Source organism: Eschscholzia californica, unplaced genomic scaffold (assembly GCF_041429995.1).
Source record: "Eschscholzia californica isolate CP2 unplaced genomic scaffold, dmEscCali1.0.p SCAF_3, whole genome shotgun sequence".
In the NCBI taxonomy this organism is placed as follows: domain Eukaryota; kingdom Viridiplantae; phylum Streptophyta; class Magnoliopsida; order Ranunculales; family Papaveraceae; genus Eschscholzia; species Eschscholzia californica.
In genome coordinates, this window is record NW_028238420.1 from 40,521,574 (window position 1) to 40,662,593 (window position 141,020).

At 36.7% G+C, this 141,020-nt stretch overlaps 14 protein-coding genes, 1 long non-coding RNA gene, 2 other non-coding genes and 5 pseudogenes across 29 annotated transcripts in view; 12 read left to right on the forward strand and 10 right to left on the reverse strand.

Annotated features, from left to right (window-relative positions):
• The first annotated feature begins 3,686 nt into the window (after positions 1-3,686).
• On the forward strand, positions 3,687-4,076 carry LOC147550305 (uncharacterized). Its single transcript, XM_086668446.1, has one exon. The coding sequence runs from the start codon at positions 3,687-3,689 to the stop codon at positions 4,074-4,076; it is 390 nt and encodes a 129-aa protein (XP_086524572.1).
• Positions 4,077-14,660: 10,584 nt separating this feature from the next.
• Positions 14,661-17,784, forward strand: LOC147550306 (uncharacterized). The gene is made up of 5 exons (XM_086670239.1): positions 14,661-15,505; positions 16,050-16,171; positions 16,288-16,328; positions 16,409-16,507; positions 17,379-17,784. Exons 1-5 carry the CDS (start codon positions 14,932-14,934, stop codon positions 17,536-17,538), a joined length of 996 nt encoding a protein of 331 aa, XP_086526365.1. The 5' UTR covers positions 14,661-14,931; the 3' UTR covers positions 17,539-17,784.
• A 10,301-nt stretch (positions 17,785-28,085) lies between these two features.
• Positions 28,086-33,224, forward strand: LOC147550307 (uncharacterized). The gene is made up of 3 exons (XR_015238075.1): positions 28,086-28,590; positions 29,589-29,709; positions 30,291-33,224. It is a non-coding gene; the product is annotated as an uncharacterized LOC147550307 (long non-coding RNA).
• Positions 30,309-33,501, reverse strand: LOC147550308 (splicing factor U2af small subunit B-like). 3 transcript variants are annotated; one of them, XM_086670500.1, is made up of 6 exons: positions 32,945-33,333; positions 32,620-32,706; positions 32,453-32,534; positions 31,866-31,992; positions 31,381-31,782; positions 30,309-31,255 (listed from the first exon to the last, which is right to left on the reverse strand). In XM_086670500.1, exons 1-5 carry the CDS (start codon positions 33,275-33,277, stop codon positions 31,389-31,391), a joined length of 1,023 nt encoding a protein of 340 aa, XP_086526626.1. In that variant the 5' UTR covers positions 33,278-33,333; the 3' UTR covers positions 30,309-31,255; positions 31,381-31,388. The 3 variants fall into 3 exon arrangements, with proteins under 3 accessions (XP_086526626.1, XP_086526625.1, XP_086526627.1); XM_086670499.1 differs by having other exon boundaries at positions 30,309-30,653; positions 32,945-33,318; XM_086670501.1 differs by having other exon boundaries at positions 30,309-31,782; positions 32,945-33,501.
• Positions 33,376-33,458, forward strand: TRNAL-UAA (transfer RNA leucine (anticodon UAA)). The gene has a single exon. It is a non-coding gene; the product is annotated as a tRNA-Leu (tRNA).
• Positions 33,502-38,930: 5,429 nt separating the features above from the next.
• On the reverse strand, positions 38,931-39,002 carry TRNAG-UCC (transfer RNA glycine (anticodon UCC)). The gene has a single exon. It is a non-coding gene; the product is annotated as a tRNA-Gly (tRNA).
• Positions 39,003-40,190: 1,188 nt separating this feature from the next.
• LOC147550311 (enolase 2-like) lies at positions 40,191-42,023 on the forward strand (annotated as a pseudogene).
• A 631-nt stretch (positions 42,024-42,654) lies between these two features.
• LOC147550312 (uncharacterized) lies at positions 42,655-45,193 on the reverse strand. Its single transcript, XM_086670101.1, has one exon. The coding sequence runs from the start codon at positions 44,398-44,400 to the stop codon at positions 42,901-42,903; it is 1,500 nt and encodes a 499-aa protein (XP_086526227.1). The 5' UTR covers positions 44,401-45,193; the 3' UTR covers positions 42,655-42,900.
• Positions 45,194-50,421: 5,228 nt separating this feature from the next.
• On the forward strand, positions 50,422-53,921 carry LOC147550313 (uncharacterized). Of its 2 annotated transcripts, none has more exons than XM_086671647.1 (3): positions 50,422-50,560; positions 53,340-53,530; positions 53,686-53,921. In XM_086671647.1, exons 2-3 carry the CDS (start codon positions 53,360-53,362, stop codon positions 53,755-53,757), a joined length of 243 nt encoding a protein of 80 aa, XP_086527773.1. In that variant the 5' UTR covers positions 50,422-50,560; positions 53,340-53,359; the 3' UTR covers positions 53,758-53,921. The 2 variants fall into 2 exon arrangements, with proteins under 2 accessions (XP_086527773.1, XP_086527774.1); XM_086671648.1 differs by lacking the exon at positions 50,422-50,560 and adding an exon at positions 52,494-52,730.
• A 753-nt stretch (positions 53,922-54,674) lies between these two features.
• LOC147550314 (heat shock cognate 70 kDa protein 2-like) lies at positions 54,675-58,936 on the reverse strand. 2 transcript variants are annotated; one of them, XM_086670390.1, is made up of 3 exons: positions 57,571-58,897; positions 57,281-57,526; positions 54,675-56,622 (listed from the first exon to the last, which is right to left on the reverse strand). In XM_086670390.1, the coding sequence occupies exons 2-3, from the start codon at positions 57,492-57,494 to the stop codon at positions 54,887-54,889; spliced, it is 1,950 nt and encodes a 649-aa protein (XP_086526516.1). In that variant the 5' UTR covers positions 57,495-57,526; positions 57,571-58,897; the 3' UTR covers positions 54,675-54,886. The 2 variants fall into 2 exon arrangements, with proteins under 2 accessions (XP_086526516.1, XP_086526515.1); XM_086670389.1 differs by having other exon boundaries at positions 57,281-58,936.
• A 2,381-nt stretch (positions 58,937-61,317) lies between these two features.
• On the forward strand, positions 61,318-63,290 carry LOC147550315 (dof zinc finger protein DOF3.6-like). The gene is made up of 2 exons (XM_086672000.1): positions 61,318-61,737; positions 61,918-63,290. The coding sequence occupies exons 1-2, from the start codon at positions 61,687-61,689 to the stop codon at positions 62,998-63,000; spliced, it is 1,134 nt and encodes a 377-aa protein (XP_086528126.1). The 5' UTR covers positions 61,318-61,686; the 3' UTR covers positions 63,001-63,290.
• Positions 63,291-76,667: 13,377 nt separating this feature from the next.
• On the reverse strand, positions 76,668-81,668 carry LOC147550316 (U-box domain-containing protein 12-like). Of its 2 annotated transcripts, XM_086665454.1 has the most exons (5): positions 81,525-81,618; positions 80,838-81,452; positions 79,014-79,130; positions 78,434-78,889; positions 76,668-78,231 (listed from the first exon to the last, which is right to left on the reverse strand). In XM_086665454.1, exons 2-5 carry the CDS (start codon positions 81,114-81,116, stop codon positions 77,110-77,112), a joined length of 1,974 nt encoding a protein of 657 aa, XP_086521580.1. In that variant the 5' UTR covers positions 81,117-81,452; positions 81,525-81,618; the 3' UTR covers positions 76,668-77,109. The 2 variants fall into 2 exon arrangements, with proteins under 2 accessions (XP_086521580.1, XP_086521579.1); XM_086665453.1 differs by having other exon boundaries at positions 80,838-81,668.
• A 647-nt stretch (positions 81,669-82,315) lies between these two features.
• On the reverse strand, positions 82,316-85,071 carry LOC147550317 (H/ACA ribonucleoprotein complex subunit 4 pseudogene; annotated as a pseudogene). The gene has a single exon (XR_015236767.1). The product of XR_015236767.1 is annotated as an H/ACA ribonucleoprotein complex subunit 4 pseudogene (transcript).
• Positions 85,072-85,263: 192 nt separating this feature from the next.
• LOC147550318 (eukaryotic translation initiation factor 6-2) lies at positions 85,264-89,419 on the reverse strand. Of its 4 annotated transcripts, XM_086665457.1 has the most exons (9): positions 88,901-89,163; positions 88,204-88,361; positions 87,352-87,403; positions 87,170-87,266; positions 86,995-87,080; positions 86,858-86,902; positions 86,256-86,386; positions 85,955-86,065; positions 85,264-85,839 (listed from the first exon to the last, which is right to left on the reverse strand). In XM_086665457.1, the coding sequence occupies exons 3-9, from the start codon at positions 87,359-87,361 to the stop codon at positions 85,582-85,584; spliced, it is 738 nt and encodes a 245-aa protein (XP_086521583.1). In that variant the 5' UTR covers positions 87,362-87,403; positions 88,204-88,361; positions 88,901-89,163; the 3' UTR covers positions 85,264-85,581. The 4 variants fall into 4 exon arrangements, with proteins under 4 accessions (XP_086521583.1, XP_086521581.1, XP_086521582.1 ...); XM_086665455.1 differs by lacking the exons at positions 88,204-88,361; positions 88,901-89,163 and adding an exon at positions 89,177-89,419; XM_086665456.1 differs by having other exon boundaries at positions 88,204-89,347.
• A 13,686-nt stretch (positions 89,420-103,105) lies between these two features.
• LOC147550319 (putative E3 ubiquitin-protein ligase XBAT31) lies at positions 103,106-106,207 on the forward strand. Its single transcript, XM_086670898.1, has 8 exons — positions 103,106-103,554; positions 103,662-103,721; positions 103,818-103,889; positions 103,978-104,099; positions 104,193-104,333; positions 104,433-104,540; positions 104,980-105,238; positions 105,595-106,207. Exons 1-8 carry the CDS (start codon positions 103,375-103,377, stop codon positions 105,967-105,969), a joined length of 1,317 nt encoding a protein of 438 aa, XP_086527024.1. The 5' UTR covers positions 103,106-103,374; the 3' UTR covers positions 105,970-106,207.
• A 955-nt stretch (positions 106,208-107,162) lies between these two features.
• On the forward strand, positions 107,163-109,275 carry LOC147550320 (very-long-chain enoyl-CoA reductase pseudogene; annotated as a pseudogene). The gene is made up of 2 exons (XR_015237441.1): positions 107,163-107,241; positions 108,746-109,275. The product of XR_015237441.1 is annotated as a very-long-chain enoyl-CoA reductase pseudogene (transcript).
• A 15,522-nt stretch (positions 109,276-124,797) lies between these two features.
• On the forward strand, positions 124,798-127,113 carry LOC147550321 (actin-like). Its single transcript, XM_086669537.1, has 4 exons — positions 124,798-125,155; positions 125,716-126,109; positions 126,189-126,802; positions 126,912-127,113. Exons 1-4 carry the CDS (start codon positions 125,096-125,098, stop codon positions 126,975-126,977), a joined length of 1,134 nt encoding a protein of 377 aa, XP_086525663.1. The 5' UTR covers positions 124,798-125,095; the 3' UTR covers positions 126,978-127,113.
• LOC147550322 (epsin-3-like) lies at positions 127,075-128,633 on the reverse strand. Its single transcript, XM_086669538.1, has 4 exons — positions 128,326-128,633; positions 128,122-128,244; positions 127,867-128,028; positions 127,075-127,772 (listed from the first exon to the last, which is right to left on the reverse strand). Exons 1-4 carry the CDS (start codon positions 128,466-128,468, stop codon positions 127,277-127,279), a joined length of 924 nt encoding a protein of 307 aa, XP_086525664.1. The 5' UTR covers positions 128,469-128,633; the 3' UTR covers positions 127,075-127,276.
• A 633-nt stretch (positions 128,634-129,266) lies between these two features.
• On the reverse strand, positions 129,267-132,903 carry LOC147550323 (oxysterol-binding protein-related protein 3C-like; annotated as a pseudogene). Its single transcript, XR_015237442.1, has 7 exons — positions 132,875-132,903; positions 132,618-132,739; positions 132,104-132,277; positions 131,907-132,018; positions 130,123-130,236; positions 129,850-130,031; positions 129,267-129,671 (listed from the first exon to the last, which is right to left on the reverse strand). The product of XR_015237442.1 is annotated as an oxysterol-binding protein-related protein 3C-like (transcript).
• A 347-nt stretch (positions 132,904-133,250) lies between these two features.
• LOC147550324 (uncharacterized) lies at positions 133,251-134,288 on the forward strand. Its single transcript, XM_086668447.1, has one exon. The coding sequence runs from the start codon at positions 133,251-133,253 to the stop codon at positions 134,286-134,288; it is 1,038 nt and encodes a 345-aa protein (XP_086524573.1).
• A 2,769-nt stretch (positions 134,289-137,057) lies between these two features.
• Positions 137,058-141,020, reverse strand: part of LOC147550325 (oxysterol-binding protein-related protein 3C-like) — a 21,359-nt gene continuing 17,396 nt past the window's right edge. Inside the window, exon 5 of the mRNA XM_086669205.1 lies at positions 137,058-137,305. Coding sequence (XP_086525331.1) covers positions 137,268-137,305 — 38 coding nt within the window. The 3' untranslated portion in view covers positions 137,058-137,267. The remainder of the gene's footprint in view (positions 137,306-141,020) is intronic.
• The window catches only part of LOC147550326 (SWI/SNF complex component SNF12 homolog), a 3,834-nt pseudogene continuing 2,762 nt past the window's right edge, over positions 139,949-141,020 (forward strand). Inside the window, exons 1-2 of the transcript XR_015237614.1 lie at positions 139,949-140,132; positions 140,313-140,393. The product of XR_015237614.1 is annotated as an SWI/SNF complex component SNF12 homolog (transcript). The remainder of the gene's footprint in view (positions 140,133-140,312; positions 140,394-141,020) is intronic.

Below are 141,020 nucleotides of genomic sequence, written 5' to 3' on the forward strand. Positions count from 1 at the left end.
ATGTTGATGATATGTTAGTGGCTGGAACATCTCTACAGGAAATCAAGAACTTGAAGGGTCAGTTGGCAGGTAAATTTGCCATGAAAGATTTTGGTGAAGCTCGACAAATTCTTGGCATGAGAATCAGCAGGGACAAGTCTAAGGGTACACTTATGCTCAGTCAAGCTGAATATATTGAACGGGTTCTGAAAAGGTTCAATATGGAGGGTGCCAAACCAGTCGGTATGCCACTTGGAAGTCATTTCAAGCTTTCCAAGTTGCAGAGTCCTGTGACAGATGTGGAAAAAGAATTTATGGCAGGTGTGCCATATGCATCAGCCATTGGGAGTCTTACGTACGCTATGGTGTGCACAAGACCAGATATTGCCCATGCAGTGGGAGTAGTGAGCAGGTATTCTAGCAATCCTGGTAAGCAACACTGGGAAGCGGTGAAATGGATTCTCAGGTACTTGAGAGGGTCCACGGATGTACCTTTATGTTATGGACGGGGAAATTCTGTTTTAAATGGATATGTAGATGCAGAATTCGCAGGTGACCTTGATAAAAGGCGAAGTACGACAGGGTATGTTTATACCTTGGGATCGACTGCAGTGAGTTGGAACTCACGGTTACAGAAGCTGGTGACATTGTCAACAACAGAAGCAGAGTATGTAGCGGTGACAGAAGCAAGCAAGGAGATATGGTTGAAAGGTTTATTAGCAGAGTTGGGGCACGAGAAGAAGAATAGTATTTTGTACAGTGATAGTCAGAGTGCTATTCATCTTGCCAAGAACTCAGCCTATCATGCAAGGACAAAGCATATAGATATTCGATACCATTTCATTCGGTCGCTTCTGGAAGATGGTGAGCTACTACTGGAAAAGATTCTTGGTTCGAAGAATCCTGCAGACATGTTTACCAAGGGGGTCACAATTGAGAAGCTGAAGCTCTGCAAGGCTTCAGTAGGTCTCTCGGTCTAAGAGAGACGGATAGCCGCATCAAGAAGGTTATGTTAGCACCAATCCAAGTTGAAAGGGAAGTATGTTCTACAACTCCAGGTCAAGAGTTTATTTGACCCCAAGTGGGAGATTGTTATATGTGGGGTCAATGAACAAATAGTCAAGTAGGTGGTGAGAATTAAATGTGGTTGAAATGAAGCTCCTGTTTTTCAGATGGAAGGAAGAAAATCTTTGAATTGATTTCTTCCCTGGATTTAAGGAGGAAATTGTTTACCATAAATTTGTGGTGGTGAAAGACTTTTGTTACCCAACAATTAATGCTCTCAATTCCTACGGGCAAAGAAGAGCTTATAAATAGGCACTCTTCATTCTCAATTCATCATCCCATCTCCAGAGAGTTTCTCTTCTGTGTAATTGAAAGAGAATGAGAGAGTGTGAGATCAAGAGAGTTGAGTAAGTGTGAGGGTGGGAGTTGTAGTGATAAGATTTGTAACCGGGGAGTGCACTAGACTTTGTGTACGGTAACTCGGGTAAGTTGTAACTTCATATTCATAGTGGATTTGCTTGGTGCGGCTAAAGAGGACGTAGGACTTGCTCCAAACCTCTATAAATCTTGTGTGTCATTATTCTTTATTTGCTTCGTGGTTATTTTCTATTTATTCACCATTTCATCCAAGATCCTGATTTTCCGCATTAGAGAAAAACTCTAAGTAGACTGATCACCTATAAGGAGTGGTTATTTTTCTCAACACTAGTATATGGCAGATAGTTACATACCCTCAAATGAGACAGTTTTCATTCTGAATCTTGCCTTGGTGTCTTGGAATCATAATTTACTTTTTCTTTTTTTGTGAGTTAAGAATCATAGTTTACTTGTGGTATCATATATAGTTACAATTATAATATCTTGTAGTGTCTTAGTCTTTAGAATTATTATTACCATGCTATTATAAATACTGTTTGTAAAAAGTTATCATTTTGCATCTTCTGAATACTCTAATGTAGTATACATTTTACGGAAAGACTAAAATAAATAGATCAAAACCAAATTCCAAGATCAAAGATAAGATTGGTATTACAATGGTACATTTCCATTAATTTTCTAAAACAACTCCCACTCTAGAATGTTATTAATAAGTCCAAATTCTAATTAACCTGTTGATAACTCCAAGAGCAATATCTCATAGTTTATAAAATATGGTTGAAATCATCATCACTTTTTAAGATTACAAGTATAAAATTGGTTAGATATGTAACTAGCTAGTAAAGTGCAGACTGCAAAGTATGTAGTGTCATTGCAGGATGAGAGGACCACAACTTAATTTGTTTTCTCTGGACTGTGGTGGTGGTGGTTGGCATTTGATTTTATGAATCCAAACATGATCACCATTCCCTATGGTGGTTTCAGTGATTCAGTGTGTGGTAGTGAAGCTGTTTTTCTTACCTGCCGACCTCTTTCTTTCAATCTTTTTACTCAGACTTTATTAATCTTTATGCTTTGATGCTTATCACTCCCCCTTCTCTAGTTTAACATAATTATTCCGGCTTATGTGTTTTAGAGACTGATATTAGGATCCACTCGGATCCATGACCACGCAGGCCCCAACACAACCGAGAAGGCCCCAACACAACCGAGAAGGCCCGAGCTCACCACCATCCGATCCAGATACTTGGTCAAAGCAAAATCTTATTGTTATAGATTCATAGTTTTAGATAAACTTAGTTTTGATATTTTATGTAAACCTATATATATCTTGTAACTTTTTCACATTTGAATACAACAGAGAATTCATTTCAATCTCTCTCCATCCAGCTTTTAACAAAAAAAAAAAAAAAAAAAATCTCTCTCCATCCAGTGGCGTGGCTGGAAGTTTAGGGGTCCCGTGCAAAATTTCTAGTGAGGCCTGTTATTCTAAATAGTTTGTGCGAAGGAAAATAAATTTCTGACGTAGCCCGTGTCAAAAAACAATCAATACTCTCAATGATAAGTGAACTAAAATTTTAAAAGAGTGAAGTACCAATAATAAATTTTTATTTCCAGATTGCCTCTTAACAGTAGACCACTTTAATGCTAGAAAATTAATGCAATCAGATAATTGATTGAGATTTTTGCTGACTTTAAATTTAGATATAGATAAAGTATTATGTGAATCGAGTGGATTCAGCTCAAACTTCTATTAGTTAAGTAATAGAGTACCATTTCATCAAAACAAAAAAATAATTGAGTACCAATAGGGATTGTCTAAACAAAGATCGTATTACGGAACTAACTTGAGTCAAGAGAGAAAATAAATAAATGAAAGAGTGAGTTTTTTTTTTTGATGAAGAATGAAAGAGTGAGTTAGTATGGGTAGACAGAAAATGAATTAGGGTGTTGATCGGTTAGGGAAGTAAAAAAGATAAAAGTGTTTGTACAAAGTTGCCTAGATTAGAAACAGGTCCCTAGATCAACACCTCAAGAGTTCATTCCCCAAATTACGTGAAGCCTTTGATTCCAAAGTTGAGTTATTAATTTCAAAATTACAGTAATACAAGCGACAAACTAAAAAAGAGTTTGGGGCCCATGTGGTGGAGGGGCCCAGTGCGAGTGCACTGCCGGCACCCCCCACCACACGCTACTGTCTCCATCTCTTTCCTCTCTGACTTCCATCTATCTCGATCTCTCACTCTCTCTTTCGGCCATAACATAAAGAGGATAACTCCTCTTCATATGGTATAAGATCCATAACTGATTTTTTTTCGATTTCTATGGATACCACTTCGGAAACTGCTTCTCCTATCCCTCGTATTCATGGAGGTCCATTTGATGTTCATCACTCGGACTCTCCGACAACTATTCTAATCACCCCACTTCTAAGTGGTGACAACTATTCGTCATGGTCGAGAGGAATGACCAAAGCACTCCAAGCCAAGGATAAGTTTGGTTTCGTCGATGGGTCTCTTCTTCGACCTACTAATCCCAATGATTTACATTCATGGGAAAGATGCAATGACCTTGTTTCAAGTTGGTTAGTCAACTCGGTCGATCCCTCTCTTCGATCTTCCATTCTTTATGATGAGAATGCTTCGGACGTTTGGAAGAATCTCTATGACCGATTCCATCAAACCAATGCTCCGAAGATATACCAACTCAAATAAGCAATCTCTTCAACCAAACAAGATGGATTGGACGTATCGTCTTATTTTACGAAACTCAAGTCCCTCCAAGACGAGTTACAGTCCTTAATGACTGTTGATCCTTGCATTTGTGGTCAAGGAAAATCGCTTATTGATCGATCCAACCAAGACAGGGCTATGGAGTTTCTCAAGGTCTTAGTGATCGTTTTTCTTCGATCCGAAGTCAAGTACTACTAATGGACCCCTTCCCTTCGATCTTGCGTATTCATTCATTAGTCAAGCAAGAGGAGGTTCAACTAAACATCGTCTCTTCCGCTCATGCTACTCACGAAGGTGTTGTCCTAGCCGTCAGACCCATGGTGACTCGTCCACCAAATTTGATCGTATGGACAAGCCTCGACCAAAACGACCGAGGCCTTATTGTGATCATTGCAAGACTCATGGTCATCTTATGTCTACTTGTTACAAGTTACACGGTTATCCATCAAATTTTGGACAACACACTCGAACCCGATCGACTAGCAGATCTGACCCTCTCACGGGTTAGATCTTCACTGATCCAGCAGCTTCGGGGGTGCCCCAAGCAACTTCATTCACTCCAGAACAGTACCAATCTATTCTAAGCCTACTGGACCAACAGAAAACCTCTAACAACACCTCCTCCATCCCTCTCCAGGCACCACAAATTAACCTCACAGGTATGTCCTCTATCCCCTCTACTTGGGTAATCGATTTCGGTGCCGCTAGAAGCATTTGTTCGACCCTTCATAAGTTCTCCTCTTACTCTATTGCTCCACCTAACTATTTTGTACAACTTCCGGATGGTACTCGAGTACGAGTTCATCATATAGGTTCCGTCAAGTTTCACGATAAATTACTTTTACAAATAGTTCTTCATATTCCCTCTTTTAAATTTAATTTAATATCGGTTTCCGAAGTTACCAAATCACTCCAATGTACCGTTTTATTTGATTCTGGTTTTTGTGTCTTTCAGGACCGAATAACGAGGACGGTGATTGGACATGGTGATCTATTTGATGGCCTCTACTTTCTACGCACGGAACCTAGGAGTCGTTTAGTTTCTAGTTTAGTTAATGGTCGTTTTAGCAATGTTTCTTGTGATGTTTGGCATTGGCGATTGGGACACCCATCGCTTTCTCGTTTTAAATATTTTTGGTTTCTAAAATTCCTTGTATGCGTTCAATTTCTTTTAATATAAATAAAATTCCGTGCATTATTTGTCCTCAATCAAAGCAAACAAGATTACCTTTTCCTTCTCATACTTCTACGTCTTCCCGATATTTTAAATTAATTCACGCTGACCTATGGGGACCATTTTCCGTCCCATCTACCTCCGGATGTCGTTACTTTTTAACCTTAGTTGACAACTTTACCCGATGTACTTGGTTGTTCCTCATGCCTTGCAAATCCGACACTTTCAAACATATCACGAATTTTTTAATTATGTTTCAACTCAATTTGAAACTAGAATAAAAAATTTTCGACCGGATAATGGATCGGAATGTATGAATCACTCACTTCAACAATGGTGTTATTCACCAACGGAGTTGTTCATACACCCCACAACAAAATGGGGCGGTGGAACGCAAACATCGCCACATCTTAGAAGTGGCTCGATCTCTTAAACTCCAAGCTCATCTTCCCATTTCTTTTTGGGGAGGATGCGTTCTCATGGCGGCCTACTTAATTAATAAACTTTCAACCCCAATTCTTCACGGTATGTGTCCTCATGAAAAATTGAGGTTCTCCAACGGACGTATCTCATCTTCGAGTATTCGGATGTTTATGCTATGTTAAAGTCCCTCACGCTTTAACCAAAATGGACTCTCGTGCAATGGCTTGTATCTTCTCGGGATACCCATACGACAAAAAAGGATACAAAGTATATGATTTTACAACTCGACGAATTTTCACATCCCGAGATGTCATTTTTCATGAACAACGTTTTCCCATGGACAATCACTCCTAGGGGTGGCAATTTGGTCAGAACCGGCGGTTTTTTTCCCAAACCCGCCCCTAATGGAACGGGTTTTACCGACCCGTTTATTAAACGGTTCGGGTTTGGTATGAAGTTGAAACAAATAATTGGGTTCGGGGCGTGTTTGGTATTAGATAGTAAACTCCGCCCCGAACCGATTAGTACCATATATATTAAATATATGTTTCATTTAAGGTTATGTTTCTAAAACTTTAATCTTATATTATCAATTTAACTATGTTATGTTTTATATTATTTAAGTTGTTGTAGTGTTTATGATTGATAAACTTGAAGTCTTATAAAATTTTGTTAACGATTGTTGTGTTACTTTAAACTAAAATAACTTTTGTGAAACAAAACACAAAAATATTTTGTTTTAACCCGACCCGACTCATGTTATATTAAACGGGGTGGGGCGGTAATGGTTTAGCAATTTTTAATTGGGGCGGGTATGGTAATTGAATATCCGCCCCGATTAATTATTGGGACGGTAATGGTAAAACCCGTTTGCTAACGGGACGGAGTTGGGAAGGGGATGAACCGTCCCTAACCCGCCCCGTTGACATCCCTAATCACACCACATCCCCTACCAAACCTCCTTCTCTTTTCATCTCCATTGACGACAATGAAACGTTCTTCTATCCGAATCCCTATCGGGGTTCTCATCATTCGGAGGTGCCTTCAGACTCCAATCGTCCCACGCCTCCCTCTGTTCAGACTAGGGCTAGGAAAACGGTCCGGGAACCCGGGGTCCAGCCCGTTCGGCCCGAACCGTTTTGACCCGCAGTCCGAGTCCTACCCGAGCCGGGCATACCCGGCCCAATGGCTCGGGCTTATTGGGCCGGGACTCGGACTGACCCTCAATTCCGAGTCCCGGCCCGTTAGGTCCGTCCGACACCCGCCCGCGTCAACCCGCCCGACAAGCCCTCATCTATTATAAAAACCCTCCTCAACAGAGAAACCCTAATATTAACCTAATCACTTTATCCTCTCTCTCTTAGCCGCCTCCTCTCTCTACCCTCTCTCTCATTCTCATCAAACATCAAACAGAGAATACAAACACCATTACACCATAACCATTATTCCTTCCCATCTATTCAACTCGTATTAACTAATCAACTATTCTCAAAAAAACTAGTAGAAACTTAAGTCCTGAAGCATCCTCATCTCGCTTTGAATCACGATCTCGTCTCCTTTACCTACTTGTTATCTGGAAATGGTTGGTTGTAGTTTTTTTTGTAGATCTGATGATGATGTTCTAACTCGAAGATTAGGTTTTTTTTATTTAAAATGTGATGTAACTTTTTTGTAACGATGTTTGAGAGAGTGTAGTATATATGGATCTGTTTCGATATTGTTTTCGTTTTTGTTTTTGTTAAAGTTGTTTTCGTTGATCTTGGTTGTAATGATATTTTATTGGTAATTAGGGTTTACTGTTTTTTTTAGACTTGGATTTTCTTTTAATGGGTTGAGAACTTGAGATAGGTTATGTTTTATTTTGTTGTAACATAATTATATGAAGAACAGTTTGATGGTTTTATTTATTGTTTATGTAATTTTTTAAAACAAATCTCGAATCATTTGGATGCTATGAGAGAATGAGTTGGCTCATTTATATGTTATGATGTTGTAACCATAAATATTTTTTAATCTTTTGGTAATCAAGGTTTTCATAAATTTGTAAATTAGGGTTTTGTTTGATCCTATAATAATCTAGGGTTTCAGAAATAGTTAGGTTAATTAATAAAAAAATATTCTCAAAAAAAGAAAAGAAAAAAGAAATCTTAAAAACCCGAGCCCGTTGGAACCCGCTCAGGCAGCCGGGCTCGGACGGGCTACGAGCTCCTATACTGAGTGTTTGGTCCGACCCGATCCGCCCAACTCCCTATCGCGGGCTCGGCTTATCCGAGCCCGATCCGTCTGAGTCCGACTCTTTGTTACCCGAGCCCGATCCGTCCGAGTCCGACTCTTTGTTACCCGAGCCCGTCCGCGCCTGCCCGATTCCCACCCCTAGTTCAGAAGCAGGTGCCTCCAGAAGTAGAATTGGGCCCTTCTGACGAAACCCTTATATCTTCACCACCGAATTTCGACCAACCCATCAACAGTGACAGCTCCGTGGTGACTTCGGACACGTTTTTGGATCAATCTGACCCATCCTACATTCCTACTTCGAATACGACTACAGGCACCTCTCGTCCACAACGTGATCGTAGACCACCTAAGCACCTTGCTGATTTTATTTGTTCTACTAATCCGGCAATTTCATATCCCCTTACGAACTATTTTTCTATTAATTCATTCTCCACATCTCATCAATTTGTTCTCTCTTCGGTTTTATCGACCATCGAACCTTCTTGCTTCTCTCAAGCAATGAAGTCTCCACATTGGCGTGACGCTATGTCTTCTGAAATTAATGCCTCAGAAAAGAACGACACTTGGCCTATTGTCCCATTACCACCTGGCAAAAGAACTATTGGCTGTAAATGGGTATACAAAGTCAAGTTCAAATCTGATGGTTCAATTGAACGTTATAAGACACGTCTAATAGTTAAAGGATATACACAAATTGAGGGCCTTGACTATACTGACACTTTTGCACCAGTTGCTAAACTAGTCACCGTTCGAGTTCTTTTGTCAATCGCGGCAATTAAAGGTTGGTCCCTCCACCAACTTGATGTTAACAACAACTTTTTACAAGGTGATCTTCATGAAACTTCCACTGGATTTCTCTCGAAAGGGGGAGTCTGATGTCTGTCGTCTCCATAAATCACAATATGGTCTTAAATAGGCCTCGAGACAATGGTTTTCCAAATTCTCTTCCGCCCTCATTTCAAAGGGTTTTTCTCAATCCAAGAGTGATTATTCACTTTTTACATATATCACTCCTTCCACAAAGTAATTTACTCTCTCTCTCAATCGACTACACACACTCTGGTTAGGGTTCGGCCGAGATAGATATCAGGTAGAACGTCACCATTGTTGCACTATTTCATTAACTAATTGTTTGCCAATATAGAGATTTTAGGTGGAAACATAACATTTTAAAGAGTGAAGATGATGACTCTATTGTTAAGTAGTCAGGGAAAAAACATGTCGATCTAACATATATAGTAACTAAAACACTGTGTAATTGTATCTATTATTATTATTGATATTAGTAAATGCTCGTATTATTCAAAACCGACAATGAAAAGAATATTAATGTGATTAGATGACAATTACCTACAAAAAAAGATAATAGTCTAGTTATAAATTATGTTACATTTTGTTGAAGTATCAAACAAATGTTGTTCTGTGTTACCAAGATTATTTGGTAGAAAGTAGTAATCTTTTGTTTTAGGTACGTAAGAATGTTATCATATACTATTATTTATTATTTATTATTTAATGGATGTTTTTAAATTGTCAATTTGTTGACTTTAAATGTACTTTCGTCATCTTCCTTTTTATCCTTAAAACCGACTACTCGTAGTTACTAAAAAAACAAATTAATTTTATCTTCAAAGTGAAATATTTCTTCCACTTGGCAATTCTTTACAATTGTTAAATATCAAAAATGTGAATGGACACTTTCCATAAAAAAAACATACTTTCTATTCATAAAAGAAAACGAAAAAAGTATCTTTTTAATGAACATAATCATCTTCACTGAAAATCACCTCTATTTAAAATTCATAAAGGTAAAAGAAAGAATTGTAATCATTTTTCATTATTATTTATTTGAGATGTTGACTTTTCATGTAGTTGCATAAAATTTGATTGGTTTAAGTGTGATTATATCTTTCAACAAAAAAAAATTTGATTATATTTTTTACCTAAATATATTTTTGTAGAAGACTATAGTACTGAATGTATCAAATATCAATATTTAGTACATAGTGACTATGACATGGATGCAGTTTTAACAAACTTATCGATATAAAAGAAAAAAATTACGAAATGATGGTATGTTGGCCCTGCTAAGCCCAATTGAAGTATTATAAGTGGGCTTCTGTATAAGTGTTTCTCTATAAGTCTCCCGCCAAAATTAAAGAATTGATGTAGCTCCCATTTCATTAACCATGGCGTTCTTGACTTCTTATGTTATGTGGGAAAAAAGATAAAGCCCAATAGGCACCATTTCACCAATGTTAAGTTCTAAAGGCATCTCGGTTTGTGCTAAAGGTGGGCGCAAAATACACAGATTGTTAGGCGCCTCTCAACTTTCTTTTCATCCTCCTCAAGATTTTCAAAAATCCACCCCACAAATCTTAAGAACTAGAAGAAGAAGATTCAAGGAAGTAAGAGAAGAATCGAATTGGAAAGAAAATAGAACTTAAAATCGAGTTTTTAGGAAAAAAATTTGGATTATTAAGAAGTTCGTTACATATTGAAGATTGGTCAGTCCGAAATCCGTAACGTTTCTCTAGACGAACTAATCTAAAATGTGTTAGAGATAGCCATTTTCACTTTTTCGAAAAATTAGACTTGATTTATTAAAAAACTAGCGTATATCCCGTGCCCTAGGGCACGGACACTTGTATCAATCAAATGTTACGAAATTTATTGTTGTATTTTATTGAGAGAGAGATTTTTATTAGTTATTATTTTTTTTGTTTCTTTTCTCTTAAATTAGTTATTATTTTATTGAGAGAGCGAGAGATTTAATTTCTTTTTTTTAGTCTCTGAAATTTATTTTGTTTCTTCTTTTATTAAATTAGTTATTTTATTTCTAAGAAGGAAAGGATTATTGTTTTTTAAATAGGTAACTTTATTTCTACGAAGGACTATATTTAAAATTTTGAGAAGGGCTTCTAGACAATATCCCTTATTAAAAAAGGACTATATTTAACAAATAATATCCCGTGCCCTACGGCACGGACACTTGTATCAATCTAATGTTACGAAATTTATTATTATATTTTATTGAGAGAGAGATTTTTATTAGGTATTATTTGTTTCTTTTTTGTTTTTTTTTGTTTCTTTTTTGTTTCTTTTTTTAACCCTTGAAATTTATTTTGTTTATTTTTTTTCTTAAATTAGTTATTTTAATTTCTAAGAAGGAAAAGATTATTGTTTTCTAAATAGGTAACTTTATCTCTACGAAGGACTATATTTTAAATTTTGAGAAGGGCTTCTAGACAATATCCTTTATTAAAAAAGGATGTTTGTCCCAGTCATCGTTTTTCCTTCTGTTTTATATAATAGATAGTTAGAAATCACGTCCTAGATATTACCGTAAACTTGCACTTTTGGAATTTTTTAGTATTATTCTTCCTGCGATCTTCCTTTTCCTTTCTATAAAAATCAGTGGTTCTTTCCAAACTTTCAAGTATGATTTTTGCATTACGTTCCTCTTTTTCTTTCTATTTTGAGACTCCTTCATATTTTTTCATTTTAATGGCATCTTCAATCTTGGGTGGGGATAAAATAACTAGCAAAGAGGCGCCTCTAGACTTGAGGAGTTTTTTTTTTTTTGAATTGTTGGAGTGCCTCGAACCCTTGACTTCTGGAGTGGAAGACTAAACCTCCTACCACTCTAGCCGAAAGTTGTTGGCTAGCCTAAGATGGATGGGGTGAGAGAGGTGAGAGGTCGGTTGTGGTCAAGGGTGCTGGGGGAGTTTCTAACATGAATGAGCGCCTATAAAACTTCATTGATGGATATATTGAATCCAATAGGAATAATCAGCCGATTCTAATTGTTAAAGTGACCCTAGGATTTGAGGAAAAAGTAGGGAACCACTTATAGAATTTTAGATTTGGGGAAAAAGTAGCCAACCCGCCATTTCGCCCCAACTGAAGGAAGATGAAGATGAAAGAATATCCCTTATACAAACATTCAATCTTAGAAATTTTGAGTGACCCACTTAGAATTTTAGATTTGTAGAGATTTTTTTTCCTAACGGAACCTCAATTAAAATTTTTAAGATGATTCGACAACAACTAAATAGAGATTTTTCTGTAATTACCCAACTCATTCTTTTTATATAAACAAATAGAAAAGAGGTCCCGAACTCCTTTGGATCTCGAAATCTAAGGTGGATTCCAAACCCTTAATTTCTTAGATTTCCCTTTCCTTTGTGTCTAGATTCGTTTTTCTTGTAGAAGGCTTGTGGAGTTCTTTTTTTGTGGAGTAAGTTCAGCAAGCTTAAATTGAGAAGCCTTCAAAAATCGATACAAATGGCTTGCTCTCTTTCCAGCCAATAGTGGTTTAAACAGTCACCACCCAGTCACGTATTGATAAAGGGGTAGTTTTGGTATTAAAAATGGACGGTCCAGCCTTGCATTTATAAAGGTTCCGTCCGCAACAATGAATGGTTAAAAAGTCCTAAGCTTTTAAGCCCTAATACGTGCACAATTTCAATAGAGACAGTTCTATCCTCGTTTTCTTCCACAAACGACAAAAACTTAATTAAAAGCAGTAATAAAACAATACCTTAATTACTAATCAATCATCTTTCAGACTTTCACTCTTTATAGAAAAGAAAGACACGGCTTTGAAGCATATTGGCTGGAGCCTGGAGTGGAGAGGTGTAGGTCAATTAGTTTTGATCTGGTCAACATTTAGTAGTCCAAGTGGTTCCAAGGTGTTGACATAAATTTCAAAAAGCTCTGAAGGTCCCAGGTTCGAATCCCAGAGAAGGTGGAATCTTTAGTTTATTTGAATTGGGATTATTAGGATATAAATAATGTAGTTGGACTTTAGGTCATTGTTTAGTTAGGTTATAGGTCCGGTTCTGTTAGAGTTTGAGTGGGCGGTTATCGAGCTTATCACATCTTTGATGTATCAATGTCAAACGTAACGACATATGTTGATCATAGTCTCCAATAAATAAAAAATTAGTTTTGATCGATGACACAATCATAATTTAAATATGAAAATTGATTTACTTATTTTTTAGTCTCTAATCTTCAACTTTATTTCAACAACCACTTTCGATGACTACCATTACCATTTCTTTCTCTCCCTCTCTCTTTAATCTCTCTTGTGTTCGGGCTTCTAGTGAACGAGAGCCTTCACCAGATCAGTTGATTTGGGTTGGAGAATAGGGGTGGGAATTATGCCCATGGACGCTCGCGCCCGTCTCGGGCACAACTCGCCAACCCGCTGAATTACAGTGGGTGGGCATGGGTTAAACCCTCTACTCGCACACCCGTCCATGCCCGCACCCACTTAACGTCACCCAATGATAACCAACTAAATTACATCAACATTTTGGGTTGATGAATCCCAACAGTCCATGTTGCTAGGCCTAGTTGAGATGGTAAACAATATGTATAAAGGGCAATCACACGAACCAAATGCATTGCTTTCCAATGACCCAAGAGAATTCTTAGTGGGTTAGTGAAGCAGTGTTTGGCTCTGAGGGAGCAAGGAGTGGGATAAGTTTATATTATCACAATCTCATGAGAATTTTTCAATGTGGGATTATATTCTTAAAAGGAACAACACAAATAACTTCTAGTTTCAGTCCCACATTGCCTCTTTAGAATCAGGAAAAGTGTTTGCGGACTTTATAAATGGAGAAGAATAAGTGAGTTTTTTCAAGTCATGGGCTTACCCGCTACCCGCCCACCCATACCCGAATTACCAAAGCTTCTTAATGGGCTTGGGTGAGCAATGGACAAAACGAATTCCAAATTTTCCACCCGGTTAACCCGCTTACCCTAATAGCCATTGAAATTTGATGCTCGACCCACCCAATCCGATGCTTCAAATGCCCATGGACGCTCATACTCGTCCGATTCCCACCCCTACCCTAGAGTGTGCTCGGTTGTTTAAGTGACGACTTTCTTTTGTTGGAATACAAAAAGAGAGGGATATGAGAGATATAGAGATAAATGGTGGTACTGGTCGGAATTGCTAGTGGTGGTCGAAGGTAGTAGTTGGAAGAGGAAGATGGAGATTAAAGACTAAAAAATCGAAGAAATTAATTTTCCCACGAAAAACAAAGTTACAACCAAAATTTTTATTCTTTAGAAAATATTTCGATGCCCCAAAACCATGACAAAAAGAAATTTTTTTGTCCTCGTAGGACAAAATTTTGTCCATACTTTTGTTAAAAAAATGCCATACACTAAATTCTTTATACCTCATGACTAGGCATATTTCTACTCTTCCAACAAAAAAAAAGAAAGAAGACATTTCTACACTATACAACCTCACTTGCCTTTGTTTAAGAAATTGTAGTTGCGACAAAAAAGAAATTGTTGAGAATAATATGGCCGGTTAACACAGACACATTTCTATGCTCCTATAGTCACAAGGTTGTTTATATAGCTTTTAGAATGCAAAATATTTCGAAGATGATAATTACTGATGAGAGTTCATGTATTTTTTTTTTTAGCGATCTACAACTACTAATATGTGATTGGGTTTTAATGACATATACATTTGCTACAATATACACTCAACCAAAAAATCCCTTGCCCCATAAGTTTGTGCCAAAATTGTAGAAACATCTTCCCCACTTGTTATTTTCCATTTTCACATTTTCCTTTTATTCCCATCCATCCAAAAAAACAAACAATCAAATCATTTTCGAGTGATATGTAATTTGGCGGGTTAAATTCCTATCATACCCCTTCAGTATGCCAAAAATGGCGTGACACACAAGAATGCACTAGAGAGAGAATACTCTCGAATCTTTCTAAGAGATACCCTACTTTTTTATGTGGTCACTTAATTTTAAATTTCCAATTGTAACCTCTTTCTTCTTTCTTTTCCATTTTTCAGGCTCAACAAAAAAAAGTTCACCTTTTCACCCAACCCAAATACCAACTCCAATAAGTTCTGAAAAACAAAAAGAGAGATTATCATCAATGGCTGCTACCCACGATTAATCAATAACCCTAAAAAGAGGTGGGTGGAACTTGGTATTATCTGAAGATTCGGTGATGCTTGGGGTATTGTGTGGACGCCCTAAATCTTGGATATTTGCTGCGGCTTTATCCCACTTTGGTGGTGGTGTTCATCATCATAGAATATCTGTAAATCCAGTTTCATTGATTAGGGTTAATAGTATTTGTGATGAAAGAAAAAGGGTTCATTCAAGCTCATGTAGAATTGGTAGTAGTATTGGAGTTGGGGCTGCTTCAATATGGCACGCAATCTTACCATCAGGTAATGATTGTAGAAATCTGAAACCAGGGTTTCATTATGAACATAAAGGTGAAGGGTCTTGGAATGTTTCATCTGATGTTCGTCCTGCTAGATGGTTACATGGTTCAGATTCAGCTTGGTTGCTTTTTGGTGTTTGTTCTTGTTTAGCTCCACTAGATCGTTGTAATGGAATTCATGAACCACCACAACCACCAACACCAATACATGTTCTTGCTTCTTCTACTATTACTTCTAATAATCATAATGAAGGTTGTAATTTAGGTTTAGGTTTGGGTAGTGGTGGTGGAGATGCAGAGCAAAAGAAGGTGGAAGTGAAAAATAGAAGCTCTGTTGATTACAGAGTGACTGGTTGGTTTTCTTTCTCATAATTGATCATTTATGACATTTAAAGGAGTAATTTTTTTATATGATTTTGGTTTTATTTATTTTCTTTAGTTATTATGATTAATGATTGATTTGATAGTTTAATTTTATGTGGAAAAGAGTAGGATCTAGATGGGGATATTTGTTTTTAATTTTTTTATGTTCTTCATTTTGATATAAGTTGTTTTTCTTTGCTCTGTGAACTAGTTTGATTGGATTGTGTGGAATTCAAGTTTAATTCTATAGATGAATGATTCCCAATGTTAAAATATTTGGGGATAGTTTGATTATATATGAAACTCTACAATCCGAGAAAATGTTATATTAGGTTTAAGATTTCAAAATTACTTGCTTGTTTGCTTAGTAATTTTGGAAGTTCAATACTTCTTCACCTTCCAACCAACCTTGGATCATGTTTGTTTGTTCGACTCTATCTTGAGCTACATATTATGTTCTTTAAGTAATTTATAAGTGAAGAAGATGAATTTACGAAGTAAAAGGTTGAGTTATGAAATTGTGCTAAATGCAGGTGTGCTTGCCGACGGGCGATGCTTATTTAGAGCTCTGGCTCATGGGGAATGCTTGAGGTGTGGAGAAGAAGCTCCTGACGAAGCTCGTCAAAGAGCACTCGCTGATGACTTAAGAGCTCGGGTTAGTTTCGATCTTAGTAGTGATGTTCCGGTTAATTGCTTATCAGTCAGTTACCCACTTAAAACTGGTCAGCAAAGAATTTGAATGTTTTTTTTTTGTGGATTATTCGTGTATAGGTTGTGGATGAACTGTTAAAGAGGCGAAAAGAATCTGAATGGTAAAGCTTTTGGGTTTTACTAGATTCAGAGTACTCCTTCATTGGCTTAAACCTAACATATGTTCACTTGCTCTTGTCAGGTTCATTGAAGGGGATTTTGATGCACATGTGAAGAGGATACAAGATCCTAATGAATGGGGAGGAGAACCCGAGTTAATCATGGCTTCACATGTTCTTCAGTGAGTTTCAATTACAAATCTTTCTAACAAGTTTTAAAAACTTTTACTCCTCGGCTCATCATTTGAGACACATTTGAGTCCGATGAATCGTACCCGCAACAATTTTAATTTTACTTTTGATCCTTTTCAATAAAGATGAAATGTTTTATGTATAACTCTTAAACTAAGTATCAAAACTAATCTTATTACTCGCAAGTTTTGTCTCTTCTTTTATCATTTTGATCTTTTTATCATTGCCCATGATATATGCTCTTGCAATTCCCTACACGATTCTTTAACAAGCAAAAGATGATGAATGTCTTTGCTAGAAGTCTTCATACTTTCTCACATCATGCTTTTACTTCAAGCAACTGATGCTTATTCTAGAGTTCTTTAAAACAAACAAATCAATACTATTCGAAACATTTTGTTCATGGCGGCTTTAAGAAGATTTCTATCTCGAAAGCCGAAACAGATATAAGTGGTTATGTTTCTACTTCTTATCTATAAGATTTTGTAAGTCTTGATTTGACTGTATATAATCTTATACTATTCGGTGAGTCTAAATGTGTTCGTTCTATGGCTACCATTTTACATCGTTAAAAGATCCACATCTAGACTATTAAGTACCGAGCGAACTACTTTATCATTATTCGTGATTATCATCGTTTAACTGACTTAGATGGGAAATTTGTTCTTTCTATCATAAGATATAAGTTTGAACTATACTTAGATGGCATACCAATCTTTTTGAAATAAAAAAAATCAATTGTTCAACTCTGATTCACACCTTTACCGTATATTTTGATAAATCGGTTTTCAGATTAACAAAAGTGAGTTACTTGAACTGAAGTTTGATAACGTCATTTTTCGTTTTGATTTGTTTGTGCAGAATTCCAATATCAGTCTTTATTATGGAAAGAAGCTCGAGGGACTTCAAAAACATAACAACATATGGGCAGGAGTACGGAAAGAGTAAGAACCCCATCAAGTTGTTGTTTCATGTATACGGTCACTACGACCTGTTGGAAACTCTTTCAGACAAAAGTTAGCATAAAACTGGTAAGGAGGGCAAAGTCCTTACGAAGGAAAATCAGAAAAACTTTCTGTTAGGTTAGTGATTCATAATTTTGTAGTGGAATACTTTGATTGTTAGTGAGTTTTGTGTCTGCCAATCTACTATTTGGAATAAGCTCTTTTGTTCTATCACTAGATTCAGTGGCAGGATTTATACTCAAAATTTCTGATAGTTTATTTATCAAATGTGATCAGTGAATAAAATCATTCTTCTCGCTGCATAATCACAATTTTTTTAGGGCTTGTATAGTTTTCCCTGTTACTGACTGCAAATTTACTAAAAGCTATGATATTGGCTTAACAATGTACAAATATTTGAGGTAAACCAGTGATCAGTAAAATTACAGATATAGTTCATGTAAACAAGATCAGTGAAGTAGAAAACAGATGCACTTTTTTTTATCATTTGGGATAATAATTCTGTTATTCTAAACTTTGTTGCTTGACTATAAAAGGAAGAATGATGATTGAGATTTTACAGCCACTGGAATAGGGCAGTGTTTTCTTTGCTTGGGTGTATATTGACGTTTTTTTCTTTAAATTGATGTGTTCGACGTCATTGAGTGAGAGTGGACAGGAGAACAAGGAGAACAAAGTAGTAGGTCTAGCTGAAGGGTTCACCTCTCTTCCCCACTGCCCTCATGGCCTCACCCACTGCCCTCATGGCCTCAACTGCCAACAGTTCTAGACTCCTTAAGAGTCTGACTCTACATGAGTTTGGATGTGCGAAATGTCTTTCAATGGCTGGCGTATCAATTTGAGCCAATTGAAATATTGTAACCTCTACGGCATTAGTTTGCAACACAAGATTATAGACGTTTCATTTTAGGCTCTTCCCCACTACCCTCATGGCCTAGCTGCCAATTCTAGACTCCTTAAGAATCTGCCAACAAAATTACAAAATTATAGACAGTTGGACAACATTTTAAGCTCATGGACATTTGAAGAAACTTCAACGATATTCTAGAGTGAAGTTAGAGAGATTTTGGAGACTATAATTTCTTTTAAAATATGAAAGATATTTGCGAACATTTCTATTAATAAAAATAATTAATGGTAATAATGTAGGATTACTTTATATTTGACATAATGCCCACTGGTTTTAACAAGAAATTTTGAAATAGGCCGCGCTTTTGAGGAATAAAGAAAAATCTGTAGGGGATGAAGACTTAGTCAAAGAGTTCATACCTCATCATATAAAAGTGGGTTTAGTAAGGAAGATTCATCAGCTGTACTATCTAGATGAATTCTATGATACAGATCTTTTAAGTAGTTTTAAGACACAGGTGGTCTAATATGTGGGTCGGAAATAGTGGATCAGACCTTCAAATGGAGCCCTAATCGGTAATCTTAGATGTTCCTGAAGTTACATCGTATGACCTAATCGTGCCTGTAATCGAAGGGAAGTTCAGGTCTGCCCTACATCATGATCTGTGCTGAGAATGGTTCTACTCAAGTTAAAGTTTCGTTTTCCCGAAAAAATTGCTCATGTTCACATATTTGATGACCCTTATAACTTGGTGAAAGAAGCTTTTAGTGCTCTCAATCCCGAGCAAAACTAGTTGATAAACTTTGATGGTTTACGGAATTGTGGCGGTGAAAAGTTGTGGTGGCGAAGGTGATGGATAAAATGCAGATTAGGAGACAATGTTTGATCAAACTAATTTTTGGGTTAAAAATGTCTCAGATAATTTACATCAAAACATAGATTCCCAAGAGAATTTATTGTCCGGAGAATATTTGTTATGCCCCAAAGCCACGGCCTTGAACTATATATATTTTAAGGCCAGCGCTTTGGGTAAATAGTTTCCGGGTGTGAAGACTTGGTAAAAAATTGGTCAATTTTGTTTGACAATTTTATTTAGGGGGAAAGCAAAATACTTCTCCACCTCATCTCTCTCTCTCTCCACCTCACCTCACTCTCTCTCCACCTCACCTCTATCTTCTCCGATTAGGTCGCCGGCCGAAATTTTTTCCGGCCGGCGACCATTAAAAAAAAAAAAAAACATTTTTTTTCACTCTCTCTCTCTCTCTAGAAACTCCGGCGAAGAGGTTTCCCTTCGCCGGAGTTCCGGTCTGTTCTTCAACAGACCGGAACTGGTCTGTTCTTCAACAGACCGGAACTGGTCTGTTCTTCAACAGACCGGGGCTCCGACGAAGGGAAACCCCTTCGCCGGAGTTTCTAGAGAGAGAGAGTGAAATATTATTATTATTTTTTTTCTTCATGGTCGCCGGCAGGAAAATTTTCCGGCCGGCGACCAAATCCGAGAAGACAAAGAGGTGAGGTGGAGAGAGAGTGAGGTGAGGTGGAGTGAGAGTGAGGTGAGGTGGAGATAGATTGAGGTGAGGTGGAGTGTTTTTTTTTATTTCCCCTTAAAATTTATTTTCCGGAAAATCTCTAAAATTCTACATATTCCCTTTAAAATTTCACACCCTGAAAACTATTTAGCTTTCCCCAAAGCGCTGGCCATATTTTAAATCTATAAACATCGTATTATTTAAATATCACAGTTTACAGAAAGAGAAGACAAGTTACGACATCAGAGTAAAAAGTGAACAAAGACAATTTTAAACACATACTCCCGTTTGTAACTTTCGCGACTAAAGAGAAAGCCGCAACATAGAAATTCTCAGAACTTCTTTGCCTAATACGAACCACAAATTGAGCTCCCCTAAATAAAGACAATAACTTGAAAGCACTGTAAGCACGCACATAACCAAACATATGATATCTCTTGACCATCGAATCACGAACCAAACTGTGAAAACTCAATGCTCCATGGAGACAAAGAGTGGCCCAATCGAGGTAGCAAAGGCCAGTGATAGAGATGGTATCCCCCAGACATCTCAATAAAGAGACCATAAGTTGTCTAAATTCTGACAGCAAGATCAAAGAGTAAACTCCTGGACTTGGGATCACATCCCTTAAAGTAAGAATTTCAAAGCTGACACAAAAGTATCGCACTGAAGTAGCGATGAAAAGGCTAGGGATTGCATAAACCCTTGAAGTAAGAATTCCAAAGCTGACACAGAACCGCACCAAAGTAACGATGAAAAAGTAGAAAGATACTACCGGCAAGAGAATAACGTAATAGCTATAATTTTGCGTACAAGCGCAGGGGAAAAAGAATAATGTCGGGCATCTATAAGAGAAAACAAGGCAATATAAAACCTTTAAGGTTGGCCCACCGGGATCAAAGGGTATCACAAGAGCCCAAACAATGTGAACATGATGGGCTTTGAAAAAAACTATTCAACAGGCCCAAGACAAACTAGTGACAGCCTAATAGACCCAAAAACGTGTTTCTTGGTAGACAAGAAGTCTGAATAGGTGGCTACCTTAGAGGAAAAGGTAAACCATAATGCTTCCCAACTAAACAGGCGGGCACTGGAGAACACAGATTGAGCCCTTTGGTCCACGAGTAAACGGAAAAGAGCGTCGGTCACTGGAGAAGACAAGGAGCAGGGAAAACCAAGAACAAAACTATCTAACACTAAGAAACTGAAATTACAGGAGAAAAAACAAAACCCAAAAGAACTAAAACTAGAAGCAACTACTAATACCTAGGAATAAAACTATGACAACACAAACACAGGGCCAACCTAAGAAATAAGCATCAGAAGAAGAAATAGATAGCTGAGAGTTGAATAAAGCATTAAAGGAAAGATAGATAAGAAGAAATGAGAGAAAGACCTATAAAAACAAACCTGAAAGATCAAACAACCTAAGAAATAGACTGAACCAAGTGAAAGCAAACACACATGAGAATCACTGCACATCATACAAAGGACACCATGAGAGAGGAAAAAGCCATTTTTGGGAATGACTAGTCACTGCTCCCGACTGAACAAAGCTTGATGAAACTTAAAACTCTCAGCACTACAGAATCTCTCCTCGAAACTCTCAGAATTAGAAGGAAAAGAAGGTAAACAATACTGATTTGATTGAAAAAGATGAACAAGGTAAACAAAACTGTTAGGTTAATCCCGCATTGGTTGTGGAAGGGGCAAGGGGTGCGTTATAAGTCTGGGAGAAGCCTTACCTTTTGAGTTAGCTTTTGGGGTGAGAGAGGCTCAAGACCACCCAACACTGGTATGAGAGCCCGAGTAATAACAAGTCTCGACCCAATAACTATTTAAGTTAACAGCCAATTGTGTGAAGGGGAGATTGTTAGGTTAATCCCACATTAGTTGTGGAAGGGGCAGGGGGTGTGTTAATAAGCGTGTGAAAAGTCCTACCTCTTGAGCTAGCTTTTGGAGTGAGAGAGGCCCAAAACCACCCAACATTGGTATCAGTGCCCGGGTATAACAATTCTCGGCCCAATAACTATTGAAGTTAAGAGCCAATGTGTGAAGGGGAGATTGTTATGTTAATACCACATTGGTTGTGGAAGGGGGAGGGTGTGTGCTAATAAGTGTGGGAGAAGCCTTACCTCTTGAGCTTGTTTTTGGGGTGAGAGAGGCCCAAGACCACCCAACAAGGACACCATGAGAGAGTAAGAAGCCATTTTTGGACATGACCAACCATCGCTCCCGACTAAACAGAGCTCGATGAAACTTAAAACTCTAAGATCTAAAGAATCTCTCCTTCAAACTCTCAGAATTAGAAGGAAAAGAAGGTAAACAGAACTGATTAGATTGAAAAAGATGAACAACGCAAGTTGGAAGTACTGAGATCTAAACTCTCTCTCTACAAACTAGAAATATTAGTAATAACATTTATTTGTTTATGGTAAGATAATAGCACAATCACAATAATGAACAAAATATTTACTAATTGTACATCAATGGTTGTAGATATCCTCAGAAGTATAAGAAAATAGTTTGAAATATCATGAAATATAAATGATCATGAAAGTTCGAGAATATTTTTGAAATATAAGGAAAGTTATTTTTTTTAATAGAATAATAAAACTATAACAATAAATATCCACCACTTGTCTATGAATGTCCACAAATGTCTATGAAAGTTCGAGAAGATATCTTAGAAATGTCAGTTAAAATTTGATTTGCACGGAAGTCCTGTAAGATACTTCGAAATACCGATAAAAATATGTAGTTTTCATGTGATAATAGTAATAACATTATTGTTATAAATATTCACCCGTCGTCTATCGATGTCAGTAAATGTCCACAAAAGACTGAAAATGATGTTTTTGACATATCAGCAAAAATATATTATTTCATATTGCAAGATAATAACGATATTATAATAATAAGCATCCGTTAATCTTCCGTCAATGTCCTGATACCTATATACACTTTATAGTTAACGAACCCAACGACCAACTCATTGATTCAATATTTTTCTTTCTTGGTAGCACCAACTTCTTTATCAGATGCCTATTAAAGTCGGGAAAGATACTTGAAGATGCAAGTAAAAATATAGTATTTCATGTATTCATCTACAGATATCCACAAAAATCTAAAAAGATACTTTTGAAACATTAGTAAAAATATACTATTTTATATAAAAAATATGTCATTTTTTTCTAATAATAACAACAATAATAATAATAATAATAATTTTTTTTTTGTTGCGATACAAAAGGAACTAAACTAAAACCAAAAGGACCTAACTAAAACAATTATACAATGTCTCTGGAAGGTCAGATATAGAAAGCCACAACCAGGTTCCCACGTTCATACGACTCCATTTAGCTAAATGATCTGCTTTGTAGTTTCCTTCTCTGATAATGTGGGTATAGATAACTTTGATGAAATTACCTTCCAGCTGATGCACTTTGTCGATAAGCTTGTCTGTCTGCCAGTAGATGTCTGAATGCTCTTTATTTAGTTTCTGAACTATATTACGGTTATCGCTTTCAATATGAAGATAAACAATTTTCTTTTTCGTAGACCACTGGAGAGCTTTGATTGTAGCCCCACATTCGCATTCTTCTGCATTTTGGGCGCGAAAATTACAAGCTGTTGCCACTAGAAAATTTGCTTGGTCATCATGCATTATACATCCAATACCTGCTAATTCCTTCGCAGCCATGAAAGAGGCGTCCACATTAATCTTAACAAAAGGAGGTTTCGGTGGTGACCATAAGATAATCCTTTCTTCCTGCTGTGTTGTGCTTTGATGGTTTAGAAGATTAGTAGTACATTTGATTTGATCAATGATCATCATCGGAAGAACATTAGTATTTGAAAAGCATTTATCACATCTGGCTTTCCAAATTTGCCAGAGAATACTCGCAAAAAGGCTACTTATCTGTTCATCTATATCTTTCCATGAAGTAATCCAGTCAAGCAGATTAGGTATATTAATTGAAATGACATTAAAATGTAGCCATATCACAGCCGCCAAGTCACAATGTAAAAGGACATGTATCATTGTTTCTTGTTCCTGACAAAATTCACATGTATATTGATGGGCCTAGAAAGTTACCTAAATAGGTCTACACCCGCAAGTGCACGGGTGTCAAGTTGTAGTTTCCGGTAAGACCGGTTCGTTCCTCAGAGACTAAGTTAAACTAAATTCCAACCTTAAAACTATAGAGATTTAAAAATTCGATTTTTTGATTTTTTTTTACGATTAAATAGCAAAGTATTAAAATAACGTAAATAAGTAATAACGGAGAACGGATGAATGGAGGAAAAGTCTAGGGTTTTGAATCTATTTCAATCATGCATAAACATCGATTTAAATCTATTACCTTTTTGGTGACTAAACTAAGAATCAATTCTTAAGGATTCTAACTATTATTTATCAACTATCAAGTATCCAATATTAAAGAACCTAATCTAAATATAATGGATCAAGACTAACGAAGTATAAATAATGAAAGACTTAAAAAGAAATTGAAATATATCTAAGCACCTAAGTTGTCGAAATAATCATAATAATCATGCATAACACAAAAATGTCATCAAAACCCTAAACTAGGTGTTTAGCTACTTATCATAATCATGATGGGAGAGATAAAAAAATTAATAAAATAAAGGAGAGATAAGGAATCAACAAAGAAACAACCTTTTTCTCGCAATTTTCCCTCTGCGCAGCCAAACAGACCCTTAGGGAAGGGATTCCTTCTGGTTTAGCTGAATTCTGCCAAACAGACCCTAAAGGAAAATAATTTTCTCGTCTTCCTGGAAACGATTTCCTGGTGAGAAAATTATTTTCCTCACCTGGTTTTTCTCTCTCTCTACTGTTTTCTCCTTCTTTCTTCCCCTAGACTTTCTCTTTCTCTTTCTTTAACAATAATAAACTCTCTCTTTATCTCTATAATCGAACCAGCAAAGGGAGAAGAAGATAAAGAGATGTAAAAAATTGATTTTTATTAATAAGGAATCTCTCTCTCTCTCTTTACAGTATCTCTCCTAACTCTCTCTTTCTAATCTTTTCTCTCTCACAAAGATAATAATCAGAAGAAGAAGAGGAAAAAGAAACAAAACTTTAACTCCCAAAAACTCTCTTTCTCTCTCTAGCTCTAGCTCTAGCTCTCGGTTTCTCTCTCTAAACTTCTGTCTCTGTTGTGTTTTAGCCGTGGAGAGATGATCTTTTTGTCTAGCCCTCTGTCTCTTTTATGCCCGAGAAGCCGAACCACAAAGCAGTCGACCTCCTCTCTCTCTAAAGATTTCTTTCCTTCCCGGTTTCTCTATCTTTCCTTCTCTCCTTCTTTCCGTTCTCGGCTCTATCTCTTTCTATTTTCTAAGAAATACCCCACAACCAATACCTTTCTTTCCATCTTGGTTTCTATCTGATTTTAGAAGGAAATCTTCAGCTTGCATCCCTCCATCCAATCTCTCTCTAGATCATAACTCCAACTTTCCATCTTTTCAAATATCAACTTTCTCTCACTACTGTATAGTATAGGAAAGAATGGATGAGAGGAGATGACCGAGTTGGCAAATCAGGACCCAATCCATGCGTAACGGCTGGAGCTGACGCTGGCTGTTGAAGCGAGACGATCGGGTGTATCTCGGGCTATCAAATTAGTTTGTGACATAGTATACTGACCGTCAGATAGAAGCTGGTCGTCGCGTACGGTTCGATATTCGCGGACTACCTTTTAAACTACATCGCGTCACATGTAATCAGACTTATGAGGGAATCCTGAATAGACTCCGTGTTTGACCACCACTGTACCGAAATTTTCCATCATCGTTGGACTGTTCACCACGTGTCACTGACTCGTATGTTGACCTTATTTTGACCCAAACTTTGACCTGCTCCTATTTTCGCATCCGGTCCCCGATTTGACTTTCGTCTTCGCCGTTGGACTCGTCTTGGACTCTACTTTCACATGAGCACTAATATTGACCAGAATACCCTTGTCATTAAAATGACCAAAATGCCCCTCAAGTATGTCTTTATCACAATGTTTTCGCATTGAACTCCGTAAATGAGACCTGAGAAAGAAAATCAAACAAATAATCAGAGTAATCGCTCGAACTGGACTAACTAACCCGAGTTAAGAGATTCAAATGAGACTGTTACATGTCTCATCATATATTTGTGACATATATACTGACCAATTCTATCTCTTACCGGTAAGCTGTTCGTACAACATTTCCATAGGAATAGTTTGATTTTTGGCTGAATAGGCATATGCCAAATGAAAGTTCATTCCTTCAGCTCATAAGGATAGTGCTCAGTACGTAAATAATAGTACATGGATTTGATAGTGAATTTACCTGATTTGGTTAATAACCATCTGGCTATATCATCTAGCTGTCCCTGTAAATTAATACTCAAGATAGTATTACATATATCACTGTTAAAGCATTGAGTTAATATATTCATATCCCATTGATTATTGCTAATAAGTTGGTAAACCATAGTGAGGGTGCTATTAATAGTATTGCTTATGGGTGGAGGATGATTAGGGATCCAGTAGTCATGCCAAATACTAATGTTCGTACCTTTATTAATATCCCAAAAGGTTAATTTGGACACTTTATTAACATGTTTGGATATGGATTTCCAGAGCCACAAATGGTGATTCTTCGCCTCTTTAGGTTTTTGATCCTTGGTGAAATATTTAGATTTAAGAATAGAAGCCCATGGGGAGCCAGGATCTTTAATGAGTCGCCAAACAAGCTTACTAAAAAAAGCTTGATTATCTAAAATAGGGAAACGAAATCCAAGTCCGCCTAATTTTTTTGGAAGACAGATAGCTGACCAGTTAATCGTATGAATATAATTGGTTTTTCCCCACCAGAAAGCTCTTTGAAGAACTTCAATGCGATTGCTTATACCTTTAGGGATGGCAAATCATTGCATTTGGTATCGGGGAACAACCGCTGCTATTGTGTTAATAACAATAGAGCGGCCAGCTTGAGAAAGGAGAAAGGCTTGCCATTTGGAGAGTTTATTCTGGATTTGAGTAGTGAGGGAAGAGAACACTTTCCGTTTAATGGCTCCTATGAAAAGATGAGTGCCGAGATATTTGTCTAGATTAGAGGATTGATGAACCCTAAGATTATGAATAATCATACGTTTGAATTTCGGATGAGTGTTTTTCGAAAAGAAGATAGTAGATTTGTCGAAGTTAATCATCTGTCCCGACGCCGAACAGAAGGTATCAAGAATGTGCTGAAGCGAAGAGATGTTGACTAGGGAATTCTGGCAAAAAATGATGCAATCATCAGCAAAGAGAAGGTGCTTGATATCAATACTGGTTCTGGGGATAGAAAAACCACGAAAAGGCGTAGCTACCCTATTAGTTTCAAGAAGACGACTGAGGCCTTCCATGGCAAGAGTAAACAAGAAGGGAGAGAGAGGATCACCTTGCCTAATCCCTCTACTGACATTAAAGGTAGGGTCAGGATGACCATTAATAAGAACTGCCATGGTCGATGTAGAAATACAAGTGTGAATGAGACTAATCCGCTGAGTAGCAAACCCCATCCGGCGCATAATAGCCTCTAAAAAAATTCCATTCGATACGATCGAAAGCTTTAGACATATCAAGTTTAAGAGCAAAGAAACTTTTCGATCCTTTAATGAGCTTAAAAGAGTGTACCACCTCTTGCCTGATAATGATATCGTCTGTAATCTGTCTCCCTGGAACATATGCAGCCTGAAAAGGCGAAATGATCTCAGGAAGAACCAGTTTGAGACGATTGGCCAGAATCTTGGTGATGATTTTATAGGTGGTATTCATAAGACTAATGGGTCGATAGTCAGAAGTAGTCTGAGGGGATTTGGTTTTAGGGATAAAGCAAATGTGAATATGATTAACCTGCTCAGGAAGGTGGTTGTGATGAAAAAAGTCAGAAACTAACTTGATGATATTTGCTTTCACAGTATCCCAGTTAGTTTGATAAAAAAAGTGGGGGAAAGCCATCTGGACTCGGAGCAGAGTCAGATTTAAGGGACATGACAGATTTGTGAATCTCAATATCAGTAGGAGCGTTGGTAAGGACAGAATTATGGTTGTCAGTAATTTGCTCGACAAAAAGATCCAGCAACTCGCTAGAGATGCTAGAACCATTAGTAGTGGAAATAGTTCTAAGATTAATCAAAACAGTAACATTTTGTTATTTTAGTTCATATTGCAAGATAATAATAATAATGCAATTAATAACTAAATTGTCTTAAAAATATTCAGTAACATATTGCTTGGACCCAACATGGTGAAAAAAATCCACCATATATTTTGTCTCTTGGTCTCAATGTTTGAGACGTCCTAAAATATCCTGAAATATCTTGACAACACTTGGGTACATTGTGTCCATGAATCCAATATCTTGAACAAAACTCACAAGATATATTGTCTTTGGTGTCAATGTTTTGAGACAGTCTTAAAATATTCTGAAATATCTTGACAGAAACTTGGGTGCATTGTGTCCATGAATGTTAACAAACATCCCTATCTACTGCAACTAAAAGGACTTCCATTGTTCCAAAAGACTTGGGGAGTATACATTCGTTTGTTTCCTCATAACCTCCATAGAAGTGGAGAGCTTATCCATTTTTCGTACATTGTCCCTTTGAGCTTGGTGGAATTGAGCCAGTTTCTCTAGTACAATATCAATTTCTAAAGGATCAGCATTTAGGAGTTGTGACTTAGGTGCTGTTTGTTTTTTTATTTGTGGCTGAATCTGAATTGGCCGAATCTGAATTGGCCGAACTGAAACGGCTGAATCTGAATCGGCTGAATTATTGTACAAAGTTAATGTTTGTTTTTTATATCTGAGTTAATGAATTTGAATAAAATTTTGACCAATATACCCTCATAAACCAAACACGCCCTAATCTTTTTTGCTGAACAAAAAGGCAGAGAAACCCTAGGGTTTGTTATCTTTCTCATCTCAGCCTCTCCACTACTCCTCCCTCTCTCTCTCTCTCCGATGGAAAAGTTATCGCCGTCATCTCTCGCCAACATCTCTCTCTAACCTTCTATTGCCATGTCTCTCTCTAACCTTCTCTAGCCGACTGTCTCTCTTTGTAACCTGCTCTTACATGATCTCTCTCTTTTTCATTCTCTTTGTTTAAGTGAAGATCTGGAAATCTAAACCCTCGCCATATCCGGCGAGGGTTAACATATCTCCGGCAAAAGACCACAATGATGTCGGGGTCAGTGTTGTTGTTGGTGGTGGTCTGAGTGGTTTGTCAAACTTCTTGGTGGTGGTGGTCATTGGCTCTGTGGTGGTGGTGGTGGTGATGGGATCTGTGGTGGTGGTGATGGGCTCTGTGGTGGTGGTGGTGTCGGTTATGTTCTTGGTGTCGGTTTTGCCGTGGTCTGGCGGTAGTTATGCCGAGGTGGTGGTTTTGCTGTGGTTTGGTTTGTCGGTGGCGGTGGTTTGCCGATGGTGGTGGTTGTGGACAAATTTTTTTAAAAATGTAGGGGCAGAAACGACATTCACACATTTCAGAAATTAAACCACTGTTTCAGACTTGTTTTAAAGTCTGAAATATTTGGGGGTTTTTTCAGCCAATTCAGATCTTAGACTAAATTCAGTCAAATTTTCAGATTTACGAAAATAAAAAAACAAACATCTGAAATCTGAATTGGAACCCAATTCAGATTTCAGATCTGAAAAAATAAAAAAACAAACAGCACCTTAGTATGAGAAATCATTGACAGAAAAATCAGCTCACTTCAACACGAAAGAAGCATTCAGGGCCCCCTTTTTTCTTTTTTTTTACCAGAAGAAGATAAACAATAACTGTGAGGTTATATGTAGGGGTGAACATCGGTTGGATAACCGACTTTTTCGGTCAATCCAAAGTCCAAACCGAAGGGTTCGGTTTTTTCAAATCTAAATCCGAACCAATCCACTCATGGTTTGGTTCGGTTACCGATCCGAACTATGCATGAACGGTTTGGATCGGTTGGATAACCGAACCACCTGTGATATTTTACCATATATAAAATTTCGCACTTTTGACTTAAAAACGTAGAACTAACTTAACTATTGAATTAAGCTACAACTCTTCACGCCATTACTTCTGTTACACGTGCATTAAGCTACGATATTAACAAACATGGAACTAACTTAACTATTAAATCTCAACCGTTCATCATTCATATCATTTATATTTATATATATAATATATAAAAAATAACAGTAAATGGTTTGGTTCGGTTTGTTCGGTTATCCGTCAACCAAATCCATAAACCGATCCAAACCACTAGATTTTGCCATTTTAACATCCGAACCAATCCGGAATACTATTGGATCGGTATCCAAACCGTTGAAATCTGTTTGGATCGGATTGGATCGGTCGGTTTGGATACTAAATGAACACCCCTACTTATATGAAGAGCGCGGAAATGAAATGTGATTCACGGTGGAAAGATGTATATATCAAGTAACTAGTGAAACAAAAATAACCGCATGCTCGATTCTAGTGAAAAACAAATATATCATTCACAAAAAAAACCCTAAAACAGAAATGACAGTAGAATCATTTGATGTATGTTTCAAGTCAAAAGCTAGAATCGAACTTCCAAAAACCAAAACAGAACTTGCGGCAGGATTGACTTCACTCCACTTCCATCTAGAGCCCAGCTTAAGAAGAAATCTGCAACCTTAAATGTTAAAGCGTAATGAAAACAAATCTAACCTTCTCTTCAACCATCAACCACCATATCCTGTTAACTCAATTCGCTCACAACGTGCCAACAACCTGTTACACAAATTCATGGTAAGTTATCTGTATAACTGACTACCCATCACAAGTAGCAGGATACCTGAACCTGCAAAAACTTGTAAACATTATGTAAGATCCCACACAAAAGAAGAACAAGAAATGGGAGACATGGAAAGAAATTACTAGACCACGATTGATGAATTTACTCCGAAAAATAAAATCGGCAAAAAGACTTGCCAAAATCTACGTTTGAACATACAGAACTATAAGCAACAATAGATTCCTCAAGGAATCTCGAACTTCAGCACCAACAAAGGAAATCTGACAAATTAAAAAGGAAAATGGAAAAAATATGAGTATGAGATCTCGGAAATGTTTGTAAGTTGTTGGAGAGGAAAAGGTTAAATTATTGATGTGTCTAATGGAGTAAGCGAAAGTGTCTTGAACAAAAAGGAAGAATCTGCCGTGTCGGGAAACTGTTTTAGTTAAAGATAGCAACTTTTGGCGAAAAAAGTGGTGGCTAAAAGAAATCCATTTTCACAAGAAAACAGTGCAAGCAAAAATTCAATAGTAAATGAAGGCAAAAAAGAGAGTGTTGTTCACATTCCACATCATAATTCTTTGAACCTGCACACCATCTGCACAGTGGAAATGGGCAGTGAGCGATTTTAAGTGAACCGGAAATCATTCTAAAATTGGAACCTCACCCAAAGAAGAAATGTGATCGTGAGTCTAACAGCAAGAAAACAAAACCAGTCATCACCTATAAGATCAGTGATCATATCCTCCTCGATGTGGCTGCTCATAGTATTGTTCCCCATTTTGTGCATCAGCATTTCGATCACCAGGTACTGCTTGTTCCTTTTCCCTGTTCCACTGCTCAATTTTGGCCCTTCTCTCAGCACTCCCTTCCCTTACAGGACTCCTATTCCTCTTTCCACCAGGGCTCCTGCTTCTTCCCCTTCTACTACGTCCAGGGCTTCCACTCTTTGTCCTCCGGCTTCGATCATCATGACGATGGTAATCCCTATCATCATATCTTCTATCATGACCTCGTCCATATGAGTGATCTTCAAAACTACGATGCCTGTAAGGACTTCGACTTCTGCTTCGGCTACGACTATGCCTATGATGGTATCTACCAAACAATTGTCTCCTCAGTTCCCTGCCATTTAATAAGATCAAATCCATTAGTTTCAATTTATTGACAAGGACAAAGCATAAAACCTGGATTTTAATGGCATTAACCTGCCGATCTTCTTCAAATGCATAAAGTTGCAATACCCGCCACGATTGCACGAATTCTCCTCATATTGTCTACATGTAGCTTCACGGAAATCCGTCACGGGGGAGAAATCGACAATGATAGGACGACCTGAAATATTAAACATATTTAGGTTATATAATAAGGCCACAATATTTCAGAGAACTAATCAAGCAATTCAGAGAAAAAAATCTACTATAAGAAATAAAAGTGTGAGTCTTGAATATGGCCGATCTCTAACCCAAAGTGCGACCCGGGAAACCGTTCTGACTTGTTTCCTTCTGTTCGCCCTAGTCTTATAAAAAGCTGTTATCGATGTAAAAGGGGTATCTCATTCTTTTTGTACGGTTTTGATGAGAGTTAGAGGAGGCGAAGTACTAGGGTTTTGGTGAGGTATATATACTAAAACTTTTGAGAAATCATAGCAGTGTTGTTCTTCATTCATGGTGAAGATCAAAGTGCCATTGTTCACCATGGAGTGGTCTCACTAACTAAACAACGTAAATCTCTTATGTTGTTTATTTCTTCTAATTTTTTAAAGAAAATTCTCTTTCCTATAAACAAAAGTTACCTGCATAATATCTTCCGGTAAGGTTCTTAAGTGCATTTGCAGCATGTTCTTCTTCTCTAAACTGAACATAAACATTTCCCACCTGCATTAATGAATAATGGTGAACAAAATCAAGCTCAAAATGCCGAAAATAAACGTTTCTTAATTCTTAGAAGAATTCTAGTTACCATGTGATCAGCCAAATTGTCACAGATATTGAGGCTTTCAATCTCTCCATACTTGCTCAATTCATCAAATAAATCCTCATAAAAATCCTGTAAGCATGATTTAAGGCATAAGAACGAATTCATTAACACAAGAATTGATCAAAGCTATCAAATTCAACATTAATACAAATCAAATAAGAGTTGGAATTTGTTAAACTGACTAAAAGGTGATGACTTTAAAGAGAATTTCTTTATTTATTGTCCAATGGGAGAAAACCCTAAAATTATAAGAACAAAATAAGGATTCTAGAGATAAAAGATGATGAAAAGGAAAGAAGAAAAAAACCTCGAAATGTTCCTGGATCTTACGAGGATCCATAGCTTGACCTTGAAGATCTACTCCAGGAGTAATCATATCAGGTCTCTGGTACATGTTAGAGAGAATAAGCGTAGGACTGATACTTGGCCTTGTGTGAAGCCTAGAACAACGATCTCCATGTCTGCAAGCTCCAATCTTAAAGTAAAATGGACAATTCACTCTATCTTTCTCTGTTCCGAAAATTGAAGCTAAATGTTCCGCCATTGATATACGAAAAAAGTGAGGAAATTTGATGTGGGGCAAGGAGGAATGACGATTAGGGTTTTGAGATATATATACAAGTTGGGGTTTGTTTGCCATTGAAAATATAATGAAAGAAAAACGCGGGAGAGGAAGTTTCCAGAACAAAACAATGTATTACGTGTTAAAGATCTATGGTATGAGCATTAACATAACTAGCTGGTTTGCCCGAGTGGTTAAGGGGGAAGACTTAAGATCTTCTGCACATAAGTGCGCATGGGTTCGAACCCCATAGCCAGCATTTTGTGTTTTTTCCATACTTATTTTGTGATATCATTTGTGATTCTACATTATCAAATCTCAACACTTTTGCTTTTATTGAAAGGGCAACGTGCCTAACCTAGTTATGGCCAACGTGCCTAACCTAGTGTGGTGTGTTGGAAGCCACAAGAGCAACAGCCGTTGTTGTGGCCGTTTGAGGCGTGTCGGGTTTGTACTAGCCACACCCATTCACCATCACGTGATTGTTTTTTTTTGTTCAAGTCGAACATGGTAGGCTTTTGTAACCCCACCATTCCTTTTTTTTTTTGTTGAACTCCTTTCTTTGTTTGTTTGATGAAGAAAAATATGATCCCACATCAAAGATAGATAGAGATGAGACTCTAGAAAATAAGTTTAAAAAGCAAAGATTGGTTGGAACATTTTCTCATTACTTAAAATATGGATTAATTCAAAAGCTATGAAGGAAAATTTGTTTCAACTTCAAGTAAAATTCTTTGTTTTGTAAGTTAACTAGGTATGACCCGTGCCTTCGGCACGAACAAATTCGTATGGGTCATAAGACCGTAAAAGTATTGAATAAGTTACTACATTTTACCATGTCAGTTACTATTATTTGTATGTGGTTACTATATTCATACCACTTTATGTGACAAACAATTTGCCCTGTTTTCAAACCATTGAGAGAACAAAAAAATACAAAATAATAGTATTACGAGATTGAGAAACGCCATGACCCATAATTTTGATCATTCAGCTGGAGGAGGAGGTTATCTATAAGAATTATTTTGCCTGTGTAAAACATTGTAAAAACACCAGATTATGATGAATAAAGTAAGAGGTTGGAATAAAATAAAAAGGAAAAAAATGACCTCAAAGAACAATAATAATTGTAGAACAAATGTCATACTTGCAAATTTTCTAAGCTGCATGTTGTGATTTTCATAAATTTATCTGAGAACATTTATTAAACGATTTAGCATGACTAAATATAGAAAAAAGGTAAGGATTTTTGTTTACTAAAATTTTAGTTTGGTTTACAATGTATAGAGGTAGCCGGTGTGGGAGGAAGCCCATAAAGACCTGCAACCTGTAGATTTGGATTTGGATTGTAGAGTATAAATATCACTGACATAGTGATATTGAAAAACACCCTTAGTTGTGATAGCTCCGAAACATAGTGCGTGAAACTACAAGATTATTTGGCAACTTCGATGTTACCATACAATGTATTGTTTATCGATCAAACAAGTCGACCGAAAGAACTAACAGTAATTACACTTACATTATATTTCTTAATACATTTTAAGTATTATATTCACCTTTTTTTTACCAAAAATTGAAGAAAATGTTAGTTCAAGACCTATGAATGAAAGGCAAAGTAGAACAAAAGGATAGGAAAATTTTCTTCGTTTAATTGATGTTTCATTCTTTCTTTATGGTTTACACATGTTAGCATGGTGGAAAACTTTAAAAATGAACGTCAAAGAATACAAAGTAGTGACATAAATGTTTGAAGTGAAGTTACCGAAGGTCCAATTACTTCTCCAGGAAAAATGATTATTTAACCCATATTTTTGAACATGTAATTCTTTTTAGTTTTCCTTATTCTGTTATTCATATACTCCAATTATTTTTTATGCAATGTAGCTTAATTCTTATATAGAATTGGCATTTACTTGTATACTCACCATTTAATTTTAGTTGATCAAAGTGAAGAAAACAAATAAAGAAAAATAACTTATTTACTTTGTTATTCTTAACCGGTTGATCCCTATACAATATGAAGTACCTTTGTATATTTATTTTCGTTAAACTGCAAATTAAATTATTTTCTTTGGATGGAACTTGCTCAAAACTCCAAAACTTGTACTAATACTACATTATTTGTTTATATAATTAGCTTAATTTGTTTTGGTAATGCAAAGGGTAAAATAAAACAAAAGACAAAAAAAGGATATATTTTTTTTTCACCAACTTACTTCAATAAATTAGAGAATATCTACCTTTGTACCATAAAAAAAAAAACATCACCCTCATGTTTCTACCATCTCTCTCACCAGGTTTTTGACCAAGAAAACTCTAAAAACTAAAAAGCAAGTTAAAGGCTGAGAAAGAGTGAAACTAACATCATCCAAAATTATTGCTACTCTAATAGTTAATAAAATTAGATAAGCTGCCTAAAATCGAATTGAATATTGTGATGAATAGAGTAAGCATCATCATCTTTTTCATCAAAAGCTGGATTAGCTGGATTCGGGTAAAATAAATATTGATACTGAGATCTTTGAATCTCTTTCTGCCGCCGAAGTTTAATCCCTCATTTACATAGAAAACAACATGACAAAATTATTTTTTGTCAACAAGATCATAAGATGTAAAGAATAAAGGGGGGAAATAGTAAAATGATGGTAACAAAGAGAAAGATGATATTTATACATGAAGATAGATAACAATTAGATTCTAGTAAGTAGAATACATTTATAAAGGTTAATGGAAGAAGACGAAAAGAGTCTAAATTCATATAATTGGTAACCGAATAATAATTTGGAGTAAATGAGGAGAGAAAGAGTTTCCTAAGCATGCCCATACATGAAAATTGAAGGAGAAATTAATAAAATTCAATGATGAGATAGGGAAAACACCATAAATAATAGACCACTATATAATGATTTAATGAGAGATTTCAATAGCAATACAAAGTTTCTCGTACTCAACCATTTGCATGCATAACAAAATTAAAATTGAGGGAGAATATGAAAGGACGTAGGAAGTGGAAGAGTTGGGAAGTAAAACAACTGTGATTTAATGCAAGGTTTAACTCATTGAAGAGGGGTCTAAGGGTTTAGATTCAAAGGTTAACACTCAACGGTTGGGATTTAAATATGATGCATTAATTTTGTCTAGTCAGCTTGCATTTATTTTGTCCTAGTCAGCACAAAACCACTCTGTTTTGTTGTTAATAGTTTTCTTATTAATTGAAGGGTTATTTCCCAAATGGCCCCCAACTTTGTGACCAGCTTCCTGCCTAGCCCCCTAAATTAGCAAAAATACCCATATGATCCCCTTTTTAAGATTCTGTTATAACACCGTTAACCAGTCAACATTTCTCTCTCTTCCATCTCATAACCTCTCTCTGCCACCTCATCTTCTAGCCAACTCATCATCTTCTCCGGTGAGAGTCGCCGGCCGGCCAATTTCCAGCCGGCGACTTCATACCTAAAAAAAAATTTCTCTCTTCTACTCTCTCTCTCTATAAAATAATTTTTTTTTTCTTTCTTCTCTCTCTCTCTATAAAATAAATTTTTTTTTTCTTTCTTCTCTCTCTCTCTAGAACTGACCTTCAACAAATCTGTTGAAGGTCCCCAATCTCTCTCTCTCTCTAGAACTGTGTTAGTTCTAGAGAGAGAGAAGAAAGAAAAAAAAAGTTTTTTTTTAGAGAGAGAGAGAGAGGAAGAGAGAAATTTTTTTATTTTTTTAAGTTTGAAGTCGCCGGCCGGAAATTGGCCGGCCGGCGACTCTCGCCGGAGAAAATGATGAGTTGGCTAGAAGATGAGGTGGCAGAGAGAGGTTATGATATGGAGGAGAGAGAAATGTTGACTTGTTAACGGTGTTATAACGGAATCTTAAAAAAGGGGGCATATGGGTATTTTTGCTAATCTAGGGGGCTAGGCAAGAAGCTGGTCACAAAGTTGGGGGTCATTTGGGAAATAACCCTTAATTAAAACTAAGTGGGTTGTATATAATGATAATGATAAATTAAAGAGTTAATTCCTATATGGCCCCCTACTTTGTGACCAGCTTCCTTTATGGCCCCCAAATTTCTGTAAATTCAAATATGGCCCCCTATTTTCATGGAAATGTCATAACTACCCTTCCCATTAATATATTTTCAAAATAAAATTAAAAACAAAAACCTAAATTCCACCTCACTTCCCTCTCCACCACTCATCTCTCTCCACGTCACCTCTCTCCAACTCACCTCTCTGTCTCTCCAAGTCAGCACTCTCATGAAGGTCGCCGGCCGGAAAATTTTCCGGCCGGCGACCTTCAAACTTTAAAAAAAAAATTGTTTTTTTTCACTCACCTCTCTCTCTCTCCAATCAGCACTCTCATGAAGGTCGCCGGCTGGAAAATTTTCCGGCCGGCGACCTTCATACTTAAAAAAAAAAAAAAAAAAATTTCTTTTTTTCACTCATCTCTCTCTCTCTAAAAATTCCGGCGAAGGGGGTTTCCCTTTGCCGGAATCTGGTCTGTTGAAGAACAGACCAGATTCCGGCGAAGGGAAACCCCCTTCGCCGGAATTTTTAGAGAGAGAGAGAGATGAGTGAAATTTTTTTTTTTTTTAAGTATGAAGGCTCCGGCCGGAAAATTTTCCGGCCGGCGACCTTCATGAGAGTGCTGATTGGAGAGAGAGAGAGGTGAGTGAAAAAGTAAATTTTTTTTTTTTTTTTTTAAGTATGAAGGTCGCCGGCCGGAAAATTTTCCGGCCGACGACCTTCATGAGAGTGCTGATTGGAGAGAGAGAGAGAGGTGAGTTGGAGAGAGGTGACGTGGAGAGAGATGAGTGGTGGAGAGGGAAGTGAGGTGGAATTTAGGTTTTTGTTTTTAATTTTATTTTGAAAATATATTAATGGGAAGGGTAGTTATGACATTTCTATGAAAATAGGAGGCCATATTTGAATTTACAGAAATTTGGGGGCCATAAAGGAAGCTGGTCACAAAGTAGGGGGCCATATAGGAATTAACTCTAAATTAAATAACCTGTCTGTAAATGATTTAGTGTGGTTGTAGCGGGTTAGGAACGACACTAGTTGTAACGAGTAAAGAACGAAAAGGACCCTGTTGAGCCGTGTTGTCGTTCCTAATGTGTCTGGGAACTTAAAAGTTTAGACCTGCCACAATCTTGTTGACTCGTAACAGGTCGGCACGACACGACAGGATCGTTCCATGTCGTGCTAGTTTGCCTTGTATGTAGTTCGTGGAAGATCGATTTAGTGATTTGGATTTGCGATCTCCTTTCTACGTATTGGATTAAAATAAATCTGTATTCATTATTTGTGTTACCCAACAGTATTGAGAATTTCTAGCGCTGAATGTTCATTGAAGATCCTCTCTACAAGATGAGCATTCCATCTTTTCAAGTTTTTTTTTCTTTCAGAAATCATCTTTTTAAGTTACAATTGATTAACTTGCTTTATAAGACAATTTAAAATTCAAAAGTTCTAAAGATTTTGAAACCTTATAACAAAATGGTGATGTGAAAAACACCTTCACTATGGATTAATGCATTCAAAGATTAATAGGAACCATAACCCATTAAACAAGAAGGTTGAAATTCTTGTTCTAAAAACAAAATTGGACTGCTAACTAAGGATCATTTGAACCAAAGAATTAGTATATTAATATTTTTTGTTAAACTCCAGAAAATTAGAAGGATATATTTGTCTGCAAACGCTTGGTTGCTCAAAAAGATTTGAAATGAAAAAATATATGCGTTTGCCGGGAGTCGAACCCGGGTCTATTGCTTGGAAGGCAATTATCCTAACCGTTGGACTACAAACGCCCGGTTGGTTTTTTATCTACTTTGAAGTATTAAGTCAAATACAAAACTAGTTCCGAGGCCACAGATTCATCTCTCCACGTGTGTCATTTTCTGAATCTTTGTAAGAAGAATCAACTTTTGGTAGCACATCCAACGGTCTAAAAGGGTTCAATAGATTGCAGTTTCACAAGAAAATTCAACTTTTGAGAACACGTCCAAGTTCCAAAGCTTGGTTGGTCTATTATCTAGTTTTGGATGCAGGCTGTAGAAGTATTCCGTCTCTCCCGGTGTGTCATTTTCTAATTCTAGGCACGAACAGGTGCTGGATAAATCGCTCAGCAAATCAACCGCGAATATTCATCTCCACTACATATTTAGGCGAATATAGTCAGAGAGTTTCATTACTGTAAAAAAGTTTAAACTTCCCAACAAGAGAGAAAGGGTAACTGACAACTAAGAATATAATGTCTAGGTCCTCTCCACTCATTGCCAATTAGTTTTGAGTTGGATGACCACAAACTTAACAAAAACTATATGAAGTTGAACTATTAGTTAGAGCGATAAGTCTAAATAATTCATAAGAAACCTCCCTGCGGCCACTTTTTCCTAAGAGATTCCCATAATTGAGTTTAATATCTCTGCATGCACATTGTAACTAAGCTTCACCTTTTGTTAACACAGGACCCAATAGACCAAACCAACATTGATAACTTCATGGTGCAATAGCTCGACGACACCGTAAATGAATGGGGTTGGTGCAAACAAAAGGTATTGACTAGATCACCGTAGTAGAGCTTCATTTTCTAATGGAAAACATCTCTACCTACATCTTCAGTTATTGTTTTTCAGCTGGGAGCTAATGCAATTCTTGCAGCGTCTCTTGTTGTTTGCAAGGTAGGGGCTAGTGTGAAGGAAATTCCCCTTTACAAGGTAAATAATCAATAAGTACTATAATCATGCATACCAATAAAGCAGTAACCAAATATAGAAGATAAAAAAATCACTCTACAAGTAAATAAATTAGGAGAGGGAGTCTGAAAGCAAACCATTTCGAAATCCCAGTTGGAGATAGATGCAGGTAAGCAAAGTCAAACACTGCACATATTTTTTCGGGATATTTACCTTTATCTTAATGACAGGTATAAATTGTGTTTGCAGGAGTTCATGATCCTTCCTGTAGGAGCCTCTTCCTTTAAAGAAGCAATGAAAATGGGCGTAGAAGTGTATCACCATTTGAAGGTCTATATTACTCGATACTCAATTATTCTTCTCTTCCTCTCGCCATTAAGCTGAATTTGTAAATGACTTGATATAGCATTGTTACCAGGATATATGCTGTTTGTATATAGCTGCATTTCTCTATCTCACATCTGATTAGTGAAACCTTTTGATTTTCTGTTTCCCTTTTCATATAGTGCGTATGTACTCATGTTATTCGACTTCTAATGAGTTTCATTCCTGCCATGTGTGAAGACACCGCTGATAGACCAAGAAACTTAAATGTTGTAGTTGGTGATATTGCTTAATTTTGATGTCACATTTTTTTACTCATGGGTGTAGCTTAATGTGTATATGTTATTTTATGGCAGTCTCTCATTAAAAAGAAATAAGGTCAGGATGCAACAAATGTTGGTGATGAAGGTGGTTTTGCACCCAATATCCAAGTCTGCTAATTGGAATTTCATTCCCAGCATCCACTTCATTCTATTCATTTCATCTTCTAATTCTGCTTTTCAACTTGTTCAAATTTCAGGAGAATAAGGAAGGTCTTGAGTTGCTGAACACAGCCATAGCTAAAGCTGGCTATACTCAACAAGTGAGACTTTATTGCCTTCTCTTATTTTTCCACTGTTTATGATGCATCTTAAACTTGCAATGGGAGATTAGCAACCTAATAAGCTTCTTGTTATAGGTTGTCATTGGAATGGTGTTGCTGCTTCCGAATTTTACGGGTCAGACAAAACTTATGACCTCAACTTCAAGGCAGAGGCAAGATGGCCATTTCACCTGTTTTTGTAATTTAGGTTCTACGTAATGAAAACAATCTTTGGCGCTTAATTTGATGGTATGACTTGGTACAGAATAACGACGGATCTCAAAAGATCTCTGGAGATAAACTCAAAGATTTTTACAAATCATTTGCTACTGAATATCCAATCGTGTCGATTGAAGACCCATTCGACCAGGACGACTGGGAACATTACGCCAAGATGACTGCTGAAATCGGAGATAAAGTACAGATTGTTGGGGATGATCTCTTGGTTACAAACCCAAAAGTATTTCCTTTTATTACAACTGATAAATACCATTTTCTAGTTTGCGAAGTAGAAGGGATTCAGAAAATTAGTACACCGATTCTCGATATCATGAAGATCCAAAATTCTGTGCTATTTCTGATGCAGTTTATTTTTACAGAGAGTTGAGAAGGCAATCAAGGAGAACACCTGCAATGCTCTGCTCCTCAAGGTACTGATGATTGTTTATCAATCGAGCTTCGATTGAATCTCTTAATATGGGTTTTCTGTCAATTTTGTAATTTAATCCTTGTGCTATGCAAATAGGTTAACCAAATCGGATCTGTAACTGAGAGCGTTGAAGCTGTGAAAATGTCAAAGAAAGCTGGATGGGGTGTCATGGCCAGCCACCGAAGTGGAGAGACCGAAGACACCTTCATCGCTGACCTCTCTGTTGGCTTGGCCACTGTAACATTCTTGAAACCTAGCACTAGAATTTAACCGACTAACAATCTCATTTTGGTTCAGCTCGAGCCTAACCACTTATTCTTCACATTTTTGTCATAACAGGGCCAGATTAAGACAGGAGCTCCGTGCAGATCCGAGCGCCTTGCCAAGTACAACCAGGTAGAAAAGTTGTATACTTTAATTTCATTTGTTTTTGCTGCTTTTTTTTTCTGGATCTGTTTAAATTGATGAAAAGAATTGGTTTTTATTGTGTACTCAGTTATTGAGGATTGAAGAGGAATTGGGTTCGGATGCTGTCTATGCTGGAGCTAACTTCCGAAATCCAGTTGAACCGTACTAGGTCTCTAGTGGAAGTTGCAAACCAAGAGTAGAGTACTTGGGTTTTTCTGGATCAGATTAATTAGATGTTTATAAATGGAACAGAAGGTCTATTATTTAAGGTTTGTTTTGAGAGTTTTGGAGAAAACAATGTAGTAGTGTGCTTGTTTGATGGTAAAACATTTCCAACTCCGAGCGAAATAGCCTCTCAAAGATGATTAACTCACATAAATTACTACCTAACCCCCTAAACGTCCAGGGTTGTCGATAGACAGTTGACTGGTCATATATACCTTACCACCATCACGATAGACAGTTGACTGCTCATATACACCTTACCACCATCATCATCTCTATATCGGAAACTGAACGAACCTAGAAGCGCAACTCGCATCCTAGGACCTAGGAGCGCAACTCGCATCCTAGAGTCGTAGGAGCGCCACTTAAGAGGTTCTTTTTATTATAGGTGCCATCACTAGAAAGTGCGAAGCACATGATATTTGTTTTTATATCACTTCTAAAACGAGTTCTATTACAGTTTGATATAACTATATAATAGAGTAAGTAAATATATAATAGAGAGTAAGTATGCTTATTACTGTGTTTGGCTTATTTAATATAGGGGGTTTCCCTTGATAACTAAATGCTTGTTGTTGTGAGAGATTGAAGCCCTTATCATTTCCAAGCCCAAAATACAAGATCAACCCAGATAGGAACCAACAAGTTGAGTAAGAAGAATTACTGGATACAACATGACACAGATGGAAACCAGAGTAGCAAAGATACTTGATATGGATGCAATTTCCATTCAATAGATTTCATTTATGGTAGTATTAAGTTGGTAAAGAATTCAACACAGACCATAGTAATATCCACTTGCATTTCTCGCAATCACTCCATCAAGTCAATAGAAGGTCATTGGTTCCAAGATGAGGGCGAAGGCAAACTCGAACCTCATGTTCTTCTGGTCCAACCCGATGTTTTGGCACCATGATCTCTAGAACTGTCCCTGTTTCATCATAATATGCTTCAAGTTTAGCGTCTTCTGGAATTCGACCTGCAAGTTGTATTTCCCTTATAAATTCTCCCGGAGGGCAGTGCTCAGGAGATGGATCTGTGAGCTTGAATGTTCTCTCATGTCTCTTGATAAATGGCATTCTAGCAGTGCTTACACATGATATCTTGACGATCCCACACGAAAGAGTGTTCCTCCATGAAACTTTTACTCTCTGTAAATCTGCAAAAGGTAGGCTCACCACGATCAAATACCCTTCTTCATCCTCATATATAGTCTTTGAAGCTGTGACAGGCCCGCTTGTGTTCCTCATTACCCCAGTAAACCCGCTCGACCAAACAGACCCAATAGGATGGTGGATTTCCATATCTAAAACACGACTGGGAGTAGGATTATTAACTGGTATATAACAATCTTCATCGCTCCCGTGAGGAGAAAATTCTTTTCTCTTCTTGTTCTTGGGGGAAACATCCATACCGTCACTATTACCATGGTTCAACGGCAGAGTAGATAGATTCAAACCAAACCCGAGTAGTTTCCTTGAGTTGCCGTTACTTTTTGATGTAAGATGCCTCTCAAGCTCAAAATCAGTATTTGGAAGATTCCTCCATGAACCAAAATCACTCGCTTCAAGTGGGACCAAGAAGTTCAAATCACGGCCTGTGAGGTCCATCCATCTCTTCTTTTCGTCGTCACTGAGGCACGTAAGATTGGGAGACCTAATAATTTCAATTCCATGAACACATTGGGGGTTTGAAAGGCCTCTGTAATGTTTTCGCTGCATTCTATGGGAGCGAACAAAACCCTTATCCACACTAAATGGGAACAGACGTTCTCCTTGACGTGAGTGGCCATTCATGTAACTCCTCAGCTGCATCTTACCTAGTGCATTTTCAGGTCGTTCCTTGAAAACCCACATATACATATTCTCCATATCATGTTGAACTAAGAAAACATCAAGTTGAAGATCCAATTTATCGAATCCAGAAATTCCGTTACTGTCTCTAGTAATCTTTCCTTTTGCTTTATCATTCAAAACAGGCTTGAAGTAGAAATTGAAGAAAACCCAAGCACCCCAAATGCTATCAAGTCGCTTTGCACATTTTCGCGCAACCTTAGGGAGATGAAGAAGTGTTTCTTTCTCATAGACTTGAGATCCAAGATGAACATCCAGAAGATCACAATTATCAGGATTCCACGAATGGGGAGGTAGGCTTGGGTCAGCGGAAAGCGGGAGATTAATATCAGGTGGTCGGGAAAGAATGATTTGACGATTCATCTCTCTATCTAATCCAGTGTGAGAAGCAGCACAAGAATCCATTGATAAAAGTGTTGATGGTTGGTGATTCTTCATTGACAAAGCTGTAAGAAGGGTGTCTGCCATTTACCCTTTTTAGTCACCTTCAAGATTTTTCTTGAAGGTGAGAGTGGAATTTAGAAGTCCCACAATAATCACCAAAAGGACATCATAAATGAATCTCAAAAACCCACCAAATAACTAATCCTAGATCCATCAATTAACAATCTTCTATAACAAAGAACAAAGTTAAAGATCAGGGGAAGTTCAACTAGATCCAGGAGAACCCTATAAACATCATGAAGGGATATCCCAACTAAGGGTCCCAAAAGGAGAATTTTTTGTCAAAAACCCTAGATAAAAGGAAAATCTAAACCCATCTCTGCTCCAGAAAGGAGTTCTGGAATCAAAGAAATCAGCCGAGATTCATACCCAAATACAGGAAACAACCCAAACATCATGAACAGATTATTCTAACCAATACTTCTATCAGGAAGTGAAAGGAAATTGTAACAGCAACCCTAATTGAGGAACACTTTTCTGAATCAGACCATCAAATCCATGAAGAAATTTGATAGAAACACCTACGAATCATCCCTTACATTCTAAAGAAATGGAACGGGAGACCTTTGGGAGAATAAAAGAGTTACCTTTTCTGGGTAGGGATTAAAATCCACAGAAACAGAAGCAAAGATCTTCAAAAGAGATACTCGTCCCCGCCAATGTCGATACGATCAGAAAGTTAGAGAGAGAAAGGAGGAAGGGAGATAAGGAAATAAAGGGAAGTCGTTAATAAAGTGGAAGTATATAGAAGAGTTGGAGATTGGGTTGTTGCTTGGCTTATCATTTTGAGAAGAGAAAAGCTACAATCAGTTTTCTAAGTTATGACCAAGACACCAAAATGACCCCCTAAAAATGACCGAAATACCAAAATAGCCCCCTTAAAGTAGGGGTGGGCAAAAGATCCGGAAGACCGCTATCCGATCCGTTCGACCGAGATAAAAAGTGTCCATGGACACCCGATGGTCATAACGGTCAGTGTCCGACCGGCCCGAAAGAATTGGCGGACGGTCACGGTCAAAATTCTATGTCGAAGGACCGACCGCTAACCGACCGACCAATATAGACCGTCCAAATAACCGACCGGTACGAGTGACCGAATAGGTTGATCGACTAAACTGCCCTCATTTTTAGAAGTTGACCGTTGAATTTTATAGACATAAGAATATATGATGGTCGTTGGTTATAGTCATATAGTCCTCTAGAAGACCAAACATTAGTACGTGGCTTAATTATATCTTGTTAAATGATGATCAACTGTGTTTTTTTCTTTTTCATATTTACTTTTGATTTCTTGGTTAAACATCTTCATTTGTAAGTAATTTTGTTTGTGATAATAAAAATAGGGAGATGCTAGAGTTACGTAGAGGATGACTTAGAGGATGACATAATGACGTGGAATTCACTAAAAGACAAGGTTTTTTCAAAGTTTGACTACGGTGGGGACCGCTTTTGTTTCCAAATGAGGAAACATGTCATCCTCTAAGTACCAAATTTTAAGTCACTCTATCATTTCTCATAAAAATAAAGTTCTGAATTTAAGTAAATTTTATTGGAAAACTCAGACCGAGACCGTCCGGTGTCCGACTGGCCCGGCAAAACAAGAGGTCTTGGACGGTCAATGGACAAAGAATTCTTGAGAGTGACCGTACGAGTCCGCCCGAGTAATTAGGTGGTCATTAACAGTTTATGTCCGAGTCGACCGATTCGATGAAGTTAGAGTCCAGTACCGACCGGTCCGGACCGATTCCCACCCCTACCTTAAAAGTCTGGAGAACTAGGCCTTCGTTTCGGTCTAGCGTTCCAGATCAAGACGGAAGGTCTGGTTTACCAAACTATCGGAGAAGGGGGTCCTCCTCTTCGTCTGTGAGAATAGAAAGAGAGAAAAGAGAAAATGGGAAGAAAAAGAAATGGAAGGAAGAACAAGCTTATCTTTTTTAAGTTAAGACTACCAGTTGGAGATTGTCGGCCCACGATTTTTTGTTGGAATGAGAGAAAGAGAAGAAGTAGGTGATATACACCTTCAAAAATGGAATTACCTTGAAAACATACTTGGTAAATTTATTTCGGCCAATTCTTGTGTAAAAAACACATTGTATCTAAGAAGTATATATGAGCATTGTCAACAAAACTTTCTTTCTACAAAGTACAAACACCTCCTAAATTGATGCTTCACCTTAAAAAAGCAAGTAACCCTAATAGACACCCTTAATCATGCATTAAAATAGAGAAACAATCATGAGACAAAAATAGCGAAGGGAAATGACACTATGCCCGCCACGAATCCCGGCGGGATGACGTGTCGGGCCATGATTTAGAGAGAAACACGTCATCCCGCGGAGATTCGGCTGGGATTCGTGCGGGGCCATGTATCGCGGCTGGATAGCCAAATAGGGTAAAGAATTGTTTGACAACTGATTGAAGATTAAACAATATTTTATAGAACTTCAAAAACAGTGCTAATGTTTTTTTAAATTAGTCGTTGCTCCTTGAATAACTGAAAAAAGAGAAACCCAATACGAGCAAAATGGATCTGAGACAATATAAAATTCACAATTGCTAATTAAAGTAAATAACACTTTAGGGTTCTTATTGGTCCAACTATTTCCTTCTTCGCGGCACCTTCATGGAAGGACGGAAATGTAAAAAAAAGGGAAGAAGTTTGATAAAGAACAATTTTTCAACAAAAAAAAGAAACAAATTAATAAGTTGACCAATGTATATAAGTATGTCTTAGATATAAGAACAATTCTAGTGAAACATTTAAACTCTAAAACTTAGAATGCTACTTATAACTTTTAAAGATTTTGTTAAAAGATCTTCTCCAATGAGACACTCAATTTGACACTCCATGATGATGTCGAAACATTTATCGTAGAGACCCTTAAGGTGTTTATTTTGAGATTTTTTAAGTGTCAATTTAAAATTTAAACTAATAGATATCATTTCTTTTAAACTATTTTTTCTTACCGAATTTAGAGCTCATGTGTAATGTGTATTAGAGCATCTTCAATGTAAAACTCAAAAAAATCTCTATTCATCTTATCTGTCAAGTTTCACTTGAGATTCTCACTATCAGGTGGCGAAAATAGAGATCCTCAATTTTTTTATGTCTCAAATGCAAAACTCTAAACTTATCTTATTTACTTATATGACATAGTTATTTTTGTAAATAAATAATTAGTTATTTAGAAAATATAGAAGACTCGATTTCTATTGTTTGAAAATTAAATATTGATGATTTAGACAATTAGAGATATCTCAAGATGACACTCTAGAATTAGAGCGTCCTCTTGAGATATCTCTATTGACACGTCATCTTAGAGATTCAAATAGAGTGTTGCATTGGAGAGAATTTTTAAGAAAAAACTCTAAAAATCATATGTGACACTCAGAGTTTCGAAGATTGAGTGTTGCATTGGAGATGCTCTTAAGTGGATGTACTTTAGAGATCTTCATTGGAGACTAGCAAAGTTTAGAGTTTCTCCATATAGCCACCTAGCAAAGACAATATTCATCAACACTTGACAACTAGGACTTTAGAGTTTTTGTTAGAATGTCCCATTAGAGATGCTCTAATTCTAGAGTATTTCCAGTCGGAAACTCAAACTCTAAAATTTAAAGTGCCACATAAGATTTTTTTAGAGTCTCTCTTTAAAAATCATCTCCATTGCAGAACTCAACATCTATATAATAAGGGAGGAGGGTTTCTTTCCCCCTCCTCCCAATGGCTAAGATTTGTTCTCCCATGTTTATCTCTAATGGTTAGGATTTACTCTATCAAAGTTTGAGGGTTCAGATTTGATTAAAAATCAACCAAGAGTTATAAGATTATAAAAAAGATCATCTTTTTAAAGATCTCATTTTTCTTTCGGAAGACTTAAAGACACCCATATTATTGTTGTAGGCGCTCCATTTACATATAGATCCCTTAAAACTTTAGTCTTTGCGGGACGCCTATAGCGATAATGTGGGGCGCGTATAGATCACCTCACGTGCGCATTTGATAGAACTGTTTGTGTCCGGCGGGCACGGGTTATACCCTCGTAAATCTCTAAAGTGAGGTGACACAATTTATTTTAGAGACTTGAAGATCTCTAAGTGTCACATAAACAAATCAATTAATTTTATGGTCAAAAATCAAAATATATGATTTAGAATTTATCTTGAGTGTTGCATTGAAGAAGGTTTTCTAATATAGTAGTTCTAAATGAACATGTAGGAAAGCCATTATTTAGAGATCTACTATTTTTCACACTTGACGTGATAAGAGTTTTTCGTTTGTCTTGCATTGGAAATTCTCTTACTAATTATAGTTAGATTGTATCTATTGAGACGTGCAAACTTAGACTAATTATTAGACATTGAGTGATGACATGTGCACATTAAGTATTCATTAGAATTATTAGTATGATTTAGCATAATTTATTATACATTATTTGCTTATATTATTTGATATGATAACTTTTGTGAGCAGTAGGACGGTGCTCTAACGGTATGTTTTTTTTGTTGAGCTGTCTAACGGTATATAACTTACTCTCAAATCGAAAAGGGATTGAAACTTTTATACGAAAAGCAATTTGAGCATACATGCCTCCTACCCCCGCACGTGTCATAACTAAGGACTATGCGGGAAGGATCAAAAGCAAAAAATTCGAAACAAATAGTATTTAGTTTCTCGTATTCTACAGAGACAAAAAGAGTCGTGCATTTTCAAACTCTAGGGATGCTTTGTTACTTGTTAGATTAGGATGTTTGGATCACTTTGTATATGAATCTAATAATTGAGTTATCTTTTACCCATTTATTGGATGAGTGGAAGATGTTTTTGGTCAATTCCATACACCATTATTCTTACTCTCCTTTTCTCTTCCACTAGAATACACCATTATTGTACTTCAAAAGTAAGTAAGAAAGAAAAACTGAGTCATTGGAAAAAAAAAAACAGTTTAAGTTTGATAGTTGCCTCTTGCCTAGTTCATGACGTTGTAATCTCATAAACATTAGATGTGAATCATGTGATGTTATTTTATTAGTGATAACGATCACATTTGTGAAATTTTGACACATGAATAATTAAGAAGATAACTTAAAGATATATATTTTCATGTCGGGATATTGTAGAAATATATTTACGGGATGGTTATTTTTTTTATATTTACTTGACCATATGAGAGAAACATGACAAACTTCCTAATGGGTTTTCTAAAAGTAAGCCCAAAATATCTTTTCTGTGTCTTTGATATTATAGTAATTGAGAAATTGACCACAAAATGTCACATAAATTCTGTAAGGTAATGGTCATCAATGTAACTTTTTATTCAAAGTTGTACACTTTTAGATAATGGACGTTTCAAAATAGACCTGCACTTAATTGAGAGCTTAATTAAAAGTTCATTTGCCACAAAATACATAACAATCTTTTTTTTTTTTGTCCCAAACTCAAGAAATTAGAAATATTAAATAGATATGAGATTTCATTTGTAATATTCATCATTTATTATGTCGAATTGTCTATAAAATATATCCAGTGACACAATAACATGGATGGGGATTTGTTTTGTGGACATCCAATTCAAAATAGTTAGCAACGACCGAAGATGTTCCAGTTGTTATAATCTATTTCCTAGAAATCAAATTCAAAGTCAGTTAGCAATGACCGAAGATGTGCCGGATGATATATTGTGAGTCATAAAATTTCCTTTAGTCTATGCAGGATTGTTCTTATACCAAAAGCAAAAATAGAGAGTACATACAAGGCGAGTTAAATGAGCCAAACTACTATAACCCAAAAGGACGAAGCTAATCCTAACAACCTAGCCAGACCAAACAGTCTAATCTGACTCTGAACCTAATCGGCCCAAAACTTTCGTTCGTTACATTTTGTTTCAGCCAAAAATGATCGGCAACGGATTCTTTTCCGCCTTTAGTAGTAACGGGGGACGCCTATAATTAAACTTCCTGTTGGGCCGTGATTGGATAGCTAACTCCCACAAGGCCCATGAATAGGGAACTATCGTCGTTTTCATCCGACGAATCAAAACCTCCCTTAAAAATAATTTGGACGGATAAGATCTGTTCGGAGTGTTCATTAACAATCCTCGCAGTTCCCTTCCCGAATCTCTCCGAAGTCTGTAACCAAAAGAGCAGAGAGTCGGAGGTTTTAGCTGAAGGAGTTCGTGAAAAGGTATTCCTCTCTTCCTTCTTCCCTCTTTCTTTTCATTTCATATCATTCTTAAACCCTAAACCCACAAACCCATTTCTCTCTCTACAATTTCTTATCTTCCTTATCACAAGCTAGATCTATATGGGTTCTGCCCAAATCATCTATTAAAGATTATAGGTATTTATTTGTAAAAAGATGGAATTTTTCAGCCTATTCGGGAAACAAATAGTGAGATTTTGGAGTATTCTCCTCTACTATGATAATATGATTTAATCATAACTTGGGCAGTTCTATAATCTTATTATGAAAGCTTTTATTTGTTGATTCTTTTTTCTTCATCATTTGGCATTTGGTTAAAAACCCATTATCATCTTTTATTAGGGATTTAAATGGTACAAAATGTATGCTACTGAATTCTATCTGTTCATGAAGTTGATGATGCAAACTTTTCAATTGAAAAGAGTTTATGATATTGTATTGGTAGGAATTGATAGTGTAGGGATCAATTTCGATATGAGTTATGTTTATGTTTGTTGAAGTTAGACCTTAGTAAAGTTGATATTACAGTATTAAGATTCGACTAAAAGGTTAAGAAAGTTAATCGAATGAACTGAAATATGAACAATTTGCTTCATATGTATTATCTTGGATTACTGTCTTGTCTCGACTTAATATATTAAGAATGTGTTTTATTATGAATTAAGGGGCTTATGTATACCATACTGAATTACTGATCGTGATCCCCATTAATTTTCTTAGAATTTTGTTAGGAAGATGTATGAGAGATCACCGAGTGACATTTATCAGAAATTCGTTTTAGTTTCTAGAACTGCAAATGAACACACAAAGAGGGAAGAAGAAACATGACCCAAATAGGGATTAGACAGGCACAAGCCGAGAGACCCAAACGGGAAAAAGGAGAAAGCTATAAACTGGAGTATAAAAGAACAAGTATTCACCAAGATTACAATGCGTCTGCAAGGGCTTTCCGTCAAACATGAAATCATTGGTTCATTGTTACAAGGTCCTCGGAACCATATGGATGGATGATATCATCCATAATCAATGTTTGAAAAAGCGACTGAAGCGTATGCATCGAGGCACGCTTCGCTTCGACGCGTACACCAACCGAGTCAAAGCTTAAAGCGCGCCTCGATGCGTACACCAACCGAGTCAAAGCTTATGCTTTGTCCATCAGTTTTAACTCGTACGCCTTCTGAACCCGAAGCGTATGAGTCGGGGCGGTACGCCTTGATGCGTACAAGGCGTAGGCTTTGAAAATAGAGGTGTGTATTTAGAAATTGGGTCAAAATAGAGAAATTGGGTCAAAATCGAAAATACCAACTGTTAGGGTTTTTTTCTTTCCTTCTTTCTCTCTACGACTGAATCAAGTCAAGAACTGCTACCTTCTTCTCCAGCAGCAGCCAACACCAGCAGGTAATACCTTCCATTTTCTTCTACCTCTCTAGATTTTCTTCTCTCTCTCGGTTTTCTTCTGCCTCTCTCTCTCTAGGTTTTCATTATCTTTCTCTCAGTTTTTTTCTCTCTCTTCTTTCAAACCATTAGTAATTGTTACTTTGTTAGTAATTGTTAGTACTTATATTTTTTTGGCTGTAATGTGTTAGTAATTGTTAGTATTTGTTTTTTTTAGTCTGTAATGTGTTAGTAATTGTTAGTATGTGTTAGTAATTGTTAGTACTTGTTTTTTTTTTTTTTGAAGAAACAACTCTTTTGTTTTTGTTTCAGATGTTGGACAACATGAGTTTATTTTTGTTTTTAGGTTTGCTTAAGTGTTATGAGTTCTGAGTTTATGACGATGAAACTCTTGTTTTTTTGTTTATGAAGCACTTTATATAATGGTAAATTGGTAGTAAAACTATGTCATGTTATGTTTTTACACTCTTTGAAGTTATCTTTATATATATATATATATATATATATATATATATATATATAACGTATTTTACGCATCGAGGCACCGCTTCGCTTTTTGAGAGCCCACCGCTTCGAGGCTTAAAAACGTATTTTCGAACATTGTCCATAATTAAAACCTTGTCCTTCAATATCGTACGGCTCCTCTGCTTCCAAATGCACCAAAGGATAGCGTGTGTAATCATTTCCGTGGAGATCGTGCACCAAGATTATACGTTATGCACACAAAGTATCGATCCGCTTCTTCCCGGTTATTAAGGTACCCTTGGGGCCTTTTGTGCATCTTTATCTCTCACAATATTATTCCTTTGAAGTTTCGGAAAAAAAATCAGTGCGCTCTTTGGTTCTCCTTGAGGATAATGGGTTGTATTTTAGTGCATTAGAACTTTATGTGGTTCTATACATAAGATTGAGAACTAGGACTCCACATTTCTTTTGTGAGTTGAGGAGCAATACAACGTTGAGTTCATATGGTACTAGTGTGTTGCACCCTAAATGTAAGATATTGTTGCTCGGTTGCTTATTTCTCTTCTCTCGTATACTCGATTACGCATATGCAAGTTCAGAAATTCTCAAATAGCATAAAGAAAAAGTGTTGTCTGTTCAATATTACATATGCTGGATTTGAGGTATAACTTGACACAAGTAAAAGGACATTGGTGGCTTTTTGGACGTCAGTTTCTTTCAGAAAATGAGTAGTATACAACATCTAATAGTGAGAACTCAGTTTCATATTTTTCTGTTTCAGCCTTTTGTTATTGTGGCATAGCTCAATTCGAACACCTAGAATTATGCAGTGCATTGATCTCATAAGCCCTTGCTCTGTGATTGTGTTTTCTAAATTTACACCATTATTGAACTTGAGCAGGTTAGTAGAACTTACGAAACATGGGGCGGAAAGCTGGTGGGCTGTACATAAACCCAAAGAAATTTGGGACACTTCGGAAACCTTGCATGAAGGAGATGTTAGCATTTCTAAATTGTTTGTCTCTGAACCAGAATAGTGACGACAAGTGTGCCCGACAAAAGGAACTCTTGCAAACTTGTATGGATTCTCAGGTGCGCGTTTGGCAATTTGTGTGTCTTTAATATTCGACTTTTTCTCGTTTTCTAAAGGAATGATTTTCTTATACATTGACTATCCATTCTCGCGTTTTACTCTCTGTGTTTTACCAAATCCAATTAACACCCATCCTTTGTGATAATTGTTGCAGTCTGGGCAAAGCAGAAAGCCTTGGGGAAGCATCAATTACCACTTACATAGGCTTAGCAGAGGAAGAAAATAGTTGGGCCAATTGTTTTTGTTTGGTTTATTTACATAACAGATTGAAGATTACTCTTCGACTGCACTTGGAAAAGGAATTTCTAGTGGCATCTCATCCATATTTTGAATCAAATTTGAGCGGGAGTTTGATTATTTTAAATGAAATTGTAGAACATTTGTATTTTTTGTACTGGGAGTTGGATAGTCATCTTCTGTAGTTTATCTCTCTCCCTCTCTCTCTCTCTCTGGCTGAGCGAAAAGCTTCCTTCCTACCTGAGGGAAGTGGAAAATGCCTGACAATTCCTTCTACTCACAAATGTAGCATGTCGAATTTTAAGGCTGTGGTATCTATTTTTACACGATCAAGCTCGCAATGTTCATCATATTTCCCGACAGTCAATCTTTAAAAGTTTCAGCCAACAATGTAAACTGTTTCTTGGGTATCAAAAAAAGGTCATGTAGTTCCCAACCAGAACAGATTGTTGCAGTAGCTCGTGGGCATCCAAGCCGTTCAATAAGGGCTTCATACATGTATATCGACTTTTAAGGCTATGGTATCTATTTCCCCACAATCAAGCTCTCAATGTTCATCATATTTCTCGAAGGGCAATCTTTAAAAGTTTCGGCCAACAACGTAAACTGTTTCTTGGGTATCAAAAAAAAGGTCACAGAGTTTTCAACCAGAACAGATTGTTGCAGTAGCCTGTGGGCATCCACGCCGATCTATAAGGGTTTCATATATATATGTAACTGATAGAACGGCTTCATATTAATCCTACTCACTTTTAACCTGCCCTAGTGTTATTCGTAAAAGGTTAGCGATCAATCCAAAATTAGCAGGTTGAGTAAGTTATTAGTCTCTAAACTTGGTTGGGAAGTTCAAAAATGGTTGAGGTCATGAATCATGATTGTAGTCACCACAAAGGCATTTCAGCTATAAAAAAAAACCTCAGAGAATTCTTCTCACTTGATTCATCAAAGTAACTAACAAAGAAATATAGAATTTAACCGAATAGTTATAGTCATCTAAAAATCGAATTCAGAAACCATAAAACCTCTCTAGAAAACTAAAACCAAACTCTTAGGAAATATAAAATTTAACCGAAAACAAAACAAAGTAAACATGAAATAAAACAAGAAGCAGAAACAGTTTAGTCGACTTCTTCGATCTTAGGTCCAGCACCACCGGCAGGAGGAGCATCATCACCCATACCACCAGCCCCACCCATATCAGGCCCTGCACCACCCTGATACATCTTGGCAATAATTGGGTTGCAGATGTTTTCTAATTCTTTCATTTTGTCATCGAATTCATCTGCTTCAGCTAGCTGGTTACTGTCCAACCATTGTATGGCCTCCTCAACTGCATCCTCAATCTTCTTCTTGTCCTCAGCAGCTAGCTTTCCTCCTATCTTCTCATCCTTGATAGTGTTTCTCATGTTGTAAGAGTAGTTCTCCAAGGCATTCTTCGCCTCGACCTTCTTCTTGTGTTCTTCATCCTCAGACTTGTATTTCTCTGCCTCTTGCACCATCTTTTCTATCTCATCCTTAGACAACCTCCCCTTGTCATTCGTGATTGTGATCTTGTTCTTTTGCCCTGTTGTCTTATCCTCAGCCGAAACATTCAAGATACCGTTTGCATCAATGTCGAAACACACTGTAATCTGAGGAACACCACGAGGTGCAGGAGGGATTCCAGACAACTCAAATTTACCCAACAAGTTGTTGTCCCTTGTTCTCGTTCTCTCACCCTCATACACCTGAATCAACACACCGGGTTGGTTGTCCGAGTAGGTAGAAAAGACTTGTTCCTTCTTGGTAGGAATGGTTGTGTTCCTAGGGATCAACACAGTCATAACACCTCCGGCCGTTTCCAACCCTAGAGATAGAGGTGTGACATCCAACAACAACAAGTCCTGAACCTTCTCATTACCCTCACCACTCAAGATAGCAGCTTGGACAGCAGCACCATAAGCTACAGCTTCATCAGGGTTTATGCTTTTGCAGAGCTCCTTCCCATTAAAGAAATCCTGCAAAAGGGATTGAACTTTCGGAATCCTAGTCGATCCACCAACAAGAACAACATCATGAACAGTACTCTTATCCATCTTCGCATCTCTCAAACACTTCTCAACTGGCTCCATACACTTCCTAAAAAGATCCATATTCAACTCCTCAAACCTCGCCCGAGTAATTGTAGTGTAGAAATCAACACCTTCATACAAAGAATCAATCTCAATAGTGGTCTGGGCAGTGGATGAAAGCGTCCTCTTTGCCCTCTCACAAGAAGTCCTCAACCTCCTTAAAGCCCTAGGATTTCCAGTAATGTCCTTCTTGTGTTTCCTCTTGAATTCCTGGACAAAGTGATTCACCATTCTGTTGTCAAAATCTTCTCCTCCAAGATGAGTATCTCCAGCAGTTGCTTTAACTTCAAAGATACCCTCTTCAATGGTGAGTAGAGAGACATCAAAAGTACCACCACCAAGATCAAAGATTAAAACATTCTTCTCTCCGACACTCGTTGCTTTCTTATCAAGACCATAAGCAATGGCAGCAGCTGTTGGCTCATTGATAATACGCAATACGTTAAGGCCAGCAATAACACCAGCGTCCTTAGTAGCTTGACGCTGAGAATCGTTGAAGTAAGCAGGGACAGTGACGACAGCGTTTTTCACTGTCGAACCAAGATAAGCTTCGGCAATTTCTCGCATCTTAATTAGGACCATGGAAGAGATCTCCTCGGCTGCAAATTGCTTCTCTTCACCCTTGTAGCTGACACCAATCATGGGTTTATCACCAGGTCCAGGAATAACCTTGAATGGCCATAGTTTCATGTCACTCTGAACCGAAACATCACTACATCTCCTTCCAATCAATCGCTTTGCATCTACAAAAAAGATTTCAATCATCAATCAATCATAATGCAGAAAAATAAAAAAACAAAGAAGATCATGAAAAGTCTGATATATTAAAAGTTTGTGCTCATCTAACTCAACATAACTCGTAGCATGGTATCAGAGCTACGCCCAACTGTACGCCTTATAATAAGGTCACAAATCTCAAAGTCACAAAAAGGTACTCGTCACACATCTTCATGTCACAAAAAATTATGCCTTACAATAACATTCCGTGTCACATTGATGTAGGCATGTAGCCAATATTTCGTCTAAATAAAATCAGGCCCAGGCCTCTTCCATAAAAAAAAAAAACATTCCATGTCACAAAAAAATTACACCTTATAAATAAGGCCACACATCTCCATGTCACAAAAATTTAAGCCTAATAAGAAGGTCACACGTCTCTAGGTTCACGTACAATTATGTTTATAAGAATCTAGCAGCTACATTAAAGCGCACCTTATAAAAAAGTAACATATCTCTAGGTCACAAAAAAAAAGTACACTTAATAAGAACGTCACAAAAAAGTACAGCCAATTAGTTTTGAGTTAGATAGATACATATTTCACATACAATTTAGTCATAATGTAGAAAAAATAATAAAAGAACACCATCGATAATTGAAAAATAGGAGAATGAGAAAATTACCGAAAACGGTGTTGATTGGGTTCATTGCGACTTGATTCTTAGCAGCATCTCCGATCAAACGTTCGGTATCTGTAAAAGCAACATAAGAAGGAGTAGTTCTGTTTCCTTGATCGTTTGCTATAATTTCAACACGATCATGTTGCCACACTCCTACACATGAATATGTCGTTCCAAGATCAATTCCAATTGCCGCTCCTTCACCTTTTCCAGCCATTCTTAGACAACAACAAATTCACAGAAATAATACTAGTAGATCGGAATTATAGTTTTTAGATAGATAGAAAGAAAACTAGGGTTTTGATTATTCTAACTTGCAAGGGAAAAGGATGAGAGTAACTGAATATTTATAGGTTTTGGAGGATAATTCGAGAATGTTCGTATAATGAATTGATTGCCGTTGGATTTAAAACTAATTAACCTACGATTAGGAAAGTTTCTTTGTTCGCTGCTGATTAAACTCCACGTGCTACCCTTATTTGTTTGTGGGTGTTCTTTTCTTTCTCCTACTAGTTCAATCGGTCTTCATAATCTCCGGTTAATTAGGAAATCCGCGAAAGGTACGTGAATGAATCCACACCATCCAGATACATGTATAACGTTGATTTTTCGAGATTAATTTAGGGATGATATTCTATAGGGATAAGAGTGGTTTTTATTACGAGTATTATTTGTACGTATTAGGCACATAGTCAGAGTCGAACCTCAAAGTATAAGTTAGCACATATTATCAGACTATGGAGTGAATGATTTGATCACAAAATGTTCGACTCTTCGTTCAACTTGGAATCGCTTTACAAGAATCCTTCCATTTTTCATCATTAAACTCAGAAAAGATATGCTCTATTTTGTTTGTCTCATCAAACTCTTAAGTTTTGGGGCTAAGGATCACTCAAGAGATCATTCTCTCAGACCGAGTTTCTTCGCCTCCACCATTAGATTCCCCGAATTTGACTAGACTTTCTCTCAACCCACGGGCATCTATTCTTCAGTTTTGCCTAGCTGCACCACTATTAATTTTTACACACTTCAATTGAACACATTTTCTTCCTATCTAATAGTTCAACCTTGGAATATTATAAAAAAAATGAAATTGCAACTTTGCAGTTACGACCGAACCTAGTAATTAGTCGTGCCCTGAAAGTTTCCAAACTTCGGCTCACAACCAAAAAATATGTATGGTGAAGACTAAGCCTAGACGAAAATGTAACTTTTCATCTTCATCTCTTCTTGTCAAAAGACAAAGGGAGCCAAGATTCCAATAAGAACAAAACCAAGGGTGACTCTATAGAACTCCCCTGCCACTTTGATTTTTTTGGGCTATTGAGAGGATAAGCCCCAACTGTATATAGAGAACTTCCCCTATGCCCTAGCCCAAAGTAACCCAACTCATCAATATAATCTTGCAAATACATCTTAGAAATTAAAACAAGATCATGAGATAAAATATTGTACTATACCTTTTTTTTCCTTTTGTGTATGAAGAGGGAATAAGAGGAAGAAGCTCTGGACATGTAATGTGGGGGCAAAGAGGTGACAAGAAAATTAAATGGAGTAAAAAGCTGAACCCTTACACATTCATTATATAATGTAGTTGCTCCCTTTACAACCCTGATTTCTAAGTCTTTCTCTCTCTAACAGTAGTGCAAGCTTATGTATGAAAGAAAGAGAGATAATTAAGGGTGCTTTTTGTGCATGAAAATGAGTAAAAGTTATATTCTTGTGTAGATAGATAGTCCAGGGAATTAGATTCCAACTGTGCTGCTTCTCCTTCTCTTGTTTCTTCTCCCTTTTCTTAATCACTTCTTGTCTGGCTTAAGTTCTAACCTTCTAGGTAAATTAATAGTATTAATAATTAAGCATATTAGCTTGATTATAGTTGATAGTGGGGTAGGCACAAGCAACCCATAACAACTTGAAATGAAACACAAATTAAGAATAAGAAGCCTCATTACTAGTTGATTAGATAATTTTCAAGGATAATCTTCAATGACTAGTAGTATCAAAATTGATGTGATAAGATTTTTACATAATTTTATATTTAATCGAAATTAATCATATGTACCAAATCAAATTGTGATACTCTTTTGAGGGTCCTTCTAACATTTGAACGAAATATTTCTTCAAAATAATTCTAAGTTGAAATACCTTTCGATTAATTAGATCCGAGACTTGAATATATAACGTGCCCTAGACTAGCTTGATTTATGAATGAAATAGTATACGAAAGATCCGGATATATATCATATATATCATAATCACAAAAATAAAGCAAGTGCATTACCCAAGACCCGGTAGCTTTTTTTTTTCTCAGGCCACATGATTGATACATGGTCGGGAGACTAGAATGAAAAGATTCTGACCCATCATTCACCAATGACCCCACTCTTCTTTGTCTCCCTCTATTTCCACACAAACTACCCATAATCCAAAAATTGAATGTATGGTACAATTGTTTCCACAATTCTAGTTCAATGACATATACTTATATATATATTTATATATATAATTTTCACTATCATGTTTGGTGGTAAATCTAGGTTAAGTGTAGCACAAAGAGTTTTTATATGGCATAATTACTAGAATTAGATGAAAATTCCTAGCACCAAATTAAAGTATATACCTTTTCACATTTTGTTAGTTTGTTGTCAATAGTAAGTGAAAATTAATCGTAATTAAACTGCGTTGTTATTTTCTTTTTTTTTTACTTTAATATTGATTTGATGATAAAATGTTCTCCTTGTTTGTGTGTCATTGGACAATTATTTATGGTAATTTGGTTAGCATAAAGTTTAAAACATCCGTCCAAATGTGTAACACATCTATCCAAAGATTAATATGTTTAGGTTGGCTGGTCATGTCAACATAAACATCCATCCAAAATGATCTCTTTCGAACTCATCTTATCGGATAATTAAGTTTTTTGGACATGAATTAATCTCATTTCCATTGTGAAAGGTCTGAGTAGGTAGAAAATTACCATCTTCTCTTCTTTTTGTATCTTTGTTGTCTCCTTTGGCGTCTTATAAAAGTTGTTTCTAGCCATATTAGTGCATGATTAGTGGAATTTTGTATATGCCTTCTAAGTTTTGTCAATGCATCTCAACCCAGGAAAAACATAAGAATCAATCAATGCATCTCAAGACCTAAATTCCCATGATATTAGCATGTCGCTTAGCTTTGTTCATCTCTAATGCAATGCGATCGATCACTGAGCTACTAAGACTCTAAGAGTTCCTGCTTCTAGGCAAAAACTGTCTTTGGGCTTTCTTATATTACTGAGCACTCATTTAGGGGCATTAGATCACAATCGTGATTTTCATACGAAATATTTAACCGGCCTCCGCCTGAAAGCTGAGGTGGACAAAAATTACTAGCCAAGTCTTTTCATATATTACTTGGGCTAGTAATTTGTTCTGTCCAAAAATACTATGGAACAAGAAAAATCTGATAGATTATGGGCAGTAAGCCTACGTCGTTTGCTGGAGTTCGCACTTCTAATGATTGATCTAATAAAATGCGAACTACATCAAGCCACGTATGATTTCTAACAAGATTTTTTTTTGTTCCCTAGCATTACTCTTTTATGGGCGGCAAGTTTTGGAAGAAAAGTGGTCTAAAATTAAATTTCCATCTAAACATCATTATTGGATTAACCATCTCATTAGGTATGATTGTATATGTGGAATATAGTCAACACGCATCAGCTCTTCATGCAGCTAAGAACAAGTCTACATGACCCGCCTCCTTGGACTCTCACTTGAACCGTCTGTGACTGTGAGAGAAACAAGGATTTCTCTCTCACGTAATTGAACATGTGAGAGGAGAGAGAACTCCTTGTTTCCCTCACAGACGGTTCAAGTGGAAGTCCCAGGAGGGCGGTTGAGTATATTTTTTGTGCAGCAAATGCTTCACGGCGCGCGAAGTTGCCCAGTTGCCTCTTTTTCTCTATTTCTATTCGGCCACGGTGTCACTTTTTCTCTCTCTTCTTCTAAACCCTACCACCACCTTTACTTTAACAATTCTCTGCATGAGATCACGGATGATCCACTATCCACTTTTCAGCTATGAAACCTTGCGACGAAGAATCACTAAATTAAGAACCTTACCACTGAAGCAAGCAACTTCCTCCCTCTCAAAAAACCCTAGCTAGCCTAGTATTATTAAAATACAATACAAAAAAGAAAAGTAGAAACATAGAAGAAGATAAATAAATAAACAAACAAAAGCTTCTCCTTTATCTCCCCAGGCCATCCATCACCTTCTCTCTCTTTCTCTCATTCCTTCTTTCTGCAACTCTCTCTTCTGTTTTGGCAGATTCTCAGCCATGCATATGCTTCCCCCACACCAAAAACCCTAGAATTAACTAACCTTTAGAAAAGAGAAGATTAAAAACAGAATATAAGATCATGGTTTTCACCTCTGCTCCTGTTTATCTAGATCCACCAAACTGGCAACAGGTAATTAATGGTTTCTTCTTCAATTTTTCTTCTTAGTAAAAGCATGTCTATAAAAAGATCTAGCTAAAATATTCCTACCCTTTTCTTTCTCTATCTTATTGAATATACCAGATATTTCATTTCTTACTTATCTTTTCGTGATTTCTTTGAATGTTTAATTCAAGTTCTTTATTTTCACAGCAACTAAATGGTCCACAAGGGATTGGTCATGATAATAATCATCCACAGTTTCCACCAGTACCATCTCAGTCAGCTCCCATGGGTGGTGGTGGTGGTGGTGGAGTTGGAATTGCAAGTTCAATTAGGCCTGGTTCGTTGGCCGATCGAGCCAGACAAGCTAAACTACCACAGCCAGAGCAAGCACTAAAATGCCCAAGATGTGAATCAACTAATACAAAGTTTTGCTACTTCAATAATTACAGTCTCACTCAACCTCGTCACTTTTGTAAGACGTGTAGACGATACTGGACTAGAGGTGGAGCTCTAAGAACGGTTCCGGTGGGTGGTGGTTGTCGTAGAAACAAAAGAAGTAGCAAAAGTAGTTCAAAGTCACCTGGAACTAGTGATCATCATCATCATCATCATCAGAGACAAAATAGTCACAATTCAACTAGCAGTATCCCTTTAAGCAATACAACTACTAATTTCATGACAACTAGTGATACTTCTTTAGGTCATATCATGACACCTCAATCTCAACAACACCCTCCTCATCAATTACCTTTCATGGCTTCTCTTCTCAATTTTAGTACCGATAAGTACGGCACTACTACAGCTGATCACTTGGGGTTGAATTTCAGTGGGGTTAATCATTCACCATCAACCACACAACTTGGAACTGGTGGATTCAATTTTCATCATACGGGAATTAGTACTTCAGCTGGTAGTAACAATATTTTATCTAGTACTGGATCAAATGGAGAACAATGGAGATTACAGCAGGCAATGCAACAATTTCCTTTCTTGTCTGGTCTCGAACCACCCCGAGGATTGTATTCATCATTCCAAGGTAGTAATCAGCAAGCTGGAGTTATTGGAAATATGGGTCATGATCAGAGTCAAGCTAGGACACCGGCTAGTCCCGTTGTTACTCGGTTCGCTTCAGTGAAAACGGAAGAAAATGAAGCTGGTGGTGGTTTGAACTTATCAAGACAGATAATGGGTACTAATAATAATAATCAAGGGAATGATCAATATTGGAGTGGCAATGCATGGACAGATCTTTCTGGTTTCACCTCTTCCACCACCAGCCATCTCTTGTAATTTTACTTTGTGAATTAAACTACTCCCCAAAGGTTCTTTTTTTTCTTTGTTAGGGGAGGAAGAGAAAGAGAGAGAGATTGGAAGTTTACCTAATTAAGATGGGGGGAGAATATGAAGATCAAATATAAGAGAAACATGAACCTATTATTGTCTTCAACTGAAGTTCTAGCTCTTAGAATGGTAGCTAGCTAGGTTTGTTGTTTATTCACTAATTAATTTTCTCTTCTTTCTTTATTTTTCTTGTATTTGATGAACATGTTAAGTTACAGAAGGGGGGTTTATGGGTTAAAGAAGTAGTTGTTAGATATGATCCTGAGCACTTGTTTTCTTAGTGGTGTTATAAATTGTGTTAATGTGCATTTAATTTCCTTCTCAATGTGAAATATCACATTCTAATTATCCCTAACATGGTGGTTTACATTCCTTGGATCACTAGTGAAGCTCACTGGTGTAAAACTGATTTGAAATGAGAACTTGACCGACTTTTGATCGTTTGTAGCATCTTTAGAGAACGTTAACGGAGACCAACGTCAAGATTTTGAGTAAAACACTAGCCTGAATAAGCTACTTTAGTCACGGTCTGGTCGACTGCAGGACTGCTAGAGCCGACATATATAGTTTTAGGAGAAAGCGCGTTTTATTTGGGACTTCAAGATGTTTCAATTGACCTTTACCAGGATAGATGTCCTATGGAGAGGAAATGTGGTGATCTAACGATATTCACATCGTATTGTCTGTGGTTAGCTGCCACCTTATGGCATGAGTTTTATTCTTAGTGGTGAACGTACCCTCACGAGCCCACAAGAAATAGATCAACATCCCGAGATATTAGCCTCCCACCTATAGCTCTGATTAAGGGTTTGTGAGAGTTTACGTCAGAAACAAAACCCATGACCACCCGATGAGAACGAACGGGAGACACAACACCGAAAGGTCGCGCGGAGTTAATATATAGTAAGCTACTTTAGATATATAGATTGCTCATACCTAGCTAGCTAGTAAGCAATCTAAAGAGACTTAGGTGCTGTTTGTTTTTTTTTAATGTCTGAATCTGAATTGGCTGAATCTGAATTGGCTGAATCTGAATTGGCTGAATTTGAGTTGGCTGAATTTTTTGTAAGTTAGTATGTTTGTTTTCTACATCTGAATAATTAGGTCTGAATAATAATTTTGACATATATACCCTTACTAGTCTTTCTAACAAAAAACCCTAATTTTTTTCCCACATCTAAAAACAAAGAAAACCCTAATTACTTTTGGGAAATGATAAAGTGCCCAGCAATTTTGCCCATTAAATTGCCCAACTTTCCTTATTTAGAAATAAAAGCGGTCCCCACCGTAGTCAAACTTTAAAAAACCCTTGTCTTTTAGTGATTCCACATCAGCTGGGCAATTTAATGGGCTAAAAACTGGGCACTCTAGCATCTCCCATTACTTTTACTCCTTCCCATTCCTGCTCTCTCTCTCTCTCTCTCTCTCTCTCTCTCTACATCTCTCTACATCTCTGTATTTACTATTGAAGACTAGGTTCTATTAAAAAGCTTGAACCTGTGATTCATCCACTATCGACACAATCAAAATCTTCAATTTCATCATTATCAACACAATCACAACAGCAACGGGTAAGCATAAAAAGTTCCTCATCCAGATATTCTAATGGAGAGTTGGATCCAAAAAATGTTCTTTGGTTAGCTATGTTTCTCAGGGATTTCATCTTGGCTTGGTTCTTATGTTTGTTAGGGTAAAGAGGAAAAGGAGAAAGTGAGGGTCGGATAGAGAGAGAAGGAAGAAGGTGGTGGTTCTGGTTGGTGGTGGTTCTGTTTGTTAGTGGTTCTGTTTGTTAGTGGTTTTGGTCGGTGGTGGTTCTGGTCGGTGGTGGTGTGGTGGTGGTTTTGGTCGGTGGTGGTTCTGGTCGGTGGTGGTTCTGGTAGGTTGTGTAAAAAGATGGAAGAAAAGATTTCCAATTTTCGCAGGGGTATTCTCGTCATTTGGTTGATTTCAGATGTTGGTCTCTCATTTCAGACTTGTTTTAAAGTCTGAAATGAGTGAGCATCTATTCAGTCTTTTCAGATGTAAAAATAATTCAGTCAAAATTCCAGATTTTTGTAAACAAAAAAACAAACATCTGAAATCTGAATTGGACTCCAATTCAGATTTCAGATCTGAAAAATAAAAAAAACAAACAGCACCTTACTTGTATAAGAAACATTGAAATTAATTAGGAAAATAACCCACTTTCACAAGAATGTTGCTATACAAACACATAAATCCTAAGGGGGGGAAGTTAACACAACTCAATCAAAGCTTGCCTTTAGACATTGATGATTCCTTCCTTACTGCACCATGCTTATATCAGTACGTACATATTCTTTGGCACTATGTATGAGCCCTGTCCAAAATACAACAATCAAAATCTCATAAAAGGACAAAGTAAAACAACATCAAAATCCCACTGAAAACCATGAAAATCCAACATCCCAACTAACTGATTTCTTGGATTCTCCAAAATTATTCCTTTACCCAGTCATTGATTGATTGGTTCTAGTCAAAAGTGAAAAAAAGTAATGACTACCTAACCTTCTCCTCCTGATTAGAAGTTCTGGGGGTTTTGCTCAATGGGAAATGCTAGATAATCTAGCAAATTCAACATAGTTGGCTAACAAGTACAACTGGACTACAAAATAAATGGCCCGGATTTTATCTAAGTTTTTATTTTATTTTTTCGAGTGTGGTCCAGTTGTACTTGTCAACCAAATTGGTCGAATTTGTTGGATTATCTAACATTTCCGTTGTCCAATTACTGTTAACTTATTTACTATAATACTATTCTAAACCTTAAACCATTTCAATTTTAATCAAATCAAGTAATTCTTTATTAGTAATATGAAAGGAATATGGGTTGGATAAGCTTTTGCGAAGAACCGAGACCTTGTTCTTTATGTCCTAGTTGCATTCTCATCAAATATCTATGTCAAAAACCATATCAACAAGTATGTACATATGCATACCTGATTGGCAGGAATGTGTCCGTTAAATTTTTAGCTCATTAGAGATTCTGAAGAAATTTCACATCATGATCACAAACAAATGTTGGTCTCTCACGGTCGGTAAGAGATCTTATAGACCTGACAATATGTACATCAAGGATTTTTATATTAGCAGTTACATACTGGTAAGCTAGAAGTATAACACACATTTATAGTCTCTCTCACAGGAGATATGAGAATTTCTCTATCTACATTTTTCTAAGTCAGGATATACACATGGAAAAATTCAAAAAAGTTTTAGTTAATTGACACAAAACTCGATAAAAAACTAAAAAACTCTGAAGATAGAGTTGAATTTTATTTACTGAGTCGAATACGTAAAATATGCAGAGGAACTCATTTATACAGTATAATATTAGGATTTTATAATTCTAAACAACCTCTACTTAAAAGAAATTCCAAAGAAAAAAATTGTAGAATCGAAAAAAAGACAAACGAAAAATAGAAATAATTATAAAAGAAACATTTTGAGACTTATACGATTGAATTTGGTACCAAAAGTGGTCCTGACTCTAACGAAAAACGTGAGGCTCTTGAGTGGAACACCATTTTACATAGAACCCGAATTTCGCGAAATTTAAACATCCCTAACTCGGGTCTTGACAATTTTACTCTATTTCTTTTTAGTCTCGTCATATTGTTTGACAAACTCATTAGCCAGAGCCGCAAGGTTTATGATAGAATCTGTTGGGTTTTTCTCCTAGTTGGGTTTGGATTAGAAAACCAAACCCGGACCCTAGTCGAGTTTCTTTGGGTCAGTTACTTATGACGGTGGAATTAGGGTTAAGGGTAAGTCTATAAATACTTCCTTAATCTTAATTAGAAGTATGCAACACAATTAGAAACGCACAAGAGAAGAGGGGAGAGAAGGAGGTTGCCGAGAAGAGCGAGGCAGAACTTTTTCAGCACGCGCAGTCTTCGTTGTTCGGAAAATCTGACGGTGAGTTCTTCTCCGACTGAGCTGAAATATGGCAGAACTGTTCTTGACATATTCATCTAGTATTTGTACGGAGGGATCGTTGATTGGCCGCCGAAATCCTAGTGAATTTAGGATCGTTTTGGACTGCAAATTTATGGGTTGTTTTGTTCTTGCTAGTGAGGGTTTCTGAGTGTTTCTTCTTTATGTTTGAGATTGATTCCTTTTGTGGAGTCTGAGTTTCGGGTGGACGTAGTCTGTAACTATTTTGCTTATTATAGTTGATTTGGTTGGACTACGAGTCCCGTGGTTTTTCACTTCTCATATTGTGGAGGTTTTCCACGTTAAAATCGTTGTCTTATTAACTTTCAGTTCTTCGTTTATTTCTATCACTTATTCTTCTGTGTTATCCTCGTAATTAACACAAAGAGAAAAAACTCTTGTTTTCGCTGCGCCTAAGTGTCTGTTTTTCTCAACAGAATCAGTAGGTGAACAATTATCAATAACAGATAGAGCAAAAATGATCAGGGGCGGAGGTGTTAGTGGGCTCAACCGGGCTGCAGCTCGGGTGTGACCCTAACATTTTCCACATAAACCCTAGTATTTAGTAACCCAACCCAACACTCCCTATAACCCAGCCCGGCTCTTAAAAAACATAATTCTCTTTAGCCACCTTTACACTCTTTCTTCCTGGTTCCCTTACTCTTTTCATTGCTACTAGAAATCTTCTTTGTTCTTGGCTTGGGAGACTTGGAGTGTTGTTCAATCTAGAATAGGGGGCTACAAATGAAGTTATTATCCTTCTTCTATTCTCTTAGACCATCACTCAACAAGTAAGTCCATAATTTTTATAATCTTTTCAAATCCTATTTTGAAATTATAAAATTACGAAAGAGTGAAAGTGAAACTAGTTGATTAATGACTATAAACTTCTTCACTTCTTCTTTATAGTTCATAGAAGAAAAAATACACTACTTAGATGTGAAATTGTGGATTCCAAAATCCCTAATAGAGTACAAAACTAATACCTAAAATTGATTGGAAATGGTTGGAATAATGGTGTGTTGATTGTCTTATAAGTTATAAAGTATAACATTGAAACTAAAACCTAAATTGTTGGAATAATGGTGTTTGGATTCCAAAATCCGTAATTGAGTACTATAAAAACTAATACCCAAACTTCTTCACTTCTTTATATTTAATAGAAGAAAAAACATAGATGTGAAATTGTGGATTCCAAAATCCCTAATTGAGTACAAAACTAATACCTAAAATTGATTGGAACAATGGTGTGTTGATGGTCTTCTAAGTTACAAATTATAACATTGAAACTAAAACCTAAGTTGTTGGAATAGTGGTGTGTGGATTCCAAAATCCCTAATTGAGCACTATAAAAACTAATACCTAAACTTCTTCTTTAGAGTTCGTACTTCGTAGAATAAAACTAATACCTAAAATAGATGATTTTAACCGCTTAAAGAACCGATGGCTACAACTTAGAATAGTTTTATATTGCTTTTTGGTATATATATGGTACTTATTTTGCCGATGTACATATATATATATATATATAATATAGTTATTCTAATATTATATAGATCATATTTTCGTTTAGGACCTTATTCAGTTAATTATAAACTCGAAAATTTAAATTTGAATGGCTATATGTACTTCAGATTTCAGCCTGTCCCTCAACCAATTCTGTAGGGGACGATATTTGAGAGAAAATATCTAGATAAGATTTATAATAAATTTAGACATATAGTAATATATTTAACTATATTAAAATTTGGAGATGTACGGACTAGAAGCCCGTACAGAGCTCCTTCAACTCTTACAACTTACTTTATAAGTTCTTCAATTCATTCTCTAATTTGCTTCTCTTGTGCTTCCTATCCTTCCTACCCACATCTTACCTCTATTTATACTAAAGATAGAGCATACTAGTAAAGACTAGAGAATTCCACATTGGGACTTACAAAGAGTTAATATAATTTTTAGACTAATCTTTTTAGTCAAACTTCTCTAGATTATTCTTCTCTAGATATTTCTACCTTAGAGAAGACTCCATCAAAATATTTCTCCCAATACAAAGAGTTACATAGGAAATTACAAATTACTAATTTTCAACAAATTCCTGGCTCCGCCTCTGAAAATGATGGAGTTTTAGGGGATCCCCAACTTTGGTACTTACATAAACAAGAGAACAAAAAAAACTAGAAGTGATCATAAGATGTACGGGTAGGTAGTAGGGAGTACAAAACTGGAAAACCACCACCAGCAATGGAAATGAAGGAAAAATCAAGAGAAGGTGATGGTTAGGGCTCGGAAATCCATGCTTCAGGCGCGTGAAAGAAAGAAAAAAAGAAAAGATAATGGAATCTTCTCTCTCTCTATTTCCACACCTGCAGGCTTTAGCTTTTGTGACAACGTCTTTATGTTGTTTCCTCTTTCTCTCTCTAATCCTTTCTCTCTGGCTTTGTGTAACATTGGCTGGCAGTCTTTCTTTCATCCAAAGTAGGGGAAGAAAGAAACAAAGAGAGGAGGAAGATGCATGGATAGATTGAAAGATAGATTCCAATATTCCATGGCCTGCTATTCTCGAGAATCACTAATTCCAAGCACGTTTTCCCACATGTTTCCCAATCATATACTTACTATACCTTCTTTTATTACATTCAATCTTCATCACTACTACTTTGGAGTAACTTGGGGTTTTCAAGAATTCGGTCTGTCTTTCATTCACCACCTTTTGGTATAGTGGTAGCAAAGGCGGAGTCAGGATTTCAAATTAGTCTGGGCTACCCTAAAATTCTTACAGACTGTATTTTTTCTCACGACATACATCTACTTGAAAAACTAAATATATAGACAAATAATTGGTGAGTTCAGAACTTTAAATAAGTAAAATTAAAGTGTCGTTTGGCAACCAAAAGTAGAAGTACTTTTGTTTGTAGTAGAAGTTCTTTGCTTTAAAAAAGTAGAAAGTTTCAAAAGTATATTTGGCGAAAATGTTACTTATAAGTAAAAAAGTCAAAAAGTTAGTTTGGTAACTCAATTTACTTTTGATAATTTTATTTTTCTTTTTCATAGAGATACTTGATTTTATTGAATTTATTTATGATTTCCACGATTACTCTTGTATGCAAAGTAGTAGTGATATTGGTGGTAGTGGTGGTGCCATGAAGGTATGGTCATGGGGTGTGCTGGTGGTTGAGGTTTGATGCTGGTGGTGGTGGTAGAGAGGTATGATGGTGGCAGCGGTGGTGGTGGAGGTATGATGGTGGCGATGATAGTGGAAGTATGGCGGTGGTGGAAGTACGGTGGTGGTGATGGTGGAAATACGGTGGTGGTTGGGATACAGTGGTGGTGGATAAGGTATGTGAGTGATAGTGACGGAGTTATGGTGGAGGTGGTACGGTGATGGTGGTAAAGGTGGTGGATAAGATATGTAGGTGGTAACGATGGAGGTATGATGGTGGTGGTGAAGGCATTGTGGTGGTGAAGGTATGTTGGTGGTGGTGGCGGTGAAGGATGGTGGTGGTGATGGTGGTGGCGGTGAAGGTAAGGTGGTGGTGGTGGTGGCGGTGAAAGTAAGGTGGTGGTGGTGAAGGTACGCTGATGGTGGTGGTGGTGGAGCTACAAAGTAGTTATTGTCGAGGTGTGGTGGTGTATGGTGGTGGTGGTGGTACGAAGGTGGTGGTGGTTAAGGTATGGTGGTGGTAGTTGAGGTAGGGGTGGTGGGGGAGGTGCAATGCTTGTTGTGGTGGTGGTGAGGGTAGAATGGTATGGTAGAAGTTTAGTTGTGGTAGTGGAGCGAGACAGACGAAAAAAAATTCGTCAAGTGAAATTCATGCATGTCTCAAAGAAAAGTTACTTTACTTTGAAGTCGAAAGCTAAAAATTTTAACTTTAAAAAAAAGTCAAATTTTGACTTAAATGAAGTTGGTAATTTTTGCGTACCAAACTAACTTTTTTGACTTTTCTACTTAAATAAGCAAAAAAGTAACTTATTTTAGTGTTGCCGAACGACACCTAAGAAAAAATCATTAAAAGTTTATATAGAAAGAGAATGGTTGTGATACACAATTTTGACACAAATAATTAATTTCAAAGCTTGATGAAACTTAGTAAAACATATTTAAACTTGAATCAACAAATAAATTGAGAGATGAAAAAGAATTGATCAAAAAAATGGATGAAAGAAGTGACCAAAGTTACTCCATCAAACAAGAGGTTGCATGAAAATATTCAAAAAATCGAAATATTTTCCTACCAGTGAGGGGAATTGAACCATTGTTAGAATGGTTGTGCAGTTTGTATATAACCATCTCGGCTACACGCAACTTGATTAACTTTATAACTAGACGGCCAAAAATACCAAATTACAACCCTGGGTCACTCTACATACAACTTGGTTAACTTTATACCTAGATAGGCAAAAAATAATAAATTCCACCCCTCGCTCAAGCCAGGGGCGGTCTCCATGTGGCTCCACCCATGAGTGGTAGGACATCCCTCTTAAGTCCATAGGTCTTCGGATCAGATCTCGGTGAAAGCCGTTTATCACTAAGATTTATCCCATGTAATTTAGGCACTTAATAAAGTAGACATTGTCGGGCTTAGGCTCTTTGTTGTCAGGCTTAGGCTCTTTGTTGTCGGGCTTTAGGCCTCTTTAATTATGAGTTTAACTTAGGCGGTTAATTCTAGTTTGGCCCCTAATAATGACCAAATCACCAAAATGGCCCTCTAAATATGACTAACTTTCACATGTGGCCCCTTTTTCATTTTTTTCGTGAGCAAATTTCAAAATTGAAAAAAGTAAATTGATTTTACAAATCTAATGACACTTGGGATGACAAAAGTTTTCAGCTGACAAAAAGATATGGGCATGGGTATTTTAGGTAAAAAAAACATCCAACTCATATTATGGTTAACGAAAAAATGAAGGAAAAAGGAAAAAAGAACGACAAATTACAAGTTCGTCATCTTTTGAGGGTCATTTTGGTGAGTTGATCATTTTTAGGAAGGCAAAATAGAATTAACCGTTTATTTTTAACAGGTGCTATTGGGACATTCTAGTCAACCCCGTCTCAATTGGTTGATAAAAAAAACCCTCTTTCCTTTCATGAAATAGTTGGTTGTTTTGTTTTTTATTTCGTTTTTAAATCTCTTACCATCAAATTAGAGGAGAGAGAGACGCTTCTTCATGTAAGAAGAAACTATTTTTTCTTTTCCAGAGGGAAAAATTATCAACCAAATCGATTAAATAATGACAACACCACAACAAGAAGAAGACGATCATAGACCAGTTGTTCTTACCCTTTTCTCAGACCCAGCCAATCCCAATTTCAAAGATCAATTGATGTAGATTGTTGCGGAAGCGTAAAAGTAATGGAATCCACCATTGTTAATAAACTAAACTAACGAAATAAAACTGATAAAATAACGATAAACAATAAACTTGATTAATAATAAATTTGGTTGATAATATTCTCTGATCTGGTTAACAAAGACAGACTGGACTTCTCTTATATAAAGATTGTACTTTCCTAGATAGACTCGAATAAAGAAAGAAGATAACTACTAAGGAAACTTTCCTAGATTGCTTGGACTCTAAACATGGAAACCCTAAATACTAAAATCTGGAAACTATGTTAATGTAGCAACCTGGCCGTTAGGCCCACTAATATCTTGGCCGAAGGGCCCATTAAGGAGATGGCCTCCATCATACTCCCCGTCCGAGAACGAACTTGCCCTCAAGTGAGACTTAACAAGGCGATCCTTAATTCCCACTTTGCACGAAAGTTGGCGAAAATCTGAAGAAGACAATGATGGACCAAATCACTGACATAAATCTCATATTTCAAAGAATCTCGCAAAAACAAATGTAGGAAAGAAACTTCTAACAAATTGCGACATCTCCCGTCGTCTTTTAGTTTGATGAAGAAGACCACGAACACCACATAATTCACTATGGAAAAATTAACTATGAATTTCATCATCCACTTCATCACTTTCTCTGTTTCGTCCTTCTCAATAATAACTTGAATTATCTTCCCTCGTTCATCTTCGTGAAGTTTAGAAACTCTAAGAAACCTAATATCGAACAGGTGATGGGCATCAACTTCTACACCTATGTTCATTGTTTCTTTGAGAAAAGAGACTCCTACAAAAGGGAGCATGAACTTCTTGGTATTAATGTCTCGTGAAGGAAAATCACTTTCGTCTTCTTCCTCGATCATTGATAGAATTTTGTTCTGTTTGTCAAGAACTTCTTCAATATCATTGATCTCGGTGACCAAAGTAACGTTGGAGAACTGTCTACTTGATTCAATCATTGTTTCAGCATATGAGAAATATTCATCCAAGGGTAGAAAAACATACCTGAAGATACTTTTCAATGTCGTCCAATCGTCTATGAATTTTTTTCCTTCGTCAATGAGTCTCCATTGCATTGCATTGCATTGAATTGTTCACAGATTCTTTCGGACATATGTTGTTCCACGACAAAAACCTTATCTTCGACATGTATATCTTGATTTATGAACCAATCCTCCATCTGTTGAATCCAAAAATCTATATGGTATTGACCGTCGAAGAGAGGAATTTTGGAAACGTTATTAATTTTTTCTTGATCTTTTCGATCAACGTAGAATTGTTTAGAATCTCGAAAGGGATCCCAATCTAAACGTGGAAAAATTTTCCAACACTCAAGGAGAGATGTATCCATGAAAAAAATTTCATCTTTTGTTCCCAGATTGTTAAAGCTCTGAATACCAGCTGATGTAGATTGTTGCGGAAGCGTAAAAGTAATGGAATCCACCATTGTTAATAAACTAAACTAACGAAATAAAACTAATAAAATAACGATAAATAATAAACTTGATTAATAATAAACTTTGTTGATAATATTCTCTGATCTGGTTAACAAAGACAGACTGGACTTCTCTTATATAGAGATTGTACTTTCCTAGATAGACTCGAATAAAGAAAGAAGATAACTAATAAGGAAACTTTCCTAGATTGCTTGGACTCTAAACATGGAAACCCTAAATACTAAAATCTGGAAACTACGTTAATGTAGCAACCTGGCCGTTAGGCCCACTAATATCTTGGCCGAAGGGCCCATTAAGGAGATGGCCTCCATCATCAATTCTCTCAGAAATTCAAAACTCTCATTCAAACAGATGTTGTTGACAGTTAGTGATGTCATCCATTCAAACTCGAAACCCTAAATTGTTTACCATCACTTGGTTGTGTTTTGACAGTTAGTGGTGTTCTTGATCATATTGATTTTGATTGATTGTTATCGGAGAGGAATTGTGGTTTGAAACATAGGTTGTATTTATTCTGATGTTGTTGCTAATTTTGCTGTTATTTATTAATTGATCTTCTCAGAAGAATTCTGATGTTGGTGGTATTATGATATGCAGCTTTACCAAGGATGATCAATCTACTACAACAATGGCAGTCGAGGGGAATGTAAATTAGTATTTTCTTTATTATTTGTATTTATTTTGTTGACCTTTAGGGTCCTTTCATCTTTGATCTTTAGGATCTTTTCATCTTTCTTCTTTTCGTCAGTGTCTAGTCAATTTCTCTCACTTCATGAGGCACTTTACATTCGAAGTTCTAAGAATTTACTTATGTAACTCTCATGTTGATGAACCGAGAGAAATAAGAATTATATCCATGTAACTTGTGATTTAATCACTTATGAATGAAAAATGGTTTCAAAAAAAAAAAAAAATTCGGTTGGTAAAAAGATAAAAGACCCAACCTTAAGAATTTAAATATGTTGTGATCCATGTATTTTCATCTTGTGTCTCTTTTGCTCTCTCTCAACTCGAGTTTCAGGCGAAACCCTGAAGAGAGTTTTGCTCGTAAGCAGAGAGAGGAGAAAGTTGTAGTTGGTCAGTGGTGGTGGTGTTTATGAATTGGAGAAGATAAATGATAGAGAAAGAGGGGTGTCGCCCAAGAATATTAGAGATGTCATTGTGTCCCTTTTAAAATTTGTGTTTCAATGCTTCAAATAGACCTAAAATCAACTCAAATCAGTCATTCAAACGATTCTCAGACATCTCGTGCCAAATGAGAAAAACTTTTTGAAAGAAAACATACACTAGGTACCTTAGTCTTGATCCACTATGTTGTTTACTTTGATTTTTTGTTACTAGACTATAGAGTACTATTTTTCTATATGGGACTATAACATAACATCTAGTTACCAAGAATCATTTTAGAAATGAACCTGGGCTAATTATCTAGTGGCAATCGAAATCACCACTCTTCATTACTAGTAATTAGTTTTGAGTAAGATTCCACAAACTTAACATAAGTACAGAGCTAGGCCACAAGGTTAACTTCGCTCCCATCACTCAACAAAAAGACATGTTTTAGTCGCAAAGAACGTCACACTTGAAGGGGAGTGTGAAAACGTGCTCATGAACAAAGGATACTCATGTAACCGAGAATGTAATATCTAAATTCTCTTCATTAATTCTTGTTTGGATCTAAGTTGAATGTCTACAAACTTAATATTTTTGGTAGTGATTCAATAAAGTATATTTTAGAAATTATGCAAATTAGGTTCATATTACAAAAATTCTCTCTCTCTCTCTCTCTCTCTCTCTCTCTCTCTCTCTCTCTCTCTCTCTCTCTCTCTCTCTCTCTCTCTCTCTCTCTCTCTCTCTCTCTCTCTCTCTCTTCATACTGATCAGTGAAGACATGAACTGTTAACTAACATTCAAGCTGAAATTATCAATGAAGAAACTGCAACTGAAAATCTGTAGTTCCTACTACCTTTACTTATAGAAGATGCCAATAGAGGAATCTATTTCATGGTTAAGTTACTTAAGTATGCTTTTTTTTTTGGAATGGTCAGCGTGCCTCGAACCCTTGACCTCCGAAGTGGAAGATTATACCTCTTACCGCTCCAACCAAAGGTTGTTGGCTACTTAAGTATGCTTTATTACTACCAAATGGTACCCAACTGATCACATGTGATTAAGTGTCCTATTGCTGATATTCGACAATCATTTAGCCTTGAATCCTTCATCATGATGTCGTTATTTCACGATAGGTTTGAGCTTTTCCAATTGATTCAAGCAGATAGAAATTTGTTCCTTTCTTAGCTACAGGAAGATATAGTTTGGAGGACATTGAAAAGCATTGGGAGGAAATGTGGTCCATTCATAGCTAACTCAATTGTATTAGGTAAAGGTCAGTATACAAGAAGTATATTGTGGTCCACATAAAGAACACACATGACAACTTCCATTCAAAAACTCAGTGAGCAAATTCCAAGGCAGAGAGAGGGTTTCTCTTTATACTTTCCCTCTCATAAGATCAAATCTCTTAGACTGTTGGCGTGGGGAATGAAATGTAATTACCATGAATCACACAGTCCCAAATGATGTTTGGTACACGGCTAAACTAGGGATGGCATTGGCGTCCCAAAAGAGAATGTTAGTCTTCTTCTGAGGGAGAATCCTAAACCAAGGAGGAGCTCAGGAGGGTGGGTTTGCTAACTGTCAGTCTAAATAACTATGGAAACGAAAATCATCATTTCATACCAATATACTATATACTAAGGTATTTCGATTGCAAATAATTACACTATGGGATTAGTATTTCTGGTAACTGGATTCCTTTCTAGCGTGCCAAACTCCGACTGAAAGACTTAAAATCTAGATGAATAGATTTGACAAATAAAACCATAAAATAGAAAACCCACATAGACAACAATAGAGTTCAAAACCAATTCCCCCACAAAATTTAGAGGGAAAGGTAGATTGCTCAGTCTGTTACATCAGATCATGGAACATTTCTCCTTGACATTGAATAAAGAAAAAATGAAGAAAAATAAGGGGGAAAGAACTATCCTTCTCAGAAAAAATGGAGGATGTTACAGTCATAAATGGAAGCTAAAATTACACATACAGGGGGAATGCCATGTTAGCTTCCTCGGATGATATTTAAAACTTCCATCCGGTAAATGTATAGACTGCAGTTCCCCGCACGAACAAATGAATATCGGACAACCAAAGGCATGTAATCTTCAACCTCCCTGTCCTATAAAGTAAACCCTTCTTCTTAGTTGCTTATATTGCATCAAGTAACCCTTCCATCTATAGTTAAGCTCTTATGACGAGTGATTGATCTGATCCTGAATTTGGATGTCAGCAAGTTCACGAGCCAGCTTCCGAAGCTCAATAAACCTGTTAATACCCTCAAGCAACAATCCGGCCTTCCTTTTACCTCTATCTGTGCCATTATCTGCCAGGTCCAAAAGCGATCCCATTATACCAAGTTCTTGTGCCTCTATCAGGAATTGGTCATTTCCAGAACAAAGATGAACTAGAATTGCAGCAGCATTCTCTTTATTCCTTGGGGATCCTGTTCCAATCATTTCAACTAAGACAGGTAGAGCATCTGCAGCTCCCATAGCTGTTTTACTCTCAGGAAGACTTGCTAGCATAGAGAGTACCGTTAATGACTCGTCAACCATTGAATCTCGGGGTTCTTTCACAAGCCTCATCAATGGTGGAACTATTCCAGCCCTAACTGCCCTAACCCTGTTCCCTTGGTACTTACACAGATTGAAGAGAGCAGTTGCTGCATCCTTTTTCCCACGCTGACTACCTTCGTCCAGCAATGTGACAAGTGCTCGTATTGCTCCCGATGAACCAATTTTTACCTTATTTGCATCTACAACTGCCAGAGAGAAAAGAGTAGCTGCTGCATTTTCTCGTGCTTCCATGCTTCCTTTCTTAAGAACATGAACTATACCAGGTAGAGCACTTGATACGATTTGAGCTTTGTTGTCTTCACATATGGAAAGGTTTAGGAGTGAAGTAACAGCATGTTCCTGAGTTCGACGGTCAGGTATGGTGAGAAGGCCTATGAGAAGTGGGATGGCTCCAGCCTCAGCAATGCAGATGCGATTGTTCGTGTTTTGCTTGGCGAGAAGACGAAGCTCACCTGCAGAAGATCGCTGATCTTCAAGGTTGCCAGATGTAAGCTTCCGAATGAGGATATTGATTTTTGCACGTTCAGCTGGAGAACAGACAGAATTAGTCTTATTGGACCGAGAAGCACGTGGTTTTTTTGGTGGTTCAATACCATTAGCCTCACACCATTGAGCTATGAGACTAAGCAAGACATAGTTGGGTGTGAGAGCCATGCTCGAAAGGGTCTGTTGTGTCGTTGGACACACGCTATGTCCTGCTTGAAACCATTTCTCAATGCACAGACGTTCATAAGTCTGCAGCAGTATATCAAATAGAAAATTAGAACCAAAAAGCAATGAAACAACAGGAAAATAACATCCTCCACCCTTCCATATACAGAGTGGACAAGAGTGCAATAATGGATAGTTCTCAAGAAGGATTGATATGTACAAAAGAAAAAAACGCATTTAATTCTTCTCATAGAGAAGTAGAGATGCAAAATAGTAATGTATATACCTGCCCTGTGGATACAATAACTGGATCTTTCATCAACTCCAAGGATATTGGGCATCGAAAGTCATCCGGTACTACCGGAGATTTAAGATCATTGTCAGTTGACACCAGCCAATTAAAATTTGAACGGAGACTATTCTTGCTTGCCTGTGAACTAATCTCAGGCTCTGGGGTACTCTGCACAAAATCCTTAATTTTCTTCAGTAGCATTGAAATTTTTTCTATTTTACCCTCAGGATCACCTGTGGCAAGAACCATCTCATGCAATGCTACTGACTCACGTTTGAGGTCATTTATGTCCATCAACTGTAACTTTTCTGCCAATCTTTGTAAGATGGTTGGATTTATATCTGCATTATTGCTCTTATTGTAAAGTGATGAAAGATCCTCATATAGCTTATCATCAGGTACTTCGGCCAATCCTTTGGCTCTCCTGAACTGAGAAACCACAAGCTCAACCTGTACAAAAAGAGATTATTATCTCATGGCCCATAAGAGACAGAATAGTCCATGCCAAAGTGAAACATGGAGGATTACTTCCAAACTAACAAGAAATGCACTGTTTTTTAGGATCGCTAACTACCTGCTCCCTAACTTCATCTGATATGTCAAGTTTATCCAAGGAAATTCTACTCAAGGTTTGTTCCAAATGAGCCGTCACTTCCTGGAATTTGTGCATTATTTGCTCCCACTCCAGAACCTGGAATACGAGAACGATCAGATTCAGTTTATGCACTACATAAGATAGTGTATCCCTCAAACTTATTAAATTCTAGAATATACAGCTGCAAACAAAGAATGAATTTGGAGATCCCAAGTCCCAACCAACACTTTTCCACAACTTTTGTAATACCAATGATACACCTCAACCAACATAACAAAGGGAAGAAGACAGTCAAACAATTTTCGGATCAAGAAACAGGTAATCAGCATTTTCTGCCCCACTAAGATTCTAAATTGTAACTTTCACAACATGTGAATTTTTGCAAGACTCTCCAACGTGCTCAAGATTAACACTTCAGTCTTAAGGTGCATAATGAAGGAAAAAGATATTGGACAAAGATAATCATAACAGAGAACATAAGCGGCTGCTATGGGTCCCAACGTAATGAAGGGCCTCATTTTTGGATTTTGTATGTCAGTTTCGAAATAATAATTATACTTTAAACAGACATGAAAATAATTTACGTTGTAACTGAGTGGTTAAGAGTTTGGAACATGTGCAAGAGTTCAAATCCTCCCATAAGCACACTATTAGGATTTTTTTCTAACATGCCCTATATAGGCCCAAGTTCAACTCCGCTTGGGGCCTCCCAAATGTGTGGGCTGGCACTGCACACAACCTCTTACCCACTCACACAATATCCGTAATTGTTTCGATCTGATCAAAGGATCTTTATTCAGTCGACCGGCCGCAATCACTTCGTTGTCCTACATGGATTTAACAATTGTGTCCAGTGTATCTCAAATAACATTGCATCCATAGGGAACATCATTTTCGCAACTAGGAAAAGTACAGAGTTCATGCAAGGGGCTATCAATATTGTGGGGTACCTTATCGAGTGAGTCCAATCCCACTGGGCAGACCAAGGAACCCAACATCACCCAGATATCGAATCACAACGGACCTCACTGATTGGTGATATCAAAGTCCTCAGGCAAACTCGCGTGGTACGTCCTACTCTCAGGATTGTAGAGTTTCTACTAACGTAGACGTGTACTACTCATTCTTCGTCAATAAAAATATCATGCAAACAAGGTCGCGGCGGACTCGCTCAATGCGTTACAACACATCAGACACACTGACTAGGAGTCAAACTCTCAAGGCGGAGACTCGCCTTATCGCCCAGTGATCGTCCTCGTATGTCATAGTCTTAGGCGAGAATTTGTCAAGACCACAAGCTACAGGTGAAGTCTCCTTTGTGCGACTAAAGTACCACATCACGTGACTCCTTTGTTGGTCAACCATAAGTAATTACGAACAATATTATAAGACGAATTACTTACTATGCATAGTAAGACATAAATTACAACATCTAAATCATAACCAAATTAATTAACTAGCTCTGAGTGTAGATTTTCAGCTTTTGAAAGAATGTACATATGCATCTCCAAGAGATTTCTTCAATGGCTAAGTAGAGCTTAACTACACATAGTCAATAAAAAAGAATCTAATCTTTAACTTGTAAGCTCGATTTTTAGACCAACTCAGAACTTAGACGGAAGAAGCAAGCAAGTTAAGAATCTTAAAACGAACCAGCATTTTCAAAACAACTCAAAGCTAACAAAACCCTAATAAGTTCAATTGAACAATACAAAGAGAGGTAAAATCCAACAAGAGCTTTAATGTAAGAAAACCTAAAATTAGAAGAAGAAAGAAATGACTCTGGGTTAATAGAAAACGTACCATGTAAATCTTGCTACCTTGGCTTCCAAATGTGAGTAAATCTTTAGCAGATTGAAGAACTAGTTTCAAAGAAGTTAGGGCTTTTACATTAACTTCATGAATCGTTTCTTTACTAGTAGTATCTTTGATCTCTTCAAACAAGGGCATCAAAAGTTTCAATCTTCTAGCTAAACTTGAATACTGTTTCTTAATAACACATATGTAGTTTGAAATCTTAGAAATCTCATTTACTATATCAATCAGATTCTGAGCTATTATTGCCCCTTTCTCTTCTTCCATCTCGCTATAACTACTGATATCTTGAAACAAAACCAAATCTCTTGAAACTGGAATATCTGGTTGAGATTAGCTGGAGAATAGTGCCTTCGTCTTCATTCTAGAGAGAGAAAGTAAGATAGAATGTGAATCAGAGCTCAGAAGTGAGAGTAGTCTTCTTCATCTTTAGTTAGAGAGAGAGAGAGAGAGAGAGAGAAATGAGGAGTTAAACAGTGTTTAGTCTAGTTCCAATGTTCCATGTTAGTAAGATCCGATCTTGGAGGACGTGATGTAATAATATATCGGTTTTCAGCTACGAAAAACCATATATTTAGGTCAGTCTCTCGACATTCTTGCAAGCTATCACAAATTAGAAAAAAAAAAATGTATGATAAGAAACAATAATTTCCTTTGTAATTTCAAAAGTGATACTCTACGGATTAATTTATGATGTATATATTGTCCTCTCACATAAAAAGTTTGATCGTCGACTCGTTTTCGGTTAACTCTATACTATGGTCCTCCTGCAATGTTCTAGAAAGAATCGTATTGACATATTTTTTTGTTCCACTCAGCACGTGGAGGTCTAGAGATCTACATTTAAAAAATCGTTTCTCATATGAGATGTGAAAATAAAAATATAGGCTCCACAAAAAAGTGTTAAATTAGGCTGGAAAAGTAAGACATTATTTGACAACTCATGCTTAGTTAGATACAACCAAAGTTGTTAGGTTATCAAGTAACTCAGATTGTAAGTCCACTCGATTACCCTAATAGCCAAAGAGCTTAGATTTGACTATCCGCCAGACTAATTATTAAGAGAGTTTAGGTACCCACACAACCTCGTCCGTCCGCTAGGGGAATCCCCGTCCGTTAAGGAAAATGCTTGTGGCAGACCCTCGGCCGACTCCCACACCTAACTGCATAACTGGTTAAATGACTGCAATACAATTAGCAAACAGGAAGGAAGAAATAGATGCATATGTGAAGAAATGGATGATATCTATCCCATGTTTATGTTGTCCTCTTTTTAGTCTTAATCTCTGCCCCAAGTTTTTTTGGCGATTCTAATCTTTTATCATCATAACTTCTTTTTCTTGTCATTTGTTATTAACTTGTTATGATCTCCTAAGATAACGCCATAATCTTCAACAACAAAAAAGATAGCATCATAAAAAGGATATGAAGTCCAAATGAAAAGCACTTAGACAACAAGCTCAAACTAAAAACAAACAGAGAAGATAAAGTATTAAATATAGAAACTGAGCTTAAAACTCTTGTTCTTCCTACAAAAGGGAGAAAAATATGAAAAAAGGGGGACATGTAAGGAGACAAACCCTAAGCCAATGTATATAAATCTAACTGAAGAAAAGTCAGAATATTTAGGGTTAAATTCTCCCTGTGCTTAATGACAAACAAAATTAAATATAAACTCGAATTACATACTGGTCTGCTAGTGTGTTACATTTACTTCTACTCTTCTGCATCTTTATTCTTCTTTTTCTTCTCTTTCTTCTTCTTTTCACTTCTTACAGCCTCTACTTGATCGCCGTAGTTGTCCTCCTCTGTGTCTTTGCTCTTCTTTTTCTTCTTCTCAGACTTCTCGTCCTCAGATTTTCCGGCTTCGCTCTTCTCTTTCTTATCCTTTTTCTTTTTCTTCTTCTCGGACTTCTCTTCATCAGAGGCACCAGCTTCACCATTTTCAGACTTGTCTTTCTTATTTTTCTTCTTCTTCTCTCTTTTCTCCTCTTCAACTACATCTTCAACTTCTTCAAGTTTAGCCTTCTTAGAAGGAACTGTCACAGGGCTATCGCCAGTTTCCTCTAATTTACGCTTAAGATTCTCCCCATCTTCTTCTTCATCCTTCTTCTGCTTCTTTTTCTTTTTCTTCTCCTCTCCTTTAGTTTCATCTGCTTTCGCAGGTTCAGAAACAGCTGCCATTCCTGCAACAATGGCATCACCTCCTGTTGGTAGAACGACATTTCTTCTCCACTCAGCAGGTGTCTTCTCGTTTGGCTTCCCATGTTTATCCAGTAATCCTTCTGCAACTAACTTCTTCTTCATCGAAGCTTTAGGACCCAAACCCCATTTCCTCGGGTAAGTATCTCTATCCATCACAACCCTCTTAATCTTAGCAACCACACCATGATCACAAGTTGCCATTACCGCTGTCGTCATTTCAGCAATACCCAAAGCAATTGCTTCTCCTTTAGTAGTCATCAAAACAACTTCTTCCCCATTTTCGATACCGTTTTCAAATCTCAATAACCCAGGAATCATCAACTTAGCACCATAACAAATAGCATTCACAGTCGAATCTTTGACAACCAATCTCTTATAACAAGTTAACAAAACCTCAAGCGGCATAATAACACGTCTCAAATAACTCTCGTCCCTGTAATTATCCTGAACCCATTGAGCATCCATTACATCATGCATTGTTACCATATTTTCTTTCTCGCCTAAAATCCCAGATCGTACTCTTCGAAGTTCTTGCATATGACTACCCACACCCAGAATCAAACCCAAATGCACACAAAGAGTCCTAACATAAGTACCAGCCTCGCATGAAATCCAAAATATAACCAAATGTTTATCAGCATCATATTCAAGGAGTTTACTTTCATAAATAGTTCGAATCCGAAGTTGTCTCTTAACAGCAGAAATCAATGGTGGTCTTTGAAAAACAGCACCAGTTAGGGTTTCAAGTGCCCTAGCAACTTTAGCTACGTCAGGAACAGCAGAATGAAGTCTAGCAACACAAACATACTCTTTTCCAGCACCTTGTTGAGATTTAACAAGACGGGTAGCTCGATCAATACAAACAATTAAATTTCCAGTTACTTTAGGATCTAGGGTTCCACTATGACCAGTTTTTTCAACACGTAAAATACGTTTAATCCAAGCTACAACTTCATGAGAAGAAGGATTTGCAGGTTTATCAAGATTGATGATACCATACCTGATATACTCAGCGAGAGGACGTTTCAGGGGAGTGTGACCGGACGGGAGAGGAGTGTAGTGACCGGTACGAACGTTCAGGCGATCGTAGTTCTTGAGGAGGATCGGCCATTCAGAAGTATCCAAGGTTGGAGTGAAGCTTTGTGGTTTGATGAGAAAATCTTTCTGGGTAGGATCGGAATCGATGTTTTCGAGGGTTTTGGGTAGTTCTGGTTCAGTTTCTTCTTTGGTTCTGTTTTTCTTCTTCTTCTTCTCCGACCGAGATAGTTCAATTTCCGACATGGTTTGGGGAGGGGTTTGGTTTTTTAGGGGGAGAAATGAAGGTTCGGGTTTTAGAGAGAGGAAGTTCAGGGTGGGGTTTTGGCTAGGGTTTTATAACTTTATATTGGTAGAGAGAAGTAAGGTGTATAAGGAGAAGAGAACGGTGGTGGTACCGGTGGTTCTGAGGAACTGAAGATGATCTGGGTCTAGGGTTTTAGTGAAGTGATACTCTAAGACCGTTGGATTTGTTGAAGGGTCCGTCTATAGGTCCCTTCTTTTTACTCTCGGGTCTACCTCTCTCTGAGCTCCCCGCCCATTTGGGCAAAGGTTATCGAACTTAGCGCCCCGTGGATTGGGGCTAGCCGAGGGCGGATTGGGGCTCGCCGAGGGTATCAAACGAGATCTAATGCGCACTGGGCTAGCCGAGGGCATCAAACGAGATCTAATGCGCACTGGGCTTGAACAACACGGACTCAGTCCAATCCGAGTAACACCAAAGGGAGAGCAAAAAGCAAAGGGATGGATGTAGAGTGTGGACTCTCTAGTAACTTTTAAAATCATTAGTTGGACATAGAAAGAGTTGTAATTTGATTTGTGGCAACTCTCTAATAACCTCTCCGTTGAAAACTATAACTATGTAGTAGAGATCTTCCGATATACTCCATAGTACCCGGTGAATCATATTGGGTATTCAATGTAATACGGACCAATCACCTCTCTGATTGGTGCGAGGGCTTTGTTCTACAAGGACTGTTTCATGGCAGGCCGAGCACAAATTGATCCTATTACGGGGGATTGAAATCGTTCGCAAGCCAATCCTTTCCCCCAACAGCTTATTTGGAGCTTCAAAACCTAATCAAAACATTGTTTTCCTATACCAGACAACACAAACTTTTCCTCCATAGAATAATAAAAAAGATATGATTTGAAGAGTGCACAAGATATATCATACTGTAAAAAACATTCATATTATATGCTAAAAGTTCTCGTTACTTGCAAACATATACACCAAGAGTGGGTGGTGCATATACATGCTTACACCTAAAAAAGAACAACCTTAAGAAAATCCAACATCTAGTTAAACTTAGCTGTCAAAATTCCACACAAAAATGCTAAATTACTACAGTTCAGTGAAGATGATCTTCTTCCCAGGACAGGACCTCAATTCCATTTCCTCATTTCTTCTTCTCTAAAACTAAATAAGATTACCATAATTTCGCCATTCCAGCGTTTGTTCTTAAGAAGGAAGCTTGTATAAGTGTTTTACTCAGACATAGCTATCGATCAAGGATTTTCTCATCTCATCAACAATGGCACTAGGTTGAGCTTCCCTCAACTTGAAGACACTTTCAATGACAGAAAGCTCTGTAGCAGTAGTATCGGACCCACAAAATGCTGTCCAATCGTTGACTGTCATACCAGCAGCAATGACTTCACTGCCTCTGTTGACAGTTCCAGCTACCAGAGGGACTTGAAGAAGCGTAGAAAGTTCATCCAAGTCTTCAATGGAGGTATGGGGATGGACCTGTTTCATAAGAAATACAGAAATATGGTGGTGAGTAATGAGTTTCAGATGTCCCCGTCTCCCCGCCCATAACGGACGATCTTAGATAGAGAGGGAGAGGAAATATAGTTCTTACCAATCCACCTCGGTTAGAGAAGGTACAGTAACTTCCCACGAGAATGTTTCCAGCAATGGTCTGCCTGAATACTTCTACTCCGAGGACATCGGCTATAATCTCTTCAGTGTCCTAATAACAAGAAAAGCATATGAAAATAATTATCACGAGTAAATATATCAAGTGTAGTTATAAAGTCCACTTTGTTCAAAATGTTTGTAATTTTCAAACATGCCTATGAATAATTCACACCAATTCCCAAGCTCATGTGGGCTAACTAGATCCGTTCATATATTTTTGCATTAGAAAGAGAGTTGCTTACCCTGTCAAGATCAGTATGAGTGAGAGCAACATGATCATTACAAGCGATGCAGTTTCCCAATGCAGATAGTCTCTCATCGATTCGTTGAACAACAACTTGATCAGGTAAACTGTTCCTCAAATGTTGAAGCTCTACAAGATAAAAAGAAAGTAATAGTTGAATGATGGAAGATGAAATACAAATAATGCGATTTTCACAAAATAATAAGAAATACCAAGTAAAAATTTTACACAAACAGAAGTTGTGAAATTGAGGTTCCTTGGTAGTAGACTGCAATAACCACCAAGCAACATAGAGAAACAAATTGCTATTGCTGAGAACAAGAAAACCTTATAGAAATTTGTAAACATGCAATAACGTATATAAACCGATCTCCTGACAGAGAGATACCTAAAACCGTAATCACTCTCAGCTGGTTAGGGCTCAGGCCAATCCGAGCTAGATCCGAGTCGGCGAGTCGCAAGCCCAACTACTTAGGTTCTAAGTTCATACAAAGTAAAAGCAATAACACAAATAAGGACTACCAAAACTCAACCATAGCAATTGATGGAGGATAAAGAGAACAATTTAACGACAAATATAGCTTAATTTTCTGTGCTTACCTTGGTCAGTAGTAGTATGTGGGACAAGAAGTCCATTCTTGTTTCCTGCGATGAGAAATCAGCAACAATATCAAGTCATACTCAGAAAGTTTACAAGATTTTATGAACTTTGAACTCATGCATTTCAAAGAACTCACCGGCACAAAGACGACCAATAATCCGAGTGCCACCAATAGAGGTTTTAACCACAGGGATAACATCCGCTAACTCAGACTCAAAAGTACTACGAAAACACAAAAATATCAGCATCATCGAATCAATATACAAAAAAACAAAACAATAGAAAATGAGTAATCTCAATAAGTAACCAACCTATAGAAGTTCTCTGATCCCCCAATAGCAACTAAACAATATGCATTTGTCAGCTTTGAGAATACGCCAACTTCACAAGAGTTCTCAAATTGAAGCCCTGCACCGATTCGATAAGTGGATATAAAGAAATAACCAGCAACATAATACGAACAACGGGTTTATACCGATTAACAAAAACTTACTGGTTGCCATGATAATAAGTTTATGAACAGAACGAAATCAAGAAGATTAAACCTGCACCCACAAATTCAATCATAATTAATACTAGTATCAATCTAATACGAACAAGAAAAAAGTACTTTTCAAATCTATAAAGCTAATAATGAAAAATAAAATGCATTTTTTAACAAGCAATGACAGAAAAGATGTTCAAACGAACATAGATTAAGAATCTTGTTCTAAAGATTAAGTTTAAACCCTAATAGGCATAAAAACAATCAGAATCGGAACCTAAACGATTACAGATAACAAATGAAAGAACAATAGGATTTCATGATTAACCCCTAAGTCCAGAATTTCTCAGTACCTTGGAAGAATATCAAGATTCAAGCTTTCTTTCGAATTCGCTCTGAATGAAGAGAAGCGGTATGAAAAGGCGACAAGAGAAAATAAAAATCAAGCACTTCGTTAGGGCTAAGAGTCGCGAACCCTTCAATGATTTCTGTTTTTGTTTATATAAGATTCCTGTCACCCGTTCACAAGGTATGAATACGACGGCCTTTAGGGTCTTTGCGCAATTTTGAAGGGCCAAAATATCTTAAAAGCTAGTAGTTATAGGGCTCATTCAATTTAGTTTAAATCGGATTCAAATGTTCATCTAAGTTTGTAATCCATGCTAATAAATTATTTTGACAAATCAGATCATAATAAAAAAAGAAGAGTAACACCAAAATCATAAGTAAATCAGAACAAAGACCTCATTACAAAATTTATCTTTACAATTAGAAAAATTTAAATTCCCTCAAAATCTTCAGTATATTTACCTCATTAAAAACGTCTTAATCCTAACCCCTAAGTCCAGAATTTCTCAGTACCTTGGAAGAATATCAAGATTCAAGCTTTCTTTCGAATTCGCTCTGAATGAAGAGAAGCGGTATGAAAAGGCGACAAGAGAAAATAAAAATCAAGCACTTCGTTAGGGCTAAGAGTCGCGAACCCTTCAATGATTTCTGTTTTTGTTTATATAAGATTCCTGTCACCCGTTCACAAGGTATGAATACGACGGCCTTTAGGGTCTTTGCGCAATTTTGAAGGGCCAAAATATCTTAAAAGCTAGTAGTTATAGGGCTCATTCAATTTAGTTTAAATCGGATTCAAATGTTCATCTAAGTTTGTAATCCATGCTAATAAATTATTTTGACAAATCAGATCATAATAAAAAAAGAAGAGTAACACCAAAATCATAAGTAAATCAGAACAAAGACCTCATTACAAAATTTATCTTTACAATTAGAAAAAATTAAATTCCCTTAAGATTATCTTCAGTATATTTACCTCATTAAAAACGTCTTAATCCTAACCCTAACCCTAATCGATTCCCTTCCATCTATATAAACAAAAACAGAAAGTATATATTCTATATCCAAGTAATGCATAACAAAATTATCTAATCAAAATTTTAAACAAATACTAGAAACAATAAATCATTTGCCCTAAAAACAAAACTTTGATATGGTACAGCAGATATAACAGTCGAAAAATCAAAATGGTGATTAGGTCTAAAGCACATACACGTGAGATTAGGGTTTTAGTCTGAAATACACCAGATTTTGTTGGTCTAGTTTCATCAATTCAGAACATAATAAACCCATTATCACATTTCAGGTACTATATTGTCTGATCTAAGATTCTAAAACCGGAACTCTGATATGATAAGTTGAGGAGGAAATCATAGTAGCAGTGAATTAATCAATTAGAGAACTGATGAGAGATCTAAGGTAGACAAAATAAATTTAAACATGGAATTAGGGTTTAGTAAAAAAATTGAAGGGTTTGAAATTTTATTACCTCCGATCAGATTGAAGGAAGGTTTGAAGTCCGAATTTCCACTTGGAAGGAAATGAGTTCAGCAGCAAAAACCCTAGTTTTGCTAACCTTATATATCTTACGAAACCTCTTTCACTTCATCTACCCATAATCTTGAAGGCGCTCTCGTCTTGGATGAGGGGATGAGGGCTCGCATAAAATCAAGAATATTTTTAGTGTATAGACCAAAAAAAAACGGCCCCAGTTTTAGTCCTCCGTAATCTCATTAAGAGTTTAAAAACCAAAATATTAATATTAATGGATAGTTCATCACTTTGGGAAAAGCAAAATAATTTCCGGGGTGAGGTGGAGGGTTTTTTATTTTTATTTTGAAACATATTTCCCATAAAATATGTTTCTGCGGAAAGTTTTCAAAATTTTGCATATTCCCTTTAAAATTTCACACCCAGGAAACTATTTAGCTTTCCCCAAAGCGCTGGCCTAATGGATATCTAGTCCATTTATATACATCTAGAGAGAAAACACAAATCCCTAGAATACATAATAAATCTTAATACCTAAACTAACCTTCCGTAAATATAAAAACTCATTTATCTTCGAATTCACCAAATATCTTTCTCATTTTTATCTCCACCTTTCTCTCTCCAATCACGTTCTCAAACTAAGTACCCGTGATCTTCATTATCTTCATTAACCGAAACTTTCTAATCATCTCTTTCTCTAAATCAGAATCGTTTGGTAATCATCCATTAATCTCTGAAATCTAGTTTCTTCTTCATTAGAGCAGCTGAAATCATCTTCTTCATCCTTTATCAGGTAAAACACATTACAGAAGTAATTTTTCGTTCCATTGATAAGATTCTTTATTGTGTTTCAGGTTATTGTAACAGATTCTCTCTCTCTCTAAAGTTAATCATATCTGATTTTGAGTAAAAGTATCAAAGATTTATTTAGTTTTCATTAATTTATAATGTTTGATGTTTATTTTCTCTCTCTTAAATTTTCATTATTGTTTTTTATCTTGATGTTTAAAAGATCTGATTAGTTCAAATCGAGTATGTTATTTTTTCAATCAATCATCATATCATCATTCTTTAGACAGTAGTTTAAGCTTAATGATTTTCACATTTTTTCTTCAGATCTCATTATTATATCCGTACAGATATATGAACCTAACGGTTTTCCGTACGGTTCTTCATAATAGAATTTACATTACCTGTATTTTACAGTAAATTCTCATAATTTATAGTAAATTACGCAAACATCTTCCGTACGATGTTTTTATAACAAAAAACATACAAAAAACATAATATATGTATTTTGTAACAAATTATCCATACTTTATCAAGAAAATCCAAAACATTATATTAATGTCCATAAATTATGAGTAATTTATTGACAATTACGTGTACTATTAAACTAACACAGTACTCATTTCAAGTTGAAAAACTTCGCTTCAACACAAAATCTCGTGTACTTTGACGTAAATTATATATAATTTACATAACTATACACGTCGTTTATAGTAAAAAATTTATTGTTCTATTAAATGGATATGTATTAATGAACCAGATCTTTGGTTTCATACAATTTTATGAACCAGGTGTTTCCGTACGTTATCATAACAGAATATACAATATAGGTAATTTACAGTAAATTTTCATACTTTATAGTACATTACGCAAACATCTTTCGAACCATGTTTTTATAAGAGAATGTAAAATACGAGTAATTTGTTATACATTATATATAATTTGTAATAAATTCTAAAACATCGTATAAGTGCACATAAATTATGTCTTCTTTATTTACCATTACGTGTACTTTTCACCCAAAACAGTAGCCTTGTTAAGCTTACCAAACTACTCAAAACCTTCAAATATTGTCAAAATTTGACAAACATTATACATAATTTACGGAACTGTACATGTAGTTTATAATACAATATATATATATATATATTTTTTTTTGTTTAATGTATGTGTATATATGTGTGTAGATTTGATATAACAGATGAAATTTCAAAGAGAATAATCAAATCAAAGTAAGTCAACGAAACTAAAACCTGATGGCTGGGATAAAATATTTACTGAAGTTGGTCAGTTGTTTCCTGGTGATGCAAAAGCATTTGGATATGCTCTTGGACAATATAGTGTTTCTGTTGTTTGTCCTGCTCAAGAATACAAATTGAGAATACATGGATGGGCACCATTTTTGAACCAGGAAAGATTTTGTACGTTTTTATTGTAACAGAATGTAAACGATGTGTAATGTAAAAGAAATTATGTGTAATTTATTGAACAAGACCCACATACATTTGATAAATTACGTTGTATACTTGACAAATGATGGTTTCCTCGTCATAAATAACACATAATTTACGTATTTGTTTCATAATTAGTATTCGATGTGTATTTATATACGAGTAAAAACGAAAACAAATGTTGCTTTGATGTTCCCAGAAAAATATAGTATTTCCAAATCTGAAAGTTAAGTGAAAGAAAGTGCTATATAGATTTTGTATATTAACCCCCAAATCACGTTAAATTGATCCCAAAAATATACTCTTCCCAAATCTAAAAGTTAAGTGAGAGATTGATTTGAATCGAAAAAAAATTTACATAGTAAGATAGAGAAAATTGATTTGGTTTCCAAATCTGTAAAGAAGAGAGGGAAAATTGATTTGGAAATATTCGTATTGATGGCGTTTCGTTTTGGTTAGGATTTTGGTTTCTGATTGATTCAGATAATAGGAAAGAGAAAATTTGATTTCCAAATCTGTTTACAGGAGAGAGATATTATGATTTGTTTCTATCCATTTTTGCTAATAAATCTCCATACTTTTTGCTAATAAATCTCCATATTTTTTGCTAATAAATCTCCACGCGAATTTGAGTATAGGACATTGACGGTAATGTGTTTAAAAAGTGAGGGTTTTTATGTCCATAATGTAAAAGGACTAAATATCCATATTTTGGGGAGATTGGATCATAAATCTTTTTTGAACATTATTTTGGTGTATATACCCACCGACCCTAAAATCAATAACCTATTTCTAAAAATTAAATTTTATATGAGAAAACATTTCAGAAGACAACATTTTAACCTGTGATTTTATGGTATAAATAAAGCATAGATCTTTTCTAGGTCTTGTAATGGCCTTTAAGGGTCTGATATAGCCTAATGGCCTTTAAGGGTCCGATATAGCCTTCTAAGGTTTTGTCATGATCTTTAAAGGTCCAAGTATCTGTATTTATGGCAGTTAAGTGTTCTCTCAATCGTCATGATGTAATTTGATTTTGTACTCTCATGATATATAGAAGCCATGTAAGATGTTTGGATCCTAATCCATCATTAATGAATGAAAGTTTCTTTCCAAAAAAAATAATTATTCATACACTTTTTAGCTTTAATAGCGTTTAAACAAAAATCAAATTTGACAAGGGTGTCCAAGTGGTTGAAAGTATTTGACATACACTCTAAAAACCTGGAGGTCTCAAGTTCGATTCCCACGAGAGGTGGAATTCATGGTTACTTGGATTTAATAAAGGTATATGTTGTTGGGTTTTAGACTTCTTTGAAGTTTAACTTCGGCAGTTATCGTGCTTATCACATCTTGATGATGTATCAATGTCTTCTAATGACTAACATAGATCGTATCCATTTAAAAAAAAACAAAAATAAAAAAAAAATACAAATACGAACTTATCTAAAAAGTATTTACATATCCAATTTTTTGAACTTTTTCGAACTTCACTCTCTTTCATCATCTATCAATTCATCGAGAAAGATAACTAAGTTTTATCTCTCGACTGTAGTACCTGAAAAGATGGTAGTTATGCATATAGGTTCATTATTTATAAGCTTAAGACCAAACCAAATAGGTTGTGGTTGGGCTCCCAAATTCAAATATTTGGGAGTCCCCCAGTGCTTTAACGAATGAGCCCCTCCCACAGGATATTTAGCCCATTTTATTTAAAAAATTTATCTTTTTTATTTTTCAGTGTTCTTTTCCTTTTCTTAAGTTCATCTTCAACTTCTTATTACTATTTTTTTCCCGCAATTTTTTTTCTTGTTCTTGTACAAGTAAGCGATTGACACACGTTTTATTTGAACCCAATAATTTTTTTTTCTTTTTTGGAATTTAACTTCATTGAATGCCAAAAACAAAAGAGTTTACAAAATGAAGTTAAAGCAAACAGAACCCCCCATGACAACCTAGGGACTAAATCGAGAAACAAGTAGAGCTAAGGACTTAAAGCTGAATGTGCAAGAGAGTGTGCCAGTGAGTTGACTTTGCGTGGGATCCAGCTGTACTCTACCTGTTGTAGATTTGACACGTGTTGGGATGCTTTTAACACGATAGGTTTAATTCTCCACGGGAGTTTATCTGGACCGTTGGCTAGGGCATCAACAACCGTCTACTTATCTCCTCATATATAATTTTTTCCAACCCTAGATCTGAGACCATTTCACAGCCGAGTAAGAGAGCTTTGGCTTCTCCTTCCATGGCCGTTTGCGCTTGTATTCTCTGAGCTTGTTGAAGAACCACCTCTCCTCTATTATTTCTGATGATCACACCCACCGCCGCTCCTTGAGTTGAGGAGTTTGATTTTTTTGTTTCATTCCAAAAGTTATCTGTATTGTAAAACTTACCTTTAATAATGCGAGCCCATATAGTGTGTGGATTGGTGATGAGTCTCCAGACCACCTTGGCCACGAGACTCTGATTGACTTTAGCCAAAGCCCTTACGCCTAACCCTCCAAGATCCTTGGGTCTTTGGATCAGCTCCCATGGCAGAAAATGCATTTTTAATTTGTTTATCTTCCTCGTGGTCCCACCAAAAGTCCCTCTCTATCTTCTCTAATTGGTTGAGGCTTTGCCAGCCTATCCGATCCGTACAACATATTAAACCTGTCAGGAATGATATCGATTGACCCTTTTTTGGTATAATTGCTATGCTTAGTGTGTGACTCGTCGGGTTTTATTTAGGTTTAGGTTAAGATTAAAAAACAACGGACAACCCTATGAACTAATAACCAGCTCATTTCTTCGTATTATCTGGATCCAAAGAAGCAGTCACTATATGATGTATCGATCATATCGTTGGAGCAACTGAAATCTTTTTACATAAAATAAAAATAAATCTGATTATGGGTTGTTAAGCGAAAAAAAAAGGATGTGGATAAATGGAAGGGTGAGAGAAAGAGAGAAAGAGAATATCAATGATATATGATTCCAATATGTATGGTCGATGACTTATCTCATACAAAGGCAGTGTAATAAAGCATCACTATGTTTGGGAGTAAAGACAGACCCAAAAAATATGTACAAATAGGGCTTAAAGCCGATTTGATTAAAGTGGCCCGACCCGCTTGAGTTATAAGTTTCCGCTTCCACCCCGATAGTCTGGATTTAAACTTCCTGATCAAAAACTCATGAGACTGGATACGGTTCCTTGGTTTTAGGATTAAAGTACCAAGGTATTTCTCGGTGTCCTCCATAGGAGGGGCTTGGAGTTGAGATATGTACTTCTGTGATCTTTCGGGAGGAGTACCAGTACTGAAAAATAAGGAAGACTTCGAGAAATTGACAGCTTGACCTGAGAAACCCGTGTATTGTTCAATTATGTTCTGAACAGCTTCTAAGTTTTTTGTTGATGCTTCGCCCATATAATAATAAGGTCGTCTGCAAATAATAAATGTGAAAATCTAGGAGCATATCTATTAACACGGTAACCATCAAATAATGCATCTCTTTCATACTTATTCTATAAGTAACGATAAGGATTGAGAGACCAGAATGAATAAATATGGGGATAGTGGGCATCCCTGTTGTAGACCTCTGGATGACTTAAAGTTACCGTACTTTTTGCCGTTGATCAATACACTGAAAGAAGGAGTTATACACAGAACATAATCAGTTTCTCAAGCATCTCTGGAATCCCAAAATAGTGTAGGACCTGTTTGACAAAACCCCAATTCACCCTGTCGTACGCCTTTGCCATGTCTAGTTTTAACACAAATGCTCCTGTTTTTGCTTTCGATGCTTTCATAGAATGCAACAATTCTTGGATTATAATTATATTGTCCACTTTTTGACGATTAGGGACAAAAGCACTTTGATTCCACTGAATACAATTATCTAGTAATGGCCTAAGGCGATTGGCAATGAGCTTGGTGATGAATTTATAAAGTGTATTACAAAGAGAGATTGGTCTGAAGTCAGCAGCCTGTATCGGGTTATCGGTTTTTGGGATCAGGACCAGATTTGTTTCATTTAATTCTTCTGGAAACTGGCCTTGGCTGAAGGTCTGTTGGATGAACCTGATGATGTCCGGCCCAACAGTTGCCTATCCATTCTGATAAAATAGGCACGGCAGTCCATCAGGACCTGGGCTTTTTAGAGAGGCCCATTCTCATAACTACTGATTTGATCTCATCTTCCGTTGGTATAGACACAATAGAATGCTGGTTATCAACTGATATTTTCTTATAATGAAGTAATACATCAGTGGGGGCAGATGTTACCTGTTCTTCTGTGATTAAATTCTGAAAGTGAGTAACCAAAAGGTCTGCAATTTCGGACTCCTCTATTAATTGACGACCCATAGAATCATTTAGGCTTTGAATTTGGTTCTTACGCCTCCTAACTGCAATGGACACGTGGAAAGCTTTGGTATTACGGTCTCCGTTCAACGCCCAAAATTGCTTCGAACGTTGTTCTAACCGAGTTCTCTGTATTTTCTCTAAAACTAGAATATCCTCCTGAATTTTGATTCCTGTTGAGTGACCCATTGGGAGGAGGGCTGACTTTGATTAACCAACAATCTCTGTCTAAGAATCCGAAGGCGTCGATCCAACGACCCAAAACACTCCCTGCTCCAATTTTTAAGATTGGTTTTCACTGTTTGAAGTTTCCCCACTAACCCATTACTCTCCTCTGCCCAATTTTTCTCCAATTGGGTTGTGTAGTCTTGGTGTTTGAGCCAATATGCCTCAAACTTGCCTAAACCAGGGCCATATGTTTCGTGGATAGTTGTCTTCAACAAAATGGGACAGTGGTCACTGTTATACCTGGGGAGGTGGAAGACCCCCGCATGTTGAAATTTCTGGGTCCAATCTGATGATGCCAACACCCGGTCCAATCATTCCTTCGTTAGAGATTGATGAGGTCTATTGTTAGTCCATGTATACGATGGGCCATTGAATCCCAGATCGATCAAACCTGCTTCATTAATAGTCCTTGCGAACTCTGTAGCGAAAGGTGTAGACTGCGATCCACCAAAGTTATCCTCCCTTGAGGCTATGGCATTTAAGTCTCCCAAACAACAAAAAGGTTTTGGTAAGGCTAACCACTCTGTCTTTAATACTACTCCAAAACTGGCTCCTGTCGGACACTCTAGGTCGCCCATATATGCATAGAAGGTCCCATTCATGATCACCATTTCCATCTAGAACCTGAAAATGTATCAAAGTTTTATCATGATATAAAGTATTTAAAGTTGACGTATCTTTCCAGAAGACCGCCAATTTCCCAATTCTACCTACTGCCCCCACGATCACTTTATTGCAAAGATTAAACTTATCCAGATTAAGCACCCTAGCAGAACTTTGTAGTCTGGTTTCAGCCAGAAACAGGATGTCCGGTTTGACTGACTGGAGGAACTGATGAAGAGTATGGCTTGTCGAGGAGTTCCCCAATCCCCGACAATTCCAAGATAAGACTAACATGGTCCTTGCGACTCTTTGGGAACAGCCGCCACGACCCTCAAGTTCTTCTTCAAGTTACTGGAAATATATGAGCTCCCTTAAGCCCTCGCCTGTCTTTTTAAACTTCTAGTATCCTCCTGGTTACCTCCACGCTCCACCCACATCTTCAGGTATCCCTTGATTAATCCCCACCAGGATTTTTCTTTTGTCCGACATATCTTGCGTATCCGTCATAACCACTTCCTGTTGGATTATACTTGGACCTGCTATGTGAACCCAATAATTATATATCATTTGAACCCAATAATTGTATATCCGAAAATTGTATATCATTTGAACCCAATAATTGTATATCATTAATCCCCATTATCATTTGAACCCAATAATTGTATATCCGAAAATTAACACTAAAATTCCACAAAATTACATCACAAACTAAATTTGAGTTTGGATCCCCTCCTCATTTGGAAATCTCTACTGGAATTGAAAACCCCAAAAATTTAAAGTTTCCTTCAATGAAATAGGAGCCTCTCATTTTCAGACTTCTATGGCGTTTGCTCAAATTAGCCACTACCCTTTCAACAAAAAAATAGTTATTTTTCAAATGGCCCCCACTTTATGACAAACTTCCCGCGTAACCCCCTATTTTATCGAAAATATCCAGATGGTCTCCTTTTTTCGTTACCGTCAAATGTCCGTTAACTCTCTCTTCCATCTCATCACCTCTCTCTGCCACGTCATCCCTCTCGCCACCTCATCATCTTCTCTCATAAGGTCGTTGACCGACCAAAATTTCCGACGATCTTAATACTTAAAAAAATTTCTCTTTCTCTTCTCCTTCCTTTTTCTTCCTCTCTCTTCTTTTCTTCTTTCTCTTCCTCTCATTTTCTCTCTCCCCCTCTCATTTTCTCTCTCTTTTCACTTTTTCTCTCTATTCTGGTTGGCGAAGGGGAGAGCCCTTCGCCAGCCATCGGTCTGGGAAAAACCCAGACCAACGATCTGGGAAAACCCAGATCTCGAAGGTCTGGGTTACCCAGACCGACGGCCGGCGAAGGGCTCTCCCCTTCGTCGGCCAGAATAGAGAGAGTGAGAAGATAGATGAAGAAAGAGAAAGTGATAGGGGGATTGAGAAAAAGGAGATGATGAGAGAGAAGAGAAGAAGAGGGAGGAAGAAGAAGGAAGGAGAAGAGAGAAATAAATTATTATTATTTTTTTAAGTATGAAGGTCTTCTGCCGGTTGACGACCTTATCGGAGAAGATGATGAGGTGGCGAGAGGGATGACGTGGCAGAGAGAGGTGATGAGATGAAGGAGCGAGAGTTAACGAATATTTGACGGTAACGACAAAAGGGGATCATCTGAGTATTTTCGATAAAGTAAGGGACCACGCGGGAAGCTGGTCATAAAATAGGGGCCATTTAGGAAATAACCTAAAAAAATTAGCCCCACACAACATCCTTATCCCCTTAGTAATTTTATAATATTATATTCCCCATTTTCTTTTGACCCAAGCAAAGATGCAACCCAAAACACATTAAAACTCTCTCTTTTTTTTTTTTTTTTTGTTGAACTCACTAAAACTCTCTCAACAAAATAAAAAAACACTAAAACTACAAATTTGATCAATTTAGTAGGTAGGGTGCAACCCAGCTAGTTCTCTTGATTTGTGATCCAAAAAAAATTTATCCCTACTTGCTTGAAAACATTATTTACAAAAATAAGGTATGTCTAAAGTACTGAAATTTAGTTTTTTTTTTCAAATTAGTCTTCTCAACATTCATTTCATTAACCTATCCTATTTTTAGGTTTCTAGAATCCATTTTGAATTCATATAGCTCAAATGCTTATACTATATTTGTTGATTTGTTGGGGTTTTGGGCTTTTGGCAAGTGTTTAGATGGAAACTAACCTGCTTGTTTTATAAGCTAAGATAAATATACGATGTAACTTTAATGAGGGGTCCCTTGTTTAGCATAGCTTGAGAATTGAGCAATTCTTAAGTTGGGTACAAGTTTGTTTTGGAAAAGATTACTATATTTATATAAGAAAAAGACAGTTTTATTCATTTAGAATTTTGGATTATTCGTACCTAAGTAGCAAAAAGGTTGTTTCGACAACAACAACAACAAAAAAAAGTAGCAAAAAGTTTATTTGATACTTCAGTGTTGAGTGGCCATTGGAAAATATAAATTTGCATTAGGAGATACCTTGCTTATGAGATTTTTATATTGCTCCTAATTTGGTCAATTAACATAATTTATCCTCCTTATGTTATATTTTAGATCAAGGGCAAAATTTGTGTTAGTAAAAGTCTGTGTGGCTCGAAATTGGATTAGTCAATTAAATTTCAAATTTGTTTGAGGATGTGTGCACAGCTTACCCCTCATCACTGATTGGTAATTGAGTTTACCCCCCCAATAATGAGTAATTGAGTTTATCCCCTTAGATTTATTATTTTTGACAAAAACACAAAAGTTGTGTTTGGTGTACGTGAAATAAATGTGACTACCAAGAACAATTTTCCTTCAATATGATTCCTCTTATTCCGCCTTACTTTTATTGTTTGATTTGGTCGGTAATAAGATTAGTAAAGATAGATTTTGGTTGTAATTTGTGATTTTATCATCCCATGCCAAACATGTCCTTAGTAGTTTTGCTAAAAATACTAAATTCAAGGGGGTAAGCTCGATTACTAATTACTGAAGGCGGTAAACTCAATTACTGGTTAGTTTTGAGGGGGTAAGCTCAAAAAACCCTATTTCAAACTAGTCTAGTAGTTTATGTCTATTAGGTATAGGTTGGTTGTCTTCCTAATGATTTTTAAAGGTCAGTGATTTGGAGGAGCAAAGACTTCGTAAGAAAATAGTCAACTTTAGTTGATCAATATATTTTCTAATGAGAAATTTGGTCAAAACTCTACAAATTTTTTGTTTTAGTGAAAAATGATCAGTCAATTTCCTTAGTCTTCGGCTCTTTACGTATTTTTTTTTAACTTGCAACAACTCTGCGACAACTTTGCAACACTTTGCGACAACTTTGCAACACCTTGCGTTAGCTTTGCAACACTTTGCGACAGCTTTCCAACACATTGCGACAACTTAGCAACAACTTTGCAATACTTTGCGACAACTTTACAACACCTTGCAACAGCTTTGCAACATCTTTGCAAAAAATATTGGGTTTTTAACCAAACAAAATACAAATATTTAGATTTTTAACAAAAAAAATATGAATTTTGGGGTTTTAACAAAAACAATATAACTCGTCTTTTTAACTTATCGGAAACTGTTGTTGTCGACGACCTTAATTGTTTTTTCAAAGATTTCTCTATCATCTCTCCTTTTTCTATCACCAAATTCGATCACCGCCACCATCATTTGCCTATTTCTCTCTCTTTTCCTCACTGTGTCTACCTCTCTCTTTATCGTTATTTCTTTCTCCCATTGCATATCTCTCGCGTTCACTGCCTCACTATGTCACTTTCACTCACCGTGCATCGCTCTCTTACTCTCGTTCTTTCTCATTGTATCTCGTTCTCCGTCTCGCTGAATCAGACGCTCCGTAAACCCTAATCTTTGAGGAGGGTTTGGAGAAACCTTCCTCTCGGTTTCAGACTGCGTGTCTGCACGACCAAGATATGTTTTATGGTCGACCGACCACAAGATTTAAACACCACATCTCATGGCCCAGTCGACCGCGAAAAGTTTGTGGTTGATCGACCACGAAACCCTCCTCGAAGTCTGATTTAAGCGAAGGGAACACTTCCTTTCGTCGGAACTGTGTATGAGAGAAAAAACGATAAACTATAAGAGAAAGAGATAGGCAGTGAGAGAGGAGAGGAAGAAGAAAAAAAGATGAGAGAAATGGCGGCCGGAATTGGCTATCGGAGTTGAAGAAGAAGAAGAAATTTTTTAGTTCCTCTGAAAGGATTTTGGTATAGGAAGAGCATTTTTTAGCAAAGGCAGTGCATTAGATAGGGAGAACACTCTTTTTAGAATAGAGAAGGATAAGCATTTTTTTTTAAATATCTCAAATTTATACTTTGGTCCCTCCCATCAAACTATTTTGGACCAAAAGAGAGAAGAGAGTATCATCCTATTCGAGTAAAAACCTTCGAGAGTGAAAAGAGAATTTTATTCGACCTAAAACCTTCGATCAAATCAAAGAGAGAGAAGAGAGATAAACATCCTGAAAAGGAGAAAAGCCCTCAATCTGTTTGATTCTATCAAAAAAAGAGATATAGAGATAGAAACCTAAACCCTAGATGACTAACACAACACTCATCTCCATAGAAAGTTTGTAATTCTTGTTATTGCTTAATTTCTCCATAGATTTTTAAGTATCAATATTGCAATGAAGAATACAAACAAGGATGTAACTCGAAACTAAGACTATAGTGATGGTAAATTTTGCAAGTTTTTTAATACTAAGGGTGATGTTGATAGTAGTGACGATATTAGGATTTTGGTTGTTTATGTGAGAGAACAAGTGAATAAAATATTAGATTTATTATTAATTTTTATCCAAGTCCTCCTATTTTGGCACTATTTATTAAATGATCCTTATAACGCCCTCCTTAAATTAATTTGGTAAAGGAAGAGCAAATACATAACTTGACCTTTTTAACGCACTGCCTTTACTAAATATTGCTCTTCCTATACCAAAAGCCCTCTGAAAATTTATTTCGTCGGAGAATCTTCTAGATCTCACATTTTCTTTTTAAATTTTCTATCCCGAAAAACATTCTTACTTCCCGAAATCATTATCTTTCTATAAGTTTTACACTTGCCGTTTGAAACTTCAATAGTTGAAGTTGTATCCTTCGTGATACTATTCAGTACACTAGTAATATAGACAATACAAATTAAATGATAGACAATATTTTTGTCGATATATGCTATCGAATAGTTTCAACAAAAAAATCTATCCAATGTTATTATTTGTTAAGTTTGTGGTATTATAATTTTTTTTTTTTTTTTTTTTGTTAAACTTGTGGTATTATAATTGGAACTAGTTTTTTCTTTGGCAAATATTTCAAACTTTTTTTTTTGTGTTAAGGAAGCAAATATTTCAAACTAGCAACCAATTAAAAGAAGGGAACTAGTTCAACAAAAAAAAAAAATTAAAAGAAGGGAAGCAAAATAATGAGAAGCCAAACAATCACATTCACACACGAAGAAATGGGTACAACTTATTCATATATTTCATCAATAACAAGTTTTAACTCTGACTTGAACAATAAAAAACAGACAACTGCTGAAATATATTTAGAATCCAATGGTTCGGAAAATCTGACAGTTGCAGGAATACCAGCTACCCGTATTCACCGGTCAGCTGCCCATCAATTTCGAACTCCAAGAGAGTTTTTCATTCAGATTCATACTTCACACTATCCCACTAAAAAAAAAAGCCTAATTCAATTTTGAGAACCCACAAAATAAGACCAACCATCTATTTTAGCCTCCAATTTGTCCAACATACTATTTTAACCCCCATAATCAATTTCAATTTTTCTTTCCCAGACAACTACTAGTATCCTTTTGTTTACTTGTGTTCTATCTACCTATCTTTCTATCTGTCTAATTATTTATTTTTTCTCTCTCTCCCTCCCTCTCTTTCTTTTTCTTCAATTTTTCTCTCTGTCTCTTTTATTTGATTCTTTCTAGTTTCTTCTCATCTTCCTCTAACAATTTCTTCGAATTTGATATTTTTCGGTGACTTTCCCTCTTCGAAATTTAGATAAAAAACTTCACCAATACACGACCCTAAGAAGAACAAAACAACAATCAATGTTCGGAACAAATTGAACATGAAATCTATACCGTCTATATTCCGCCTCTCATCTACTGGTACGAAAATAATGATTAAAGCAACATAGCTATTTGATGAATACAAACGAAAGATTTTTGAGAAAGATAGTGCAATAACTTATCGCGAATAATGCGACAAATGTAGAGGTGTAATAAATGGCTTAAGATGTGTATTTATTTCTTCCTTGACAAAGTCTCTCTGTAACGACATTATTTTTTCGATGAAATTTTGAAGATAACCGAACTAAAGATAAATACTTATTCGTTAAGTGATGTTAAAATGTTAAAACTTAGATTTACGTGTCAGTTTTAGATATGTTGCCAATACCTCGTCTAGATTCGATTCATGTTACTTTAGAGAAAAACGAATGAGAGAAAAACAAAAAAGGAAATAATTATAAAGGGAAGTAATATTGGAAATAAAAGTTGAAGCTAACTTTGAGACAACGGGATCGCTAGCTAGGGGTCAGAATGGCTTCTTGGATAAAATATGGGGGCCAAAATGTCTTGTTAGTTATCTTTGGGGGGCCAAAATAGAATTAACCCCTCAAGAAATACATAAGAGTGATTAGCCTTCCCATCAACGATCAAACGCCACTACCACTGCCTCTCTGCAGGAAGGTGGCGCACGATACGGTGGTGGTGGTGCTCCTCCTCTGATTTTTGGATTACACTCTTTTTCTAGAGAAAGAAAGAGATGGGTCAAGGAGTAAGTTGTAGAACAAATTCTGAAGATGGGTTCTTCAATGCAGTTCAAGTAGGTGATTTGGAGACTGTTCAATTTCTCTTACAGAAAAACCCAAGTTTATTGAATCAACCTACTAGCTGTGATAAACTTTCTGCACTTCATATTGCTGCTGCAAATGGGCAGATCGAGGTAAAGATTTTGAACTTCTGTTGTTAAGTTTTAGTAGTTGTTTTGGGTAGATTTTGGATTTATCATTAATGGGTTTATGATGATTTGTGGGTTTTGATTGTTGGTAGGTTCTTTCTTTGATTTTGGGTCGCTCTGTTAATCCAGATATATTGAATCGTCACAAACAAGTAAGGTTTTTGGTGATGTTTGAAAAGAAATGAAGTAATTGTAATTGATTTTTGTTAATTTTGATTTTCTAATGTTTTCTGGTTTGATTGGTTTAGACTCCACTTATGTTAGCTTCAATGCATGGAAAGATCTCTTGTGTACAACTTCTTCTTCAAGCTGGGGCAAATGTTAGTGAACATCTCTCTCTCTCTCTATTTTGTTCAAAATGATGTGATTTTCTCATTTGGGTCTGATTCTGATTGAAATTTTGTTTAGATTTTGATGTTTGATTCACTGAATGGAAGAACTTGCTTGCACTATGCTGCATATTATGGTCATTTTGAGTGCTTACAAGCTATTCTATCAGCTGCCCAATCGACTCCAGTTGCAGATTCTTGGTGAGTATCTTGTTTAATTACTGTTTCATATCATATAAAGATGTAATTGAGTTATGAATATAATTTGTTACTGATTTGGGGTTGTACTAAAAGGGGATTTGCGAGATTTGTGAATGTTAGAGATGGTAAAGGAGCAACTCCATTGCATTTAGCAGCGCGTCAAAAACGGTCAGATTGTGTTCATCTTTTGTTGGACAGTGGGGCACTTGTCTGTGCTACCGCCGGTGGATATGGGTAATAGTTACTAAACCTAGTCCTTGGCATATATGTGTGTGTGTGTGTCTGTTTATGGTATTATCTTCGAAATTGAAAAAGCGCCGATCCAAATTGCAGCTTCCCAGGGAGTACACCGCTTCATTTGGCAGCTCGTTGCGGATCTATGGATTGCATTCGGGAGTTACTAGCTTGGGGAGCAGATCGGCTTCAAAGAGACGCCTCTGGGTAAGACTCTTGTTTCATATATCAAATGCATTATCAACCTTTTCTCTAAAAGCTCTGAGTAGACTCAGATTCATGACCGAAACTGGAATGCTTAGAGTCTAGTCTAGCTTTTACTTCTAATTTTTATTGTAGAAATTTAACTATGGAGAAGGTTTAAAGGCCATTCAAGCAGTTTTCTCAATTCTAGATATATACATTTGGAGCCAGTTTTATCCACTTGATTGTTTTGATTCTGTTCTTAACTCACATTTAATGAAGTCTAGGAGCCAATGTAAGAAGTTGAGATATGACAGGGAAATCGAACTAAACTGTACGCAGTTCCCACACTTCTGTGTTTCTTTTTAGAAACTTCTTGCAGGGACGAACTATTGATTATGTTCCTAGTTTCGGTTGAGGTTTCCTCGTTGATTGATATACAGAATGTTTCGGGTACGTGCAGGAGAATACCCTATACGGTCGCAGTCAAGTATAAACACGGAGCATGTGCAGCACTACTCAACCCATTATCAGCCGAGCCTCTTGTTTGGCCTTCACCATTAAAGCTCATTAATGGGCTGAACGCGGAGGCCAAGATTCTACTTGAGAGAGCTCTCATGGAAGCTAACAGGGAGAGGGAGAAGAATATCCTGAAAGGAACACCATACTCGCTTCCATCCCCGTCAAATTCCGATCTTTTGGTAGATGACTGTATATCCGAGGTAATTCCTCATCCTAAACCCTTTGAACGTACTACAAAAGAACTCAATTTCTTAATTCCTAAGCTTGTCTGAAGTATGAGTTAGATTTTATGGTCTAATCCTTCATGAAGAATTGGAATTCTCGATTGAGCACGTTGGTGTTCTTAATTGCCAGAGTACTCTAACGTGTGGTAGAGAACGTGCAACCATTGGGCCAATTACGGGTGGCCGTTGCATTCTGATACCATAAGTTTGTGGGCTTGCAATTCAAAACCAATTTGAAATCATTTGGATAGACACTAAATATTATATTGTTAGTCATGAGACTTTCATGGTCAATGTGGGACTCTTCTCACACAAATATTTCTTCCGTGCAGGTTAGCGAAGCTGAACTATGTTGCATATGCTTTGATCAAGTCTGCACCATCGAGGTCCAAGGTTGCGGTCATCAAATGTGTGCACATTGTACATTAGCAATATGCTGCCATAACAAGCCCAACCCTAAAACCACAAGCCTTCCAGCCCTAGTCTGCCCCTTTTGCCGAAGCAAGATTTCCGAATTGGTAGTTGCGAAGACAAAAAATGGCGATGAAATTGACACTGATCCCAACTCCTTAAAGACAACAAAGTCAAAGAAGTCATGTAACTTGAGTGAGGGAAGCAGCAGCTTTATGGGCATATCGTTCAGTAAAATCGGCATTTGTGATGGAAAAATTGCCTCAGAGACGAGTGATTCTGTTGACAAGTCTTGATTATATGGAAATTGTTCATGAATTCGGCTATGGATTCTTAGAACCCCATCCTGGGGTAGAGTATATATAAAATATAGGAAAGGAGATGAAGATTGATTCCTAATAAGAAAAAAAAAGTGGTATGTCCATGTTTGAGGGTTGATAATAGTACTGGTTTGTGCCTTTGTGGGTCTTAAAAATCTCATAATTTCACCATGTCACTTGTCATTATTATAATTTAGCAGTATCTTGGCTCGTCTATTTTTTTTATGCAATATCGTGTTAGCCTTTAGTTCATTCTGAAATAACAGGGTGGTGAAATTATATTACTAAGAATATAATCCGCAGTATAATATGGAGGATTATAAATCGACCAAGAATAAGTTACGTCGTTATTAAGTGTGTTGCTATTGTTGGCTTCTCTTTGTGTGTGTGAATGAGGTGGCTTAGCACATTTTCATTTCTTCTTCGATGGTTGATATGATCGGTCTGATTCTTCATGGTATGAGTTGCACATACTGCGCTTCCTGAACACCTATTTTGACTGTAATAGCTTCAGTTCTAAGGTTGGATTTGCTTGAAGTGGAACCTCCTAAAAAGTACCTCCTGCCGATCGGGCAATGACTGATGTTGCTCCTCCTAAAAACTTCCTAAAAAGTACCATCAGTCAGGGGTTGTCATTACATAATGTCCCCGCCACTTACTAAGCTTGAGCATACACATAGCCCGGACTCCTGACACTTATGCGGGTGATGTGGGATTATCAATTCTGACACTTACGCGGGTGATGTGGGACTATCAATTCAAATCCTTATATGCAAGTTTCATGTAATATATCCTGTTGTGAAGGGGGTCATCTGATCCACCACCATAGTCAATCTAGAGATAGAGGATTGCGATTTTCGGTGATATCATTCTGACCAGAATAGGGAAAGAGGCGGGTGAGTGAATGTCATGTGTTGCGGGAATGTCTTAAAATGTCTAGGAGACATTTGTCTAGGAATGTCCTTGTTAGTCCACCCCTAACTGATACTAAAATTTTACCCCCTTGGTCATTGGACTAACCTGTTTCTTTGTGTGGGTAAAAGTTCTCCTCCTCCCGACTGCAATCAAACAGTACATTTCAATCTAATTTGGTTTGGTATGCAACTCCATTCCAATCTAATTTTCTTCTGTCTTTTATACCATCTTTCTGATTATCTTGCTGTCTTATTTTAGTTCAATCTGTCTTTGATTTTTTAGCACTTATAAGTGCTAAGGTGACTGATTTGCAGGAGGCGATTCACATTCGAAGTAAGTACCCTGAATCTTTATGCTTTTATGTTGTTGATGTGTGATAAAAGTCTTATTAGAAGATTCAATAATGGCTACTAGCACCGCACTTCTTTTCTGGCCAAATATCATGTTGATTAGCTACATATTGGATTGTATAAATGCACACTTATACCTAACTAAGCGCGACATCATTATCTAACCATAACTGGGTAACGGATAATTGCACGAATTGTTTGACTCCAACCGGTAAAGCTCCTTTCAGTCTAGAACGCGAAGGAGAGTTGAAGTTATTCTTTTATGGTATCAGGAAATAGAGGGAGTTCATTTTGCTACGAATATTAACCGAGTATGAAACCTCTATCGCACCTCTTCTAGAGTAGAGATTCCATCCATTGAGGAATTCGCTCCTTCCTCTACGTTGACTGTTTTTTCATCTTATCGTAGCCTTTGAACTTTAGTACCTATAAACTCTACCATGATCATACACATTCCCTTACTTAGAAGAAGCATGTTCTACCAATTATGAAATCTTAAAACTTGTCAAGTTTGTTGATAAATCTGGTGAACATTCTCTTAACTCATAACTGATCCCTCTATTACTGCTATTGTTCTTCTTCCGCCTAGAGTGGGTATAGTGACCAAACTATCTTGAGTTGGAAAAGTTTTCCCTCTCCGAATAAGTTCTTTCTCAGTCTCATTCTTTTCCTACTTCATTCCTTTTTTGTTCAATCAACAAACGGAATACTTATCTTATACTAGAAAGCTTCCTCTCTGGTTGAGAAGGGAAAGGAGAATTTTACACTTCCACTGTATTTTATAACATGAGCGAAATGGTAGGGATTCTTACTCTCACTTTCCCATGCATTGGTAGGTGTAGGACAAGGGTTTGCTATTGTATTCTACTGAAATGTCTTACAACATGCACGGCTATAATATAATCTCTCGGGTTAAGTGAGATAGCTTCTAAAAAACATGAAATTGCTGCAACTAAAATATATATCTCCTATGAAATTGACCACACTTTGGTTCTACTTCAATTAACTTTTCGTAGTTATTTTGCTATATGTTACCACCACAGCGATGAGAGTTGCTCATCTGATTTCTTATAATACTATTTGGGCTGTGACACATTTTTATTGGGATTTTTTGAAATGTCAGCATACTTTAAGGGTATGACTCCGTGTCTTGAAGACTTGAACCCTTAACCTAGAGGGTGGAAACCAACTTGGTAAGCAGTCCAACCAAAGGTTGTTGACCATTTTTATTGGGATTTATAGTCTGCATTTCGTGATATGGCTGCAAAACTAAAAGTAGTTGGGAAATTTTACTATAGAATCCGTAATATGTTAATGTCATTTGCTTTCCGGATCATATTAGACGTCCACTGTGCATGTATAAAAGCTACTGATTGTTTTGGTAGTTGATTTCTGAGAATCTTATCTGATTTATTTTAGTTTCATTTATGGAAATAACCTGCAACTTTTTATTCTAAATTCTGATATGAATAAGTGTTTATGTGCAGCCAAAAAGTACCATCCTTGACAGCGTCTCACTCTTCCCCTCAATCCTGGCTCCAAAGAAAGGCCTGTTGTCCTCAATGCTGAGAACAGAATTCGTGACTATTGTGATGAAGACAAGGATAAGTTAACTGTGGTATTCAAGGATCTGGGTCCACAGGTTTCTTACCGCACTCTTTTCTTCGGGGAATATGTCGGCCCTCTCATTATCTACCCTATATTTTACTACTTCCCTGTCTATCAATTCTTGGGGTAATAAGAAGAACGCAGAATTATCCCGGTCCAGACCTATGCCATGTATTACTGGTGCTTCCACTACTTAAAACGTATTTTAGAAACTTTCTTTGTTCACAGGTTCAGTCATGCAACTTCACCGGTCTCGAATGTGTTTAGGAACTCTGCTTATTATTGGACATTTGGTGCCTACATTGCTTACTATGTAAATCACCCACTATATGCACTTTTTGTTGAAAAGATGTTTACTTTTCTCAGTCATACACCAAACACATACACACCCGAACACTCGAAGATATGAAGGTTTTCTCATCTTCTTGAAAAGGCGGATAGATATCTTTAGTTCAAATCCTATGTATTTTTTTAATGAAGTAATGAGTCAAGAACTCAATTAGGAATCAGACCTTAGAACGTTCAAAATTTCAAACATTCAAGATGGAGGAAACAGTGGATGGACTATTTCGCAGTGTCCTGTTATTGACTTATTTCATTCGATATTTCCCTTTTAAAGTAGAGTAATAGGCCATTCTTCATTTTATGTATGTCAGATATCGGTCACTTTTCTATAATGGGTGTGAGGCCCTCGACGTATGTATCTGACAATTGACTCTTTGAGCTGCAGTTATTTGATGGGAAGGAGGGAAGACCAAAGTATCATCGGCGATGGGTTATTCTTCCACCATTCTTCTGAAAAAAGTCGAAAGCGTCGCTACAAAATTCAGAATCAAACTAAGATTCCAAAATCCCCAGCCCAGAGGTTGATTCAGACCTGTTTCCTTATGCAAATATTTATCATGTCTATGATATTCTCAGATATTTTAACCAGGTCAGATTCCTAGGCACTGAAGAAAATTTAAAGCTTCTGTGATTTTTTGTTTTTATCACAATGGGTTGAAGGATATGGTGAATTATATCATTTGGTGGGTAACTTGGAATAAAAATCATTCATAATCTTTTTTGAATAGCATCAATTTTTCTTCATATCTGATGGGCTGAATTACAGGGATTTATGAGACCTAATAATTTGAGAAGAAGAGAGAGGTGGGGTCAAGAGTACATCCTTGGCCCAGACAAATCTGGCACACTAAACTCATCACAACCATGAAACATTGAGCACTTGAAAGTAAATTATTAAGTAGGGTAAAGTAACAAACCATGGTTAATGAATTTACATAATAGTAGACAGGAAAAGCTAACAATTGAAAGAATTGTTGGGTTTATATAATCAAATTACTGGGTTTAGTTCGTCTTTGTGGCCCATGACCAAAGAACACACATTTATATGACTGGCATTGAAAGAAGCCATTTCGATATATATATGCTAATGTGGGGGGGCTTCCATCAACGTTTAAACAACATGGAATCCTGTCACAGTTGTAACGTATTGCCATATAGAAAAAATGTCGAACAAAATAGTGTTGGAATCGGAGCCGATTTTGGATCGGTTAAAGTCGTCAAACTCAGAAAAGAAGCACACCATTGCGTTCGTCTCGTCGAGCTCTTAAGTTTAGACTCAAGAATCACTCAAATCCGATTCCGGATGAATGAGATATTCAAGTTTGAAGTTTGATCGATTTTTTGGTTAATTTAGGGACTAAATCGCAATAAGGAAAAGTTGGTTTGGGGGCCATTTACGCAAAGAGAACACGTCCAGATCGAACGGCACGCGTTCACTCCGCGCAAATGCACCAGATCCAACGGATCACATTAAGCCCGTGTCGGGCACGAGGTGGGATCATCCCGAAACCCCATCCAACGGTGGATCTCCTTCAATTTCGGTATAGTTTCGGAACAAGTCCATTAGATCTAACGGAGGGCGTTTTCTCCGCGCTTTTGAGCGAGATCTGATGGTCCAAATCTCAACCGACACGAACTGTAGGGAATGAAGTGATGCGTCACTTTATTTTTCAACAGATGCGTCCCTAAAACCCAACAGAAGTGTCCCTTATGAATGCATCTATTCGAAACCTATTTATAGGACCCAAATCAACTCCAAATTTGAATCCGTTTTTTCCAGAGTGTCAAGCATTGTTAGAAGATCATATTAGAGTATCTAAGAGAAAGATTTAGCAGAGTTTTCAAGGAGTTTCATAAGCAAGAAGTTTGGTCCATTTGCATTAAGTCAGAGGTTAGTATACTTTCAAGTTCGACTGCTTTCTGATCGAAGTACCATTGAATCGAAAGGTTAATCGTTGTATCCTAGGAGACAAACGCCGGTAACTGTTTGGTACTATACAGGGCGTCAATTGTCTTAAGGAAAGAGGAATACCTCGCCTCGATTAAAAAAAAAAAAAATTATTCTTCTTCTTATCCTCCGATTTTTCTTTTTCTTTTTAGTCTATCTGATTTCTTAATCAAAGACATTCTGATTTTCCAAATCAGAAGTGTGTTGATTTTTTAAAGTAATAAATCAGTAAACACAGAAGGATACAATTCCTCTTTCCGATCTTAAATCGATAATGAGATTCGACTACGAATCATCTGTTCTGGATAACAGACATTATCGGTTAGAAATACGAAAGATATTGAGTTGTTTTATTCCTTAGTTTTTCTCCATTAATTTGGAAAGAAAGTGTTTTTGATTGATTTACAAATAAAATCAAAGTAGTAACCAGTTTCACCAGTGATCCGGTTAGAGACTCGTTGAGTCAACTCGTTGAATCGGTACACCGAAACCAACAAATAGTTGTAAGGTCAAATAATGGAAAAAAACAATTCTTATAGCCTATAGTTGCAAGGGCAAATAATGGTGAAAACAACTTCTATAGCCTGTTTTTTATTAGGTTAAAAATGATTAGCAGTGGGTTACAGGGTTTGAAATCAGACGGTTATAATGTTTCATGAATCATGATGTACTTTTGTATTATCTTTTCATGATGTATCAATGTCTTGCAATGACCATCGTAGTCTATACTAAAATAAATAGCTATATGGTGGCGTTAAATAACAATTTTTTGTGTGATGATAATTGTGAAGGACTATTATAGAAGTTAAATGCATGTTATTTATGTTATTATTGTTTTATTTAAACACTCAAATCAATATTAATCTCCATATCATAAATTTCATAAAATTAGATGGTAAAATGACACTAAAAAGATGAATAGAAATCTTCCATGAAAAGAAAGCAATAAGAAGAGAAAAGGCTATATAGGATACTAAACTTGTAACTTTTCATGAGTATAGCTTTCATGAGAAGCAAAAGATCATCAATCACAACAATATCAGATCTTGAGTTCCCATTTCCCAACAAAAGGGGAAAAAAACAACAACTTAATCTAATCCAAACATTACTTTATCTAGTAGAGAATGTTTTTATGTTAATTGTTTGCTAACTACTTTGGAACAAAACAATGGAGGATGTTTCTCTTTCTTGGAACATTTGTTTATTTAACACAAATCTGCAATTTAACTTTTATTTAAGGAAAGAATGATCCAATGAAACTAAGCCCATCACTTTTGTTTGGTTTTTAGCCAATGGATTAAGATTACCTTGGATGTTAGGGTTTAAAAGTCATTGGATTTAGCTAATAGGTCCGCGTGCGTTTGTTGACCTAAAATAAATCAAAATTAGTTATTCAGATAAATTAGATATTACGAGTCAGACAAAACAAACAACCTGTCACTCTGATTCAAGTTAATTCAGATATCGAGTCAGATTTCAAATGTGATTAACTAAAAAAGATGAACACTACTTTTGTGTATTATTTTGATGAAATTATACTGATCTTGATTAAAAAGGAACATACACTATTTTGATGAAATTATACTGATCTTGATTAAAAAGGAACATACTAAGTCTTTAATCTTTAGACCCAAATCTTTTCTTTATCCAAGCAGCATATAAGGCCTTGACTGCAAAAGAACTATATATATATGTATCTTAATAAGCTTTTCTTACATTATTATCTTTTTGCCTCGGTAAATATAACCGAAGTTCTCTCAACCACTGACATTATTATATCACAATATATTGTGCCACAAAAAATTAACAGCTTAAACCAAAAGTAGCATTGTTAGTATAATCAAGTGCAAATTAGTGTTCTTTTCAAACTTATTTATTTATTTGTGCGCATTTACATTTTCCCTCCACAATTTGAAAAAAATTACTTATTTATTTTAGTAGTTCTAAGAAGGATGAATAAATAAGTGAAAAAAAGAAAGAAATAAGCCAAAAACAAACAAAAAGGAACAAAATTTAGCTTGGTAATTTAGCCAAACAACATTAAGACAAGAGGATCATGTGTAATTTAATGGTCCATACCTAAACCAACTATCTCTATAAATTTAGTTGGGATTTATGTAGAACCACTACATTATCATATATAATAAGGATTTGGAGATAGAGAATATAAAGTCAACATTTCCGTAGCAAAATGCACCTCGATCTACAATTTAGATTAAGCCTTTTTAACATGTCCACAACTAAAGATTGATCTCTAATTTGGTCTAATTATCAGGGTATTTGTCTCATATCACTTATCTTCGTATTAAGAATTTAGTCTGTAGTACAATCTTGAACTTAGTAAGTGTTAAAACCTTTTTAACCTCCAGAAACAAAATTTTATAGTCGCTAGACTTGGAGCAGGAAAGCACAGACTATCACCAATTGCTTAGAAATGGGGAGTCACAACTCACATCATATTTGTATATCATAGAATTCTTCATTTTGAACTTTGGTATAAAGTATACCATATACTGATATTTTCTTTTTGTGATTTTGTCCTGCAATTAAATACAAAGAGACTATGGAGAAGAATATTACCCATATGAAGAAAATTACTAACAAAAACAAAAAAAGGAAGAAGAAGAATATTGAACTCTTGATCATCAACTTACTTTCTCTTTCTCTCTCTCTCTCTCAAATAAATTCCAAAACCTGATTCCATTTATATCTTTGAGAATCTTACTTTCATAGCAAAATACAACAACTAAACAACCTTGACTACTACAAAAGAAAGAAACACACAACAGATTATGATATTATGCCCTCCATTAAAGTACAGGAATTCTATGCTTCTTCTTCAATATCCAACTTTTTTCCTTGACTGATAACTTGCTAAAACAGGCTTCTATATGTAGCTTTCATCTTTTTTGCAACCTTTTACTTTCACCAATCACCATTAAAATCACATCTGAGTTTAATTTGTCGGCAAATAACTTAATGAGCCAACAACCCTTGGTTGGAGTGGTCAAGCACTTGAGTGACAAATATCGAGGTTAACGGATTAAAATCACATCTGAGTTTAATTTGTCGGCAAATAACTTAACGAGCCAACAACCCTTGGTTGGAGTGGTACTGAAGCACTTGAGTGACAGAGATCGAGGTTAACGGATTAAAATCACATTTGAGTTCAATTTGTTCGTAAATAACTTACTGAGCCAACAACCCTTAGCTGGAGTGGTGAAGCCCTAGCATATATCCAGATTAGGGGTTCGAAGCACTTGGGCTTTAGTCTCCCTTAAAATGCAGGCTAACTTCTAACAAAATAAAATCACTAAGAGAAAAACCCAATCATTACATATATAGATTAACCATCACTCAAAAATTAATCAAACCAGATAATAAATTATCAACAATGTATATATGAAAGAAAGTAATTAGGTTTTTCAAATGTAAATCTTCCATAATTTATTACAGTACTAAACACAGACATTTTGATCCATACATGAACTAATTGCTTCTCACTTTCTTGTTAATCTTGGAGCTAAGAATATCATAATCTAGACCAATATCTTGAGGAAGAACCTGATTCTGTTGAAGTAAGTTGATCTCTTTTACAAGATCAATATGTCTGTAAAATCTTATATTCTTCAAAGAAGTAGATGAAGAAGAAGAAGAAGTTTTTCTTTTTTTGTTGGAAATGGAAACAGAGAGAGATTTGGGTTTGATTGGTGCAGGTGGACAATGTTTAAAATTACAAATTGGAATTTTATGATCCAATGATGTTGGAGTTGTAAACCCATCTTCAATTTCTTCATTAGTTGCCATTTTGATGATTTCTTCTTCCTCCTCTTGATGATGATCAGAAGAAACTATAATCTTTCTTAAAAATTCTTCTCCTTGTTCTTCTTCTTGATTTTCTTCTTCTGGTGGTTGTTGTTGGAGTAATTGTTGTTGTTGGGGAAGGCAATTTTGGACAAATCCAAAAGTGGGTAATGAGAATAAACCTGAATTAATAGAATTGCAATCTTCTTGGGATAAAAATAACTCATCAGAATTGGACAATCCCAAGAATGACATTTCGATGATGATGAAGAATTAATACAAAACCCAGAACAGAAATAGGAAGTAGAACCAACGAGACAAGAAGAGGGACGGAACAGAGGAGATAAATTAAATTTGATCAATAAGAGAGAGAGAGATAGAGAGAGATGATTAAAACCAGGTTCTTGTAGTTTCCTTATATATCAATCAAATCATAACCTTTTTTTCTACTTTTTTAAAAGTGATTTCTTTGTCTCTTTTTCTTGCTTTTTGGATGTCTCTGACGAAAGAGAGAGAGAGAGGGTTTTTTAGAGAGAGAAAGAGAGGGTTTAGAGAGAGAGAGAGAGAGAGAGAGAGAGAGAGAGGGTATGTGGCTCTGTGATGCATCGGATCCTTCGCCAAATAGCATCTTGATTTTACTGCAATTTCTTTTTAACCTCCTCTGTTTTTTGAACACATTAAATAGGTAGTCAGTTGATAGGTGGGAATTTTTATTGAAGTTAATGTGCTTAGGACGCAAATAGTGTTAGAGTTCATCTCCACGCGGTCGGAGCATCTGGAATGGGATACTCAAACTCTAACATTAAGGGACACTCAAGAGAGACATACCCACTTAAGATTTTTAGAGATTTTGTTAAAAAAAAAACATTCTCCAATAAAATACTCTATAATGACGTAGGAGTATTCATTATAGAGACACTCAAGAGAGACACTCTAAGAGCATCTCCGATGGGACACTCAATCTCTAACACTTAGAGTGCCACATATGAATTTTTGGAGTTTTTGTTAAAAAACAATCTCCAATGGAACACTTTGTTAGACACTCTATTATGAGGTGGACACATTTACTATAGAGTGTCTAGAGAGAGAAACTTTAAAATGAGAGTGTCTCTTCGAGACTCTCTAAGTGTCACTTTAAAATTTAAATCAATAGAAACCTTTTCTTTTCAACTACTTTTTTGCTATTCAATTTAAGAGTGACATGTGTATTAAGTAGAGAGATTTTAGAGATTTTATGACAAAATTTTATAGTGTCTCTATATTGACACTTAAAGTTTCTACACATTTAGATGTTACACTTTTTTTTGTGAAATTAAAAGAACAATTAATGAAGAAAACAATCATGATTAATGGGAGATTCAAAACCAAATTTTCCCGATAAAAATATTCCTCGACTTTGTTTTTTATGCTTGTTCGTAATATATTATGAACTGATTTATGTCAGACTTTTTTTTATGAGCACTCAAATGTGAAAGTTCATAATAAATATGACCATTAGTGATCATATTACTTTTAAAAAGATTATCTCTCACAAGAAATCTCGCATTTTTCATAACACATTATGAACTATTATACAGTACCTAAATATTTATTCATAACACGTTTCATTTTACTACGTCATTTTTTCCTGCGTCATGTAAAGAAGTTAGAGAGACAAAAACATTACTTCTGAGGGAGCGGCTAAAGGCCACTGTCCGAATTGCTATTCGCGCCGTGTGCTAACTATGTACTAGGTGCCTCCGTAGCCCAACCCCCCCCCCCCCCCCCCCCCCCCTTTGTTCTTCGAATCATCACCCACACCGTATCATGGAAACAACCTTGTTTCCAAACCATCAACAATGAAGAGTTGGAGAGATAAAGAGCCTTGTTTTAGAGAGAGAAAGAGAGTACAATCATCATGGAAAGAATCCTGATTCCATGCCAACTTTGATCTATGATGAGGAGCTAGAAAGAGAAAAAAAACCTTAATCCAAAACCACCATTAGAAATACTCTTGGAAGTCCTACTCATGGACTGCTCTCAGACTCAGCCCAGTTCGAGAGGTTTCATATTGATCAGTCCGAGACCTTAAGCAAAGTTTCAAACTGACTAGTCTGAAAAACAAAACAGGGACTCGAACTAGACCAGTCTAAAACCTCTAGGACCGATCTGAGCCCTGGTTTGGATTTCAGACGAGTCGATCTGTGCCCAGGTGCCAATAGATGTTTTGGGTCAAAAGAGATTTGACCTTAGTCAATCTCATCCCGTGTTCTACAGTTTTTGGGTGCTTTTAGCCGCCCCCTCCTTCCAATAGGTGGCCGGTGGCCCTATCACATGTTACTAAAAACTAGTGAATTAAATTATACTAAGCAATTTAAGTGTACATAATACAAAACTACTTCAACCTTCTACCTCAAACTTTAGCCTTCTATTTTGGGCAGACCACCATCGGCTTTGGCCTGCTTATGGGCTTCACTAACCAATTCATTCATATGATGCAGGACCCACCCATTGCCATCTTTTTATTAAAAAACACAATAAATAGTGAAACAATTTTGAATCCAAGGGTGAAGATTCATCTAACCATGGAGATAAAGAATTTAAATGCAGTACAAGTTATAGAGACAGTGTGACAGTAGTGTTAATTAGCATTTGCTTCAGGCTTTCACACTTTATTGGTCCACTTATCCTCCCAAGTGGTGCCCTTTTACTGCCTTTCTTTATTTGGGAAATTTTAAAGAGATTATCCAAATGATACTATACAAATTTGTATGAAATGGTGATGAACTAATGTTAATATAACCCTAGTGACACAAGGTAGTTGCTACCCAATCATCAATTCAACCATTAGTTAGATAAGTTCAAATTCGAAAAATGATCCACCCACATAAACAATCAAGATCTTGGTCAAATTTAGTTAGTGTGAAAATGTACTATTCTAAACATTTTTGAAAGACCACTATTTTTCAAATCCTAAATTGTACGTTTTGTGGTTACGTCAAGAAATACTGATAATATATTTCTAATTACGTGTCGATAATTACTACAGGAAATCATCTTAACTTAATCTACCAGAAATTCGAGACTGCAATCTTAATTGTCGTGAATAGTTCAAATTACTCTAACTAGATGTGTATAATAATTAAGCTCAAATTACTGTAACAGATGCGAAAAATAAAAGACGAGAAATAATTCAATGTTTCTTAAGAAAAGAGAAGCTACAAAAAAGAAGAGCTATCTATCTAGATTGATTTTTGATTAAATTCTTAGTAGTTGTGCAGAGAAGGTGTCTGCACAAAAACCTATCTCGATTTAATTAAATTCTTCACAAGAAAAGGGAATAGTAGTTGTTGAAGGAAAAAGGTTTACCGTTAGTTGGAGAGCAGTTGTTGAACTTGTTTTTTTAGTTAAGATTTTGGCTGGTCCTAGTTTTTATCTTTCTCAGTCAGTAACTCATGACATCTGTTTGCTTTAGTTGTAGGAGACTGATCAATAGTCAGTCATTAGTGTGACGGACCAAAATGTTAATTATGGGCAGAAATGCTACTGTAATTAACTTGCATCCATTTAAATGCCCTAGGTCGAAAAAAAATATTGACGAATTTTTAAGACGAAACGATGTGGCAATTTTTTTTTCAACTTCACTTAATTTCGTTTGTTAACAGATGAAATATCCACAAAAAGAACATTTCAGATTCAGTCAAACTTTCAAAAATAACAATTTAGTACATCATTTTGACATAACAATTCGTCAAACTGACAATTGACTTCTGTTATAATTCTTCATCATTAGTTGGCATATGTGGAATGTCAATGGTATCATTTTTTTCTGTCATGGCACATGGTAAATATAAATTGTTTCCACTTTTGCTAAGTGAATCAACTCTTCTCATTAAACCAACCTCCGTAACATGTCCACTTTCACCCTTAATCGCAATTTTATTGCGTGCATTTGTCGAAGTAGCGGGGTATTTATACTCGGGCTATGACGGCGATCCCAATTTCCAGGTATCTGACAGGTTTCTACTTTGTAGAATTCGAATAGATATGGTCTCTTTATATGAAGAATACTGGCGGGATACCCAGGAATCATTGTTTGATTCCATCTTGCAAACATCTCTATTTCTTCAAGAAATTTTAGATGTATGCTTAATCCATCTCAAGTGTTATAGGAAGTTAGGAAAAAGTTTCATCTTTAAATCATTCAGACGGAAGCTCAAGAACAAATATCATATCATACTAAAGAAGAGCTGCCAGCTTAGCAAACTACATAATGAAGACAGTTCGACAAATCGAAGATATTTTGTGCACTTCTTTAATTCTGTTATTTTGTTTTACTACTTAATATACTGTAATTTTAATTTTCTTCGTAGTTTGTTGTAAAACTCTCTTTATATTAATGTATTACCCTTCAACAAAAAAAAAAAGAATCAACTCTTCTCATTAATTGTACAATACCGACTGAGATTTTTATTTCGACACTAAAAAATTTTACTTTTATGTTAACACGTGTCTCAGAAACACATATTAGAAAACACCAATGCTACTTGACCGGATTAACATGGTTCGAGCCGGTCCAAATAGGCAAATTTCAAACTACTTTTTGTTGGGCCAAATAGATTTTTTTTTTTGAGTTGGAGAACCTTTGACCTCTAAGGTAGAAGGCTAAACTCCAACGAAAGGTTTTGAAAAAATATATATATATATATTTTTTGAATTGTGAGGGTGCTTGGACAAATAGAAAAAGGTGGGCAATACGTGGACAACCGTTTTTCTTATATAGACAACTATCTTATGCGGACAATCAAAATAATTAATTTTTTTATATGGACACCAGTTTTCTAAGGGGACAACTCTCTATTATTTTCACTCAAGTCCTCTTAGAATTAGATGTATTATTTCAACACCTCCCTCTTTTCTCATAAACCCTAAGTAAGTTTGGTCTTCTTCTACTACTTCATCATCAACCCAAAATTCTAGAGAGAGATTTTTTTGGAGAAGATTATGAAATCAAACAAAGGGAAGGGAATTGTTGAAGGGTAATTCTAACCAGAAAAATCAGATCTAAAAACCCTAAAACCCGTTAAACTTTTAAAACCTAGAAATCAAAAATTCCAAAATCCTAGATTTTTTTATAAACAAATAGAGTTGCTCGTGCTTCGTGGAAAATCGACAAAACACGAGAGATCTTAATTTCTGAGTTTTTGTAAAAAAAAAAAAAAAAAAAATCAGACTTGCCAATTTCGTAGATTTCCTACGAAAATTTGGCAAGACAGAAGGAAACTTGCCACGAAAATCTAGCATATTTTCGTAAATTTCCCACGAAATTCTGGGAATTTCTTCTTCACTTCGATTTTTTGCCTTGAAATCGTTTTGTATTCTTTCAAAACCCATCAATGTAGGGTTTGATTAAAACTCATCTAGGGTTTGATAAAAAACAAAGGGAAGTAGTAGAAACTATAGTTCACTAAAAAACAAAGAGAAGTGGTAGAAACTATAGTTTACTAAAAAATAAGAGAAGTGGAGATTGATGAGTTTTATCTTCTTCATTCATCTAGGGTTTGATAAAAAATAAAAGGAAGTGGCAGAAACTATAGTTTACTTTTAGTAGCAGTACAAGAATAAGAATAAGACTAAGAAGAAGGAAGAAGAAGATGATGAAGAAGAAGACAATTTAGGTTTTCAATTTTGAACTATTATTTTGTTAATGGTCCACAAGTTAATAACTGTTAGTATTTAAGACTTTATGGAGTTGTCCCCTTATTAAATTAAAGTCAACTAAGTCAAGCATAATTGACTCGCACTGGGCCTGAAAATAGTTGTCCATATAAAAAAAACAGTTATCCACGTATTGACCACCTAGAAAAACCTTATTACCATGGATTTATAATTAGTTGATAGATCCTTCAATAATTGGTTCAATTGACTAAAAAAAGATTGGTTTGGAATTTAGTGTGCTTGGTTTTCATCATCCAAAAGCTCGTTTTTCTCACTCTCTCTTGAGAAATGGGAAGACTTCCTAAAAAAAATATACTACTACTAAGCATAGTCAACATTGACTTTGGTAAACTGGTATTTGAGTTAAGAGTACTTTCCAGAATATTGAAGGAAACACAAGTTGTGAGAAAGGTGAATGATGATGAGGGAAAGGGGGGGATAAAGCCTAAAGGATTAAAGGTAAAGAAGAAGCAACCTTAACGGCCTGAAGATGAAGAAGATGATTGAAAATAAATTAACGTGGGTGGGTGGGTGGGGTAAACAACATTACATTAATCCTTCTTTTCCTTTCCCTCACCTCACGAGATATGATTGAATGGATATCTCATGCTCAACTCTTCCTCATTATTTTGCTTCCCATTTCAAATGTACTAATTTACTTACCATGCCTTACCATCATGCATCCTTCTCTCTCTCTCTCTCTCTCTCTCTCTAGTTTGCCATTACAAGGGTTTGAAGTAGTAGTTTGGGTGAAGTTGGTTAATCAACTTGGAGGTATTTTAATGAACAAGTAGACATACTTTTCCATTACCAGAAGGGTGTCTGCAGCCATCATGATTTTGTGAAGGGCTTCACCAACAATGTCTATTGGATATGCCAGAACCTGTACCTCATGGATTCAAACAAATATTGGTGGGCGATATGTTTTTTTTTTAAAGTGATGGTCTAATATAATAGAGTGACATCTTTTAATATGCATTCTTGTATAAAAAGGTTAATAGTGTAAATTGTGACGATAATTCTCTACCTTTCTGTTTGGTTTGAGTTGTAAATCAACCAATAACCCTTTGTTTCGAGAGTTAAATGAAAAAGACCAAGGAAGAGAACACTTATAGTGCATTTCGTCTTTCTAACTAGTAGTTTATGTTATCCAAACAAATGATTCGTAGTTGAAACTCGTTACTTATTTAAGATTGGAAAGAAGTGTTGTTCCTCTGGTTATGGTTTGAGTTCACTTTATCTCTGTCTTGTCTTGATTAAGACAGAGTCTGGGTTGAAGTATGGAACTTTTATTCTCTAAGTTATAGAAAGATAGACCATAAGCGAACAATGATTTATCAATATTCCTTCTTTCGGATTAACCGAGTTAGACAAAAATTAATGGAGTCGAGGCGAGAATAGATTTTCTTTCCTTAAGACATTTTACACCCCGTAACAGTACCAAACGTTAGGGTGCTTGCCTTCGGGATACAACGACTATCCTTTCAGAATTTTAAGACGATACTTCTAAACTCTGAAAGCGGACGAACCTTCGTAAATAATATGAGCTCTTGGACTGATGCGAATAGATCGTTTAGACACTTGCCTATTATAACTTCATTCAGATACTTTTGGAATTCCAGACACACCAGAATAAATATTGATTCCAGGAGATAAGAGAAGAAGAAAATAGAAGAGATTCACTCAGAGACTTCTTTCTTCAAAATTCTAGATATCTTTGAATACTTCCAAATCAAATTTATATTCCAGATACACCAGAATACTGATTTTTAGAAGAGAAGAAAAGAAAAGAATGATTTGGATGTAAAATGAAGTGGTTCTGGGTTGTTTAAATAGGATTTGAATAGATAATTTATTTGGGACACAACTCTTGAGTTTTTGGAACATATCCCTTGTAAGCCTGTCAATGGATATCTGAATATTCGACATCCGATCCGCATCCGTATTTATTAAAAATAAAATATCCGAAATTTCGGATATCGGATACGGTTATACTAATATTCGATCCGATAAATATCCGTGTCTGATAAGTAATATAAAAAAAATAATAAAAATTTAAATTTATTCATAATAATATATAAAATGTATGGTTGAGATTTATTATTTAGATCTAATGGTTAAAAATTTAAAAAAAAGGTAAAATTTTGTTAAAGTTTCGGATATCGGTTATCCGATATCCATTAATATTATTGGATTCAAATATTAATTTATAATACCCGTTTGATAATTATCGGATATCGGATAGATTATCGGATCCGGATGCAGATATGCCTATATCTGATCCGATATACTATCGTTTACAGGCCTAATCCTTTGGTTTTGGGGACATTACTCTCGGGAAAAAGTCGGTTATTAAACTGTTACTGTCGGCTGGATTCCCGATGGTCGGATCTAGCTTAAATTCGCGGAGAAAACGCAAATTGTTAGTTGGCTATGGATTGCGCCCGAACTTTGCCCAACAACATATAGCATGAGAGCCGTCAGACTAGGATCTGGCGAAATCCCGCTATAAGCCCAACGCGGAGGTGACGCGGATCGTTGGATCTTGCGGAGGTGACGCGGATCGTTGGATCTTGCGGATCCAACGCTTCCGCTTTGTGCCCGACACTATCCCGAGTTTATCATCGCGCGACCGTTGGATCTAGTTAAATCCTGCAGAGTGAACGCAAGCCTCGAATGGCCCTCAAACTGACTTCTCCTGTTTAACGCTTTAGTCCCTAACTTAACCGATCTACGTGCAAACTTCGAACTTGAATATCTCATTCATCCGGAATCGGATTCGAGTGATTCTTGGCTCTAAGTCGAAGAGATCGACGAGACGAATGCAATGGAACATTTTGTTTCTGAGTTTTACGAGTCTTGTTGAGCCAAAATTGGCTCTGATTCCAACAAGAAGAAGTGTATTCATACCAATATTGGCCCAACACGACATTGAAAATGGTTTCAATGGCCGATCACGAGCGTGCCCGAAATCTGGCAGAAACAGGTTGCTCATCATCCATCAGATCGAATCCTTCTAATATGTTGCACGAAACTCGATCGGAAACACGTATCGCGGTCCCTTGGATTGCTTCTCTTAAGGCAGGTGCACGCCCACAGTTGGATATGGACGTTCCTCCACTGCTAAACAACCCCAAAACTAATTGTATTGTCTTGCAATTTGTCCCTAATCTAACTACGTCCCTGTTAACTTTAACCGAAATTGTCAAAACTTCGATCGAGCATATCTCGTTCATCTGGAATCAGTTTTGAGCAATTTCTGGATCTAGATTGAAGAGCTCGAAAAGAGAAACACAATAGTTTATCTATTTGCTGAGTTGGACAAGTCAAACCGCTCCAAAATCAACAATTATAAAGGTCGTTCTATAGGGATTAATATGGCGACTCCCGTTGTTACAAAGCCCGATCGCAGTACAAGGGTACTCCACCCAAATTCATGTTTACAACCACAATCTTATTACTTGTACTACCCGACTTTTTGGTTAAGGGCTGTTGTTCTAAGCATTTGAAAAGAACTTCACTTCTCTCCCTCTATAACTACCTCTCTTTCCCTTGGTCGATCTTGGTCACTCGACCTTTGACTATTTGAGGTAGAGACTAGAGAGGAGGAGAGCAGAGCACCATAGATTCTGCTGAATCATATCTGGTTCTGGCACTCAGAATTGATTCTCCCTTCCTCTCTTATTGTGGAAAATTGATTAAGACAAAGGAAAGAAATTTTTCATGTTTTAATTAATTTTACCCTCTCTAATGGAGGTTTAAAAAGGAATAATGATAAGGAACAAGAAAAACTAGCCAGACTCTGGACATACATCCTATGTGGCTTTCCGTGATTCGTTGTTTAGTAGATTAGAATCATCAAAAACACGAAGCACAGCAAGCCACATAGGATATATGTCCAGAGTCTCTCTAGTTTTTCTTTCATTACTCTTTAAAAAGATTGAAAGAAGGAAGAGATGAGTGGGAGAGTGAAAGTGAGCCCTTATAATTAACCTACACTATTGAAAATGGGCTGGATGTTGATAGTGGTGGGCTTAATTTGAGGAAGGCCAAGTCCAAAATTTGATCAGTTGGGTCCAAAAAACACAGGGCCAGACTTGGTCTTACTAATCAAATTCTCTAATCTAATTAAAAGTCAAATTCAGAAGTCTAATTTTGGTAAAACAAAGAGGAACTAAAGAATAGGAGAAACAGCGAAATCCAATAATGTCCCCTAAACGAAGGCCATACTAGATTTAGCCATTCCTTTTTTCCCTATTAACAAGAAAGAAATTAAGGGTTAGGGCATCCATTACTAGCCAGCCATCCAGCCTTAAGGCCCCTTCATTTCCTTTGGATTTTTCACTTTATTAGAGAAACCTTGTTTCCATAAGGGAAGGGAGTCCTTCATTCGTCCATAATTACACCACATCTTTCATTTTCAAGCTCATAGAAAATGGCAGATGCTGAGGATATTCAACCCTTGGTCTGTGATAATGGAACAGGGATGGTTAAGGTAACAAGTTCTCACTTTCTCATTTACTCCAAAATTTTCGCAAACCGATATATCATTCTTTTTTGGTCATTATCTGAATCTGATTCGGCCTGAAACTGAATCGTCTCAATCAACTGGACTCAAAATCTACCCAATTTTTCCAGAAATGGACTACGATAGTCATTACATGACATTGCTACATCATCAAGATGTGAGAAACACGATAACTGCCTAAGTTAAACCCTTACAGACCAACCAAAGGGGCCTAAAGCCCAACTAACATACCAAAGAGCCTATTGGCCAACTATTTTATTTATACATTTGAGAACCTAAATTCAATAACCATGGATCCACCTCTGGGAATCATCTCTGGGACTTTCAAGGTTTTGGAGTACGTGCACTACCAACTGAGCTACAGTCGTTGGCAAAATCGACCAGAATTAGTACAGACGAATCAAACAAAAACAAACATTCTAAAATCTAACCCGAGTCAATTCAGACCTCGAGTCAGATTTTAAATCTGACTTAGAAAGAAAAACTAACGCTACCTAAATACTTCTTTTTGTTGTTAATTTTTGTAGGCAGGATTTGCTGGAGATGACGCTCCGAGGGCAGTATTTCCTAGCATTATTGGTCGACCACGTCATACTGGTGTGATGGTTGGCATGGGCCAGAAAGATGCATATGTTGGAGATGAGGCCCAATCGAAGCGTGGTATCTTGACTTTGAAATATCCAATTGAGCACGGTATCGTTAGCAACTGGGACGATATGGAGAAGATCTGGCATCACACTTTCTACAACGAGCTTCGTGTCGCTCCTGAAGAGCATCCGGTTCTCCTTACGGAAGCACCTCTTAACCCAAAGGCTAACCGTGAGAAAATGACCCAAATCATGTTTGAGACCTTCAATGCTCCTGCTATGTATGTCGCTATCCAAGCCGTTCTTTCCCTTTATTCGAGTGGACGTACTACTGGTAAGAAACCAGATTGGTTAACCTTTAAAAGTAGATTCATATTCCTATGGTAACAAACCAATATGGTCTTCTTGTGCAGGTATCGTCCTAGACTCTGGGGATGGTGTGAGTCATACAGTCCCTATTTATGAAGGGTATGCCCTTCCACACGCTATCCTCCGTTTGGACCTTGCAGGCCGTGACCTTACTGAAGCCATGATGAAAATCCTAACCGAGCGTGGTTACTCCTTAACAACCACGGCCGAGCGTGAAATTGTTAGGGACATTAAAGAGAAGTTGGCTTATATCGCACTAGACTATGAACAAGAGCTAGAGACTGCCAAGAACGGGTCTTCCGTGGAGAAAAGCTATGAGTTGCCCGACGGACAAATTATTACTATTGGTTCAGAGCGATTCCGATGCCCAGAAGTACTTTTCCAACCATCAATGATAGGAATGGAAGCTGCAGGAATTCATGAAACCACATACAACTCAATCATGAAATGTGACGTTGATATCAGGAAGGATCTATATGGTAATATCGTTCTTAGTGGTGGTTCGACTATGTTTACTGGCATTGCTGACAGGATGAGCAAAGAGATTACAGCACTCGCCCCAAGTAGTATGAAGATCAAAGTGGTAGCTCCGCCCGAAAGGAAGTACAGTGTCTGGATTGGAGGGTCCATTTTAGCTTCTCTCAGCACCTTCCAGCAGGTATATATAACTTAAGCACAAAAACGGGTACAAAATTTTATTATGAAATGCTACTTTACAGATTATCTGAATACGAACGATCAATGTTTTTTATTTGTTTTGAGCGCAGATGTGGATTGCAAAGGCAGAATACGACGAGGCTGGTCCATCGATTGTGCACAGGAAATGCTTCTAAATCGTCTGTACCGAGCTGAGAGAAGAAACCATTCTCACATCTTTGTTTCTATTATATATTTCGATTTATGAATTCATATTTCTATTTGAACTTCTTATTTGTGTATGAGTCTTAAATTATTTTGTATTTTGAAGCACTTCAATATCTTTGAGCTTTTACGTTCTTATTACAGAAGGAAACTAGTATTCAATATGCCAAAACTCGAAGAACAATTAGAAATCAAACCAATGTTAACTTCATTTTACTCAAACTATAACATGATCAAACTCACAAACTCGACAATCTTGTAAGCTTCCATCTTATGCAGAAAGTAAAGCTTCGGTACTATCAGGCTCTAGATCATTGAATGGATGATCTTCCTCTACAAATGATTTTGTATTTGCCTCATCCTTATGATTACCCAAAAGTGGTTTCGATTCTTTCTTGTCGGGAATTATGTTTTCTTTCGAACTTCTTCTAGTTTCAGACTCAATGTCCATATCTTTTGCTTCTTTCTCAAGATGCTGTTTTTTCTTCTTAATCCCATCAGAAACACTTTCCTCCAAGAAGAACTGATTGTTATTATCATAATGGTTGACATAATCAGATTTGCACCTTTCGATGTTTCCAACCGGCAATCCTTCTCGGAAACTTCCATCTGCTGTTGCGGATTCCTCCGAGAAGCTTCCGAACCCTTTAATTCCACGAGTAAGTTTTCGAGCTCGATCTCTTTCTTGTTTTAGAAGTGTCCCTTTATTGCTCAGCAACTTTAATATCCTCTCAGATTTCTCTCTCACATTTATTCCCCAATTAAATCTACTTGTTCATATTAAAAAAAAATTAAGATCTTGTTAAGAAAATCTCAAGACTTTTGTTGTTGTTTAAGGAACTTGATTGTTAGATCACTTACCCTTTTTCGTCGATATATTGGAAGCGACCCATCTCTTGAATAACATCGATATCACTCTGAAATTCCTCTGCTACTCTCTCTGGTCCATGAGTAAGAAGATGTTCTAATAAGATCAATGATTTGTAAGATAATCTCCAATTCTTCCGATCAAATCTAAACAATCTGAATCATTAGGAGAAGTTTTGTTAGATACCCACAATTCGAAAACAGATTATAGATTTAGCAGAAAAATGAAAAACAGAATCAGAGAGAAACCTTTTATGAAGAATCTCAACAATTCTCCAATAATCATCAACTTCAAAAGCAGCTCTTGATATTAGTCCCATAGTTCTTGTATCTGGAGCCCATGGATTTCCATTTGTAGCTTCTTCAGTTAATCTGAAAACCATCAAATATGAAAAAATGAAGAAACAATTCATCTCAGAATCAAATAGAAACTGAAAAAGAAGAGGAAATTACAGTTGAGCTGGGGTAACATCTGTGAGAGCTAATCTAGCAGTTTTAATCTTCTCTTTAAGGAAGAAAGAAGCTTGTTTCTTGAATTCATGAAACAAAGGGGTACCCATGGTGCTATTTTTGTGTATTTTCTCAAAGATCGACATGTTATTAGGATCGAAAAAAGTGAAAGATAAGATTTGTTGTTTTGAAATGCGTAAGCAATGAAGAACTACTAACTACTCCATTGATGCAAAAAAAAATATTACAAACTATTTTAAAAGTGGGTAATTGGTGATGCCATGGAGAAGAAGAATAAGAAAACGAAAGTCATTAACATTGAGGTGGTGGGGTAGTATATGTTGACATATTAAACGAACTTCAATGTTAAAGTCAAAAACTCGGACTAGAATAGGTCGTGATCTAACTCCGAACTAATTTCCTAGTAGTTGAGATACATTGCTCTTATATACTTAGTTCTCGGGGTTTGGTCCACATGAACATTTTTCCCGATCTAGGTTCACCCATGCCCATTTTAATATGGAACAAGTATTTCTTGACATGGATTTGCCTCGATCTAGACAACTTAGATAAATTTCTCCGCTCGACAAGTTACGTGCCAACAATACACCAAATGTCTAGCCACGACATATATGTAAGATAAAGTGCTATTAGAAGTCTACCCAATTTTACTTATTAAGAGTACACATTGTCCTTTAGAGGCAGAGTATGAATTAGACTTTAGACCCTTAGTGGGTAGGTATAAGAGTGAATGAGCTTAAATTTGACCACTTTATACCTACTCATAGGCTTAGGTCTAACTTCTCCATTTCATGGGAAAGGGAGAAATTCATTAAACAAATCACCAAATTACCAAATTGGTGGATGATTGTATAAAGGGGCAATAGATGAACCATGACCTAAACCATCAAAAGTAAAATTGGATTAGCTTATACATGCTCAAAGAAACAAGTTTCCCTTATAAATGGATAGAACCCTTGATTTGATGAATTGATATACAATAAAAACACAACAAATTAAGAGGATTCCGACAGTTTAGTGATATTTCCCTTTTCCTGAAAAGTAAACTACAATATGGTTTTAGATGAAATCCATTAATATGTCTTCTCTAGTTATCATATTGCCATGGGTTGAACTCAGTTAATTCGACATCAACATGAACATCGTCTATGTTGTCTGTACTATCAACAGCGGCCCGATGTTCATTATATTTACCGTTGAATTGGTAAATATCCACTTCTCCCCATGGTGTTTTGGCTACTTCCCCGGTTCTGTCGAACCATCTTGTAGTAAAGTTATCGCCTTTGGCTTCTCGTTTTCTATTTTCACTCCTCTGTCTCTCCTCCAACCTGTTAGAGCGCAGTTAGACATGTCGCAAATTTCAGCAACAAAAAAGATCTCCGACTTGAAAATGTTCAAACAAGTCACTGCGAGAGCGAGAGCGAGAGCGAGAGCGAGAGCGAGAGCGAGAGCGAGAGCGAGAGCGAGAGCGAGAGCGAGAGCGAGAGCGAGAGCGAGAGAGAGAACCTTCTTTTCTCGGAAGAAGCTTCGGATTGATCGCCTTTCTCAAGTGCATATCTATCAGGACGTAAACGAGAATCTGATGCCAACAACTTCTTTGGAGCAGTGTTGAAGCTGTTTACCTTATGAGAAAAGTATGTGAACTGAAATTTGTCATCTTTTGGAACATCATCTATTACTCTCCACACCTGTTAAAAAGATTATCAAACCCAAGATATTAGCCATTAAGTTCTGAGTAGTTTTGATAGTTAATAGAGAATATAGCTCAAGAAATCTAACCTCTTTTAGTTCAGTTCCTATAAGAGGTTTCCCTTTAATATCACATGGTTAATAACTTATTGACTTGTTCCATTTCTGATGTAGATTGTTGCGGAAGCGTAAAAGTAAGGGAATCTACCATTATAACAATGATAAAATACGTAAATAAACTGATAAAATACGTAAATAAACTGATAAAGTAAAGAACAAAACGATAAACTTGATTAACAATAAACTTGATTCATAATATTCTCTGATCTGAATAACAAGGACATACCTGACTTCCTTTTATAGGAACTTAGAAACTTCTAGATAGACTCAAATTAGGATTCCTAAATATCAAAGATACTCAAACATAGAAACTTCTAAACCTAGACTTAGTAGGAAATACTAAAACATGGAAACTCCTATAAACTCTAACCCTAATGGGCTCGGCCATGAGGCCCTCTAACTAGTTCGGCCGTGAGGCCCATCTTGATGGTCTCCATCATACTCCACGACCGAGAACGAACTTGCCCTCAAGTGAGACTCAACAATGCAATCCTTAATTCCCACTTCGAGCGAACAGTGCATTGGGGTCGAAGGACACCCACTTGGACGAAATCACTAGCTTCAATCTCATAGTGCAAAGAATCTTGCAAAAATAAATGTAGGAAAGAAACTTCCAACAAATTACAACATCTCCCGTCATCTTTTAATTTGATGAAGAAGACCACAAACACCACATAATATTTTATGGAAAAATGAACCTTGAATTTCTTCACTTGAACGATCTTCCCACGTTCATCTTCGTGTTGCTTATAAACCAAACTCGAATATGGCTTAATCAAATCTAAACTAGAATGAACTGACCTTTTCAAGCTAAAAGAGGATAATTCACTTTGTTCTTCTTTTTCCTCCGTCATTGAGAAAATTTTATTCTTTTTGTCAAGAACTTCTTCTTCAATACCATCGAACACGGTGACCGAAATAACATTCGAGAATTGTCTACTGGATTCAATCTTTGTCTCCACATATGAAAAATATTCATCTAAAGGAAGAAAAACATACCTAACGATGTTTTTCAATGTAGTCCAATCGTCGACGAATTTTTTTCCTTGATTAATGAGTCTCCATTGCATTGCATTGAATTGTTCATAGATTCTTTCGGACATATGTTGCTCAATGAGAAAAACCTTATCTTCATCTTGGATATCTTGGTTTACGAACCAATCTTCCATATGTTGAATCCAAAAATTTATATGATATTGACCGTCAAATAGAGGAATTTTAGAAACGGTATTAATTTTTTCTTCATATTTTCGATCAACATAAAATTGTTTTGAATCTCGAAAGGGATCCCAATCTAAACGTGAAAAAATTTTCCAACACTCAAGGAGAGATGTATCCATGAAAAAAATTTCATCTTTTGTTCCCAGATTTTTAAAGCTCTGAATACCAGCTGATGTAGATTGTCGCGGAAGCGTAAAAGTAATGGAATCCACCATTGTTATTAAACTAAACTAACGAAATAAAACTGATGAAATAACGATAAAAGCAATAAAACGATAAACTCGATTAATAATAAACGATAAACTTGATTAACAATAAACTTCATTCATAATATTCTCTGATCTGAATAACAAGGACAGACCTGACTTCCTTTTATAGGAACTTAGAAACTTCTAGATAGACTCAAATTATGATTCCTAAATATCAAAGATACTCAAACATAGAAACTTCTAAACCTAGACTTAGTAGGAAATATTAAAATATGGAAACTCCTAGACTCTAACCTAATGGGCTCGGCCATGAGGCCCTCTAACTAGTTCGGCCGTGAGGCCCATCTTGATGGTCTCCATCAATTTCCCTGTCATTAGTAACTTTGGCTCGTTATCGGCATTGTAAACATATCCGTTCACTTCGTAACAGGGAGCCCTGCGTAATTACAACCTTAAATTACTATTAGTTTAAAAAACAACAAAAAACGAAGAAATGACAAACAAAGTAAACATAGTCATACCGAAACCAGCCAGTCGGTTGAAACTTTAGTACAACTTTGTCTCCAGTAGTCATGTTTGTCATGATCATGTCTCCAGACGAAGATATCCACGATCGTCCAAATATAATGTTGTTCACTTTTGACGGAGGAATTACCAAGTCAAGCTCTACACCTCTTTTGAGAGTAACACGTTGCCTGAATAACCGAGAAGACAACAAAAGAATAACAAATTCCAGTTTCTAGTTTGGCCCCTCGTCAAATTAGTTGTTACTACTTAATAGTTCCGTATTAGGGAGTACTTATTACTGCTTTACCTTATTTCTAGTTTGGCCCATCCCCAAACTACTTAATAGTTTCGACTTTGGTACTTTTAGGTCTATACTCACTTGTGTAGAACCTTATATGACTTGACCATCTTTAAGGTAGCTAGCTATACATGTACATCCACATATGAGAGCTCATAAATGGTGGACATTTCCAGCATCTCGAACAAAGAAGAAAGATGTGAAGAGGACATAATTTTGACTCTATGTACCTTGCAATAGGAAAGCTGTCTACTGAATTTCCCAATAGTTTGGTCTTCATCTTGTATGTAATATCACAGGTAAAATGTTTATTTTCAGCATGTAAAGCAAGAATAGGGGGATGATGACTAACCTGAAATCGAAAATCAGAGAACGCTTTATTAGATTAACTCGAAGTCTCGAACCATTTTAGTTCATTACGTTTGACAAGGTCTAATCTTAAAATTAAGAATGGTTAAGACATGAAGTGAGATCTTGACCCGCTCACCTCCTCTGCAATGAGGGTGAATTTTCCTTCATTATTATTAGGATCCACAGGAGGATCCACCCGACCCTACTCGGCCTCACTAGGCCTCATTCGGTTATGAGAAGATTTTAGTTTGAATTGGTCAAATGTAAATAGTCTGATTAATAGCTTTTAGTTTAGATTTTCTAATTTGAATTTGATTCACCTGAAATCTATATATATTGTACTTATCATATACTAATAAGATTAAGTGAATAGAAATATTTTCACATCTATCTCTCTCTCTGACTCTCGGCTTCTCCTCCATCTCTCTTTCATATTTTCGGTTTCACCATTAATATTAAGAGGGTGATCCCTCTTCACATGGTATAAGAGCCTATCCGATTTTTTTTTCACTATGACTACTCCTGGCGAATCTTCTGAAACCACTAATGTTCCTACTCAAAACACTAAGGGTTTTGATGTTCATCATTCCGACTCCCCAACCACTGTCCTCATAACCCCTCCACTCACTGGAGATAACTATTCATCATGGGCTCGAGCCATGACAATGGCACTTCGAGCAAAAGATAAGTTGGGATTTGTGGATGGCTCCATCCCAAAACCAACATCTCCCAATGAGATTCATTCATGGGAAAGGTGCAATGATCTCGTAGCAAGTTGGATCATGAACTCAGTTGCTACTGATATTCGATCATCAATTTTGTATGATGAAAGTGCTTCTGACATTTGGAGAAATCTCCATGATCGGTTTTATCAAACAAATGCACCCAAAATCTATCAACTCAAGCGTGCGATTTCAACTCTCAAACAAAATGATTCGGATGTGTCCTCTTACTTCACTCATTTGAAATCTTTGCAGGATGAGCTTAACTCTCTTTTGGCTATCGAACCGTGCATTTGTGGACACGGAAAATCAATCATGGATCGTTCGAATCAAGAACGAGCCATGGAATTTCTCCAAGGCCTCAATGATCGATTCTCGGCCATTAGGAGTCAAATTCTTATTATGGATCCGTTCCCTTCTATACTTCGGATACATTCTCTCGTGAAACAAGAGGAGGTCCAGCAACATATTGTCTCCTCTCCTTCCATCGAAGTTGAAGCTGCTGCCCTCGCAGTTGGGCAATCAAACAACAACAACTCTCGGTTTGACAAACCGAGATCCAAACGTTTGAGACCATTCTGTGATCATTGCCAAGTCCATGGCCACACCGTCACTACTTGTTACCAGTTGAATGGTTATCCTCCGAAGACCGGCTATCGTCCTCGCAATCCAAATCGCAATGGACCGGTTACTGTTTCTGTTGGCAACTCAGACAAGTCCTCAAAGGTGCCCCTAGCTACCTCTCTATCACCCGACGAGTACAAGGCACTACTGTCCCTGCTGGCCCAACAGAAATATAAATACAAATCACATAATATATTATCCTAATCTTAATCTAACAATATAAACTAAATATGAAAGAATAAAAATCATATATTTCCTAATTCCAACACTCCCCCTCAAGCTGAGGCGAACATGTTGACGAGACCCAGTTTGACAAGAGATGACTGCAGTAATGACGGACCAACAGGTTTGGTGAACATATCTGCAGTTTGATTAGCTGATGACACAAAATTTGGTTTGATAACACCTGAGTGCACTTTCTCCCGAATGAAGTGGATATCCACTTCTATGTGTTTCGTTCTTTCATGAAGGACCGAGTCAGATGATAGCATTATGGCAGACTTGTTATCACAAAATAATGTAGATGACGTTGTTTCAGCAAAGCCTAATTCAGTTAGAAGGGAACGAAGCCAAATGATCTCACATGTGCCTTGGGCCATGGCACGATACTCAGATTCTGCAGAAGATCGTGAGACAACTGCTTGCTTCTTACTTTTCCAAGCTATAAGATGACCACCATGAAACACACATATACCAGAAGTGGATCTCCTATCATCTTTTGGTCATGCATAATCTGCATCAGTAAAGCAAGAGAGACCTGATTGTGGACATGTGACATAAAAGAGATCAAGACCGGGTCATGTCTTTAGGTACCGAAGAATGTGGTAAACGGCATCGAGATGCGCAGTACGCGGTGAGTGCATGAACTGACTTACAACACTCAATGAATATGTGAGATCTGATCTTGTTTTTGTCAAGTAAATGAGGTGACCCACAAGTCGTTAATGCTGTGATGGATCTGGTGATAACTCTCCAGACTCTGTTGTCAGTTTAAGATTTGGGTCCATAGGAGTAGAGGCAGGTCTGGATCCGAGCATACTTGTATCTTGAAGGAGATCAAGAGCATATTTCTGTTGAGAGATAGATATTTTACGTGAGGATCGAACAACCTCAATGCCGAGGAAATATCGAAGAAGACCCAAATCCTTAATCTCAAAAAATTTCCCAAGAGCCTTCTTAATTCGAGCAATACCAGACGAGTCGTCTTCGGTAATTATGATATCATCGACATAAACTGAAAGGATAATACATTTTCCCTCGTGATGGCGACGAATGAAACATGTATGATCTGAGTGACAACGCACAAATCCTAGAGTTTGGACCACATCACTGAAGCGATTAAACCATGCTCTAGGAGATTGCTTAAGACCGTAGAGGGGTTTTCGAAGGGAACATACTTTCCCTGAATACTCCCCCTCAACCTGAAATCCCGGTGGAGGGTCCCCATGTATATAATTTCTGATAAGTGCCATTCAGAAATGCATTTTTGACATCAAGTTGATACAAAGGTCATGAATAAGACGCTGCAAGAGATATTAATAAGCGAACTGTAGTTTAGCAACATGAGTAAAGGTAGCGCCAAAGTCCTTTCCCGGTACTTGAGTAAATCCTTTTGCAACAAGGCGGGCTTTGTATCTGTCAATAGTACCATCTGCCATGTATTTCACACTAAAAACTGACTTACACCTTACTGTGCGTTCACCGGGAGGTAAAACAACAAGTTCTCACGTCTGATTATGTTGAAGGGCATCCATTTCAACTTGCATAGCAGCCACCCAATTAGGATTCTGAAGAGCTTCGTGGACAGAGCGAGGAATAGAAAATGAATCAACCTGAGTAATAAAAGATTGGTATTGACTAGAAATACCCTGACAAGAAAGATACTCAAAATTGAATGGTTAGTGCTACATGTAAGAAGGTATCGAGAAGGCATGTGTCGCCCCCTAGTAGGATATCTAGGAGGGACAATGTCAGAAACTAAAGGGGGTGAAGGGTTACCTGATTGCGGAGAAGAGTCTGGCAATAGATCTTGAGAGCGTGATTGACGAGAGTACATGCACCCGTAGAGCAGTAACACCTTCGGCACCTGGAGACAGAATTCTGCTAGAGGAAGCAGAGGAAGACAATGGAGCAGAATCAGAGATAGGAACTGGTCGTGGAAGAAAAGAACTGACATCCTTACGAGTCTCCTTAGCAGTATCTAAGAAAAACGAAACATTTTCGAGAAAAGTTACATCCATAGAATGATAGAAACGACATTTGATAGGATCATAACGCCTATATCCTTTAGACATTGAGGAATATCCTAGGAATACACACTTAATAGCCTTATCATCAAGTTTGGTACGTGTAGGACTACGGTTTTGAACGAAGCACGTACATCCAAGCACACGAGGTAAAATAGGAAATAAGGTGCTATCTGGTTGAAGGACATGGAAAGGTGTCTTTCCTTTCAACACACGACTAGGGGTTCTGTTGATAAGAAAGACTGTAGTGAGGACTGCTAAGTGCCAGAAGTACTTGAGAACACGCATACCACATAAAAGACATCGAACTACTGACATAATGTGACGGTTTTTTCTTTCTACCACACTATTCTGCTCTGGTGTGTAAGGACATGTGAGTTGTTGAAGAATTCCCTTTTTGTTAAGTTCAGAACGAAATTCATTAGTTATATACTCTCCTCCATTATCAGATCTCATGTTACAGACAATAGTATTGAATTGGGTTTTGATCATTTGAAGAAAATTGGTAAAATGAGTGTAAACTTCAGATTTTGTTTTCATTAGATAAACCCATGTGCATCGAGTGTAGTCGTCAATGAAAGTGACATAATAACGATGTTTGGACAAGAATGACACTAGAGAAGGTCCCCAAACATCCGAATGAATGAGATAAAAAGCCCTAGGTGCATGATGCATACGAGGAATATATTAAGTACGAGTATGTTTTGATAATTCACAAACTTCAGAATTAAACTTAAAATCTGCGCAAGCTTTATTTAAAGAGGGAAATAACCAACATAAGTATTGAAAGTTTGCATGTCCTAAATGTGCATGCCACAAGTCTAAAGTTTTTAAGGAACAGATAGAAGAATTCAAGGAAGGTAAAACAGAAGCTTGCAAACTAGATGAAAATATCTGAGAAGGCAACGGATCACCAAAGTAGTAGAGTCCATCACGCTCATATCCCTTGCCAAAAATCTTCTTCGAAATCAGATCCTGTAAAACACAAGAGTAGGGTAAGAAAATGGCGACACAATTTAGTGTTTTTGCAAGACGGCTCACGGACAAGAGATTATAAGCAAACGTAGGAACATAATACACCGAATGAAGAGTTATATCAGGGGATAACCAAACAGTTCCTTGACTACGAATGGGCATAGATGTCCCATCAGCAATACTCACTGTTTGATCAACGGGACCAACACGGGAGGTAAAAGTAGATAGCTCACTAGTCATATGATTGTTGGCTCCCGAATCCAAAATCCAAGTTGGCTGATCTGACTTACCATGAAGAGCAACAGAAGTAATAACAACAATAGCAGCCACAAGTTCAGAAGAGCGTGTTAAGCCCACGTGTAACTGCAACTCAGCAATCTGGGACTGCAGTTGGGTGTAATCTGGTTGAGTGGGAGTGGGCGTTAGACAACAACACCAGTACGAGTAACACCTTTACCTTTTCCGCCACCACGATCCCGAGAAAATTGTTGCTTTGATTCCGGGTGCAGAACAAAACAACGATCAATGAGATGACCGAGTTAGTGACAATGTTGACAATATGGGCGATTACCTGCTGAATGTGAACCTGAGTGGGCAGCATATGCCATCTGATCTTGATTTTGAGGGACAACTGTAGGTATTTGCGGTGGCGAGAGGAACAAACGTCGTCGATCATCACTGTCCACAGTAGCAAATGCCTCATACAAGGATGGCATAGGAGATGTGTTCAAAATCTGCGTTCGTAGAGACTCAAACTCCGGTTTTAAACCCATTAAAAACTTATATGTGTGACGACGATCAAGACGCTTGGACTCCACTTCAGAATCACTTGGGAAATCACTTAAAGGTTCATATTGAGCCAATTCTTCCCATCGAGTCTGAAGGTACCGAAAAAAACCAACAACAGAGACGCCTAAAGCTTCTTGGGAGGCATGAGAGATATCTCGATAAAGTTCGAATACCCGTGAATCACATCGTGCATGAGCATACATTTTTGTTAATGCTGTCCACAACCCATAAACTGTATTATGATACATAAACATGTTATAGATATGATCCTCCATCGAATTAAACATCCATCCTAGGATAATACAATTATATGCGTCCCATTAATCAAATCCCGTGCCCGTTTCAGCAGGTTGGGGCTCATTTCCGAGAATCCATCCAGTCTTACGTTTTCCACCAAGATATAGACGGAAAGAACGAGACCAAGCATGAAATTTTTTCCCGTTCAGTAGTACACTTGTAACACGATGAGTTGGTGTTGAATGTATGAGGGATAAATCTGTACGAGAAGCTAAAGCCATTGCTGTCTTAAGAAAAAAAAATCACAGATTTGACAAAAAATGCCACAAACCTCTAACTTAATATCCAAACAGTAATATAGTGAAAAGACCACAATTCCCAAGATTGATTACAATGGAATCAAACAAAGAGATTGATAATTTAGATAATCAGAGAAAGAGATTAAGAATATGAATTAATAGCTAGAGTTTCAACTTGAGAGCTTCAAATGAAGAAATCAAGACAGAGATTCAAACCAGGATAAATTGATTCTGGTTGTATGCTTATCTGAATTGATCATCACGAAAGAGAGAAAGACTTCTCTTAGATAATAAAGATCGGCAATTGATGGAGACACGCTGGATTGGAATTGTTGCAAGCAATGTCGCCAGAAATGTCGCCGGAGATTCTAGGGTTAAGGATAAACGATCACCCTAGCTCTGATACCAAATTGAGTTCTAATTTTTGTATATCTTGATTCATGCTATACATCTCTTTATATAGTCTAGATACATATCAAAGAATCTATTATACAAAACAGATCCTTGTGACTAGGACACAATAATTACAAAAAAATATGACTAGGACAAAAATAAGGTGACTGGACGTCCACGTGGATATCTATCCTACATTCTACAAATCTAGCCCTCGTATCTTCCAACGTGACTGAAATCCAACGGATTTTCAATCATCCCCTCCCTCATAACAGCTTCCACCGAACGGTTCCTTTTCTTTTTTTTTTGCTGACGATGAACAGTGCCACTCGCTCCCTCTCTCTCTCTCTGATCTCAAAGCGTCAGAGGAAGTTCCCCACTTTTCAAATTCCTTCACCTTGTGGCACTACTCTAGAAACTAAGAGGGGATTATCGGGAGAGGAATCGTACATTTAAATAGGATGGAGAAGAAGATCAATAGGCAAGTGGTTTACTCAATTGTTTTTCTTCTTCTGTAATTGTTATTGTTCTTCGTAAGATTTGTATTGACTACTCATTATCTTCATTGATTAATGAGTAGGGTTCTTAATGAGCACCATTACAGAGTATCATCATTATTTTAGGGTTCCTCTTTGTATGAATTTTTTGTATTTTTTGTTACTAATCCTAGAGTATAATTTTTAGGGTTTTATATTTGCTGATCCATGTTTACTATAACTGATTTTCTAGGGTTCATTTTCTATATTACTCATGATCAATTCTTGTTCCTTTAATCCAAATATTTGCTCTATGGGAACAATTCCTTTTGGGAAGAAGTAAAATAAATTGAACTTCATAAAGAAACCTAAAACTGTTCGTAATTCTCGTGCTTGTAGTAGAATCCAAATATTTGCTCTATGGGAACAATTCCTTTAATCCAAATATTTTCCCATCTCAACATTTTACATTTTTGGGTTATTAGTGAAAGAACTAAAGTTCGTAATTCTCGTGCTTGTAGTAGAATCCATGGAGTTAGAAGAAAATCCAGAAGAAAAAAGTATATTACATTAGGTCATTACAAATAAGAAGGAAATCAGTGATACCCTCGACAAAGATTGTTATTGTTCTTTGTAAGATTTGTATTGACTATCCTTTTCATAATCAATTCTTATGTTTTTTGATCCTAACAATGATGGGCTTATATCCTTTGTAGTGTGACTTCATCAATTTCACCCCCACCTAGCAAGTAGAGTGCCTAAGTTGGTTAACAGAGATATAGCGTTCTAATTTTGTAAGTTGATATGTTATAGGTGCATCTTCTTTGTTTTCCTTACCATTCTTCAGTCGACCTTTTGTGTGGACCTCATAATCTTTGACCTGGACAACCATAGGTAAGTATTTCTTTCTTCTTCCATGAAAATTGACTCTTAATCTTTAGTGACAATTGGATGCTAGCTTCTCGGTTAATGGAGGTCCGTGGTAGTCTATCTACACTGTGATTAGTAATCTTTATAGGCTATTCAGTAATATAAATTATTGTTGCACATCTTCTTGGTACCAACTCTTCCTCACTGCTCTTGTTATTGTACTTATCCAGGTATTTTCTATCTTTCACACATCCTCAATAGATGAAATTCATCGCCTAATTGTAGTCAAAATTTGCTTCCTCACTCTTTAGTTTTATAATGTCTTCTGTGGAGTTATCTTGACGTCTTGTGGGTTATTAACACAACAATCTACTGTGGATTTATATTACTTAACTAAAAATTATAGCAGCTCAACCCTTCTAGGCTTTGTGTTGGTGTGATTCAATGAGTTTCGATCCACAAAACCGGAGACTCAACACTCCTTACCTAGGCTCTTCTTTGGCCAACTACATATTTGTCCTTAAAATTTGATAGCTTAGCTTTGTGTTGGTGTGATTCAATGACTTTCGATCCCCAAAATCGGAGACTCAACACTCCTTACCTAGGCTCTTCTCTGGCCAACTACATATTTGTCCTTAAAATTTGATAGCT

Excerpts from the sequence above, each read along its gene's own strand:
- LOC147550305 (XM_086668446.1), top strand. The coding sequence starts at position 3,687 with ATGGATACCACTTCGGAAACTGCTTCTCCTATCCCTCGTATTCATGGA.
- LOC147550306 (XM_086670239.1), top strand. The coding sequence starts at position 14,932 with ATGCTTGGGGTATTGTGTGGACGCCCTAAATCTTGGATATTTGCTGCG. Across the intron at positions 16,172-16,287 it reads CTGATGACTTAAGAGCTCGG|GTTGTGGATGAACTGTTAAA; the intron begins GTTAGTTTCGAT and ends ATTCGTGTATAG. Across the intron at positions 16,508-17,378 it reads ATGGCTTCACATGTTCTTCA|AATTCCAATATCAGTCTTTA; the intron begins GTGAGTTTCAAT and ends TTGTTTGTGCAG.
- LOC147550308 (XM_086670501.1), bottom strand. The coding sequence starts at position 33,277 with ATGGCAAACAAACCCCAACTTGTATATATATCTCAAAACCCTAATCGT. Across the intron at positions 32,707-32,944 it reads AGATCCAGGAACATTTCGAG|GATTTTTATGAGGATTTATT; the intron begins GTTTTTTTCTTC and ends TCATGCTTACAG. Across the intron at positions 31,993-32,452 it reads TACCGGAAGATATTATGCAG|GTCGTCCTATCATTGTCGAT; the intron begins GTAACTTTTGTT and ends TTAATATTTCAG.
- LOC147550312 (XM_086670101.1), bottom strand. The coding sequence starts at position 44,400 with ATGGCAGACACCCTTCTTACAGCTTTGTCAATGAAGAATCACCAACCA.
- LOC147550313 (XM_086671647.1), top strand. The coding sequence starts at position 53,360 with ATGGGGCGGAAAGCTGGTGGGCTGTACATAAACCCAAAGAAATTTGGG. Across the intron at positions 53,531-53,685 it reads AAACTTGTATGGATTCTCAG|TCTGGGCAAAGCAGAAAGCC; the intron begins GTGCGCGTTTGG and ends TAATTGTTGCAG.
- LOC147550314 (XM_086670389.1), bottom strand. The coding sequence starts at position 57,494 with ATGGCTGGAAAAGGTGAAGGAGCGGCAATTGGAATTGATCTTGGAACG. Across the intron at positions 56,623-57,280 it reads CCCAATCAACACCGTTTTCG|ATGCAAAGCGATTGATTGGA; the intron begins GTAATTTTCTCA and ends TCTTTTTTGTAG.
- LOC147550315 (XM_086672000.1), top strand. The coding sequence starts at position 61,687 with ATGGTTTTCACCTCTGCTCCTGTTTATCTAGATCCACCAAACTGGCAA. Across the intron at positions 61,738-61,917 it reads ATCCACCAAACTGGCAACAG|CAACTAAATGGTCCACAAGG; the intron begins GTAATTAATGGT and ends TTATTTTCACAG.
- LOC147550316 (XM_086665453.1), bottom strand. The coding sequence starts at position 81,116 with ATGGAAGAAGAGAAAGGGGCAATAATAGCTCAGAATCTGATTGATATA. Across the intron at positions 79,131-80,837 it reads AAGGTAGCAAGATTTACATG|GTTCTGGAGTGGGAGCAAAT; the intron begins GTACGTTTTCTA and ends CTCGTATTCCAG. Across the intron at positions 78,232-78,433 it reads TTATTGTATCCACAGGGCAG|ACTTATGAACGTCTGTGCAT; the intron begins GTATATACATTA and ends ATACTGCTGCAG.
- LOC147550318 (XM_086665455.1), bottom strand. Across the intron at positions 86,066-86,255 it reads CTCATACTGATCTTGACAGG|GACACTGAAGAGATTATAGC; the intron begins GTAAGCAACTCT and ends TCTTGTTATTAG. Across the intron at positions 85,840-85,954 it reads TCTCTAACCGAGGTGGATTG|GTCCATCCCCATACCTCCAT; the intron begins GTAAGAACTATA and ends CTTATGAAACAG.
- LOC147550319 (XM_086670898.1), top strand. The coding sequence starts at position 103,375 with ATGGGTCAAGGAGTAAGTTGTAGAACAAATTCTGAAGATGGGTTCTTC. Across the intron at positions 103,890-103,977 it reads TTCTTCAAGCTGGGGCAAAT|ATTTTGATGTTTGATTCACT; the intron begins GTTAGTGAACAT and ends AATTTTGTTTAG. Across the intron at positions 105,239-105,594 it reads TAGATGACTGTATATCCGAG|GTTAGCGAAGCTGAACTATG; the intron begins GTAATTCCTCAT and ends TCTTCCGTGCAG.
- LOC147550321 (XM_086669537.1), top strand. The coding sequence starts at position 125,096 with ATGGCAGATGCTGAGGATATTCAACCCTTGGTCTGTGATAATGGAACA. Across the intron at positions 126,110-126,188 it reads TTCGAGTGGACGTACTACTG|GTATCGTCCTAGACTCTGGG; the intron begins GTAAGAAACCAG and ends CTTCTTGTGCAG. Across the intron at positions 126,803-126,911 it reads CTCTCAGCACCTTCCAGCAG|ATGTGGATTGCAAAGGCAGA; the intron begins GTATATATAACT and ends TTTTGAGCGCAG.
- LOC147550322 (XM_086669538.1), bottom strand. The coding sequence starts at position 128,468 with ATGTCGATCTTTGAGAAAATACACAAAAATAGCACCATGGGTACCCCT. Across the intron at positions 128,245-128,325 it reads GATGTTACCCCAGCTCAACT|ATTAACTGAAGAAGCTACAA; the intron begins GTAATTTCCTCT and ends GATGGTTTTCAG. Across the intron at positions 128,029-128,121 it reads GTTGAGATTCTTCATAAAAG|ATTGTTTAGATTTGATCGGA; the intron begins GTTTCTCTCTGA and ends CTAATGATTCAG.
- LOC147550324 (XM_086668447.1), top strand. The coding sequence starts at position 133,251 with ATGACTACTCCTGGCGAATCTTCTGAAACCACTAATGTTCCTACTCAA.